The sequence below is a fragment of the Oncorhynchus gorbuscha genome, unplaced genomic scaffold, assembly GCF_021184085.1.
Source record: "Oncorhynchus gorbuscha isolate QuinsamMale2020 ecotype Even-year unplaced genomic scaffold, OgorEven_v1.0 Un_scaffold_1612, whole genome shotgun sequence".
In the NCBI taxonomy this organism is placed as follows: Eukaryota; Metazoa; Chordata; class Actinopteri; order Salmoniformes; family Salmonidae; genus Oncorhynchus; species Oncorhynchus gorbuscha.
Genome location: NW_025746341.1, coordinates 1 through 127,613, shown reverse-complemented (window position 1 = coordinate 127,613; position 127,613 = coordinate 1). Strand labels below are relative to the sequence as shown.

The 127,613-nt window shown below is 44.1% G+C and overlaps 5 protein-coding genes across 5 annotated transcripts; 1 reads left to right on the top strand and 4 right to left on the bottom strand.

Annotated features, from left to right (window-relative positions):
* The first annotated feature begins 23,389 nt into the window (after positions 1 to 23,389).
* LOC124023362 lies at positions 23,390 to 52,696 on the top strand. The gene is made up of 19 exons (XM_046337889.1): positions 23,390 to 23,458; positions 32,120 to 32,442; positions 33,993 to 34,159; positions 34,257 to 36,186; positions 36,270 to 36,443; positions 36,521 to 36,694; positions 36,862 to 36,976; positions 40,865 to 40,955; positions 41,075 to 41,624; positions 42,138 to 42,298; positions 42,330 to 42,805; positions 47,169 to 47,233; positions 47,364 to 47,578; positions 47,767 to 48,023; positions 48,641 to 48,775; positions 48,911 to 49,043; positions 49,145 to 49,174; positions 51,232 to 51,514; positions 51,981 to 52,696. The coding sequence occupies exons 2-19, from the start codon at positions 32,147 to 32,149 to the stop codon at positions 51,985 to 51,987; spliced, it is 5,259 nt and encodes a 1,752-aa protein (XP_046193845.1). The 5' UTR covers positions 23,390 to 23,458; positions 32,120 to 32,146; the 3' UTR covers positions 51,988 to 52,696.
* Positions 52,697 to 60,832: 8,136 nt separating this feature from the next.
* Positions 60,833 to 67,394, bottom strand: LOC124023364 (NACHT, LRR and PYD domains-containing protein 1 homolog). The gene is made up of 10 exons (XM_046337892.1): positions 66,656 to 67,394; positions 66,002 to 66,039; positions 65,549 to 65,613; positions 65,204 to 65,418; positions 64,759 to 65,015; positions 63,995 to 64,129; positions 63,727 to 63,859; positions 63,596 to 63,625; positions 62,207 to 62,489; positions 60,833 to 61,385 (listed from the first exon to the last, which is right to left on the bottom strand). The coding sequence occupies exons 3-10, from the start codon at positions 65,554 to 65,556 to the stop codon at positions 61,379 to 61,381; spliced, it is 1,068 nt and encodes a 355-aa protein (XP_046193848.1). The 5' UTR covers positions 65,557 to 65,613; positions 66,002 to 66,039; positions 66,656 to 67,394; the 3' UTR covers positions 60,833 to 61,378.
* A 1,918-nt stretch (positions 67,395 to 69,312) lies between these two features.
* LOC124023365 (ribonuclease inhibitor-like) lies at positions 69,313 to 78,820 on the bottom strand. The gene is made up of 9 exons (XM_046337893.1): positions 78,789 to 78,820; positions 78,149 to 78,322; positions 77,797 to 77,973; positions 77,546 to 77,719; positions 75,207 to 75,380; positions 72,567 to 72,740; positions 70,571 to 70,744; positions 70,142 to 70,405; positions 69,313 to 69,370 (listed from the first exon to the last, which is right to left on the bottom strand). The coding sequence occupies exons 1-9, from the start codon at positions 78,818 to 78,820 to the stop codon at positions 69,313 to 69,315; spliced, it is 1,401 nt and encodes a 466-aa protein (XP_046193849.1).
* A 4,971-nt stretch (positions 78,821 to 83,791) lies between these two features.
* Positions 83,792 to 98,578, bottom strand: LOC124023363 (protein NLRC3-like). Its single transcript, XM_046337891.1, has 4 exons — positions 98,463 to 98,578; positions 87,593 to 88,050; positions 85,688 to 85,854; positions 83,792 to 85,590 (listed from the first exon to the last, which is right to left on the bottom strand). Exons 2-4 carry the CDS (start codon positions 88,021 to 88,023, stop codon positions 83,792 to 83,794), a joined length of 2,397 nt encoding a protein of 798 aa, XP_046193847.1. The 5' UTR covers positions 88,024 to 88,050; positions 98,463 to 98,578.
* A 13,968-nt stretch (positions 98,579 to 112,546) lies between these two features.
* On the bottom strand, positions 112,547 to 120,844 carry LOC124023366 (thioredoxin-like; the record flags this gene model as incomplete). Its single annotated transcript, XM_046337894.1, has 4 exons — positions 112,547 to 113,310; positions 115,091 to 115,156; positions 119,972 to 120,031; positions 120,687 to 120,844. Coding segments are annotated over 4 exons (347 nt in total), but the record flags the coding sequence as incomplete, so codon positions are not given.
* Between the last annotated feature and the right edge of the window lie 6,769 nt (positions 120,845 to 127,613).

Genomic DNA, 127,613 nt, shown 5'->3' with positions numbered 1-127,613 from the left:
TACACACAACTAAAATAACATTACAGTTGAGACTGAAAGACGGTAATAGACATTATGAACATATCCCAAGGATACATGCCAAACAGTTAAAATAGCTGGCAGGTATTTGTTCTATACCAAGTGTAAGGTTCTGCTTTTTCTTTGTGTTCTGGAACGTAGCCCTGTTTCTTTGTGTTCTGGAACGTAGCCCTGTTTCTTTGTGTTCTGGAACATAGCCCTGTTTCTTTGTGTTCTGGAACGTAGCCCTGTTTCTTTGTGGTCTGGAACGTAGCCCTGTTTCTTTGTGTTCTGGAACGTAGCCCTGTTTCTTTGTGTTCTGGAACGTAGCCCTGTTTCTTTGTGTTCTGGAACGTAGCCCTGTATCTTTGTGTTCTGGAACGTAGCCCTGTTTCTTTGTGTTCTGGAACTTAGCCCTCTTTCTTTGTGGTCTGGAACGTAGACCTGTTTCTTTGTCGTCTGGAACATAGCGCTGTTTCTTTGTGGTCTGGAACGTAGCCCTGTTTCTTTGTGTTCTGGAATGTAGCCCTGTTTCTTTGTGGTCTGGAACGTAAGCCCTGTTTCTTTGTGTTCTGGAACGTAGCCCTGTTTCTTTGTGTTCTGGAACTTAGCCCTGTTCCTTTGTGTTCTGGAACGTAGCCTGGTTTCTTTGTGTTCTGGAACGTAGCCCTGTTTCTTTGTGTTCTGGAACTTAGCCCTGTTTCTTTGTGTTCTGGAACTTAGCCCTGTTTCTTTGTGTTCTGGAACGTAGCCCTGTTTCTTTGTGTTCTGGAACGTAGCCCTGTTTCTTTGTGTTCTGGAACTTAGCCCTGTTTCTTTGTGTTCTGGAACGTAGCCCTGTTTCTTTGTGTTCTGGAACGTAGCCCTGTTTCTTTGTGTTCTGGAACTTAGCCCTCTTTCTTTGTGGTCTGGAACGTAGACCTGTTTCTTTGTCGTCTGGAACATAGCACTGTTTCTTTGTGGTCTGGAACGTAGCCCTGTTTCTTTGTGTTCTGGAACTTAGCCCTGTTTCTTTGTGTTCTGGAACTTAGCCCTGTTTCTTTGTGTTCTGGTTCTGGAACGTAGCCCTGTTTCTTTGTGTTCTGGAACTTAGCCCTGTTTCTTTGTGTTCTGGAACGTAGCCCTGTTTCTTTGTGTTCTGGAACGTAGCCCTGTTTCTTTGTGGTCTGGAACGTAGCCCTGTTTCTTTGTGGTCTGGAACGTAGCCCTGTATCTTTGTGTTCTGGAACGTAGCCCTGTTTCTTTGTGTTCTGGAACGTAGCCCTGTTTCTTTGTGTTCTGGAACGTAGCCCTGTTTCTTTGTGGTCTGGAATGTAGCCCTGTTTCTTTGTGGTCTGGAACGTAAGCCCTGTTTCTTTGTGTTCTGGAACGTAGCCCTGTTTCTTTGTGTTCTGGAACTTAGCCCTGTTCCTTTGTGTTCTGGAACGTAGCCCGGTTTCTTTGTGTTCTGGAACGTAGCCCTGTTTCTTTGTGTTCTGGAACTTAGCCCTGTTTCTTTGTGTTCTGGAACTTAGCCCTGTTTCTTTGTGTTCTGGAACGTAGCCCTGTTTCTTTGTGTTCTGGAACGTAGCCCTGTTTCTTTGTGTTCTGGAACTTAGCCCTGTTTCTTTGTGTTCTGGAACGTAGCCCTGTTTCTTTGTGTTCTGGAACGTAGCCCTGTTTCTTTGTGTTCTGGAACTTAGCCCTCTTTCTTTGTGGTCTGGAACGTAGACCTGTTTCTTTGTCGTCTGGAACATAGCACTGTTTCTTTGTGGTCTGGAACGTAGCCCTGTTTCTTTGTGTTCTGGAACTTAGCCCTGTTTCTTTGTGTTCTGGAACTTAGCCCTGTTTCTTTGTGTTCTGGAACGTAGCCCTGTTTCTTTGTGTTCTGGAACGTAGCCCTGTTTCTTTGTGTTCTGGAACTTAGCCCTGTTTCTTTGTGTTCTGGAACGTAGCCCTGTTTCTTTGTGTTCTGGAACGTAGCCCTGTTTCTTTGTGGTCTGGAACGTAGCCCTGTTTCTTTGTGGTCTGGAACGTAGCCCTGTATCTTTGTGTTCTGGAACGTAGCCCTGTTTCTTTGTGTTCTGGAACGTAGCCCTGTTTCTTTGTGTTCTGGAACGTAGCCCTGTTTCTTTGTGGTCTGGAACGTAGCCCTGTTTCTTTGTGGTCTGGAACGTAGCCCTGTATCTTTGTGTTCTGGAACGTAGCTCTGTCTTTCATTTATGTTCATTGATTTCACCTCTGTTCGTTTCTTATCTGGTCTCATCAGCTCCCTATTTAGTTCAGTTCTTTCTGTTTGTATGTTTGTGAGGTAGTTTGATTTTTTTGACTTTCTACCTGTGTTTTACCATTGACTGCTTGTGACCATGATTCCTGCCTTCTGTGAAGGATTAATCAACATCTGCTGTGCTCTGCGTGTGAATCTTCTCCCTGAATATTCATTACCGTCACCTAAAAACGGAATGGATTCAGCGGTGCTACTGCGGTGCCTAACCCAGCAAGAGGAGCTTATGGAGGAAATGTGCCATCTTCTTCGCCAGCCTATCCCTTCTCCTCCGATGCCAGGTATCGTAACCCAGCAAGAGGAGCTTGTGGAGGAAATGTGCCATCTTCTTCGCCAGCCTATCCCTTCTCCTCCGATGCCAGTTATCGTAACCCAGCAAGAGGAGCTTATGGAGGAAATGTGCCATCTTCTTCGCCAGCCTATCCCTTCTCCTCCGATGCCAGGTATCGTAACCCAGCAAGAGGAGCTTATGGAGGAAATGTGCCATCTTCTTCGCCAGCCTATCCCTTCTCCTCCGATGCCAGGTATCGTAACCCAGCAAGAGGAGCTTATGGAGGAAATGTGCCATCTTCTTCGCCAGCCTATCCCTTCTCCTCCGATGCCAGGTATCGTAACCCAGCAAGAGGAGCTTATGGAGGAAATGTGCCATCTTCTTCGCCAGCCTATCCCTTCTCCTCCGATGCCAGGTATCGTAACCCAGCAAGAGGAGCTTATGGAGGAAATGTGCCATCTTCTTCGCCAGCCTATCCCTTCTCCTCCGATGCCAGGTATCGTAACCCAGCAAGAGGAGCTTATGGAGGAAATGTGCCATCTTCTTCGCCAGCCTATCCCTTCTCCTCCGATGCCAGGTATCGTAACCCAGCAAGAGGAGCTTATGGAGGAAATGTGCCATCTTCTTCGCCAGCCTATCCCTTCTCCTCCGATGCCAGGTATTCGTAACCCAGCAAGAGGAGCTTATGGAGGAAATGTGCCATCTTCTTCGCCAGCCTATCCCTTCTCCTCCGATGCCAGGTATGTAACCCAGCAAGAGGAGCTTATGGAGGAAATGTGCCATCTTCTTCGCCAGCCTGATGCCAGGTATCGTAACCCAGCAAGAGGAGCTTATGGAGGAAATGTGCCATCTTCTTCGCCAGCCTATCCCTTCTCCTCCGATGCCAGGTATCGTAACCCAGCAAGAGGAGCTTATGGAGGAAATGTGCCATCTTCTTCGCCAGCCTATCCCTTCTCCTCCGATGCCAGGTATCGTAACCCAGCAAGAGGAGCTTATGGAGGAAATGTGCCATCTTCTTCGCTTGACATCTTCGCCAGCCTATCCCTTCTCCTCCGATGCCAGGTATCGTAACCCAGCAAGAGGAGCTTATGGAGGAAATGTGCCATCTTCTTCGCCAGCCTATCCCTTCTCCTCCGATGCCAGGTATCGTAACCCAGCAAGAGGAGCTTATGGAGGAAATGTGCCATCTTCTTCGCCAGCCTATCCCTTCTCCTCCGATGCCAGGTATCGTAACCCAGCAAGAGGAGCTTATGGAGGAAATGTGCCATCTTCTTCGCCAGCCTATCCCTTCTCCTCCGATGCCAGGTATCGTAACCCAGCAAGAGGAGCTTATGGAGGAAATGTGCCATCTTCTTCGCCAGCCTATCCCTTCTCCTCCGATGCCAGGTATCGTAACCCAGCAAGAGGAGCTTATGGAGGAAATGTGCCATCTTCTTCGCCAGCCTATCCCTTCTCCTCCGATGCCAGGTATCGTAACCCAGCAAGAGGAGCTTATGGAGGAAATGTGCCATCTTCTCTGCCAGCCTGTCCCTTCTCCTCCGATGCCAGGTATCGTAACCCAGCAAGAGGAGCTTATGGAGGAAATGTGCCATCTTCTTCGTCAGCCTATCCCTTCTCCTCCGATGCCAGGTATCATAACCGATAGCCTCCTTCGTTCATACACATTCCTGGAAAATATGACGGTTCACCTGGGAAATGTCAGGGATTTCTGATGCAATGCAGCAAATACATTGAGCACAACCCCCACTAACTTCGCCATCGATAAGAGCAGGGTGGATTTGTTGTGTCTCTACTCACAGGCAAAGCCCTGGATTGGGCCACCGGCATATGGACTGCCAACAGCACAGAAATCAGATCCGAGACCCATTTCCACACGCTCTTCAAAGAGGTATTCATTCGATCGCTCTCCCTCCTATAGGAGACCTCGTGGAACTTCAACAAGGACGCAATTCAGCTGCCGAGTATGCCTTCGAGTTCTGCACCATGTCTGCAGGAAGTGGATGGAATCAGTCTGTTTTTACTTAGCATCTACTGAAGAGGGATCAACATGGAACTTCTGGCAGAGCTGGCCTGCAGAGGTGACCTTCAGGATTTGAATCAATACATGCGTTTCGCCATCGGCCACCTCATCGCCGACCTTCCGAAGAACAGGAACCCGAAACCTTCTCTTTCCATGACTCCGTCATCCTGTCAGTTTTCCAGAGCCCATGCAGTTGGGCCGCGCTCCTGTCCCGTGTATTGAACGTCAAAAGCGAATCCAAGAAGGGCCGATACTGTGGAGGGAAAGATCATCTCCTCAGGCATTGCTCTGTCCCCCCACGGAGAGATGAGAAGGGTGCCTCCGCTGCCATGCAGGTAGGCGTGTCCTTTTTTCTAAATATCTCCCAGGACCAATTCTCCGTCCCAGTATTGATGACAGTGAAGGGGGTTACCAAGTCCATAGAGGGCTCGATAGATTCATCAATCACCAGCGAGTAGAAGAGCTTGACATTGATCTAACACCTGTCACCCCTCCCTTAAGGATTAACACCCTGGACTGGCAGCCATTAGGCACGGGGTTCATCACACACCTGACCACAGAGCGTCACCCTTCCCTTAAGGATTAACACCCTGGACTGGCAGCCATTAGGCACGGGGTTCATCACACACCTGACCACAGAGCGTCACCCTTCCCTTAAGGATTAACACCCTGGACTGGCAGCCATTAGGCACGGGGTTCATCACACACCTGACCACAGAGCGTCACCCTTCCCTTAAGGATTAACACCCTGGACTGGCAGCCATTAGGCACGGGGTTCATCACACACCTGACCACAGAGCGTCACCCTTCCCTTAAGGATTAACACCCTGGACTGGCAGCCATTAGGCACGGGGTTCATCACACACCTGACCACAGAGCGTCACCCTTCCCTTAAGGATTAACACCCTGGACTTGTGGTTTAACTTAATTCTCCATACTGGCCACTGATAATATTGGTGATTCTGATCCAACCATTAATTCATACATTGTTGTAGCCTGAGAGGATAGACGTTAAATATGTAGCTAGATGTAGAAGGCTCACATTAACTAGCTAAAGTTACCCATGAATGGAAGTTAGGGCAGCGAGCAAGCATATTAGCCATGTAGCCTATGATAACAAACAAGAAACGTGTGTACTGTATGACCGAGTGATAGACCGTTTTGTCAACATGACAGAGAGGAGGATGTCATTGGTGTTTATCTACGATTAGGTTGAGTCAACATGTTTTTTTTTCTACTTGTATGAACGTGCACACACAGACACCGTTCTTTGCAACGTGCAGTAACTAAATTAATAGCTTAGTGGTCCAGAAATGTGGGAAACATTAACTTGCTTGACCATGCTGTAGGTCATGTGACTGTCTGTTAAATACACTATGCTTTGTGGACTTCACCGGACAGATGTTGCGCTCTGGTTCTGTGATAAAACAAAGGTGTGGTTGAATTCTTATTGTCCCGGGACATAGTAATTATATATTAATAACAGGGATTTTTACCCACGCACCGATACTGGTGTGTCGTCATAATTGGCGTGGATGTAATGTGGACACCCCCGCTTTAGGCTTCTGTAGGACTGAACCTGCCAAGTTGATGTAAGAGCTACGGAATGTTTTAATTATAGGCTAAGTCCGGGCGTTCTCCGTTTTCTATTTTTTAATTTGTATCATGTCATTAATTATCAGCCACTATCGAGAACCAGGGTCAGTAATACCCACATACATTTAGAACTGTCACTTGAGTGTTCGTTTCCTTCTAATTGTATCTTCCCATTGTTGCGTCATTCCATTCCGTTCACCTTTCTGTCCGCTGTCACGTCACGTCAGTGTAAGTTGTTCCTGAGGGTCGTTGGCATCAGGCGAAAGTTGTGCAACAATGTGGAACATATCGCCTGTTCTGAATCATTATGGAACTCAGACCCCACGGAGCGGGTTAAACCCGTCGCCTGGTGCTCGGTTCGCGACGACCGGACCGTTGTTATACAGTTCCTTGATTAGTGAGAATTAGGGGTAGATGTATAGGACCCCTCCCTATTCAACCTCTATCTATCTATTACTTTTTTACACCTTCCAATGTTTCATGGGATTCAACTTGAACATGATAACTTTCAGGATGAATCAAACCGCTGTGTTTTATTATTTATCAATATATTTCGTGTGAAAACGCTGTTGAATGATAACTGCAAGTGGGTGTTTTCAGTGATTAAATTACATGTATTTAGCGCACCCGAGGTAACCACGCCTGCAAAGCCCGTTATGCAACTTAATAAGGTAAGTCTGAATACAAACTAATGAGAAGTGCGCAGGAAAGGCGTGCATAAGAAAGGCGTCATTTCATAAATTGGAATAGTGCCCTTAGTGAATACACACATGCACTGCTTGAGTTCACATGAGGTGCGATCAGTTTAACTCGCCCGTGGTACTGGGTCTTGTGTTCAGAAGAAGAAAGGTGTGCCGACAACGATTGAACCAGTGGGTAACATTACGCAACGGTGCACCGGCCAATTTATCGAGCGCACAGCGGTGAGCAAAACGGACAACTACTTTCCTGATCGGTGTCGGCAGAAAGCATTTTCAACGTTGATTTAGCCCAACATTCAAATAGTTTCTATGCCCATTGTTGCTCGTCACTTTCTCTTGACTGACAGAGTGTTTTCTTTAGTGACAGCTTTACATAATTCCTATGCACGTCTTCTAACGTAGTTTCATCATGCGGATAATAATCACGATAATGCGCTGTCAGATGCCTTTACCAATAATACCTAATAATACCTCTACCTCATAGCCCTGTAGGCTATAACATCACATCACATTGGATCATATTGATTAGGCTAATTAACAGGAATCAACACCAATGTAAATAAGACTAAACTTGTCATTCACGAAAGTTGAAATCAGTATTGTATTAACTTTACAATTACTCAATGTCTTTCCCTTAAATCATCTGTCTCTCTATGAAAACTTCTCCACAACACCTTTGTACATTAAATGATAAAAAAACGTAACAAACCTCAGATGTTTTTGTCTTCTACCCGTAAGGTCCATGTCTTCCTCTAGGTCCTTAAACATGGACTACCTGTGTTGGGACATGAGGTGTAGGGAGGATAGAGGTGGAGAGAGGGAGAGGTGGAGGGAGGAGAGAGTGGGGAGAGGTGGAGGGAGGAGAGAGTGGGGAGGAAGGAGAGAGTGGGGAGAGGTGGAGGGAGGAGAGAGTGGGGAGGAAGGAGAGAGTGGGGAGGAAGGAGAGAGTGGGGAGAGGTGGAGGGAGGAGAGAGTGGGGAGAGGTGGAGGGAGAGAGTGGGGAGAGGTGGAGGGAGGAGAGAGTGGGGAGAGGTGGAGGGAGAGAGTGGGGGGAGGTGGAGGGAGGAGAGAGTGGGGAGAGGTGGAGGGAGGAGAGAGTGGGGAGAGGTGGAGGGAGGAGAGAGTGGGGAGAGGTGGAGGGAGGAGAGAGTGGGGAGGGAGGAGAGAGTGGGGAGAGGTGGAGGGAGGAGAGAGTGGGGAGAGGTGGAGGGAGGAGGAGAGAGTGGGGAGGGAGGAGAGAGTGGGGAGAGGTGGAGGGAGGAGAGAGTGGGGAGGGAGGAGAGAGTGGGGAGAGGTGGAGGGAGGAGAGAGTGGGGAGGGAGGAGACGGAGAGATAGGGAGAGAGGTGGAGGGAGGAGAGAGTGGGGAGAGGTGGAGGGAGGAGAGAGTGGGGAGGGAGGAGAGAGAGAGATAGGGAGAGAGGTGGAGGGAGGAGAGAGTGGGGAGAGGTGGAGGGAGAGAGGGGGAGAGGTGGAGGGAGGAGAGAGTGGGGAGAGGTGGAGGGAGGGAGAGAGTGGGGAGAGGTGGAGGGAGGAGAGAGTGGGGAGAGGTGGAGGGAGGAGAGAGTGGGGAGAGGTGGAGGGAGGAGAGAGGGGGAGGGTGGAGGGAGGAGAGACTGGGGAGGGAGGAGAGAGTGGGGAGAGGTGGAGGGAGGAGAGAGTGGGGAGAGGTGGAGGGAGGAGAGAGTGGGGAGAGGTGGAGGGAGGAGAGAGTGGGGAGGGAGGAGAGAGTGGGGAGGGAGGAGAGAGTGGGGAGGGAGGAGAGAGTGGGGAGGGAGGAGAGAGTGGGGAGGGAGGAGAGAGTGGGGAGAGGTGGAGGGAGGAGAGAGTGGGGAGAGGTGGAGGGAGAGAGTGGGGAGAGGTGGAGGGAGGAGAGAGTGGGGAGAGGTGGAGGGAGAGAGTGGGGAGAGGTGGAGGGAGAGAGTGGGGAGAGGTGGAGGGAGGAGAGAGTGGGGAGAGGTGGAGGGAGGAGAGAGTGGGGAGAGGTGGAGGGAGGAGAGAGTGGGGAGAGGTGGAGGGAGGAGAGAGTGGGGAGAGGTGGAGGGAGGAGAGAGTGGGGAGAGGTGGAGGGAGGAGAGAGTGGGGAGGGAGGAGAGAGTGGGGAGAGGTGGAGGGAGGAGAGAGTGGAGAGAGGTGGAGGGAGGAGAGAGTGGGGAGAGGTGGAGGGAGGAGAGAGTGGGGAGGGAGGAGAGAGTGGGGAGAGGTGGAGGGAGGAGAGAGTGGGGAGAGGTGGAGGGAGGAGAGAGTGGGGAGAGGTGGAGGGAGGAGAGAGTGGGGAGAGGTGGAGGGAGGAGAGAGTGGGGAGAGGTGGAGGGAGGAGAGAGTGGGGAGGGAGGAGAGAGTGGGGAGAGGTGGAGGGAGGAGAGAGTGGGGAGAGGTGGAGGGAGGAGAGAGTGGGGAGAGGTGGAGGGAGGAGAGAGTGGGGAGGGAGGAGAGAGTGGGGAGAGGTGGAGGGAGGAGAGAGTGGGGAGGGAGGAGACGGAGAGATAGGGAGAGAGGTGGAGGGAGGAGAGAGTGGGGAGAGGTGGAGGGAGGAGAGTGGGGAGAGGTGGAGGGAGGAGAGAGTGGGGAGAGGTGGAGGGAGGAGAGAGTGGGGAGAGGTGGAGGGAGGAGAGAGTGGGGAGGGAGGAGAGAGAGAGATAGGGGGAGAGGTGGAGGGAGGAGAGAGTGAGGAGAGGTGGAGGGAGAGAGTGGGGAGAGGTGGAGGGAGGAGAGAGTGGGGAGAGGTGGAGGGAGGAGAGAGTGGGGAGGGAGGAGAGAGAGAGATAGGGAGAGAGGTGGAGGGAGGAGAGAGTGGGGAGAGGTGGAGGGAGAGAGTGGGGAGAGGTGGAGGGAGGAGAGAGTGGGGAGAGGTGGAGGGAGGAGAGAGTGGGGAGAGGTGGAGGGAGGAGAGACTGGGGAGGGAGGAGAGAGTGGGGAGAGGTGGAGGGAGGAGAGAGTGGGGAGAGGTGGAGGGAGGAGAGAGTGGGGAGAGGTGGAGGGAGGAGAGAGTGGGGAGAGGTGGAGGGAGGAGAGAGTGGGGAGAGGTGGAGGGAGGAGAGAGTGGGGAGGGAGGAGAGAGTGGGGAGAGGTGGAGGGAGGAGAGAGTGGGGAGAGGTGGAGGGAGGAGAGAGTGGGGAGGGAGGAGAGAGTGGGGAGAGGTGGAGGGAGGAGAGAGTGGGGAGGGAGGAGACGGAGAGATAGGGAGAGAGGTGGAGGGAGGAGAGAGTGGGGAGAGGTGGAGGGAGGAGAGAGTGGGGAGGGAGGAGAGAGAGAGATAGGGAGAGAGGTGGAGGGAGGAGAGAGTGGGGAGGGAGGAGAGAGTGGGGAGAGGTGGAGGGAGGAGAGAGTGGGGAGGAAGGAGAGAGTGGGGAGAGGTGGAGGGAGGAGAGATAGGGAGAGAGGTGGAGGGAGGAGAGAGTGAGGAGGGAGGAGAGAGTGGGGAGGGAGGAGAGAGTGGGGAGAGGTGGAGGGAGGAGAGAGTGGGGAGGGAGGAGAGAGTGGGGAGGGAGGAGAGAGAGAGATAGGGAGAGAGGTGGAGTGCGAGAGCGGGAGGAGACAGGTGGTAAGGGAGAGACCTTGAGAGGATCTGCAGAGAAGAATGGAGGAAACTCCCCAAATACAGGTGTGCCAAGCTTGTAGCATCACACCCAACACTGTAATCACTGCCAAAGGTGCTTCAACAAAGTACTGAGTAAAGGGTCTGAATACTTATGTAAATGTGATATTTCCGGGTAGTTAAAAACAAATATGTTAAAATATCTAAAAACCTGATTTTGCTTTAATTAGGTCAGGTGGAAAATGTCCGACAGATCTCAACTGATTAGAAGGAGGAAATCGCCACCGCCCGACCTTTCCCTTCCTTAATTCTGCGCATCCATGAATCAACGTAAGTCCACCGGATCTGTTACCTTTCATCTGAACTATCTGATGCGAGCGGGAGAGCCGGCCATTCCGTTATTGTTTATAGTTATTACCGCGGAGCGCCTCTTCAAACCTGTTGTGTAATGTAAATGGGCAATGATCACGGCCCTACAGATCATCACAGGCCCTATTATACCATCGATATATGGTTAACATGTAATGAAATGACATGTACATGTGAAGACGAACCTGAAAGGATGAAATATGAAACGTCATTGTTTGCTGAACTGATTAGTTCTGGTATCAAACTGATGCAGTTAAACCTGATATAATCATTAGTATTATTCACGTGATTATGATGTAATAAAAAATGAAATAAATAGAATGAATGAACGTCATGTTTCAGCTGAAAAACAGGAAGGTGAACGTTCAAGGAAAAATACAGGAACAAAATGTTCAAATATTAAAACGGCAAAAGTTTTATATCTGTAATCCTTCCGTCCGTCCTTCCTTCCTTCCTTCCTTCCTTCCTTCCTTCCTCCCTCCCTCCCTTCCTTCCTTCCTTCCTTCCTTCCTCCCTTCCTTCCTTCCTTCCTTCCTCCCTTCCTTCCTTCCTTCCTTCCTTCCTTCCTTCCTCCCCCTTCCTCCCTTCCTTCCTTCCTTCCTTCCTTCCCTCCCTCCCTTCCTTCCTTCCCTCCCTTCCTTCCTTCCTCCCTTCCTTCCTTCCTTCCTTCCCTTCCTTCCTTCCTTCCTTCCTTCCTTCCTCACACACAGTTAACTGTTGATGCTGTTGGTCCCTATAAACTGGGAGATGTAAGACGTCAGGGCTGGATTGGTGGGGAGCACTTTGACTGGCAGGTCCCAACTGAAGGTATCCACAGCAACATGGATGAGCCTCAATGACTCAATGACGATTCCTGTTGACTTCTTATTGAACTGAATTGCTGATTTACCTCATCATGTTAATAATGAGAATGATTGTTATTATTTGACCTTTGTGATCATGAATTTGATTGGATACGTGTTATTCTGTTTCCTTTGTGATGCAGCACAGACTGACCTGTAAATATACCACTTTATGGTTAAAGGAATTCCTGCCTCAGTCTCATCCATTCCTCTGTCACCTGACCCGGGACCACCTGTTCACCTTCACTGTCAGTCATCCTACCTGTCCAGCTACCCACACAGATTCCAATAATCTTTCAGGGGTATTGTGATGTCATTATGGGGTATTGTGATGTCATTATGGGGTATTGTGATGTCATTATGGGGTATTGGGATGTCATTATGGGGTATTGGGATGTCATTATGGGGTATTGTGATGTCATTATGGGGTATTGTGATGTCATTATGGGGTATTGGGATGTCATTATGGGGTATTGGGATGTCATTATGGGGTGTTGGGATGTCATTATGGGGTATTGTGATGTCATTATGGGGTATTGTGATGTCATTATTGGGTATTGGGATGTCATTATGGGGTACTGTGATGTCATTATGGGGTATTGTGATGTCATTATGGGGTATTGTGATGTCATTATGGGGTATTGTGATGTCATTATGGGGTATTGTGATGTCATTATGGGGTATTGGGATGTCATTATGGGGTATTGTGATGTCATTATGGGGTATTGGGATGTCATTATGGGGTATTGGGATGTCATTATGGGGTATTGTGATGTCATAATGGGGTATTGTGATGTCATTATGGGGTATTGGGATGTCATTATGGGGTACTGTGATGTCATTATGGGGTATTGTGATGTCATTATGGGGTATTGGGATGTCATTATAGGGTATTGGGATGTCATTATGGGGTATTGGGATGTCATTATGGGGTATTGTGATGTCATAATGGGGTATTGTGATGTCATAATGGGGTATTGTGATGTCATTATGGGGTATTGGGATGTCATTATGGGGTATTGTGATGTCATAATGGGGTATTGTGATGTCATTATGGGGTATTGGGATGTCATTATGGGGTATTGGGATGTCATTATGGGGTATTGTGATGTCATTATGGGGTATTGTGATGTCATTATGGGGTATTGGGATGTCATTATGGGGTATTGTGATGTCATTATGGGGTATTGTGATGTCATAATGGGGTATTGGGATGTCATAATGGGGTATTGTGATGTCATTATGGGGTATTGGGATGTCATTATGGGGTATTGTGATGTCATAATGGGGTATTGTGATGTCATTATGGGGTATTGTGATGTCATAATGGGGTATTGTGATGTCATTATGGGGTATTGGGATGTCATAATGGGGTATTGGGATGTCATTATGGGGTATTGTGATGTCATAATGGGGTATTGTGTGTAGATTGATGAGAGGAAGAAAATTATTGAATCCATGTTAGAACAAGGCTGTAACGTAACAACATATGGAACAAGTCCAGGGGTCTGAATACTTTCAGAAGGCGCTGTATCTCCATGAAGACCAACAGGTCCCTGTATAATCCCTCTTGGTTTTCTTCCTAAAGTGAGTGGAATTTAAATGGAATTGACCCCAACCCTGACTATGTTTTGGTTTACCAACCTTTCTCAATATATTTTTCAATTTTGAATTCTCACATCAAGGGGTCATTTAAATCAAATGTTATTGGGAGTATACACATATTTAACAGATGTTATTGGTCCATATTTAACAGATGTTATTGGTCCATACACATATTTAACAGATGTTATTGGTCCATATTTAACAGATGTTATTGGTCCATACACATATGTATCAGATGTTATTGGTCCATATTTAACAGATGTTATTGGTCCATACACATATTTAACAGATGTTATTGGTCCATATTTAACAGATGTTATTGGTCCATATTTAACAGATGTTATTGGTCCATACACATATTTAACAGATGTTATTGGTCCATATTTAACAGATGTTATTGGTCCATATTTAACAGATGTTATTGGTCCATACACATATTTAACAGATGTTATTGGTCCATATTTAACAGATGTTATTGGTCCATATTTAACAGATGTTATTGGTCCATATTTAACAGATGTTATTGGTCCATATTTAACAGATGTTATTGGTCCATACACATATTTAACAGATGTTATTGGTCCATACACATATTTAACAGATGTTATTGGTCCATATTTAACAGATGTTATTGGTCCATATTTAACAGATGTTATTGGTCCATACACATATTTAACAGATGTTATTGGTCCATATTTAACAGATGTTATTGGTCCATATTTAACAGATGTTATTGGTCCATATTTAACAGATGTTATTGGTCCATACACATATTTAACAGATGTTATTGGTCCATATTTAACAGATGTTATTGGTCCATACACATATTTAACAGATGTTATTGGTCCATATTTAACAGATGTTATTGGTCCATACACATATTTAACAGATGTTATTGGTCCATACACATATTTAACAGATGTTATTGGTCCATATGTATCAGATGTTATTGGTCCATATTTAACAGATGTTATTGGTCCATATTTAACAGATGTTATTGGTCCATATTTAACAGATGTTATTGGTCCATACACATATTTAACAGATGTTATTGGTCCATATTTAACAGATGTTATTGGTCCATATACATATTTAACAGATGTTATTGGTCCATATTTAACAGATGTTATTGGTCCATATACATATTTAACAGATGTTATTGGTCCATATTTAACAGATGTTATTGGTCACCATATTTAACAGATGTTATTGGTCCATACACATATTTAACAGATGTTATTGGTCCATACACATATTTAACAGATGTTATTGGTCCATACACATATTTAACAGATGTTATTGGTCCATATTTAACAGATGTTATTGGTCCATTTACATATTTAACAGATGTTATTGGTCCATACACATATTTAACAGATGTTATTGGTCCATATTTAACAGATGTTATTGGTCCATATTTAACAGATGTTATTGGTCCATATTTAACAGATGTTATTGGTCCATACACATATTTAACAGATGTTATTGGTCCATATTTAACAGATGTTATTGGTCCATATTTAACAGATGTTATTGGTCCATATTTAACAGATGTTATTGGTCACCATATTTAACAGATGTTATTGGTCCATATTTAACAGATGTTATTGGTCCATACACATATTTAACAGATGTTATTGGTCCATATTTAACAGATGTTATTGGTCCATATTTAACAGATGTTATTGGTCCATACACATATTTAACAGATGTTATTGGTCCATACACATATTTAACAGATGTTATTGGTCCATATTTAACAGATGTTATTGGTCCATACACATATTTAACAGATGTTATTGGTCCATACACATATTTAACAGATGTTATTGGTCCATATTTAACAGATGTTATTGGTCCATTTACATATTTAACAGATGTTATTGGTCCATACACATATTTAACAGATGTTATTGGTCCATATTTAACAGATGTTATTGGTCCATATTTAACAGATGTTATTGGTCACCATATTTAACAGATGTTATTGGTCCATATTTAACAGATGTTATTGGTCCATACACATATTTAACAGATGTTATTGGTCCATATTTAACAGATGTTATTGGTCCATATTTAACAGATGTTATTGGTCCATACACATATTTAACAGATGTTATTGGTCCATACACATATTTATCAGATGTTATTGGTCCATATTTAACAGATGTTATTGGTCCATATTTAACGATGTTATTGGTCCATACACATATTTAACAGATGTTATTGGTCCATATTTAACAGATGTTATTGGTCCATATTTAACAGATGTTATTGGTCCATATTTAACAGATGTTATTGGTCCATATTTAACAGATGTTATTGGTCCATACACATATTTAACAGATGTTATTGGTCCATACACATATTTATCAGATGTTATTGGTCCATATTTAACAGATGTTATTGGTCCATATTTAACAGATGTTATTGGTCCATATTTAACAGATGTTATTGGTCCATATTTAACAGATGTTATTGGTCCATATTTAACAGATGTTATTGGTCCATATTTAACAGATGTTATTGGTCCATACACATATTTAACAGATGTTATTGGTCCATATTTAACAGATGTTATTGGTCCATATTTAACAGATGTTATTGGTCCATACACATATTTAACAGATGTTATTGGTCCATATTTAACAGATGTTATTGGTCCATATTTATCAGATGTTATTGGTCCATATTTAACAGATGTTATTGGTCCATATTTAACAGATGTTATTGGTCCATACACATATTTAACAGATGTTATTGGTCCATATTTAACAGATGTTATTGGTCCATACACATATTTAACAGATGTTATTGGTCCATATTTAACAGATGTTATTGGTCCATATTTAACAGATGTTATTGGTCCATATTTAACAGATGTTATTGGTCCATATTTAACAGATGTTATTGGTCCATATTTAACAGATGTTATTGGTCCATACACATATTTAACAGATGTTATTGGTCCATATTTAACAGATGTTATTGGTCCATATGTATCAGATGTTATTGGTCCATATTTAACAGATGTTATTGGTCCATACACATATTTAACAGATGTTATTGGTCCATATTTAACAGATGTTATTGGTCCATACACATATTTAACAGATGTTATTGGTCCATATTTATCAGATGTTATTGGTCCATATTTAACAGATGTTATTGGTCCATACACATATTTAACAGATGTTATTGGTCCATACACATATTTAACAGATGTTATTGGTCCATATTTAACAGATGTTATTGGTCCATATTTAACAGATGTTATTGGTCCATATTTAACAGATGTTATTGGTCCATACACATATTTAACAGATGTTATTGGTCCATATTTATCAGATGTTATTGGTCCATATTTAACAGATGTTATTGGTCCATATTTAACAGATGTTATTGGTCACCATATTTAACAGATGTTATTGGTCCATACACATATTTAACAGATGTTATTGGTCCATATTTATCAGATGTTATTGGTCCATACACATATTTAACAGATGTTATTGGTCCATATTTAACAGATGTTATTGGTCCATATTTAACAGATGTTATTGGTCACCATATTTAACAGATGTTATTGGTCCATATTTAACAGATGTTATTGGTCACCATATTTAACAGATGTTATTGGTCCATATTTAACAGATGTTATTGGTCCATATTTAACAGATGTTATTGGTCCATACACATATTTAACAGATGTTATTGGTCCATATTTAACAGATGTTATTGGTCCATATTTAACAGATGTTATTGGTCCATACACATATTTAACAGATGTTATTGGTCCATATACATATTTAACAGATGTTATTGGTCCATATTTAACAGATGTTATTGGTCCATATTTAACAGATGTTATTGGTCCATATTTAACAGATGTTATTGGTCCATACACATATTTAACAGATGTTATTGGTCCATATTTATCAGATGTTATTGGTCCATATGTATCAGATGTTATTGGTCCATATTTAACAGATGTTATTGGTCCATACACATATTTAACAGATGTTATTGGTCCATATTTAACAGATGTTATTGGTCCATATTTAACAGATGTTATTGGTCCATACACATATTTAACAGATGTTATTGGTCCATATTTATCAGATGTTATTGGTCCATATTTAACAGATGTTATTGGTCCATATTTAACAGATGTTATTGGTCCATATTTAACAGATGTTATTGGTCCATATTTATCAGATGTTATTGGTCCATATTTAACAGATGTTATTGGTCCATATTTAACAGATGTTATTGGTCCATACACATATTTAACAGATGTTATTGGTCCATATTTAATTGGTCAGATGTTATTGGTCCATATTTAACAGATGTTATTGGTCCATATACATATTTAACAGATGTTATTGGTCCATATTTAACAGATGTTATTGGTCCATATTTAACAGATGTTATTGGTCCATATACATATTTAACAGATGTTATTGGTCCATATTTAACAGATGTTATTGGTCCATATTTAACAGATGTTATTGGTCCATATACATATTTAACAGATGTTATTGTGGGTGTAGTGAAATGCTTGTGTTCCTAGCTCCAACAGTGCAGTAATATCTAACAATACACACATCTAAAAGTAGAAGAATAGAATTAAGAAATATAGAAATATTAGGATCAATGTTGGAGTCCGGAGTATAAATATAGATAGTTTTTATTTGTATTTTTTATTTCACCTTTATTTAACCAGGTAGGCTAGTTGAGAACACCTTTATTTAACCAGGTAGGCTAGTTGAGAACACCTTTATTTAACCAGGTAGGCTAGTTGAGAACACCTTTATTTAACCAGGTAGGCTAGTTGAGAACACCTTTATTTAACCAGGTAGGCTAGTTGAGAACACCTTTATTTAACCAGGTAGGCTAGTTGAGAACACCTTTATTTAACCAGGTAGGCTAGTTGAGAACACCTTTATTTAACCAGGTAGGCTAGTTGAGAACACCTTTATTTAACCAGGTAGGCTAGTTGAGAACACCTTTATTTAACCAGGTAGGCTAGTTGAGAACACCTTTATTTAACCAGGTAGGCTAGTTGAGAACACCTTTATTTAACCAGGTAGGCTAGTTGAGAACACCTTTATTTAACCAGGTAGGCTAGTTGAGAACACCTTTATTTAACCAGGTAGGCTAGTTGAGAACACCTTTATTTAACCAGGTAGGCTAGTTGAGAACACCTTTATTTAACCAGGTAGGCTAGTTGAGAACACCTTTATTTAACCAGGTAGGCTAGTTGAGAACACCTTTATTTAACCAGGTAGGCTAGTTGAGAACACCTTTATTTAACCAGGTAGGCTAGTTGAGAACACCTTTATTTAACCAGGTAGGCTAGTTGAGAACACCTTTATTTAACCAGGTAGGGTAGACAGTGTAAATACATTACATAAGGTGCTTACAACAAGTTATACTAGTCAATTGAAACAATTACACACTTCAGTGAACACATTTAGCAACAGAGTTTAAACTGCCCTGTCAGCAACAGAGTTTAAACTGCCCTGTCAGCAACAGAGTTTAAACTGCCCTGTCAGCACCAGAGTTTAAACTGCCCTGTCAGCACCAGAGTTTAAACTGCACTGTCAGCACCAGAGTTTAAACTGCCCTGTCAGCAACAGAGTTTAAACTGCCCTGTCAGCAACAGAGTTTAAACTGCCCTGTCAGCACCAGAGTTTAAACTGCCCTGTCAGCACCAGAGTTTAAACTGCCCTGTCAGCACCAGAGTTTAAACTGCCCTGTCAGCAACAGAGTTTAAACTGCCCTGTCAGCAACAGAGTTTAAACTGCCCTGTCAGCAACAGAGTTTAAACTGCCCTGTCAGCACCAGAGTTTAAACTGCCCTGTCAGCAACAGAGTTTAAACTGCCCTGTCAGCACCAGAGTTTAAACTGCCCTGTCAGCACCAGAGTTTAAACTGCCCTGTCAGCAACAGAGTTTAAACTGCCCTGTCAGCACCAGAGTTTAAACTGCCCTGTCAGCAACAGAGTTTAAACTGCCCTGTCAGCAACAGAGTTTAAACTGCCCTGTCAGCAACAGAGTTTAAACTGCCCTGTCAGCACCAGAGTTTAAACTGCCCTGTCAGCACCAGAGTTTAAACTGCCCTGTCAGCAACAGAGTTTAAACTGCCCTGTCAGCAACAGAGTTTAAACTGCCCTGTCAGCAACAGAGTTTAAACTGCCCTGTCAGCACCAGAGTTTAAACTGCCCTGTCAGCAACAGAGTTTAAACTGCCCTGTCAGCAACAGAGTTTAAACTGCCCTGTCAGCAACAGAGTTTAAACTGCCCTGTCAGCAACAGAGTTTAAACTGCCCTGTCAGCAACAGAGTTTAAACTGCCCTGTCAGCAACAGAGTTTAAACTGCCCTGTCAGCAACAGAGTTTAAACTGCCCTGTCAGCAACAGAGTTTAAACTGCCCTGTCAGCAACAGAGTTTAAACTGCCCTGTCAGCAACAGAGTTTAAACTGCCCTGTCAGCAACAGAGTTTAAACTGCCCTGTCAGCAACAGAGTTTAAACTGCCCTGTCAGCAACAGAGTTTAAACTGCCCTGTCAGCAACAGAGTTTAAACTGCCCTGTCAGCAACAGAGTTTAAACTGCCCTGTCAGCAACTGCCCTGGATAAAGATGTTTATAAAAAAAACATACTGATGAGCTAGTTCAAAAGCTCAGATTTAAAGTGGGCTTATTTTTTTACGAACAGCAGGAAGCAGATTGTCACCGTGACCATGGTGACACCATTTTCCAGTGTGCAGCAGCCACTCCTCTTCAACCATTGGACGCCGTCTACCATAGTTCCCTTTGCTTTATCACAGGTGACAGTTTTAATATTGTCCACTGCATCCTGTATCAAACGGTTGGTTTGGACCTCACTAAAATCCCAGAGATCACATCATTACGGCCTTCTTGTTTAGCGCTTCTCCACAAGCTTCAATATACCCCACTTCCCTATTGAAAATGTAAAAATATGAGATAGCCCCGTCAAAGGTACAACAGTTTTATAAATCCGCCTTTGTTTTAACGCACCACAGTTATGGAATACCTTACACAAGAAATGACACCTGTTGCTGACAGGGCAGTTTAAACTCTGTGTCTCAGGTGTCATTTCTTGTGTAAGGTATTCCATAACTGTGGTGCGTTAAAACTAAAGGCGGATTTATAAAACCTTGTACCTTTGCGAACGGGTTCGCTATCTCATATTTTTACATTTTCAATAGGGAAGTGGGGTATATTGGAAGCTTGTGGAGAAGCGCTTCGTAAACAAGAAGGCCGTAATGATGTGATCTCTGGGATTTTAGTGAGGTCCAAACCAACCGTTTGATACAGGATGCAGTGGACAATATTAAAACTGTCACCTGTGATAAAGCAAAGGGAACTATGGTAGACGGCGTCCAATGGTTGAAGAGGAGTGGCTGCTGCACACTGGAAAATGGTGTCACCATGGTCACAGTGACAATCTGCTTCCTGCTGTTCGTAAAAAAATAAGCCCACTTTAAATCTGAGCTTTTGAACTAGCTCATCAGTATGTTATTTTTTAAAACATCTTTATCCATCCAAATGCCCAGATATTTATAGGCGGGAACTCGCTCCAAAAGAAAGTCATCCAATGAGTGAATATGTAGCCCATCTGAGACATTTTTCAGTCAATTCGACAACAACATATTTAGTTTTAACAGCAATAAGTACCCGTTTTAAATCCACAAGGGCTGTAATGTAACTAAATCAGATAGCAGCTCTAACGTAGCTTGGTCAACAGTCGGTATAACGGCATGTATAACCGTATAGTCTGCATATGGAAGAATATGACAGGATTTAAAACAGAGACCAGAGTTCGTCAACTAGGCACAATTAATTAATCGTTTCCCAATGACAAGCCAGTGTGTCTTAAGTGTAATGATAATGTAGCTGTTAGCAAATAATGCAATCGGATGTCATTATGCTCCACTCACACTGTCAACATCCCTATCCTCCACTGACCCAAAAGGGACACCGTCTTCCAGCTGATGACGAAACTCCGAGTCGCTCCGCATTATTTCTGCCTCCTGCACAAATTCATGTTGTTACTCCTATGAACAGAGAACGTGAAATATTGCTTGATATTGAAAAAGACCCAAGCCGCTAATAATAACCAGGCCTATAGATCCACTTTCCTCCTCATGCATTACTGCTGAACTGCTTGTTGTAGCGCTGACTGGAAATAGGAACAACGAGCATTTTATGGCTTCTAAAAGTGTTGAATGCAAAGTGTTGACAGTGCTGAGTAAAAACTTAACATTAACTCATAAAAACACCAGCTTTTTGTTGTATTCGCTGACAGTCTCTCTCGAGTCATGGTTTTAAACGGTTTGAAATCTCACAGTATCAATTTCGCCGTAGCTTTCGTTTATTCCTGCTACGTTACTGCAGACTCGGTCGCCTGAGCAATCTGATTGGCCAGCGGTAACATGGTGCACTTGATTTCCTCCCCAGGCCCACCGGGAAGGCAGTTTGCACATTCAGACACATGAAATGGAAACATTTGTACCTTCAGACATGAAATGGAAACAGTTTGTACATTCAGACACATGAAATGGAAACATTTGTACCTTCAGACATGAAATGGCAACAGTTTGCACATTCAGACACATGAAATGGCAACAGTTTGTACATTCAGACACATGAAATGGAAACAGTTTGTCCATTCAGACATGAAATGGAAACAGTTTGTCCATTCAGACACATGAAATGGAAACAGTTTGTCCATTCAGACATGAAATGGAAACAGTTTGTACATTCAGACACATGAAATGGAAACATTTGTACCTTCAGACATGAAATGGAAACAGTTTGTACCTTCAGACATGAAATGGCAACAGTTTGTACATTCAGACACATGAAATGGCAACAGTTTGCACATTCAGACACATGAAATGGCAACAGTTTGCCTACCCGGCGCGCAGGGCAGCGGCTGAATTGTCTGCACCGACCACCAACTTTAACGTTTTTTACAGAAATGTTGAGCGATCATCTAGAAATGCCTTGCAGATCAACGAGGTGATCGCGTTGGTGACCACTGGCATAGAGCAAAATAGGCTGCTTGAAATACCATAGTTGATCTATTTACTGCTGGGAAGTGGGTCCAATTAAACGAGAGATGGGACGAATGGTGACCTCGTTGTAGGCCATAATATGATACCTAGTGAGAATGAAACCATCACAGTGACCTCGTTGTAGGCCATAATATGATACCCCGTGAGAATGAAACCATCACAGTGACCTCGTTGTAGGCCATAATATGATACCCCGTGAGAATGAAACCATCACAGTGACCTCGTTGTAGGCCATTATATGATACCCCGTGAGAATGAAACCATCACAGTGACCTCGTTGTAGGCCATAATATGATACCCCGTGAGAATGAAAACATCACAGTGACCTCGTTGTAGGCCATAATATGATACCCCGTGAGAATGAAACCATCACAGTGACCTCGTTGTAGGCCATAATATGATACCCCGTGAGAATGAAACCATCACAGTGACCTCGTTGTGGGCCATAATATGATACCTTGTGAGAATGAAAACATCACAGTGACCTCGTTGTAGGCCATAATATGATACCCCGTGAGAATGAAAACATCACAGTGACCTCGTTGTAGGCCATAATATGATACCCTGTGAGTATGAAAACATCACAGTGACCTCATTGTGGGCCATAATATGATACCCCGTGAGATTGAAACCATCACAGTGACCTCGTTGTGGGCCATAATATGATACCTTGTGAGAATGAAAACATCACAGAAAGGGTGAGGAATTTATTATGCAATTATCATGGAAACTAAATAAATAAAAGCCTAGGGAATTGACGGCTATTTTTAATTATTGTAAAATGCAAAGATAAACAGAATAGATGTTCTCTCTTCTCACTAACTGTAAATGATTGCATCATGTTATTAACCTTTTTATTGTTATGAATAAGTGTGTCCATCATATCCCACATTTACACTAAATACTAATCTACTGGCCTCCTTGAAATGCAATACTTCAACCACTAGAAACTGTGCATACGCATGGGTTAAAGTTAGCGGGAAGGAGAGTGTGTGTGCGTCTGTGTGTCTGTCTGCATGTCTGTCTGCGCGTGTGTGTCTTCGCATAAACCAATACCTGTTGAACCCGCCCACTGTGTTTGAAACATGAAGTACATTTATAAGGAAGTAAAGGAAAAACTGGACACTGTTGGTAGGAGAAAAATGTTTATAAGGTATGTAGCGTAATTTTTGTTTGTTTGTAGAAAAGTGTTATGGAGAAGTTAGGCCATCACAGAGAGAGTGATTTATGGGGTAAGACAATCACAAACTTGTTATTATTATTACAATACTGATTTCAACTTTCAATAACTATCATTTTATGTATGTTTCACTTCCCGGAGGAAGACGTGTGTCACGTAAACAAAAACTACGGTAATGGGCATTGAAACTAAATGTGACCGATTTGATTCGGTCTTATGTAGCAGCATTTGAAATGTGTTATTTTTCTTCATTTGATAAAATCAGAAACAGAGATACAAAATGGTGTATCATACTCTGCATTTGAGGAACAATGGGAAAGTAATTCTGCTTTGAGAGTTGAAACCCCAGAATTGAGAAAATGGCCCCTGAATGTTTTGGTGCACCTACTGGAGAGCTCTCCTTTGTCACCACCCATTCAGCATTGTTCACACCCTCTTAAGCCTTAGCTCCACCCATCTGTTTAAGGATTCACATGTGAGGTCATGTGATAAACAGTGAGTAGTGTAGTAAAGATTAAGACTAAAAGTAGTAGCCTACAATAAGGAACAATTCCAGATCAACAGAAAGTGTCCAGATATAAATATTGTATAAATGTTAGATGATGCTAATCGAGACACTAAACTGATGGGTCATGTGATAGAAATGCTATACCCCCCAGCCACATCTAGCAACGTGGATGGGTCATGTGATAGAAATGCTATACCCCCCAGCCACATCTAGCAACGTGGATGGGTCATGTGATAGAAATGCTATACCCCCCAGCCACATCTAGCAACGTGGATGGGTCATGTGTTAGAAATGCTATACCCCCCAGCCACATCTAGCAACGTGGATGGGTCATGTGATAGAAATGCTATACCTCCCAGCCACATCTAGCAACGTGGATGGGTCATGTGATAGAAATGCTATACCCCCCCCGGCCACATCTAGCAACGTGAATGGGTCATGTGATAGAAATGCTATACCCCCCCAGCCACATCTAGCAACGTGGATGGGTCATGTGATAGAAATGCTATACCTCCCAGCCACATCTAGCAACGTGGATGGGTCAATGTGATAGAAATGCTATACCCCCCAGCCACATCTAGCAACGTGGATGGGTCATGTGATAGAAATGCTATACCCCCCCAGCCACATCTAGCAACGTGAATGGGTCATGTGATAGAAATGCTATACCCTCCAGCCACATCTAGCAACGTGGATGGGTCAATGTGATAGAAATGCTATACCCCCCAGCCACATCTAGCAACGTGGATGGGTCATGTGATAGAAATGCTATACGCCCCCAGCCACATCTAGCAACGTGAATGGGTCATGTGATAGAAATGCTATACCCTCCAGCCACATCTAGCAACGTGGATGGGTCATGTGATAGAAATGCTATACCCCCCAGCCACATCTAGCAACGTGAATGGGTCATGTGATAGAAATGCTATACCTCCCAGCCACATCTAGCAACGTGGATGGGTCAATGTGATAGAAATGCTATACCCCCCCAGCCACATCTAGCAACGTGGATGGGTCTCTACAGAAGGCAGAAACTGTACAGACAAATGGTTACTGACATAGTAGCAATATCAGAAATAGATTGTGTCAATATAAATAATATAATAACACGTGTCAATACCAGTAGAGAAAGAACTACATAATATACAGTATGTAAAGGAACCATAACAATACCCATACCAGTGATACTGGTGATAGATTAGTTAGTTATACAGTATGTAAAGGAACCATATCAATACCCATACCAGTGATACTGGTGATAGATTAGTTAGTTATACAGTATGTAAAGGAACCATAACAATACCCATACCAGTGATACTGGTGATAGATTAGTTAGTTATACAGTATGTAAAGGAACCATAACAATACCCATACCAGTGATACTGGTGATAGATTAGTTAGTTATACAGTATGTAAAGGAACCATAACAATACCCATACCAGTGATACTGGTGATAGATTAGTTAGTTATACAGTATGTACAAGAACCATATCAATACCCATACCAGTGATACTGGTTATAGATTAGTTAGTTATACAGTATGTAAAGGAACCATAACAATACCCATACCAGTGATACTGGTGATAGATTAGTTAGTTATACAGTATGTAAAGGAACCACAACAATACCCATACCAGTGATACTGGTGATAGATTAGTTAGTTATACAGTATGTAAAGGAACCACAACAATACCCATACCAGTGATACTGGTGATAGATTAGTTAGTTATACAGTATGTAAAGGAACCACAACAATACCCATACCAGTGATACTGGTGATAGATTAGTTAGTTATACAGTATGTAAAGGAACCATATCAATACCCATACCAGTGATACTGGTGATAGATTAGTTAGTTATACAGTATGTAAAGGAACCATAACAATACCCATACCAGTGATACTGGTGATAGATTAGTTAGTTATACAGTATGTAAAGGAACCATAACAATACCCATACCAGTGATACTGGTGATAGATTAGTTAGTTATACAGTATGTAAAGGAACCACAACAATACCCATACCAGTGATACTGGTGATAGATTAGTTAGTTATACAGTATGTAAAGGAACCATAACAATACCCATACCAGTGATACTGGTGATAGATTAGTTAGTTATACAGTATGTAAATGAACCATATCAATACCCATACCAGTGATACTGGTGATAGATTAGTTAGTTATACAGTATGTACAAGAACCATATCAATACCCATACCAGTGATACTGGTGATAGATTAGTTAGTTATACAGTATGTACAAGAACCATATCAATACCCATACCAGTGATACTGGTGATAGATTAGTTAGTTATACAGTATGTAAAGGAACCATATCAATACCCATACCAGTGATACTGGTGATAGATTAGTTAGTTATACAGTATGTAAAGGAACCATAACAATACCCATACCAGTGATACTGGTGATAGATTAGTTAGTTATACAGTATGTAAAGGAACCATAACAATACCCATACCAGTGATACTGGTGATAGATTAGTTAGTTATACAGTATGTAAAGGAACCATAACAATACCCATACCAGTGATACTGGTGATAGATTAGTTAGTTATACAGTATGTAAAGGAACCATAACAATACCCATACCAGTGATACTGGTGATAGATTAGTTAGTTATACAGTATGTAAAGGAACCATATCAATACCCATACCAGTGATACTGGTGATAGATTAGTTAGTTATACAGTATGTAAAGGAACCATATCAATACCCATACCAGTGATACTGGTGATAGATTAGTTAGTTATACAGTATGTACAAGAACCATATCAATACCCATACCAGTGATACTGGTGATAGATTAGTTAGTTATACAGTATGTAAAGGAACCATATCAATACCCATACCAGTGATACTGGTGATAGATTAGTTAGTTTTACAGTATGTACAAGAACCATATCAATACCCATACCAGTGATACTGGTGATAGATTAGTTAGTTATACAGTATGTAAAGGAACCATATCAATACCCATACCAGTGATACTGGTGATAGATTAGTTAGTTATACAGTATGTAAAGGAACCATATCAATACCCATACCAGTGATACTGGTGATAGATTAGTTAGTTATACAGTATGTACAAGAACCATATCAATACCCATACCAGTGATACTGGTGATAGATTAGTTAGTTATACAGTATGTAAAGGAACCATATCAATACCCATACCAGTGATACTGGTGATAGATTAGTTAGTTATACAGTATGTAGAAGAACCATATCAATACCCATACCAGTGATACTGGTGATAGATTAGTTAGTTATACAGTATGTAGAAGAACCATATCAATACCCATACCAGTGATACTGGTGATAGATTAGTTAGTTATACAGTATGTAAAGGAACCATAACAATACCCATACCAGTGATACTGGTGATAGATTAGTTAGTTATACAGTATGTAAAGGAACCATATCAATACCCATACCAGTGATACTGGTGATAGATTAGTTAGTTATACAGTATGTAAAGGAACCATATCAATACCCATACCAGTGATACTGGTGATAGATTAGTTAGTTATACAGTATGTAAAGGAACCATAACAATACCCATACCAGTGATACTGGTGATAGATTAGTTAGTTATACAGTATGTAAAGGAACCATATCAATACCCATACCAGTGATACTGGTGATAGATTAGTTAGTTATACAGTATGTAGAAGATGTAGGATTAATCTGAATTAATTATTGATTAAGGGGACCTTAAGATTCATATGTTTTGCTGCAGGCCTTTGAATAAATACTGTTGCTATGTGTCTAAAACGCTGCAGCTATACATTGCACAACCATCTATATTAGTCTTTGTGGTTAAGCTCTGGCTGTTGTGAGAGTGTGCTTGCAGGCTGGGTCTGAGTCAGACAGAAACTAGATAAAGAGAAGTAACCACTGTCTGGTTTTGACATGTTGATATTGTGTGACAGTGGACAATGCTAATGAATTCAGAGAAGCTACTGTACCAGGTTACCTTATAAGGTAACCTCAGCTTATGGAAGCACACACACATTGACGTAGGTGATCATACCACTAGGGAGTGATCGTGGGTATATAGTCTATATAGTTAACCAGCCCTTTGGTTGGTTGCAGAAACATACATGCTATGGTTCCATTGTCAACTTCTGTCTGCGGTTGCATTAGTAAAGGTTTGATTGATTTACTTAAAGAAGTTAATGTCTGATTGCTGATTTCACCAGTAAACCAATGATTGACAAGGAACAAGGAACCTACCCTGACAAAGAACAATATCAATAACCATATCAGTGATACTGGTGATAGATGAGGTAGTTATACAGTATGTAGAAGAACAATATCAATAACCATATCAGTGATACTGGTGATAGATGAGGTAGTTATATAGTATGTAGTAGAACCATATCAATAACCATATCAGTGATACTGGTGATAGATGAGGTAGTTATATAGTATGTAGTAGAACAATATCAATAACCATATCAGTGATACTGGTGATAGATGAGGTAGTTATATAGTATGTAGAAGAACAATACCAATAACCATATCAGTGATACTGGTGATAGATGAGGTAGTTATATAGTATGTAGAAGAACAATACCAATAACCATATCAGTGATACTGGTGATAGATGAGGTAGTTATATAGTATGTAAAGGAACCATATCAATAACCATATCAGTGATACTGGTGATAGATGAGGTAGTTATATAGTATGTAGTAGAACAATATCAATAACCATATCAGTGATACTGGTGATAGATGAGGTAGTTATATAGTATGTAGTAGAACAATATCAATAACCATATCAGTGATACTGGTGATAGATGAGGTAGTTACATGTATACAATCAGTATAGGTAAAGTGGCTGAGCAGCAGGATACATTTTTTAAAGTAGCAACAACGTATGGTGTGTGTTAGGAGAGAGTCATGTGACTAGAAGCACTACAGACAGGAAGGATGTCAGCGTTGTGCAGCAGCTGAAACCTGGTCCCGACTGAGTCCCAACGCTCCTTGGTGACAACAACACCAGGCTTCAGAGCATCAATGCTGTAAAACAGGAAATAACCAACTGGTCTTCACCTACATTACTTGCATAACATCATTTCACCTCCCGTGCTTCTTGATCTGTGGCAGTGGCCTGAAGACCGGAGTCAGGTGTTGTTGCCAGCCATAACTTTCCACCAGCACCGTACCATCCTCCAGTCCAACCAGCTGTGGGATGGTGACCCCTGTCACTGTGCTGTTCTTCACAACACCGGCAATCTCAGACAAAGTGTTCACTCTGGTCTTTCTGAAGCGCTGTTTGATGAGGCCGAAGGGTTAGGAAGAAATACCTGTCAGCTATTTTAACAGTCTGTAATGTCTACTTGGTAAATGTTTATAATGTCTACTACCTTCTTTCAATGTAAACTGTAAAGTCGGATGTCTGTAATGTCTTTTAGTTAGTTGGACAAGAGGAATACCTATGTGAGAATGCTGTTCATCGACTACAGCTCGGCATTCAACACCATAGTACCCTCCAAGCTCGTCATCAAGCTCGAGACCCTGGGTCTCGACCCCGCCCTGTGCAACTCGGTACTGGACTTCCTGACGGGCCACCCCCAGGTGGTGAGGGTAGGCAACAACATCTCCTCCCCGCTGATCCTCAACACGGGGGCCCCACAAGGGTGCGTTCTGAGCCCTCTCCTGTACTCCCTGTTCACCCACGACTGCGTGGCCACGCACGCCTCCAACTCAATCATCAAGTTTGCGGACGACACAACAGTGGTAGGCTTGATTACCAACAACGACGAGACGGCCTACAGGGAGGAGGTGAGGGCCCTCGGAGTGTGGTGTCAGGAAAATAACCTCACACTCAACGTCAACAAAACTAAGGAGATGATTGTGGACTTCAGGAAACAGCAGAGGGAACACCCCCCTATCCACATCGATGGAACAGTAGTGGAGAGGGTAGCAAGTTTTAAGTTCCTCGGCATACACATCACAGACAAACTGAATTGGTCCACTCACATTGACAGCGTCGTGAAGAAGGCGCAGCAGCGCCTCTTCAACCTCAGGAGGCTGAAGAAATTCGGCTTGTCACCAAAAGCACTCACAAACTTCTACAGATGCACAATCGAGAGCATCCTGGCGGGCTGTATCACCGCCTGGTACGGCAACTGCTCCGCCCTCAACCGTAAGGCTCTCCAGAGGGTAGTGAGGTCTGCACAACGCATCACCGGGGGCAAACTACCTGCCCTCCAGGACACCTACACCACCCGATGTTACAGGAAGGCCATAAAGATCATCAAGGACATCAACCACCCGAACCACTGCCTGTTCACCCCGCTATCATCCAGAAGGCGAGGTCAGTACAGGTGCATCAAAGCTGGGACCGAGAGACTGAAAAACAGCTTCTATCTCAAGTCCATCAGACTGTTAAACAGCCACCACTAACATTGAGTGGCTGCTGCCAACACACTGTCATTGACACTGACCCAACTCCAGCCACTTTAATAATGGGAATTGATGGGAAATTATGTAAATATATCACTAGCCACTTTAAACAATGCTACCTTATATAATGTTACTTACCCTACATTATTCATCTCATATGCATACGTATATACTGTACTCTACATCATCGACTGCATCCTTATGTAATACATGTATCACTAGCCACTTTAACTATGCCACTTTGTTTACTTTGTCTACATACTCATCTCATATGTATATACTGTACTCGATACAATCTACTGTATGCTGCTCTGTACCATCACTCATTCATATATCCTTATGTACATATTCCTTATCCCCTTACACTGTGTATAAGACAGTAGTTTTTGAATTGTTAGTTAGATTACTTGTTGGTTATCACTGCATTGCCGGAACTAGAAGCACAAGCATTTCGCTACACTCGCATTAACATCTGCTAACCATGTGTATGTGACAAATAAAATTTGATTTGATTTGATTTGTGTTTGGACCCCAGGTGTTATGGAGTCAGCTAATGGGGATCCAACCAGGTAGACTAGCTGTTGTTATAGAGTCAGGGATCTAACCAGGTAGACTAGCTGTTGTTATGGAGTCAGGGGATCCAACCAGGGAGACTAGCTGTTGTTATGGAGTCAGGGGATCCAACCAGGTAGACTAGCTGTTGTTATGGAGTCAGGGGATCCAACCAGGTAGACTAGCTGTTGTTATGGAGTCAGGGGATCCAACCAGGTAGACTAGCTGTTGTTATGGAGTCAGGGGACCCAACCAGGTAGACTAGCTGTTGTTATGGAGTCAGGGGATCCAACCAGGTAGACTAGCTGTTGTTATGGAGTCAGGGGACCCAACCAGGTAGACTAGCTGTTGTTATGGAGTCAGGGGATCCAACCAGGTAGACTAGCTGTTGTTATGGAGTCAGGGGATCCAACCAGGTAGACTAGCTGTTGTTATGGAGTCAGGGATCTAACCAGGTAGACTAGCTGTTGTTATGGAGTCAGGGGATCCAATCATGTTTAATAACATAGTGGACTGTGTATGTTTAATAACATAGTGGACTGTGTATGTTTAATAACATAGTGGACTGTGTATGTTTAATAACATAGTGGACTGTGTATCTTTAATAACATAGTGGACTGTGTATCTTTAATAACATAGTGGGCTGTGTATCTTTAATAACATAGTGGACTGTGTATCTTTAATAACATAGTGGATTGTGTATCTTTAATAACATAGTGGACTGTGTATCTTTAATAACATAGTGGACTGTGTATGTTTAATAACATAGTGGACTGTGTATCTTTAATAACATAGTGGACTGTGTATCTTTAATAACATAGTGGACTGTGTATCTTTAATAACATAGTGGACTGTGTATCTTTAATAACATAGTGGACTGTGTATCTTTAATAACATAGTGGACTGTGTATCTTTAATAACATAGTGGACTGTGTATCTTTAATAACATAGTGGACTGTGTATGTTTAATAACATAGTGGACTGTGTATCTTTAATAACATAGTGGACTGTGTATGTTGGATACAATATGAAGTCGCTGATTGAACTCTTTGACCACAGATAGTAAATGTGTTGTCATTGTTAATGGTTCTTCAACAATGTTCAGAAATATTGACTGTTCTGTTTCTTCTTATTGTAGCTGAGTGAGTTTTGACTTACATCTAATATGAGTCTCTCTGGGGAGAGAGAGGAGGAGACCACTGCCTCTAAAATTAGTCTCTCTGGTGAGAGAGAGGAGGAGACCACTGCCTCTAAAATTAGTCTCTCTGAGGAGAGAGGGGAGGGGACAACTTCCTCTAAAATGAGTCTCTTTGGGGAGAGAGAGGACGGGACCACTGCCTCTAAAATGAGTCTCTCTGGGGAGAGAGGGGAGGAGACCACTGCCTCTAAAATGAGTCTCTTTGGGGAGAGAGAGGACAGGACCACTGACTCTAAAATGACTCAAGACACCAGTTCAAAGTGGTAAGAGATTAAATGTAAAATACACAGTTCTCTTAAAGACATAAAACTAAAGGGAAAAGTGTTCCCAAATTATATCAAATGTAGGTCTACCGTCGTAGCTAAAAGTTTTGAGAATGACACAAATATTAGTTTCACAAAGTCTGCTGCCTCAGTGTCTTTAGATATTTTTGTCAGATGTTACTATGGAATACTGAAGTATAATTACAAGCATTTCAAAAGTGTCAAAGGCTTTTATTGACAATTACATGAAGTTGATGCAAAGAGTCAATATTTGCAGTGTTGACCCCTCTTTTTCAAGACCTCTGTATTCCACCCTGGCATGTTGTCAATTAACTTCTGGACCACATCCTGACTGATGGCAGCCTATTCTTGGATAATCAATGCTTGGAGTTTGTCAGAATTAGTGGGTTTTTGTTTGTCCACCCACCTGTTGAGGATTGACCAGAAGTTCTCAATGGGATTAAGGTCTGGGGAGTTTCCTGGCCATGGACCCAAAATATTGATCTTTTTTTTCTTCCCCGAGCCACGTAGTTATCACTTTTGCCTTATGGTAAGGTGCTCCATCATGCTGGAAAAGGCATGGTTCGTCACCAAACTGTTTCTGGATGGTTGGGAGAAGTTGCTCTCAGAGAATGTGTTGGTACCATTCTTTATTCATGGCTGTGTTCTTAGGCAAAATTGTGAATGAGCCCACTCCTTTGGCTGAGAAGCAACCCCACACATGAATGGTCTCAGGATGCTTTACTGTTGGCATGACACAGAACTGATGGTAGCGCTCACCTTGTCTTCTCCGGACAAGCTTTTTTCTGGATGCCCAAACAATCGGAAAGGGGATTCATCAGAGAAAATGACTTTACCCCAGCCCTCAGCAGTCCAATCCCTGTACTTTTTGCAGTGGCTTCTTTGCTGCCCTTCTTGACACCAGGCCATCCTCCAAAAGTCTTCACCTCACTGTGCGTGCAGATGCACTCACACCTGCCTGCTGCCATTCCTGAGCAAACTCTGTACGTGTTTCCTTGCAGGTAACCATGGTTGACAGAGGAAGAACAATGATTCCAAGCACAACCCTCCTTTTGAAGCTTCCAGTCTATTCGAACTCAATCAGCATGACAGAGTGATCTACAGCCTTATCTTCATCAACACTCACACCTGTGTTAAGAAGAGAATCACTGACATGATGTCAGCTGGTCCTTTTGCGGCAGTGCTGAAATGCAGTGGAAATGTTTTTGGGGATTCAATTAATTTGCATGGCAAAGAGGGGCTTTGAAAATCATCTGATCACTCTTCATAACATTCTGGAGTATATGCAAATTGCCAACATACAAACTGAGGCAGCAGACTTTGTGAAAATTAATATTAATTCTCAAAACGTTTGGCCATGACTGTACATCATTCATTTAAAAGGCCAAAAATGGATTTACCAATTGCAGACTGTAGCTTTATAAGAAACATCAGGACTTCTAGAAGTTCCAATATACAGTTATTAAAATGAAGTAGATGAGGATTTGATGTGATATTGATGAGGTGTTCTCTCTCCCTGTTTTGTTCAGTGTCCAGAAGCCCAGAGCAGAGTCACCTACAACCAGCCTGCTATCAATGAAGAGTGATCAGCCACCTACTTTCAGCCAGGAACCATTACCAGATGACAATAAGGAAGTGGAGAGTTTGGACAGTGAGGATGCATTAAAGATCACACACAACCTTCTGGACAGAAGAAGTAAGACTGTGTTTCATATAATATTACAAAGAACGCTACAAAGGCCCTTATACAACACACAAACTGATGAGTCCCAACTCTCATTGTTTTTCTACAGGTCAAACTCTGCTGACAGTCCAACAAGCCATTAAGGCTAAACTGAAACACAAGTATCAACACATATCTGAAGGAAATGGACACCATGGAAATCAAAGTTTGTTCAAGGACATCTACACAGACCTCTACATCACAGAGGGTGGAAGTGGAGGGCTCAATAATGAACATGAGGTTAGACAGATAGAGATCGTATCCAAGAAACGAACCACACAAGAGACATCAATCAAATGCAACGACATCTTCAAGCCTTTACCTGGACAAGACAAACCTATCAGAACTGTGCTGACCAAAGGAATCGCAGGCATTGGAAAAACAGTCTCTGTGCAGAAGTTCATCCTTGATTGGGCAGAGGGAAAAGCAAATCAGGACGTTCATTTCATGTTTCCTCTTCCTTTCCGTGATCTAAACCTGAAAAAGGACCAATACAGTCTGATGCAACTTCTTTCCCACTACTTCCCAGAGCTGAAAGAAATTGACAGCATTGAAGATGGTGAAACCAACACAGTTTTCATTTTTGATGGTCTGGATGAGTGTCGTCTTCCTCTAGACTTCACAAACAATGAGAAGTGCTGTGATGTCACGAAGCCAACCTCAGTGGACGTGCTGCTGATAAACCTCATCAAGGGGAATCTGCTTCCCTCTGCTCTCCTCTGGATAACCTCACGGCCTGCAGCAGCCAATCAGATCCCTCCTGAGTGTGTTGACCAGGTGACAGAGGTACGAGGGTTCAATGATCCACAGAAGGAGGAGTATTTCAGGAAGAAAATCACAGATCAGAATCTGGCCAATGAAATCATCAAACACATGAAGACATCAAGGAGCCTCCACATCATGTGCCACATGCCAGTGTTCTGTTGGATATCAGCCACTGTCCTTGAGATGATGCTGAAAGAGGCAGAGAAGGATGAAGTCCCCAAAACTCTGACCCAGATGTACTCACACTTCATGATCCAAATCATTATGAAGAACAGGAAGTACAACAAAGCCACAGAGACAAACCCAAAGGAACTGTCTCAGTCAGACAAAGAGATGATCCTGAAACTGGCCAAGCTGGCTTTCCAACAGCTGCAGAAGGGCAACCTGATCTCCTATGAGGAGGACCTGAGAGAGTGTGGCCTTGATGTCACAGAGGCATCAGAGTACTCAGCATTGTGTACAGAGATCTTTAAAGAGGAATCTGGGCTGTACCAAGAGAAGGTCTACAGCTTTGTGCATCTGAGCATTCAGGAGTTTCTAGCAGCAGTGCATGCTTTAGAATCATGTCTGGGCAAGAAGGAAAATGTTTTCTACCCCAAAGCAGTCACTAAGGGTCAAGATTATTATGAAAACAGCCGATTCAAATTCTGGTCATGCAAGTTGAAGCCTGACAAGTTGACGTCAATCGATGATAATGATTCCGATGATGATGATTCCGATGAAGACAAAAAGGATGACAATGGTGAAGAGGAGTCAATCCAGTTGTCTGACTTACACAGGAGAGCAGTGGACCAGGCCTTGAAGAGTGAGATTGGACACCTGGACCTGTTCCTCTGCTTCCTTCTGGGTCTCTCACTTGCGTCCAATCAGAATCTGTTACGAGGCCTTCTGACACAGACAGGATGTACCACACAGACCAATGAGGAAACAGTTGAGAGAACAGTCAGGTACCTTACAGACAACATCAACCAGGAATCCTCACCAGAAAGGATCATCAACTTGTTCCACTGTCTGAATGAACTTGGTGCCAACTCTCTAGTTGAAGACATGCAGACCTCCCTGCGTTCAGGAACTCTTTCAGAAACAGAGCTAGAACCTGACCAATGTTCAGCCCTGGCCTACCTGTTACTGATGTCAGAGGAGGTGCTGGAGGAGTTTGACCTGAAGACATACAACACATCAGAGGAAGGTTATCAGAGGTTGCTGCCAGTAGTGAAAACCTGCAAGCGAGCACTGTAAGTTCTGTTATTGAGTTGATGTTTAGAGTATCATTATAATGAAGGATTTGTATATCTAACAGATGATCTCCTCTCTCCAGACTGGATCACTGTAAGCTCACATATAAATCCTGTGAGACTCTGACCTCAGCTCTGCAGACACCAAACTTCCCCCTGAGAGAACTGGACCTCAGCTACAATGACCTGGGAGACAGAGGAGTGGAGCTGCTCTGTGTTGGACTAACCAGTCCACTCTGCAACATACAGACACTAGTGTGAGTTAAATATCTTCAGTATGAGATATTTTGTGGATGTTTTATACGTGTTAATCTTGTGTTCTTCTGCCCTCCAGTCTCGGTCAGTGTGGTCTAACAGAGGGTTGCTGTTCTGATCTGGCCTCAGTCCTGAGTTCACCCAGCTCACAACTGAAACAACTGGAGCTGAGAGACAATGACCTGCAGGACTCAGGAGTTACACTGCTGTCTGCTGGACTGGAGGATCCAGACTGTAAACTACACACACTGGGGTAAGTACAGCTGTTTCAGTCAGGTCGGTAATGAGCTTATTAAAACAAATGATCAGAAAATCTTATTTTTTTATCACATTGTTTGTGTCATGGACAAATTTATGGGTGTCCTACAAGATGATTGACACCAGCACATCAACCTAGACAGCTGTTGTGTCTCTCTGTAGGCTGTCTGGCTGTCTGGTCACAGAGGAGGGCTGTGCTGCTCTGTCTTCAGCTCTGAGGTCAAACCCCTCCCACCTGAAAGAGCTGGACCTGAGCTACAATCACCCAGGAGACTCTGCAGGGAGACTGCTTTCAGCTGCTCTGCTTCAGCTCTGAGGTCAAACCCCTCCCACCTGAAAGAGCTGGACCCACAATCACCCATAAACTGAAGATCCCACATATAAACTGAAGTAAGTCAGAATAGATGTCCTGATAGTGAGAGCAGCGGTTGTGTCATATGTAGTGTAGTAGGGTCAGTAACATGAGGACATGATGGTAGAATTAAGGGGAAGTTTACTCAGCAGGCTGAGCACTCCAACACAGCATACATCATCACCACATGAATACTCTTCTTCTGCATCTCTGATATCCTGTTGGAATTGTACTCTGTTCTATATGCAGTAGGTAGGATAGAATACCTATATGTCTCTAGTAATGAATTGTACTCTGTTCTGTACGCAGTAGGTAGGGTTGATTACCTGTATGTCTCTAGTAATGAATTGTACTCCGTTCTGTATGCAGTAGGTAGGATAGAATACCTGTATGTCTCTAGTAATGAATTGTACTCCCTGTTCTGTATGCAGTTGGTAGGATAGAATACCTGTATGTCTCTAGTAATGAATATTACTCTGTTCTGTATGCAGTAGGTAGGATAGTAATGAACTGGGATAGTGCACCAGAACTAAGCAATATGTTTTAAATGTTGACTGCTTTATTAGGTCTTTGTCAGTCAAAATCAAATCAAATCAAATCCAATTTAATTTGTCACATACACATGGTTAGCAGATGTTAATGCGAGTGTAGCGAAATGCTTGTGCTTCTAGTTCCGACAATGCAGTGATAACCAACAAGTAATCTAACGAACAATTCCAAAACTACTGTCTTATACACAGGGTAAGGGGATAAAAAATATGTACATAAGGATATATGAATGAGTGATGGTACAGGGCAGCATACAGTAGATGGTATCGAGTACAGTATATACATATGAGATGAGTATGTACACAAAGTAAACAAAGTGGCATAGTTAAAGTGGCTAGTGATACATGTATTACATAAGGATGCAGTCAATGATATAGAGTACAGTATATACGTATGCATATGAGATGAATAATGTAGGGTAAGTAACATTATATAAGGTAGCATTGTTTAAAGTGGCTAGTGATATATTTACATAATTTCCCATCAATTCCCATTATTAAAGTGGCTGGAGTTGGGTCAGTGTCAATGACAGTGTGTTGGCAGCAGCCACTCAATGTTAGTGGTGGCTGTTTAACAGTCTGATGGCCTTGAGATAGAAGCTGTTTTTCAGTCTCTCGGTCCCAGCTTTGATGCACCTGTACTGACCTCGCCTTCTGGATGATAGCGGGGTGAACAGGCAGTGGTTCGGGTGGTTGATGTCCTTGATGATCTTTATGGCCTTCCTGTAACATCGGGTGGTGTAGGTGTCCTGGAGGGCAGGTAGTTTGCCCCGGTGATGCATTGTGCAGACCTCACTACCCTCTGGAGAGCCTTACGGTTGAGGGCGGAGCAGTTGCCGTACCAGGCGGTGATACAGCCCGCCAGGATGCTCTCGATTGTGCATCTGTAGAAGTTTGTGAGTGCTTTTGGTGACAAGCCGAATTTCTTCAGCCTCCTGAGGTTGAAGAGGCGCTGCTGCGCCTTCTTCACGACGCTGTCAGTGTGAGTGGACCAATTCAGTTTGTCTGTGATGTGTATGCCGAGGAACTTAAAACTTGCTACCCTCTCCACTACTGTTCCATCGATGTGGATAGGGGGGTGTTCCCTCTGCTGTTTCCTGAAGTCCACAATCATCTCCTTAGTTTTGTTGACGTTGAGTGTGAGGTTATTTTCCTGACACCACACTCCGAGGGCCCTCACCTCCTCCCTGTAGGCCGTCTCGTCGTTGTTGGTAATCACGCCTACCACTGTTGTGTCGTTCGCAAACTTGATGATTGAGTTGGAGGCGTGCGTGGCCACGCAGTCGTGGGTGAACAGGGAGTACAGGAGAGGGCTCAGAATGCACCCTTGTGGGGGCCCTGTGTTGAGGATCAGCGGGGAGGAGATGTTGTTGCCTACCCTCACCACCTGGGGCGGCCCGTCAGGAAGTCCAGTACCCAGTTGCACAGGGCGGGGTCGAGACCCAGGGTTTCGAGCTTGATGACGAGCTTGGAGGGTACTATGGTGTTGAATGCCGAGCTGTAGTCGATGAACAGCATTCTCACATAGGTATTCCTCTTGTTCAGGTGGGTTAGGGCAGTGTGCAGTGTGGTTGAGATTGCATCGTCTGTGGACCTATTTGGGCGGTAAGCAAATTGGAGTGGGTCTAGGGTGTCAGGTAGGGTGGAGGTGATATGGTCCTTGACTCGTCTCTCAAAGCACTTCATGATGACGGAAGTGAGTGCTACGGGGCGGTAGTCGTTTAGCTCAGTTACCTTAGCTTTCTTGGGAACAGGAACAATGGTGGCCCTCTTGAAGCATGTGGGAACAGCAGACTGGTATAGGGATTGATTGAATATGTCCATAAACACACCGGCCAGCTGGTCTGCGCATGCTCTGAGGACTGTAGACCCTGCCACATGCCTCTTGTGTCTGAGCCGTTGAATTGAGATTCTACTTTGTCTCTGTACTGACGCTTAGCTTGTTTAATAGCCTTGCGGAGGGAATAGCTGCATTGTTTGTATTCGGTCATGTTGCCAGACACCTTGCCCTGATTAAAAGCAGTGGTTCGCGCTTTCAGTTTCACGCGAATGCTGCCATCAATCCACGGTTTCTGTTTAGGGAATGTTTTTATCGTTGCTATGGGAACGACATCTTCAACGCACGTTCTAATGAACTCGCACACCGAATCAGCGTATTCGGCAATATTTTTATCTGACGCAATACGAAACATGTCCCAGTCCACGTGATGGAAGCAGTCTTGGTGTGTGGAGTCAGCTTGGTCGGACCAGCGTTGGACAGACCTCAGCGTGGGAGCCTCTTGTTTAAGTTTCTGTCTGTAGGCAGGGATTAACAAAATGGAGTCGTGGTCAGCTTTTCCGAAAGGGGGGCGGGGCAGGGCCTTATATGCGTCGCGGAAGTTAGAGTAACAATGATCCAAGGTTTTACCACCCCTGGTTGCGCAATCGATATGCTGATAAAATTTAGGGAGTCTTGTTTTCAGATTAGCTTTGTTAAAATCCCCAGCTACAATGAATGCAGCCTCCGGATAAATGGTTTCCAGTTTTCAAAGAGTTAAATAAAGTTCGTTCAGGGCCATCGATGTGTCTGCTTGGGGGGATATATACGGCTGTGATTATAATCGAAGAGAATTCTCTTGGTAGATAATGCGGTCTACATTTGATTGTGAGGAATTCTAAATCAGGTGAACAGAAGGATTTGAGTTCCTGTATGTTTCTTTCATCACACCATGTCTCGTTAGTCATGAGGCATACGCCCGCCACTCTTCTTACCAGAAAGATGTTTGTTTCTGTCGGCGCGATGCGCGGAGAAACCCGTTGGCTGCACCGCCCCGGGTAGCTTCTTCCCAGTGAGCCATGTTTCCGTGAAGCAGAGAACGTTGCAGTCTCTGATGTCCCTCTGGAATGCTACCCTTGCTCAGATTTCATCAACCTTGTTGTCAAGAGACTGGACATTGGCAAGAAGAATGCTAGGGAGTGGTGCGCGATGTGCCCGTGTCCGGAGTCTGACCAGAAGACCGCTACGTTTCCCTCTTTTACGAAATCGTTTTTTTGGGGGGCCGCTGCATGGAATCAATTCCGTTGGCAGAACACAGGATCCGCATCGCGGAAAACATATTCTTGGTCGTACTGATGGTGAGTTGACGCTGATCTTATATTCAGTAGTTCTTCTCGACTGTATGTAATGAAACCTAAGATGACTTGGGGTACTAATGTAAGAAATAACACGTAAAAAAAACTAAAAACTGCATAGTTTTCTAGGAACGCGAAGCGAGGCCGCCATCTCTGTCGGCGCCGGAAGTACTTGTATATAACCTGTTTCTCCTACAGTGTGGATCATGGTGGAGAGTGCAGGCTGAAATCAGGGCTGAGGAAATGTAAGTCTCTTCAATTGAGAACCATAGTAACATAGTAACTAATCAATACTTGTTCTGTTCTGACAAAACAACATTTTATGTAAAGATGTGGTTTGATTAAACTCTCCTTTTGTCTACAGATGCCTGTCATCTCACCCTGGACCCAAATACAGTAAACCCACACCTGACACTGTCTGAGGGGAACAGGAAGGTGACACGGGTGGTGGAGAAGCAGCATTATGAAGACCATCCAGACAGATTTGATTGTCATTGCCAAGTTGTCTGCAGTGAAGTCATTTCTGGAGGTCGTTATTACTGGGAGGTGGAGAGGGATGGTGACATGGCTGACATTGGTGTGGTGTACAAAGGAATGAAGAGGAAGGGACGGGAGGATGACAGTTGGATTGGACTCAATAGGAAGTCCTGGTGTTTATACTGCTATGATAGTGCTTATGAATTTATCCATGCTGGAGTCAGCAGATCCATCTCTGGTCATTATTCTCACAGAGTTGGAGTATATCTGGACTGGTCAGCTGGTACTTTGTCCTTCTATAGTGTGTCCTCCTCTGGTACACTGACACACCTTCACACAGAACACACCACATTCACTGAACCCCTCTATCCTGGATTTGGGGTTTACTCCTCCTCCTCAGTGACCCTGTGTCAGATAGATGACCAACACATTCAGAGGTGAGTCAAATAGCAATGTTTCAACATTTGTTTCCTCTGGAATCATTTCTACAATTACATTAGTAGTAGTGGTGTGTTTTAATGTGTTCTGTTGGACCTACAGACAGTTAGATATGGCACAAGCTCAGTGTTTTATGAGGGGGACGTATGTGTGTGGAGGTTGATACCTTGTGACTTCATCTCTAGGGGGGGTTCTGGGGTAGGCGGGGTTCTGGGGTAGGGGAGGGTCTGGGGTAGGGGAGGGTCTGGGGTAGGGGAGGGTCTGGGGTAGGGGAGGGTCTGGGGTAGGGGAGGGTCTGGGGTAGGGGAGGTTCTGGGGTAGGGGAGGGTCTGGGGTAGGGGAGGGTCTGGGGTAGTGAAGGATCTGGCTGTTGTAGGCCGCCATTTTAAATGAGATATTTTTCTTATTGTTCTTATCTTATTGACTTGCCTAGTAAAATAATAAAATAATAATATAACTAAATATAATATATTTAGTTGAATCAGTCTATCCTTCTGCTTTACCAACACCAGAAACCATGGTGGAGAGAGTTGGACCAAGCCTGGACCTGAGAACACCAGAGACCATGGTGGAGAGAGTTGGACCAAGCCTGGACCTGAGAACACCAGAGACCATGGTGGAGAGAGTTGGACCAAGCCTGGACCTGAGAACACCAGAGACCATCGTGGAAAGAGTTGGACCAAGCCTGGACCTGAGAATACCAGAGACCATGGTGGAGAGAGTTGGACCAAGCCTGGACCTGAGAACACCAGAGACCATTGTGGAGAGAGTTGGACCAAGCCTGGACCTGAGGACACCAGAGACCATGGTGGAGAGAGTTGGATCAAGCCTGGACCTGAGAACACCAGAGACCATGGTGGAGAGTGTTGTATCAAGCCTGGACCTGAGGACACCAGAGACCATGGTGGAGAGAGTTGGACCAAGCCTGGACCTGAGAACACCAGAGACCATGGTGGAGAGTTTTGGATCAAACCTGGACCTGAGGACACCAGAGACCATGGTGGAGAGAGTTGGATCAAGCCTGGACCTGAGGACACCAGAGACCATGGTGGAGAGTGTTGTATCAAGCCTGGACCTGAGGACACCAGAGACCATGGTGGAGAGTGTTGTATCAAGCCTGGACCTGAGGACACCAGAGACCATGGTGGGGAAAGTTGTATCAAGCCTGGACCTGAGAAATGTGAGTAAACTTAATTTAATTGTTTTAAAATGAAAGCAATCATTACACTTGATTCCCAGGCAAGGAACACAATCATGGACTATTTGGTCAAAACAAACTTAAAGGTAGAGGTTAAAGGTTATCAGCGATATGAAGTAGATGCACAAAGTAAACAGCATTGTGGGCCGATTTCCGCAACAACTAAGAGCGTTGTAACACGATGCTAAACTTCTTGGCTGACACTCTGTTAGAGAGTGAAGAGAACATCCTAGGATCTAGCAGAAATCAGACCCCAACATCTACAAAAACATGGACCAGAACGGATATTGTTTCCTGCTTCTACAAACATTCATTAATATAACACTAATGTCAGATTATGGTCTGCTAATGAGTGTACATTCTGAGACTGTTGCTTAGTTTTATTCATTTTATTACAAGTCTATTTAATAATTATTGATTCATTATTACATGAGATTGTCCATTTTAAATAACTACTTTTGACTTCAGGGATTCCTCAGACCTGTAAGACTTGTGAACATGTTGAGGTAAGTCATAATGTCAATACTTACTTTTACATACCTGCAGTCAGGCACAGTCTCAAAACCAGGTGTGTACTGACCAACCGTTCATACTGGGATATAGACAGTCCTGTGTTCTGCTTTAGTAATATAAACACAGTCTCAAAGCCAGGTGTGTACTGACCAACCATTCATACTGGGATATAGACAGTCCTGTGTTCTGCTTTAGTAATATAAACACAGTCTCATAGCCAGGTGTGTACTGACCAACCATTCATACTGGGATATAGACAGTCCTGTGTTCTGCTTGAAGTCATGCAGGATTTTAGCTGTTGTCATATTTTGTCATTAGACAGTTTAATTGATAAATCACCAGCATTCCATGTAACATTGATTAAATACATTAGTTACAGTGTCACGTTTTATCAAGGTGGGTGGAATCAGGCGCAGAGAGAGAGAGGTTTCAGTGATTCAACAGTTTATTCTCCAGCGCACAAAAAACACGGTCAACCCAACACACAGGGTCAAAATAGACCGGAGAATAAAACACAAGTACTACACCAAATGACAGGAATACAAAAACAATCCCGCACAAAACAAGGGCGGGACAACCTATTACATATAAGGACGTTAATTAAACTAAAATACACACAGGTGAAACTAATAAGACAAAACCAATAGACAAACGAAAAAGGGATCGGTTGCGGCTAGTAGGACGGTGACGAGCACCGCCCGAACAGGCAGGAGAGCCAACTTGTGACAGTACCCCTCCCCCCTCACTCGCGGCCCCCGTAGCGCACCGCCACCGTTCTCGAGGACGACCCGGAGGACGAGGTGCTGGGCGATCCGGGTGGAGGCGGTGGAAATCTCTCAGGAGAGAAGGGTCCAAAATGTCTCTCACCGGAACCCAGCATCTCTCCTCCGGACCATACCCATCCCATTCCACGAGGTACTGTAGGCCCCCCACCCGGCGTCTCGAATCCAGAATGCCCCGAACTGTGTACGCCGGGGACCCCTCGATGTCCAGAGGGGACGGAGGGACCTCAGGCACCTCACCTTCTTGCAGGGGACCAGCCACCACCTGCCTGAGGAGAGACACATGAAACGAGGTGTTAATACGGTAATACCTAGGAAGTTGTAACCTGTAACACACCTCGTTTATTCTCCTCAGGACTTTGAACGGCCCCACACACTGCGGCCCCAGCTTCCGACAGGGCAGGCGGAGGGACAGGTTTCGGGTCGAGAGCCAGACCCTGTCCCCCGGTGCAAACACGGGGTCCTCACTGCGGTGCTGATCAGCGCTCCTCTTCTGCCGTTCTCCCGCTAACCGTAGTGAGTCCTGAATGGCTTTCCAGGTGTCCTTTGAGCACTGTACCCATTCCTCCACCGCAGGAGCCTCGGTCTGGCTCTGATGCCATGGGGCCAGGACCGGCTGGTAACCTAACACACACTCAAAAGGGGACAAGTTAGTTGAGGTGTGGCGTAGGGAGTTCTGAGCTAGTTCAGCCCAGGGAACATACCTTGCCCACCCACCAGGCCGGTCCCGGCAATAGGACCGCAGAAACCTTCCCACATCCTGGTTTATGCGCTCCACCTGCCTATTACTCTCGGGGTGAAAACCTGAGGTTAAGCTGACTGAGACCCCCAGTCTCTCCATAAACGCCCTCCATACTCTGGATGTGAATTGGGGACCCCGATCAGAAACTATGTCCTCAGGCACCCCATAGTGCCGGAAGACATGGGTAAACAAGGCCTCCGCAGTCTGCAGGGCCGTAGGGAGACCGGGCAACGGGATGAGACGACAGGACTTAGAAAACCGATCCACAACGACCAGGATCGTAGTACTTCCCTGTGACCGGGGGAAGGTCGGTAAGAAAGTCCACCGATATGTGTGTCCACGGCCGTTGTGGAACGGGGAGGGGTTGTAATTTCCCTCTAGGCAGGTGCCGAGGAGCCTTGCTCTGAGCACACACTGAGCAGGAGGAGACATAAAATCTCACGTCTTTAGCCAGCGTGGGCCACCAGTATCTCCCTCTCAGACTCCGCACTGTCCTCTCGATGCCAGGGTGACCCGAGGAGGGGAGAGTATGAGCCCACCGGATCAGCTTGTCCCAGACCCCCCTCGGCACGTACTGAGTCCCCACTGGACAGTTAGGGGGGGCCGGCTCTGACCGTGAGGCCTCCTCTATCTCCGCGTCCACCTCCCATACCACCGGTGCCATGAGACATGACGGTGAAATGATGGGAGTTGGCTCAACGGACCACTCCTCGGTATCATAGAGGCGGGACAGCGTGTCGGCTTTGGTGTTTTGGGAGCCTGGCCGGTATGAGAGGGTAAACCGGAACCTGGTAAAAAACATGGCCCATCTAGCCTGACGTGGATTTAGTCTCTTCGCTGCCTGGATATACTCGAGATTACGATGGTCAGTCCAGATGAGAAAAGGGTGTTTAGCCCCCTGAAGCCAATGTCTCCACACCTTCAGAGCCTTGACTACAGCTAACAACTCCCGGTCCCCCACATCATAATTTTGCTCCGCTGGGCTGAGCTTGCTCGAAAAGAAAGCACACGGGCGAAGCTTGGGTGGCACGCCCGAGCGTTGGGACAGCACGGCTCCGACCCCAGCCTCGGACGCATCCACCTCCACTATGAACGCTAAAGAGGGGTCCGGATGTGCCAACACGGGCGCATTGGTGAACAGCTCCTTCAAACGACTGAAGGCTCTGCCCGCCTCTGCTGACCAGCGCAAGCGCACCGGTCCTCCCTTCAGCAGTGAGGTGATGGGAGCAGCCACCTGACCAAAACCCCGGATAAACCTCCGGTAGTAATTGGCAAACCCCAAAAACCGCTGCACCTCTTTCACCGTGGTCGGAGTCGGCCAATTACGCACGGCTGTAACGCGGTCATCCTCCATCACCACCCCGGAGGGGGAAATACGATACCCCAGGAAGGAAACGGACTGTTTGAAAAACTCACATTTCTCCGCCTTGCAATACAGGTCATGCTCCAGCAGTCGCCCAAGTACCTTACGCACCAGAGACACATGCGCCGCGCGTGTGGCAGAATAGATCAAGATGTCATCGATGTACACTACCACTCCCTGCCCGAGCAGGTCACTGAGAATCTCATCTACGAAGGATTGGAAGACTGCTGGAGCATTCTTCAACCCGTATGGCATGACGCGGTACTCATAATGACCAGATGTAGTACTAAATGTGGTTTTCCACTCATCTCCTCCCTGGATACGCACCAGATTATACGCGCTCCTCAGGTCCAGTTTTGTGAAAAAGCGCGCCCCGTGAAATGATTCCACCGCCGTAGCGATGAGAGGTAGTGGGTAACTATACCCCACTGTGATGGAATTTAGACCTCTATAATCAATGCACGGACGCAGACCTCCATCCTTCTTCTTCACAAAAAAAGAAGCTTGAGGAGACGGGTGATGCGGAGGGCCGAATGTACCCCTGTCCCAGCGATTCAGCAACATATTTCATGTTTCCATCGCTACCGTCTCCTCCTGGGACAATGGATACACGTGACTCCTAGGAAGTGCAGCGTTCTCCAGAAGGTTTATCACACAGTCCTCTCGACGATGAGGTGGTAATTGGGTCGCCTTCTTTTTACTGAAGGCGATAGCCAAATCGGCAGGAGAGGCAGGAGAGCCAACTTCGGCGGAAGTTGTGACATTTAGATTTGTTACTTTCGTTAATGGGCCAGTTTCCCAGACACAGATTAAGTCTAGTCCTGGACCTTAAAGAACTTTCTATAGAAACTTCCATTGAGCATGCGTTTCAGTCCAGCACTAGACTCAATCTGTGTCCAGGAATCAGGCCCCATATGTATTACTGACATGCTTGTCCTTGTTCAGGACTCCACGCACTGGCTTCAGATTGAACCCTTGACTTCCACTGTCCAGGGAGTGAAAATGTTCAGGTAAAATAACTACTTTTAACATTTCATTCCACCTGCTAGTGTATTTCCGCATTACCTTTGGGAATAGTCTTCTAATCCAACCTCTCCATTTGACCATTGACCTTCTCTACCATCTTGTTGTTGCCCTCAGACACAGGACACCCAAAGGGAGTTATGAGTGCACAGTGTCTGGGCTCCGCTGGCTGTGTGAGAGAGATGTCATTCTGAAGTATCACTTCAGGAACTGGGAACCCTACACTCAACTTATGAAAGACATGCAGTACACACAAGGTGGTCCATTGCTGGACATCACTATGGAGTTAGGTGAACTGGAGGAAGTTCATCTGCCACACTGTGTCTGTTTAGGTAAAACCATATAGAAATAGTATTCAGAAAGACATTTCCATGTAACTGAGTTTCACTTCCTGAATTAATGAATGAACTATTCTGGGAGTTTGAGATTACTGTGATCTGGTACCTCATATTCTTTGTGTTTTAGTTGGATGAGTAATTCAATATTTGTCGTTCTTTCTCCTTTGTATTGTGTGGTTCAGGACCCAACCCTTCCCTGAGGAATGAGATGAAGATTCTTCATGCAGAGGAACATGGAGTGTCTTTAGAGGAAGTGCATGAGGTCACCAGATTCCATGCTAAGATTCTTCATCCCAAGTTCTCACCTATCTCTGTTATATGGAAATCACTGTCTCGTAAGAAAGATGTCCACTGTGATGTGGTCCTCTACATGGCAGTAAAAAGGTCAACAGTCATTTCAAGGCTGTACCTGCTCCTCAGAAACTCCAGTCAGAAAGAGGTGAGCCACTATCACTGAAGTGACAACAGGATGTTGAAACCTACTGAAGGAAAGCTGATAGATTGTTGAAAATCTCTAGATTACAAAGACAACATGCAGCTCTGTGAGAAATCTATTTCTGTCTCGTTCATTTGAAGAGCCAGTAGACGGCACTCTTCCCTCTGGTCGAAGGAGAACTCAAAGCCCGGGGTCGTGAAGGGGACATTGCCCTGAGTAGGGTGCTGTCTTTCAGATGGCATGTTAAACGGGTGGCCTCTCCATGGTCACTGAAGATCCCATGGAGAGTAGTGGTGTTAACCCCGGTGTCCTGGCTAAATTCCCAATCTGGCCCTCATACCATCATGGCTACCTAATCATCCCCAGCTTCCAATTGGCTCGTTTTCCCCCTCTCCTCTCCCCTGTAACTCTTCTCCAGGTCGTTCCTGTAAAAGACAATCTCTTCTCAGTCAACTTACCTGGTACACATTTAAAATAATATCCTGGTAAAATAGGGATCGTAAAACAAAAGCATACACATTTTTTGTTGTTGACAAAAATTGGTTGCTCAGTGAGCTGCATGTTGTGTGAATTACGAGACTACATTGTTCTGACTGACTACTACATTGCTCATTTTGTAGGCTGTTCAGGAACGGGAGAAAAACCAGGTGTCCAAAGGATTTTCAGAATTCGTCCTGTCAAGTCCAAACGGGTCCTTAAAGCTGAACAGTTGGTTTGCGTTCAAGAATCCCCGCTCCACTTCCATCAATCCAGAGGTGTAGTTTTATCAGGCTGAGGACATGAATCTGTCATGTTGTATATGAAGAACTGGAATATCATTCTATTTCTCTCTCTTTCTCTTTCTCTCTCTGTCTGTTGTCTCAATCGTTGCACCATATGGCCTCCCACAGAAGATTCAGCTGTTACCTGCAGACACCACACCAAGCTGTTGCCAGATGATAATGGGAAACACAGGGGTTGACATTGAGATGGAGTTAATCGGGGAGGATGAGAGGACAGTATGGAAATCAGTTTTATCAAAAGGTAAGAAATAGTATACATGAACAGTATGTCAATCATCAATGTCTTTTTCTAACAGATGCTATTAAAATGTTTTATGATATTTTCTATTGTTTGTTTTTCAGATGTGTACAGCAACGACTCTCATCCAACATGTAAGTTTGTTTTTGTGGACGAGTTTTATAAAATCGGTTATAGAGCTAACGTCTCTTCAAGTTGGGATGAAGGACACTGATGAAGGTCTTCATGAGTCGTGTTAAGTGAGGTGATGAAGGTCTTCATGAGTCATGTTCAGTGGGGTGATGAAGGTCGTCATGAGTCATGTTCAGTGGGGCGATGAAGGTCTTCATGAGTCATGTTCAGTGGGGCGATGAAGGTCTTCATGAGTCATGTTCAGTGGGGTGATGAAGGTCTTCATGAGTCATGTTCAGTGGGGTGATGAAGGTCGTCATGAGTCATGTTCAGTGGGGCGATGAAGGTCTTCATGAGTCATGTTCAGTGAGGTGATGAAGGTCGTCATGAGTCATGTTCAGTGGGGCGATGAAGGTCTTCATGAGTCATGTTCAGTGAGGTGATGAAGGTCGTCATGAGTCATGTTCAGTGGGGTGATGAAGGTCGTCATGAGTCATGTTCAGTGGGGTGATGAAGGTCGTCATGAGTCATGTTCAGTGGGGTGATGAAGGTCTTCATGAGTCATGTTCAGTGGGGCGATGAAGGTCTTCATGAGTCATGTTCAGTGGGGTGATGAAGGTCTTCATGAGTCATGCTCAGTGGGGTGATGAAGGTCTTCATGAGTCATGTTCAGTGGGGTGATGAAGATCTTCATGAGTCGTGTTAAGTGAGGTGATGAAGGTCGTCATGAGTCATGTTCAGTGGGGTGATGAAGGTCTTCATGAGTCATGTTCAGTGGGGTGATGAAGATCTTCATGAGTCGTGTTCAGTGGGGTGATGAAGGTCTTCATGAGTCATGTTCAGTGGGGTGATGAAGGTCTTCATGAGTCATGTTCAGTGGGGTGATGAAGGTCTTCATGAGTCATGTTCAGTGGGGTGATGAAGGTCTTCATGAGTCATGTTCAGTGGGGTGATGAAGGTCTTCATGAGTCGTGTTCAGTGGGGTGATGAAGGTCTTCATGAGTCATGTTCAGTGGGGTGATGAAGGTCTTCATGAGTCATGTTCAGTGGGGTGATGAAGGTCTTCATGAGTCATGTTCAGTGGGGTGATGAAGGTCTTCATGAGTCATGTTCAGTGGGGTGATGAAGGTCTTCATGAGTCATGTTCAGTGGGGTGATGAAGGTCTTCATGAGTCATGTTCAGTGGGGTGATGAAGGTCTTCATGAGTCATGTTCAGTGGGGTGATGAAGGTCTTCATGAGTCATGTTCAGTGGGGTGATGAAGGTCTTCATGAGTCATGTTCAGTGGGGTGATGAAGGTCTTCATGAGTCATGTTCAGTGGGGTGATGAAGGTCTTCATGAGTCATGTTCAGTGAGGTGATCTATTGTTAAGTGACTGTCCCACTGGATGTCATAAGGTGAATGCACCAATTTGTAAGTCGCTCTGGATAAGAGCGTCTGCTAAATGACTTAAATGTAATGTTAAATGTGATGAAGGTCTTCATGAGTCGTGTTCAGTGGGGCGATGAAGGTGTAATGATATAAATACTTACAAAGGCACTGTATATGAGGCCTTGTCTTTGTAGAAAGTTGAATCTGTGCTTGAAATGCGATACTAGACTGAGGGACTTTCCAGATGTTGTATGTATGGGGGACAGGTCCAATTTGACATTACAGAGTATTTTCAGTCGACTGTTGACAAAACATTACAATTGAATCCATCTTAATCCCACCATGTAACACAATAGAGAAATCCAAGGGGTATGAACACTTTTGCAAGTGTCTGTATGTTATGTTGAATAGACAATCAGCCAGGGTAGGCGTCAATTCCAAATCAGTCAATTCAGGAAGTAAACTGAAATTCCAATTCATTAACTGGAAAAGGGCATCTACTTTTTACTCTCAGTGACTTCTCAATAAACCGAATAGGAATTTCATTTTTATTTTTTGACTGACTTCAATTGGAATTGCCTACAACCCTGGAGTCGGCTCTATTCAAGAAATGCCTATCAGAGGAATGGTAACTGGAGAGACTGCAAGATGTAGAAACAGCTGCTGTTAAACCTAAAACCATATTAATTTAATTGACCCCCCCTTCAGCATTAATACTCCTTGGGATTCCTGCTGAGGAGTTTCTGAAGAAACACAGGGCTGTACTCATTCAGGGAGTCAAAAACCCAATGCCAATAGCAGATAATCTGTTGTCAAAGAGCATGATTGGTGATGAAGAGTACTCCAGAATAAAAGCTGAAACAACTGAACAGGAGCGAATGAGAGAACTACTGAACGCAGTCCTCCCTAAAGGACCAGAAGTGACGGGAGCTTGTCTAAAAGCTCTCATTGAACATGAACACCATCTTGTTAAGTACTTGAGTGAATCTAGGTAAGACCGGTTTCTTTTCTCCCTCCCTTGAATAAGTGGAATGATTAAATATAGGTCAAATAAAAACATAGCTACCAGGATCAGAGAGTCTTTTTCAGAATGGAACCATGTTTTTGTGTTGCTGCCTGTAATAAATGTGTCTTATCATAGGACCATCATCACATCATTACCTCAGGTGTATCATAGGACCATCATCACATCATTATCTCAGGTGTATCATAGGACCATCATCACATCATTATCTCAGGTGTATCATAGGGCCATTATCACATCATTATCTCAGGTGTATCATAGGGCCATCATCATCACATTACCTCAGGTGTATCATAGGACCATCATCACATCATTATCTCAGGTGTATCATAGGACCATCATCACATCATTATCTCAGGTGTATCTCACTCCTCCTTCTTCTCCATACTTTCTGATCTCTCTCTTCCCTTCTCCTCCATCCTCTGTCTTGTAGCACCTAATCTGAAGATGCTGAGGCCTGTCTCCCGCCCCCCCTGAAAAGGACAAAAATGAATGGAAACATATTGGCACTGTACGAAACATATGGACGGTGTCCAATACCACTCAAATATCGGCCATTTCATTCAAAGCTTATGGCAAATGTCATAGGTCAAATGTCAAGTGTCATAACAGCAAAATCCAAAAGATGGCGAGCGCGCTCCACCGTAGATTTTCATATGGCAAATGCACATCAAGTCAAGACCCAAGAGTCAAATGTTGATGTACCACCCCCCTAAAAAAGAGCTTTATGGACCGTTTTGTCAATTATACATGTATAAGAACTGTATGAACATACTTTTGTCATATTTTATTGTCATAAAAAAATAAAAAAATGTTTTACTTGTCCATAAGGCATATGTTTTGTCCATTTGCAATATGATTTCATAGGAAGTCAAAAGTCGAAGTCAAAAGTCAGTGAACCATTGCCAAATGTCATAAGAAATGTCCAAATGCAATATGAAATCATTGAAACTGCCAAATCAGGATGTTATGTCCATTTGCCATGTACGATCATAAGAAGTCTGTTTCCAAATGCAAAAGTCAGTGAATCATGTCCAAATGGCATTTATACTGCCCAAACGATATATAGCACTATGTTAAGCCATGAATCAACCTAGATGGTCTATTTGTCATGTATGATGAGGGAGAAGTGGGACTCGGTTGTTTTTTAACAATAAAAAAACGTCCAACATGACCAGGGGCACCCCTATTGGATGGTCACGGGTGGGGGTGCTCCCTACCCTACTATAGACTCCTTACTCCCCCCTAAAGGGTTCCATACACCAGGTGCATGCCTGTCCATATGCAATATGTTTCAATGGGCGTATACCATCACGAATTTGACATGCTTAAAACTCCTGCAGAAATGCAAAATTGACTGGCCAGATGAACTCTGGATGGCCGGGTGATAGAGGAAATTATGGTTGAAATGACTAATTATGTATACATTCCAATCAGAACTGACTAGTCCAAATGCTATAATGTACTGTCCATGTGAATTTTCTCTCTTGTTCCCTTTCCCAATTGTATATAATGTAGTCAGGAGTTTAGTAACAATGAAGGTCTGTTCCTTAGTTCATTCAGTTGTACAAATCTCCAGGTGGTGGGAACGGGCCATCTCCAGATTGTCGAGAATGTTGATTTATGCTGACTGGCCTTGACTTCGTGCTGATAACGCGAGGGCCCTCTGCTTGTGAAATGGAACGTTTGGAAAATGCTGACGTCATTTTCAGTTTATAACCTGTGGAAATGTGTGTAAGCATGGAGTACTCTCTGGAATTAAACGCTCTTACCTGACTTTTAAAATGTAATGTTCTTTGTATTTTGGGTCAGTACTCTCTGGAATTAAATGCTCTTACCTGGCTTTTAAGACTGGTCTCGATCTACTTCATGCATAATTAATGAACTTACACATCATTAATGAATTAGAAACGAGTGTGAAATTGGTTTTGGCAATTAAAACATAAAGGAATTTAGAATTCCTCTATCAATTTGCTCCTTCGAGGTGCCGGATCTAAATATCTACCTGTTATCTGAAGGTAATACGCTGAAAATCGTGCACGGACGAGTTTTTGACTCGTTTTACTAAAGACCTGACCTCTGAATTGAGGTTAAAATTGAAACAGGCCTGCGTATTATCACAGAGGACAGAGAGGGTGACTAGATTCAAACGAACAATGCTTATCCCAGTCGGCAGCAGTTAGAGTAGCTTTTAATCTCGAATTTGGGAGGGATTATTTAGGATATTTATTGATTAAAATGTTATGAAGGAGTTGAATTTTATCAATAATAGGTGCTTGAATATTCTGAACAAATAAAATGGGTTTCTACCGGGGGTATTAACCAGGATATCGATAAAAAGGAAGCAGGTCCGAAATTGACCTGAGGTAAGGTGCGCTACCATCAAATAAACTAGAGCTTAATAAAGCCTGGTCTTGCAAGCCAGAAGGATTATTAAGGAGTGATATAGTACGCATTGGAGAATTAGGACGATTGTTCCGTACAAATAGGATGGCCAATAATTCAATAAACATACCTAAATAAAGTTTTTACCTAATAGTCTATCTGTATATGGGAAGCTGACTGTGGAAAGTAGCAGATAGATATGTTAAAACAGGTGAGGATAAATTAGGCTTGGTGAGAAGGCAGGGTAATTCTAGGCAAACAGAATAAATGAACCTGTACAATGCTGAAATAAATTAATATCAAATGATAAGTGATTAGTCTAGAGTAGTGAGATTCGAGACATTAACGATTGAAAGTCCCAAAAGGAATATCCTATGGGTGAAATGTGATGTCCGATCAAAAGTCTTCTATAGACGCGGTTCACAGGATGGAAAATACATACTGATTATTTTTAAAGGAACACACACATAGGCAGACAGAATAGTAACTAGAAGTAACTAAGTCACGGTAAATTACAAATTTATAGAACTGCACGCACATAGAATTTAAAATTATATAGAAAGGCATAGATAAGTGTTTAAAGACATTGCTACTAGTAACGGTAAGGATTAAGAATGGGGAGAAATGCCTCGAAAGAAGCCCCAGAACTAACGGGAGATGAGCGTTACATGGCACAGAAAGACAAGAGAAACATCGATTTCTGTCTAAGATGGAGAAAAAAAAATACGATTTTGATGGCCGTCTAAATGTAGAAAAGCTAGAATCCCTTATAAAACAGATACATAAGGAATGTGGTAATAATGTGAAAAAGCAGAATAAACAGGGGTTATACACAGCCGGAGTTTGGCTTTCGGAAGCAAAAAAGAGAAAGAGACGCGCAGAAAACGAGAATTCTAACTGAGGGAAAACTTTGGGAGTTAAATTGGGGCTATTTTCTGTTGTCTAGATGTATGAGTAACAAATACAGATAACTGTAAAAATTGGTATATTTGTGGAGAGTCTCGGTCAAATTCATAGCGCTGGTAGTATAGTGGCGAGCGCAACAGTCTCACCAACGGTAATCCACGGTTCGGTTCCCGCCCGAGGCGTTTTAACTAAAATTGATTTTTAGATCGTAATTGACCTATTCATTTGAAGTAGCTACGAATTGGCAGGTTGAGCGCTTGATGATGACGTCACTAGCGAGGCACATTTGTCACTGGGGATAACGGAGCAAATCGTATGGCTGTTAGTGTGTGGATCGAGGTTTCGAGTAACTTTTCAGAAGTTGATATAAAAGTGTTTTGTTAATTTGTTTACTGGTTATGGTCAATTTTAGGGGTTGATTTAACTTAGTTGAACAGTGTGTTCTGGCGGGTTTAGGTAGAACTCTTTGTTCCGGGACGGATGGGAGTTACCCAAAAGTAAGTAAATTAAAGGAGCCATGAGGGAATGCGAATGCATATTTATTAAATATTGGGGATTAAATTACAGATTCCTTACACTGTGAAATGTACGACATTTGCGGCAGAGAGAAAAAGTAATGCATTGAATAATAATGTTATCGGGTTAATTGTATCTAAAGGTAGTATGGTAATTTAAGTAAACATATCCGTAGACGATGTTTAAAACTTATGATTAATGATTTGAGTCAAAGGGGAATTATCATTAGGTTTTAGTTATAGTTCACTTATTGAGTTTCTGATTCGAGGTAGCATTAGTGAATGATAGTTAGGGGTGTGGGGTCTCACTTTTAGAGGCCTCCTGGGATTATAATTTTGGGGAGAGTGGGGGAGAGAGCATCCATAAACGTATATATAAAACAACTGTTAGAACGATTTGTTTTAGTGCAAGGGTATTTTAAAGAGGCACGCTCACATATGGAACCTTATGAGATGTTTTTTATGGGTTTGAATTATACAGGTGACTATTTCTATTGTAAAGATAATGTAACGACGTTCGTCTGTTGTAAGAAGAGAGTCGGACCGAAATGCAGCGTGTAGGTTACTCATGACTTTAATGAATGATAAGACGGTACATGAAATAACTGAAATACGAAAACAACAAACGAAACGTGAAACTAATTACAGCCTATCTGGTGACTACTACACAGAGACAGGTACAAGCACCCACAAAATACACAGCGAAAGTCAGGCTGTCTAAATACGGTTCTCAATCAGAGACAACGACAAGCACCTGACTCTGATTGAGAATCGCCTCAGGCAGCCAAGCCTAACTAGACACACCCCTAATCAGCCGCAATCCCAAATAATACAAACCCCAATACGAATACAACATATAAACCCATGTCACACCCTGGCCTACCCAAACATATAACAAAAACACAAAATACAATGACCAAGGCGTGACAGATAAAGGGATCTTTATGTCTAATATGGTATGGCCTTTTGACCTTATCATGACTGGCTTCTGAGGTCTGATCAGCCTCAGGGGAGAGTCATTTGTATAATGAATGGGGTCATATTGAGTTACTAGTTTTAAGGTAAATTCATTAGAAATGAAGCAGTTTTGGTTGAGGGCTTAGAATTACGGTTTGAACCGCAAATGAGAAAGTGGTTCAGGATTCTGTCTTATAACATTAGCTGTGAAGTTTTTTGAATGGGCTATTAGTGATTTGGTATTGTAACAGAGAGAAAGTCATATTTATCATTGAGAATAAATAGGGGAAGATTACATGATAACCAACTTGGGACAGTTCTGGGATTGGAGAAGAGGATATCCTTATGGCATAGGGGATCCCACAAAGGTGGATAGGTTTTCCATGATATGGGGGAAACCTAGGAGCACTGTTGAACTTTGTAAAGGTGATGAAATCCTACTAACCATCAAAACTATTAAGCTCTCTGATGCAGGCACTTACACCCCCGGACTACAAAGGACCGGGACAGACACGATGGGTGTGTTTTCTATTAAGGTACTGCCAAAACCAGAGGTCCCAGACGAACCAGGGCCAGACACACTCCTCTACCACCCCTGGACCAAACCTGCCACCACTGTGTTAAAAATCCCATTCGGGTAATTAATGTTAGACTATTCAGCTATTGATCAATTAGGCATGGAGACTGGTTTTGATGGTAGGGACAATTTGTGGCTGTATTATACAGAATAGACTTGCTTGGGATATGCTTCTTGCTAGTCAGGGGGGCGTCTGCAAGATGTTCGGTGAACAATGTTGTATGTATATCCCTAATAACACCAGTCCAGATGGTAGTATATATAAGGGCCTTAATGGGCTTGATGCACTATCTGCTGGGGTGGAGGAGTCTGACTGTCCTCTTGGTTGGGAGCCTGGTTTGGTAAGTACACTGGTATGGTGGTTACTGGATTTCTGACCCTATAATTCTTGTATTTTTGTTATTGATGTGTTGTGCTGCTTGCATCATACCGTGTTTTAAGAAGACTGTTACAGATGTGGTGAAGGCTTCAGGCATGATGCCTTTGCTTGATGCTCCAGTTGGAGATGCTGAGGTGAAGCATGCTTTCAGGGGAGGATGAGACTGACTGAGGATGACCCATGTATGTTTGTTCTCCCTGTTGTGAGGTGTGGCATGGTGCCCACCTGGTGCAGGATAGGAGTAGCTGAGAGGACCAGATGGGTGATAAGAATGCTTTGTTCTGCTTTACTCTGTTTTCCATGACCAAAGTTTTATTCCACACTTTGCAACACATATTAAATCCATGTTATTGTCAGATAGAATACTGAGGGTCCCCAAGGAGAGGGCTTGTTAGTGTAGGAAGGATTTTTAATATGGTTAGCATTTATTAGATTATAAGTTTTTAAATAGTATTATATTTAACAGGAAAATAGGACATCTATGATGATTTAGGATTATTGAAAATGCATGAGTTTAGAAAGCCAAACAGTGAAGCATGTAGTTCAAATTTGGGAATGTGAAAAACAGCCACAGACAGGCAGAAGAGCCCTCCCCCGCACTGCAGAGACCTTGAAGGTTGGAGAGCAGAGAAGTTTTAGAAGGGGAGCCAGGACGAGCAAAGATAACATAGTGTGTAGATAAACAGTTACTGAGTGGAGACAAAAGTGAGAATTGGACATGTGGAAAATGAAAGGGACACTCCTAAATGAAAATGTCAGACATAAGGATAATTCACTAAAATCTTACCTAAGTCATTGTGTAAGAATAAGGCAAGGTTGTTACCTGGGCAGAGCCAGGTAACAAAAGGGGGGATGGGTAAATAGTGTTTTAGAATAGGATGTGACCTACGGGATAATTAACTAATATTTTTTTTTAGCTAATTGGTTTGACGAATAAGAAACTGTTTTATTAACCAAACCTGTATGTCCAAGAGTTTATGCACTACAGGTGAACTACAGGTGAAGACACTCAATCCAGTCCTGTGGGTCACCCGGATTCATATCGCACTGCGGGAGGGTAAGATACAATTTTCACTGTCAGAACAATAACAGTGTTTGAGAGGAGAACTGGAATTAATAGAATTCCGGGGGCCATCTCTCGAATGAAGTAACCCTCCCTGTCCTGTCACCCCTATTTTTGTTCATAGAAGTGAAGATGTGTCTGGCTCTTGCTAAGTGATGTGTTCTCAGGGAAAGGGTGGGGCTTCAAATGGAAGCTGTTCGTCTGAGCTGCCTTATCGTGGGTGACATATTCCTGATACAGCACGTCCTACTAGATATGCGGAGAGTGGTAATTTGACCCATGGTTTAGACGATGAGGATTTTGTTCCAGAATAAGCATAAGAGATCCCTAGATTTGGGTAGACAGGAAGTTAAAGTAGAGGTTGGGAAGGATCTCCCAATGGAGTTTTATGTAGACCAAAATGGAGTCTCTAACCACAGTATGGAAGAAGGTAGAGTAGAGTGAAGATGAGAGTTTTTGATTGCATAAAGATACGCTTAACTCTTTAAATAAGAAATGAAAAGGATCAAGGGTTGTGATGACCAGGTCTTGGTCGACACCCTAGTACGGTTCTGGGTAGAGGAGTGTGGGTCGGTATGGTAAAGCTGTTCATGAAAGCAGGAATGCCAGATAATGACAGTTGTATTGATTTGCACTATTTATATCCCCAGGTTCCCCTTAAATCAAGACTTCCTCCCTTTACCGTGACGAGAGGTGAATATTACTGTTTGGCCAGATACAGTACACATGGGAAATACGTGGGGAAGTTAGTACTCGCAATAGGACAGAGAATATTACCACTGACGAGACTATGTCTGATTTGACAGGCTGGTTGAACTCTGGGGATTTCAATATGTTGAAGTGGGCCAGGGCGACATCTGGTGGTTGTGCGGGGGAATGAGTTTGTGGCCAGTATTGCCGACTGATTGGACTGGTTAGGAATTCCTTTTACACTCATACAACACCAAGACATGAAGTTAGACAAACGAGAGAGAAGAGAAGCTCCATCTGGGTCTTTTGACGGCAGAGTATATATTGATAACATTGGGGTTCCACGAGGAGTGCCGGATGAGTTCAAGGCAAGAAATCAGATATTAGCAGGATTGGAGTCAAGCATTTTCTGGTGGTCTACTCTCAAATAAGAATGTAGACTGGATGAATTATAGTTACCAGAAGTGTTATTAAAGGTTTTGTAGAACAGACTGAAGCAACCAGCTGGAAGACCTGACAGAATAGAATTGCATTAGATAAAAGGGGGAAGTGGGCGTGGTAATCAGGACCAAGTCTTACATCCCGGGTAGCACAGCTCCGGACGAATCAGTGCCCGAAGCCTCAGCTGGTTTGACCACCCTGGCTCACGGGTTGGCAGAAAACTCTGGGGTGAATACTTCCCTGACTAATTGGTTTGATAGTACGTTTGGAAAATGGAAAAATGTTATAATCACTGTGTTATGGGCGGCATCCACCATGCATGACTGTTTTAAATTTATGCGGCTGTTGTCTAATTCCCTGTGTGCGAGGCCTTGTTTCCAGGACTCTGGAGAGATCAATGACACTACAGATGGTGCGTTATGGGCCGATTCCAGGTTCTGACCTGTGGAGGACTGAAGGCATGTCTACAGAGGAAGTGGACGAATCCGGATCTGTCATTTGTGGGGAATTTATGTTTGATGAGGCTAGTGTTGAGATGAAGGGGAATTAGATTGTAATTTGTTTCCATGATTAAACTGTTATTTTAATGAAGGTCGTGGCGAAAATCCAGAAGGAAGAGTTATGATTCTGATGTAGGTTTAAAAACAGTTGGAGTTAAGGTTAGATTTGATTAATGATATGTGGAGAGTTGGATAAACATTTATAATAATGTTAATTTGTTGATTATGTGTGTGTCTACTCATATGATAATCTGATAAACCTCTATAAAAAGGTTAGTTAAGTTCGTTTATACTTAGATTTTTTATGATTAAATAAAACTAGATGTAGAGGATTGTTAGAGGAAATTATAGTTGAAATGATTAATTATGTATACATTATTGATTAGAACCATTTATTCTAATACTATTATTATTATGATATGAAAAGTATGAGTTTTTGGTTAAGCTGTTACTGAAAATGTAAGCAGAACGAATTAATTGTCTGTGCCTCTTGGAAAGTTTAAGGGGTAGGGATGAGATAGCTTTTCATACAGATAAGAATGTTTTGGTTGGATTCCATTAGTGGAGAGAAGTATATCTTTTAGACAGGTTGGAATGTAGTTTTATGAGGGGAGTAAAACTATCTCTAGGACTGAATACTACCTATTGTAAGGATGGAAGAGGGTGTGAAACTGATGACGTCATTTTATGTTCCCTTTCTTTAAAATGTAATGTTCTTTGTATTTTGGGTCAGTACTCTCTGGAATTAAATGCTCTTACCTGGCTTTTAAGACTGGTCTCGATCTACTTCATGCATAATTAATGAACTTACACATCATTAATGAATTAGAAACGAGTGCGAAATTGGTTTTGGCAATTAAAACAAAGAAATGTATCAATTATATTTACTATATTTATCATTTATTCATTAATCATTACCGTTTTGTTCCATTCATGTGACCGACCAATACTGGTTCATAACATTTGACAGACCAACACCTCACCAGTCTTCTTCTCTCTAAACTGAGACCTTGAAACTGAGATATCTCATTCTTAAAACATAATCTGGGCTTACTACCAAATTACAGCTACTGATAGTGAGGATTTGCACAGTCAGCCACTTGCATGAACACACAAATTAGTTTACAGAACCGCACATGAATAAAACACAGACATTTGTTAAAAGAATAGCACAAACAAACATTTCCCTTAAACTCATTTAAGTGTCTTTGTCCACAGACTAGGAGACAGGCCTCAGCGTCTTTAGATTAGGTGAAGAAGTGTCTTCGTCCACAGACTAGGAGACAGGCCTCAGCATCTTCAGATTAGGTGAAGAAGTGTCTTCGTCCACAGACTAGGAGACAGGCCTCAGCATCTTCAGATTAGGTGAAGAAGTGTCTTCGTCCACAGACTAGGAGACAGGCCATGGCATCTTCAGATTAGGTGCTACAAGAAAGGATGGAGGAGAAGGGAAGAGGGAGATCAAAAAGTATGGAGAAGAAGGAGGAGTGAGATACACCTGAGATAATGTGATGATGGTCCTATGATACACCTGGGGTAATGATGTGATGATGGTCCTATGATACACCTGAGATAATGATGTGATGATGGTCCTATGATACACCTGAGATAATGATGTGATGATGGTCCTATGATACACCTGAGGTAATGATGTGATGATGGTCCTATGATACACCTGAGATAATGATGTGATGATGGTCCTATGATACACCTGAGGTAATGATGTGATGATGGTCCTATGATACACCTGAGATAATGATGTGATGATGGTCCTATGATACACCTGAGATAATGATGTGATGATGGTCCTATGATACACCTGAGATAATGATGTGATGATGGTCCTATGATACACCTGGGGTAATGATGTGATGATGGTCCTATGATACACCTGAGGTAATGATGAGATGATGGTCCTATGATACACCTGAGATAATGATGTGATGATGGTCCTATGATACACCTGAGGTAATGATGTGATGATGGTCCTATGATACACCTGAGGTAATGATGTGATGATGGTCCTATGATACACCTGAGATAATGATGTGATGATGGTCCTATGATACACCTGAGGTAATGATGTGATGATGGTCCTATGATAAGACACATTTATTACAGGCAGCAACACAAAAACATGGTTCCATTCTGAAAAAGACTCTCTGATCCTGGTAGCTATGTTTTTATTTGACCTATATTTAATCATTCCACTTATTCAAGGGAGGGAGAAAAGAAACCGGTCTTACCTAGATTCACTCAAGTACTTAACAAGATGGTGTTCATGTTCAATGAGAGCTTTTAGACAAGCTCCCGTCACTTCTGGTCCTTTAGGGAGGACTGCGTTCAGTAGTTCTCTCATTCGCTCCTGTTCAGTTGTTTCAGCTTTTATTCTGGAGTACTCTTCATCACCAATCATGCTCTTTGATGACAGATCATCTGCTATTGGCATTGTGTTTTTGACTCCCTGAATGAGTACAGCCCTGTGTTTCTTCAGAAACTCCTCAGCAGGAATCCCAAGGAGTATTAATGCTGAGGTGGGGGGGGGGGTAAATTAATATGGTTTTAGGGTTAACAGCAGCTGTTTCTACATCTTGCAGTCTCTCCAGTTACCATTCCTCTGATAGGCATTTCTTGAATAGAGCCGACTCCAGGGTTGTAGGCAATTCCAATTGAAGTCAGTCAAAAAATAAAAATGAAATTCCTATTCGGGTTATTGAGAAGTCACTGAGAGTAAAAAGTAGATGCCCTTTTCCAGTTAATGAATTGGAATTTCAGTTTACTTCCTGAATTGACTGATTTGGAATTGACGCCTACCCTGGCTGATTGTCTATTCAACATAACATACAGAGCCTTGCAAAAGTGTTCATACCCCTTGGATTTCTCTATTGTGTTACATGGTGGGATTAAGATGGATTCAATTGTAATGTTTTGTCAACAGTCGACTGAAAATACTCTGTAATGTCAAATTGGACCTGTCCCCCATACATACAACATCTGGAAAGTCCCTCAGTCTAGTATCGCATTTCAAGCACAGATTCAACTTTCTACAAAGACAAGGCCTCATATACAGTGCCTTTGTAAGTATTTATATCATTTTACCTTCATCGCCCCACTGAACACGACTCATGAAGACCTTCATCACATTTAACATTACATTTAAGTCATTTAGCAGACGCTCTTATCCAGAGCGACTTACAAATTGGTGCATTCACCTTATGACATCCAGTGGGACAGTCACTTAACAATAGATCACCTCACTGAACATGACTCATGACGACCTTCATCACCCCACTGAACATGACTCATGAAGACCTTCATCACCCCACTGAACATGACTCATGACGACCTTCATCACCCCACTGAACATGACTCATGAAGACCTTCATCACCCCACTGAACATGACTCATGAAGACCTTCATCACCCCACTGAACATGACTCATGACGACCTTCATCACCCCACTGAACATGACTCATGACGACCTTCATCACCCCACTGAACATGACTCATGAAGACCTTCATCACCCCACTGAACATGACTCATGAAGACCTTCATCAGTGTCCTTCATCCCAACTTGAAGAGACGTTAGCTCTATAACCGATTTTATAAAACTCGTCCACAAAAACAAACTTACATGTTGGATGAGAGTCGTTGCTGTACACATCTGAAAAACAAACAATAGAAAATATCATAAAACATTTTAATAGCATCTGTTAGAAAAGGACATTGATGATTGACATACTGTTCATGTATACTATTTCTTACCTTTTGATAAAACTGATTTCCATACTGTCCTCTCATCCTCCCCGATTAACTCCATCTCAATGTCAACCCCTGTGTTTCCCATTATCATCTGGCAACAGCTTGGTGTGGTGTCTGCAGGTAACAGCTGAATCTTCTGTGGGAGGCCATATGGTGCAACGATTGAGACAACAGACAGAGAGAGAAAGAGAAAGAGAGAGAAATAGAATGATATTCCAGTTCTTCATATACAACATGACAGATTCATGTCCTCAGCCTGATAAAACTACACCTCTGGATTGATGGAAGTGGAGCGGGGATTCTTGAACGCAAACCAACTGTTCAGCTTTAAGGACCCGTTTGGACTTGACAGGACGAATTCTGAAAATCCTTTGGACACCTGGTTTTTCTCCCGTTCCTGAACAGCCTACAAAATGAGCAATGTAGTAGTCAGTCAGAACAATGTAGTCTCGTAATTCACACAACATGCAGCTCACTGAGCAATCCATTTTTGTCAACAACAAAAAATGTGTATGCTTTTGTTTTACTATCCCTATTTTACCAGGATATTATTTTAAAGGTGTACCAGGTAAGTTGACTGAGAGGAGATTCTCTTTTACAGCAACGACCTGGAGAAGAGTTACAAGGGAGAGCAGAGGGGGAAAATGAGCCAATTGGAAGCTGGGGATGATTAGGTGGCCATGAAATTGCGAGGGCCAGATTGGGAATTTAGCCAGGACACCGCGGTTAACACCCCCACATCTTATGATAAGTGCCATGGGATCTTCAGTGACCATGGAGAGGACACCCGTTTAACATGCCATCTGAAAGACCGCACCCTACTCAGGGCAATGTCCCTTTCACTGCCCCGGGCATTGGGTTCTCCTTCGACCAGAGGGAAGAGTGCCGTCTACTGGCTCTTCAAATGAACGAGACAGAAATAGATTTCTCACAGAGCTGCATGTTGTCTTTGTAATCTAGAGATTTTCAACAAACTATCAGCTTTCCTTCAGTAGGTTTCAACATCCTGTTGTCACTTCAGTGATAGTGGCTCACCTCTTTCTGACTGGAGTTTCTGAGGAGCAGGTACAGCCTTGAAATGACTGTTGACCTTTTTACTGCCATGTAGAGGACCACGTCACAGTGGACGTCTATGTTCCAAGACAGTAATCTCAGTATAACAGAGATAGGTGAGAACTTGGGATGGAGAATCTTAGCATGGAATCTGGTGACCTCATGCACTTCCTCTAAAGACACTCCATGTTCCTCTACATGAAGAATCTTCATCTCATTCCTCAGGGAAGGGTTGGTCCCTGAACCACACAATTCAAAGGAGACAGAACGACAAATATTGAATTACTCATCCAACTAAAAGACAAAGAATATGCAGTACCAGATCACAGTAAACTCAAACTCCCAGAATAGTTTATTCATTAATTCAGGAAGTGAAACTCAGTTACATGGAAATGTCTTTCTGAAAACTATTTCTATGTGGTTTTACCTAAACAGACAACGTGTGGCAGATGAACTTCCTCCAGTTCACCTAACTCCATAGTGATGTCCAGCAATGGACCACCTTGTGTGTACTGCATGTCTTTCAGAAGTTGACTGTATGGATTCCAGTTCCTGAAGTGATACTTCAGAATGACATCTCTCTCACACAGCCAGCGGAGCCCAGACACTGTGCACTCATAACTCCCTTTGGGTGTCCTGTGTCTGAGGGCAACAACAAGATGGTAGAGAAGGTCAATGGTCAAATGGAGAGGTTGGATTAGAAGACTATTCCCAAAGGTAATGGGGAAATACACTAGCAAGTGGAATGAAATGTTAAAAGTAGTTATTTTACCTGAACATTGTCCCTCCCTGGACAGTGGAAGTCAAGGGTTCAATCTGAAGCCAGTGTGTGGAGTCCTGAACAAGGACAAGCATGTCAGTAATACATATGGGGCCTGTTTCCTGGACACAGATTGAGTCTAGTGCTGGACTAAAAAGCATGCCCAATGGAAGTTTCAATAGAAAGTTCTTTAAGGTCCAGGACCAGACTTAATCTGTGTCTGGGAAACTGGACCATTAACCAAAGTAACTAATCTAATGTATTTAATGTTACATGGAATGCTGGTGAATTATCAATTAAACTGTCTAATGACAAAATATGACAACAGCTAAAATACTGCATGACTACAAGCAGAACACCGGACTGTCTATCCCAGTATGAATGGTTTGTCAGTACACACCTGGCTTTGAGACTGTACTTGACTCCTGCAGGTAAGTAAAAGTAAGAATTGACATTATGACTTACCTCAACATGTTCACAATTCTTACAGCTCTGAGGAATCCCTAAAGTCAAAAGTAGTTGTTATTTAAAACTGGCAATATCACAGAATAATGCATTTATAATTAGACTTGTAATAAAAATGAATAAGTGAGCAACAGTCTCAGAATGTACACTCATTAGCAGACCATAATCTGACATTAGTGTTATATTAATAAATGTTTGTAGAAGCAGGAAACATCGTTCTGGTCCATGTTTTGTAGATGTTGGGGGCCTGATTTCTGGTAGATCCTAGGATGAGAGCTTAAAGGTAGAGTCAGCTAAATGATGATGTACGAGCAGCACCACAGATATTGTGATTAGCAAGATGCCTGACTTCTCTCTCACACAGTCACACACAGTATCTAACCATGTGCGTGGTTTCTCTTCACTCTCTTACAGTGTGGTAGTCACGGGACCAAAACAGCTGAGAAGTTTAGCATCGTGTTACAACGCTCTTAGTTGTTGTAGAAAATTGACCCACCATGCAATTTACTTTGTGCATCTACGTCATATTGCTGACTCTACCTTTAATTTTTTTGGGACCAAATAGATCATGATTGTGTTCCTTGTCTGGGAACCAACTGTAATGAACGCTTTAAAACTATATTGAGTCATAAACAATTATCAGTTAAAACTCACATTTCTCAGGTCCAGGCTTGATCCAACTCTCTCCACCATGGTCTCTGGTGTCCTCAGGTCCAGGCTTGATCCAACTCTCTCCACCATGGTCTCTGGTGTCCTCAGGTCCAGGCTTGATCCAACTCTCTCCACCATGGTCTCTGGTGTCCTCAGGTCCAGGCTTGATCCAACTCTCTCCACCATGGTCTCTGGTGTTGGGAAAGCAGACAGATTGACCGTGATTAAACAAACTACAACTGTATATTGTAAATGCATAAATGGATATTTCTATAAATTATGGTACCAGTGAGGGTTTCCTGCAGTGGACAACTTTTTACAACTGCTGATAATAATCAGGGGTGGTTCAGCTTTAATGTTGCAGATTGTTGCTTCCATCAACAATAGTTTTGGCAAGTCGGTTAGGACATCTACTTTGTGCATGACAAGTCATTTTTCCAACAACTGTTAACAGACAGATTATTTCACTTGTAATTTACTGTATCACAATTCCAGTGGGTCAGAAGTTTACATTCACTAAGTTGACTGTGCCTTTAAAAAGCTTGGAAAATTCCAGGAAAGAATGTCATAGAAGCTTCTGGTAGACTAATTGACGTAATTTTAGTCAATTGCAGGTTTTCCTGTAGATGTATTTCAAGGCCTCTTCGCTTGACATCATGAGAAAATCTAAAGAAATAATTGTAGACCTCCACAAGTCTAGTTCATCCTTGGGATCAATTTCCAAACGCCTGAAGGTACCACGTTCATCTGTATAAACAATAGTACGCAAGTATAAACACCATGGAACCAGGCGTCATACCGCTCAGGAAGGAAACACGTTCTGTCTCCTAGAGATGAACGTACTTTGGTGTGAAAAGTGCAGATCAATCCCAGAACAACAGCAAAGAATCTTGTGAAGATGCTGGAAGAAACAGGTACAAAAGTATCTATATCCACAGTAAAACGAGTCCTATATTGACATAACCTGAAAGGCCGCTCAGCAAGGAAGAAGCCACTGCTCCAAAACCGCTATAAAAAAGCCAGACTGCGGTTTGCAACTGCACATGGGGACAAAGATCATACATTTGAGAAATGTCCTCTGGTCTGATTAAACAAAAAATAGAACTGTTTGGCCATAATGATCATCGTTATGTTTGGAGGAAAAAGGGAGAGGCTTGCAAGCTGAAGAACACCATCCCGACCGTGAAGCACGGGGGTGGCAGCATCATGTTGTGGGGGTGCTTTGCTGCAGGAGGGAATGGTGCACTTCACAAAATAGATGGCATCATGAGGCCGGAAAATTACGTGGATAAATTGATGCAACATCTCAAGACATCAGTCAGGAAGTTAAAGCTTGGTCGCAAATGGCTCTTCCAAATGGACAATGACCCCAAGCATTCTTCCAAAGTTGTGGCAAAATGGCTTAAGGACAACAAAGTCATGGTACTGGAGTGGTCATCACAAAGCCCTGACCTCAATCCCATAGAAAATTTGTGGGCAGAACTGAAAAAGCAATGAGGCCGACAACTTGACTCAGTTACACAATCTTTGTCAGAAGGAATGGGCCAAAATTCACGGGCGGCAGGGTAGCCTAGTGGTAAAAGCATTGGACTAGTAACCGAAAGGTTGCAAGTTCAAATCCCCGAGCTGACAAAGTACAAATCTGTCATTCTGCCCCTGAACAGGCAGTTAAGCCACTGTTCAGTCATTGAAAATAAGAATTTGTTCTTAACTGACTAGTTAAATAAAAGGTAAAACAAATAATACATTTAAAAAACAACTTATTGTGGAACCCAAAACTATTGACCCAAGTTAAACAATTTAAAGGCAATACCACCAAACACTAATTGAGTGTATGTAAACTTCAGACCCACTGTGAATGTGATGATAGAAATAAAAGCTGAAATAAATCATTCTCTCTACTATTATTCTGACATTTCACATTCTTAAAATAAAGTGGTGATCCTAATAGACCCGAGACAGGGAATTTTTTACTAAGATTAAATGTCAGGAATTGTGAAAAACAGAGTTTAAATGTATTTGGCTAAGGTGTATGTAAACTGCTGACTTCTTTCTTTTCTTTTGAATGTGAAGTAACCAATCAGAAAGCTAATTGATGGCCGGTAAACCAATCATTAAGCTAGTTGACTTCCGACTTCAAGGATTTGCCCTTTGTCAACTATGACCTCACCTTTGAATGTCGTTGATCTGATACAGGGTCACTGAGGAGGTTTTCAACAAAAAGAAACCCAAACCCAGGATAGAGGGGTTCAGTGAACGTGGTGTAGAATGTGTGAAGGTGTGTCAGTGTACCAGAGGAGGACACACTATAGAAGGACAAAGTACCAGCTGGCCAGTCCAGATACACTCCTACTCTGCTAGATACAGGGCCAAGAATGGATCTACTATGGACTCCAGCATTGTAAAAGTCATAAACGCTGTCAGAGCAGTACATACACCAGGAATTGCTGGTGAGTCCAATACAAATGCCAGCCCTTCCCAACATTCCTTTGTACACCACACCAATAGCAGGCCCACCACCATCCCAGTCCACCTCCCAGTAATAACGAGAATCAGATAAGCCTTCTCTGCAGAGAACTTGGCGATAACGGTCAAATCTGTCTGGATAGTCTTCATAATGCTGCTGCTCCTCCACCACCGGTGTCACCTTCCTGTTCCCCTCAGACAGTATCAGGTTTGGGTTTGCTGTTCTTGGGTCTAAGGTGAGATGACAGGCATCTGTAGACAAAAGGAGAGTTTAATCAAACCACATCTTCATATCAAATGTTGTATTGTAGGTACAGAACCAGTATTGATTAGTTACTATGTTACTATAGTTCTGAATATACAGTTAATTAGGATTGAAGAGACTTACATTTCCTCGGACCTGATTTCAGCCTGCACTCTCCACCATTATCCACACTGTTGGAGAAACAGGTTATTGACTGACAAAGACCTAATAAAGCAGTCAACATTTAAACCATATTGTTGTGTTCTGGTGCACTATCCAAGGGACAATTAGTTGTACAACTAAATGCATTCAACTGAAATCTGTCTTCTGCATTTAACCCAACCCCTCTGAATCAGAGAGGTGCAGAGGGCTGCCTTAATGACATCCACGTCTTCGGTGCACGGGAACAGTGGCTTAACTGCCTTATTCAGGGGCAGAACAACATATTTTTACCTTGTCAGCTCAGGGATTCAATCAAGCAACCTTTTGGTTAGTAGCCCAGTGCTCTAAACACTAGGCTACTGGCCACACCCATTACTAGACACATGCAGGTATTCTATCCTACCTACTGCATACAGAACAGAGTACAATTCCAACAGGATATCAGAGATGCAGAAGAAGAGTATTCATGTGGTGATGATGTATGCTGTGTTGGAGTGCTCAGCCTGCTGAGTAAACGTCCCCTTAATTCTACCATCATGTCCTCATGTTACTGACCCTACTACACTACATATGACACAACCGCTGCTCACACTATCAGGACATCTATTCTGACTTACTTCAGTTTATATGTGGGATCTACCAGAGCAGCTGAAAGCAGTCCCCCTGCAGAGTCTCCTGGGTGATTGTAGCTCAGGTCCAGCTCTTTCAGGTGGGAGGGGTTTGACCTCAGAGCTGAAGACAGAGCAGCTGAAAGCAGTCCCCCTGCAGAGTCTCCTGGGTGATTGTAGCTCAGGTCCAGCTCTTTCAGGTGGGAGGGGTTTGACCTCAGAGCTGAAGACAGAGCAGCACAGCCCTCCTCTGTGACCAGACAGCCAGACAGCCTACAGAGAGACACAACAGCTGTCTAGGTTAGTGTACTGGTGTCAATAATCTTGTAGGACACCCATCCATTTGTCCATGACACAAACATTGTGATGAATATTAGATTTTCAGAGTTTGTGTTTTACTAAGCTCAATACCAACCTGTATGAAACAGCTGTACTTACCCCAGTGTGTGTAGTTTACAGTCTGGATCCTTCAGTCCAGCAGACAGCAGTGTAACTCCTGAGTCCTGCAGGTCATTGTCTCTCAGCTCCAGGTGTTTCAGTTGTGAGTTTGGTGAACTCAGGACTGAGTTCAGATCAGAACAGCAACCCTCTGTCAGACCACACTGACCGAGACTAGAGGAGAGTAGAGGACAAACTTCATCATTAGTTACACAAACACGCACACCTTATCGTACACGTATGTTAAAAACATTTTGTAAATACAAAAATGACACATTAACAAATATTAATATTTGTCGGCCTCTACAGGCCTCTAGAGCTTCTCTGATGGGGAAAATAACTTAATCTGGTAGAGCGTTACACTGCTGAGAAATAATCAAATTATAAATACATCAGCTCCATTCAGCATCTGATCTGTCTTTTGATGAACATATCAAGACTGTTTCAAGGACAGCTTTTTTCCATCTACGTAACATTGCAAAAATCTGAATCTTTCCGTCCAAACATGATGCAGAAAAATGTATCCATGCTTTTGTTAATTCTAGGTTAGACTACTGCAAAGCCCTACTTTCCGGCTACCCGGATAAAGCACTAAATAAACTTCAGTTAGTGCTAAATAACGGCTGCTAGAATCCTGACTAGAACCAAAAAATTTGATCATATTACTCCAGTGCTAGTCTCTCTACACTGGCTTCCTGTTAAGGCTAGGGCTGATCTCAAGGTTTTACTGCTAACCTACAAAGCATTACATGGGCTTGCTCCTACCTACCTCTCTGATTTGGTCCTGCCGTACATACCTACACGTATGCTACGGTCACAAGACGCAGGCCTCCTAATTGTCCCTAGAATTTCTAAGCAAACAGCTGGAGTCAGGGCTTTCTCCTATAGAGCTCCCTTTTTATGGAACGGTCTGTCTACCCATGTGAGAGACGCAGACTCTGTCTCAACTTTTAAGTCTTTACTGAAGACTCATCTCTTCAGCGGGTCATATGATTGAGTGTAGTCTGGCCCAGGAGTGTGAATGTGAACGGAAAGGCTCTGGACAAAGAATCGCCCTTGCTTTCTCTGCCTGCCCGGTTACCCTCTCTCCACTGGGATTCTCTGCCTCGAACCCTATAACAGGGGATGAGTCACTGGCTTATTGGTGCTCTTTCATGCTGTCCCTAGGAGGGGTGCGTCACTTGAGTGGGTTGAGTCAGATGTGATCTTCCTATCTGGGTTGGCGCCCCACCTTGGGTTGTGCTGTGGCGGAGATCTTGGTGGGCTATACTCGGCCTTGTCTCAGGATGGTAAGTTGGTGGTTGAAGATACCCCTCTAGTGGTGTGGGGGCTGTGCTATGGCACAGGGGTTATAGCCTTCCTGTTTGTCCCTGTCTGGGGGGTATGATCGGATGGGGCCACAGTGTCTCCTGACCCCTTCTGTCTCAGCCTCCAGTATTTATGCTGCAGTAGTTTATGTGTCGGGGGGCTATGGTCAGTTTGTTATATCTGGAGTACTTCTCTCTTATCCGGTGGCTAAAATGCTTGCTCGCTAACCTAACTTCCATTCATGGTCAACGTACGCTAGTTAACATTAGATTTCTACATCTAGCTACATATTGAACTTCCATCCTCTCAAGCCAGAACACAACAATGTATGAATTAATGGTTGGATCAGAATCGCCGCTCGGATGCTTTCTCCTGTGAGATACAGTCGTGAGATACTTGTGAATTTAGGGAAATTAGGAAACACAGAGGTGAAAGATTCATTATTTTATTTTGTAAAGAAATGTTTTCTTGGTAAATGTTTTGGGTAAGCTTCCTTGGCAACCATGAGTACACGCCACTGCTCGACACCCAGAGTCAAATCAAGTATCAAAATTGAGATGTAGTTCTGAATTCACACACTCTCGCTCTCTTACACCAGTGTGTGTAGTTTACAGGCTGGATCCTCCAGTCCAGCGGACAGCAGTGTAACTCAGCTCAGTACCGACCTGACTGAAACAGCTGTACTTACCCCAGTGTGTGTAGTTTACAGGCTGGATCCTCCAGTCCAGCAGACAGCAGTGTAACTCCTGAGTCCTGCAGGTCATTGTCTCTCAGCTCCAGTTGTTTCAGTTGTGAGTTGGGTGAACTCAGGACTGAGGCCAGATCTGAACAGCAACCCTCTGTCAGACCACACTGACCTAGACTAGAGGGCAGAAGGGGAAAACTTAGCACACACATCTCTGGTGACAGAATGGTAACTTCTGTCTGCCTCTGTGTTGAGTCTAAGATGGGGAAACATCATCTTTCATTGGTATCTATAGAAGAGAAATTGCAATATTTGGTTGGATGCCACATCATTTAGCACCAGAATAATCTATTTTTAAATTATTTTTATAATCTATTTTTAAATTGATTTAGCCTGTTGGGCCTACAGTGTAAATTATCCCCCCCCCCCTTTAAGATTTAGATGCACTATTGTAAAGTGACTGTTCTACTGGATGTCATAAGGTGAATGCACCAATTTGTAAGTCGCTCTGGATAAGAGCGTCTTCTAAATGACTTAAATGTAAATGTAAATGTAATTCCTACTGACTTTTAAAACACATCTGAAAAAGATATCACTTTTCACCTTTCTGTGTCACAAAATGTTTGCATATAAAGTTACCAGGTTGGTAGTAGGGCTGCACAACATGGGCAGAAAAGCTAACTCTCAACCAAATATTGCAATTTTTTTGAAAAATGTTTTATTTATAGATCAAAAGACTTGAACTGTTGGAAACATAAATAGAATGATTATTCTAATGTTATGGTTTGTGTTTAGCATGACAAAAAAAAGAGCCAGGTAGGAGTTATGACAGGGTAGGAACCAAAGTGTTGGTCAGTGTTTCCCAGCGGACACTAATCACATTTAAATAGATAGATGCGACATTTCGACAAAGATTTTAGCTAATTCAGAATATGCTGATCTACACCACCAGTGGTAGCAACCTGTATTAGAGCTAACATGTGCATTTAGCTAGCCAGCTACCTAGCTAGCAATTACCATTATTTTAGGCACATGCCAGCTTAAGGCATCCAATAAAGAGTTCGGAACAGTTCTTGCATTTATTATGAAGACATTTTGGGACATTTTTGTTAATTTTGGTCTTCGGGTTTTTCGGCTGTTCGTGCACACACACGTTTTCTCGAGGCAAGCCGAAGTCGACAGCCGAAGTCGATGCCCCTTTGTCTGATTGGTCAACAGTAGAGATTCAATAAAGTATGTTGTCATTCAATGAGATATGACTTGTTTATCTGCACATTTTTTCCCACTTAAGACACTACAGCAAACATCTTACTTGCTAAAATTGTACAACTGTGTGCTGTCTGCTTGAGTGACCCGGCGGCTGCGGTAATGCGAGATCATAGCCTTTCCTATAAGCTGTTGAGAGTCGAGACCCACAACTGAGCCAAACGCAATCTATAGAATTAAATATTCTCAAAGGGCCATGATTTGGATGAAATATTCACTGCAGTTTACAGCCTAGAGTGGAATTTTGTAAAACAATTATTCATTGCAATGTGGTGTTGTAGGCTAGATAATAGTCACTAAACAAGATCAAAATGGGAGGGTTTTTTTAGCTGCGCGTCTCATGTCTTCACTGTTCTTTCAGTGACACACCATGGTCTTATATTCAATATTCAAATGACTGTATGCGTGGTTTGATATTAGCTAGTTATCCTATTGCAGATCTGGACAACCGATCCACTATTGTCACTATTTATGGTCGATAGAGGATAGGATAAACAGGTAGACTGGTAGTATCATGACAGAAGGCGAGACAGGTTAAACAGGTAGACTGGTAGTATCATGACAGAAGGCGAGACAGGTTAAACAGGTAGACTGGTAGTATCATGACAGAAGGCGAGACAGGTTAAACAGGTAGACTGGTAGTATCATGACAGAAGGCGAGACAGGTTAAACAGGTAGACTGGTAGTATCATGACAGAAGGCGAGACAGGTTAAACAGGTAGACTGGTAGTATCATGACAGAAGGCGAGACAGGTTAAACAGGTAGACTGGTAGTATCATGACAGAAGGCGAGACAGGTTAAACAGGTAGACTGGTAGTATCATGACAGAAGGCGAGACAGGTTAAACAGGTAGACTGGTAGTATCATGACAGAAGGCGAGACAGGTTAAACAGGTAGACTGGTAGTATCATGACAGAAGGCGAGACAGGTTAAACAGGTAGACTGGTAGTATCATGACAGAAGGCGAGACAGGTTAAACAGGTAGACTGGTAGTATCATGACAGAAGGCGAGACAGGTTAAACAGGTAGACTGGTAGTATCATGACAGAAGGAATAGTCGTGGACAGGCAAAAGATCAAAACCAGATCAGAGTTCAGGAGGTGCAGAGTGGCAGACAGGCTCGTGGTCAGCAGGCGGGTACAGAGTCTAGAACAGGCAAGGGTCAAAACCCAGGAAGGAAGGCAGATGAGGCCATTAGGTAGTAAAACCCTTCAAAAGCGTGAATTTAACCCCCCGAAAAAATAATCTGACCTAAAAAAAAAGGGGGAACGGGCTTTGAGAGGGCAGGTATCTGCTACATGAGTTTCAAAACCAGAGTAAAATTAACTAGACCTCAGCCACAACAGTGATTCTGGATTCTGATACCGAACACTCACCCCAGTGTGTGTAGTTTACAGTCTGGATCCTTCAGTCCAGCAGACAGCAGTGTAACTCCTGAGTCCTGCAGGTCATTGTCTCTCAGCTCCAGTTGTTTCAGTTGTGAGTTGGGTGAACTCAGGACTGAGGCCAGATCTGAACAGCAACCCTCTGTCAGACCACACTGACCTAGACTAGAGGGCAGAAGGGAAAACTTAGCACACACATCTCTGGTGACAGAATGGTAACTTCTGTCTGCCTCTGTGTTGAGTCTAAGATGGGGAAACATCATCTTTCATTGGTATCTATAGAAGAGAAATTGCAATATTTGGTTGGATGCCACATCATTTAGCACCAGAATAATCTATTTTTAAATTATTTTTATAATCTATTTTTAAATTGATTTAGCCTGTTGGGCCTACAGTGTAAATTATCCCCCCCCCCCTTTAAGATTTAGATGCACTATTGTAAAGTGACTGTTCTACTGGATGTCATAAGGTGAATGCACCAATTTGTAAGTCGCTCTGGATAAGAGCGTCTTCTAAATGACTTAAATGTAAATGTAAATGTAATTCCTACTGACTTTTAAAACACATCTGAAAAAGATATCACTTTTCACCTTTCTGTGTCACAAAATGTTTGCATATAAAGTTACCAGGTTGGTAGTAGGGCTGCACAACATGGGCAGAAAAGCTAACTCTCAACCAAATATTGCAATTTTTTTGAAAAATGTTTTATTTATAGATCAAAAGACTTGAACTGTTGGAAACATAAATAGAATGATTATTCTAATGTTATGGTTTGTGTTTAGCATGACAAAAAAAAGAGCCAGGTAGGAGTTATGACAGGGTAGGAACCAAAGTGTTGGTCAGTGTTTCCCAGCGGACACTAATCACATTTAAATAGATAGATGCGACATTTCGACAAAGATTTTAGCTAATTCAGAACATGCTGATCTACACCACCAGTGGTAGCAACATGTATTAGAGCTAACATGTGCATTTAGCTAGCCAGCTACCTAGCTAGCAATTACCATTATTTTAGGCACATGCCAGCTTAAGGCATCCAATAAAGAGTTCGGAACAGTTCTTGCATTTATTATGAAGACATTTTGGGACATTTTTGTTAATTTTGGTCTTCTGGTTTTTCGGCTGTTCGTGCACACACACGTTTTCTCGAGGCAAGCCGAAGTCGATAGCCGAAGTCGATGCCCCTTTGTCTGATTGGTCAACAGTAGAGATTCAATAAAGTATGTTGTCATTCAATGAGATATGACTTGTTTATCTGCACATTTTTTCCCACTTAAGACACTACAGCAAACATCTTACTTGCTAAAATTGTACAACTGTGTGCTGTCTGCTTGAGTGACCCGGCGGCTGCGGTAATGCGAGATCATAGCCTTTCCTATAAGCTGTTGAGAGTCGAGACCCACAACTGAGCCAAACGCAATCTATAGAATTAAATATTCTCAAAGGGCCATGATTTGGATGAAATATTCACTGCAGTTTACAGCCTAGAGTGGAATTTTGTAAAACAATTATTCATTGCAATGTGGTGTTGTAGGCTAGATAATAGTCACTAAACAAGATCAATATGGGAGTTTTTTTTTAGCTGCGCGTCTCATGTCTTCACTGTTCTTTCAGTGGCACACCATGGTCTTATATTCAATATTCAAATGACTGTGACTGTATAGTTATCCTATTGCAGATCTGGACAACCGATCCACTATTGTCACTATTTATGGTCGATAGAGGATAGGATAAACAGGTTTGATCATTTAAACAGGTAGACTGGTAGTTATCCTTAAACAGGTAGACTGGTAGTATCAGATCTGGACATGACAGAAGGCGATCCACTATTGTCACTATTTATGACAGGTTAAACAGGTAGACTAGAGGATAGACAGTTAAACAGGTAGACTGGTAGTATCATGACAGAAGGCGAGACAGGTTAAACAGGTAGACTGGTAGTATCATGACAGAAGGCGAGACAGGTTAAACAGGTAGACTGGTAGTATCATGACAGAAGGAATGGTCGGTGGACAGGCAAAAGATCAAAACCAGATCAGAGTTCAGGAGGTGCAGAGTGGCAGACAGGCTCGTGGTCAGCAGGCGGGTACAGAGTCTAGAACAGGCAAGGGTCAAAACCCAGGAAGGAAGGCAGATGAGGCCATTAGGTAGTAAAACCCTTCAAAAGCGTGAATTTAACCCCCCCCGAAAAAAAATTATCTGACCTAAAAAAAAAAAGGGGAACGGGCTTTGAGAGGGCAGGTATCTGCTACATGAGTTTCAAAACCAGAGTAAAATTAACTAGACCTCAGCCACAACAGTGATTCTGGATTCTGATACCGAACACTCACCCCAGTGTGTGTAGTTTACAGTCTGGATCCTTCAGTCCAGCAGACAGCAGTGTAACTCCTGAGTCCTGCAGGTCATTGTCTCTCAGCTCCAGGTGGTTCAGTTGTGAGTTGGGTGAACTCAGGACTGAGGCCAGATCAGAACAGCAACCCTCTGTCAGACCACACTGACCCAGACTAGAGGGCAGAAGAACACAAGATTAACACGTATAAAACATCCACATAATATCTCATACTGAAGATATTTAACTCACACTAGTGTCTGTATGTTGCAGAGTGGACTGGTTAGTCCAACACAGAGCAGCTCCACTCCTCTGTCTCCCAGGTCATTGTTGTGGCTGAGGTCCAGTTCTCTCAGGGGGAAGTTTAGTGTCTGCAGAGCTGAGGTCAGAGTCTCACAGGATTTATATGTGAGGTCACAGTGATCCAGTCTGGAGAGAGGAGATGTCGACACTGTTAAATATGCAAAGCTTTAAGAATAATGAGATGCATTAAGACAATAACAGAAAGGCACATGATTTAACAATGTTAAAAACATAAACATACTAACTACATTCAAAATATTCTATATCAATACTCAGTGGATACTGAAGAAAATGTGCTTACACAAGTCTCTCCATGTTGCGGAGTGGACTGGTTAGTCCAACACAGAGCAGCTCCACTCCTCTGTCTCCCAGGTCATTGTAGCTGAGGTCCAGTACTCTTACGGGGGAGTTTGGTGTCTGCAGAGCTGAGGTCAGAGCCTCACAGGATTCATATGTGAGTTTACAGCCAGCTAGTCTGGAGAGAGGAGATGTTTATACACAGTTAAATACGCAAAGCTTTAATGATACAGTATATCACAAGTGAGTACACCTCACATTTTTGTAAATATTTGAGTATATTTTTTATGTGACAACACTGAAGAAATGACACTTTGCTACAATGTAAAGTAGTGAGTGTACAGCTTATATAACAGTGTAAATATGCTGTCCCCTCAAAATAACTCAACACACAGCCATTAATGTCTAAACCACTGGCAACAAAAGTGAGTACACCCCTAAGTGAAAATGTCCAAATTGGGCCCAAAGTGTCAATATTTTGGTGGCCACCATCATTTTCCAGCACTGCCTTAACCCTCATGGAGTTCACCAGAGCTTCACAGGTTGCCACTGGAGTCCTCTTCCACTCCTCCATGACGACATCATGGACCTGGTGGATGTTTGAGACCTTGCTCTCCTTCACCTTTCATTTGAAGATGACCCACAGATGCTCAATAGGTTTTAGGTCTGGCGACATGCTTAGCCAATCCATCACCTTTACCCTCAGCTTCTTTAGCAAGGCAGTGGTCGTCTTGGAGGTGTGTTTGGGGTCGTTATCATGTTGGAATAAAGCCCTGCGGCCCAGTCTCCGAAGGGAGGGGATCATGCTCTGTTTCAGTACATGTTGGCATTCATGGTTCCCTCAATGAGCTGTAGCTCCCCAGTGCCGGCAGCACTCATGCAGCCCCAGACCATGACACTCCCACCATCATGCTTGACGGTAGGCAAGACACTTAAACTTAAACCAAATAAACTTATCTTGGTCTCGTCAGACCACAAGACATGGTTCCAGTAATCCATGTCCTTAGTCTGCTTGTCAAACTGTTCACGGGCTTTCTTGTGCATCAACTTTAGAAGAGGCTTCCTTCTGGGACGACAGCCATGCAGACCAATTTGATGCGGTGTACGGTCTGAGCACTGACAGGCTGACCCCCCACCCCTTCAACCTCTGCAGCAATGCTGGCAGCACTCATACGTCTATTTCCCAAAGACAACCTCTGGATATGATGCTGAGCACATGCACTCAACTTCTTTGGTCGACCATGGTGAGGCCTGTTCTGAGTGGAACCTGTCCAGTTAAACCGCTGTATGGCCTTGGCCACTGTGTTGCAGCTCAGTTTCAGGGTCTTGGAAATCTTCTTATGGCCCAGGCCATCTTTATGTAGAGCAACAATTATTTTTTTCAGATCCTCAGAGAGTTCATTGCCATGAGGTGGTTAAAATAATTTATTACAATCAATACCATTCATACTATTACAAAATCATAATTCTCATTCATTCTTAATTAATTCTATTTACAAAAACATCAAACAAAAACAAACCTCAGGGGAGCATCGTCCCTCCCCGTCATACCTAACCAATACCTAACCCTTTCCCTATCTCCCCTTCCCTAATCTATCCCCTTACCAAACTCACTCTAACACTCCCAGCCCTAAACCCCCTTTCCACCTCTCCCGTGCCACATGCTTCCCCCACTTCCTCTCCTCCCTCTTCATCCTCCCCCTCAAATCACCTTCCACCCTTCTCACTATCCCTTCCACCCCCCAATCTCTCCCTGTCTTGACTAAATTCTTCCTGGCTTCCCACAGTCCCTTTTTAAAGAGACTCATGAGAAGCCAGAGCAGAAACCTGTCCCTATCCGTTCCCTTTGCTCTCCCTACGCCTCTCTCTAGCCTAGCCCATGTCAAAACAAAATCACTCCTAACCACACCTAGCATCACCCGTGCCCTAGCCCAGACTAGTCCGGCAAAGGCACAGTTCCAGAAGGCATGGCGCACAGTCTCCTCCCTGCCACAAGAGGATCTTGGACAGGTGGGGGATTGCACCAAACTATACCGGTACAAGATGGAAAGTACCGGCAAACGCTTATGAAGGCTCAACCAATTCAGGTCCTTGAGCCCGTTGTCCAGGCCTCGCGCCTGCACTCCCTCCCAGACCACTGACGAGATGCCCGCTACGGGCGCAGGACTCCCTGCCTGCCTGACCTCCTCGTACAGGTGCCTGTGGTCTAAACCTACTCAGGCAACTTCAACCTCAGGGTGCGCACGCAGCCACTTGACCGCATGACCAAAGTGCCACGCAGCTGTTCCGCCCGAGGACCAGCGTTAGACCACACCATTACGCTTCGCCTGATACGAGAAGAACACCCGCAGGAGGTAACTGGACGGGTGTATCACTGGCTGAGCAAGCTCCGCTAACAAGAAAGAAACAAAAATTGAGTCCAGCTTGAGGGGGAAATGTGGTACCCCCCTACCTCCCTCCAGGATGGGACAGATCATGCGTGCCCTGGCGACCCACTCGCACCTGCCACTCCACATAAACTGAAACACAAGCCTCACTAGAGGCCTCCTCAGACAAGCCGGCAATGGGTAGATGTACGCCAAATACAAAAGAGACGGCAACACATCCACCTTTAGGACCAGGACTTTGCCCATAAAAGACAAATACCTAGCCTTCCACATTGCTAACTTCCTCTGTACCACTGCGATACGCATGTTCCAGTTTAGCGTCGCTGAGCCGGAGGTCTCAAAATGAACCCCGAGAATCCTCAGGGCCCCTTCACAGAGAGATAACCCCCCAGGCACATCCGTTCTACCGCGCCATCTTCCGAAAAACTTGACGGAAGACTTTGCATGGTTCAGAACTGCTCCCGACGCTCGGGTGAAATCCCCAAAGATGGCAAGGGACCTTGTCAGGCACGAGTCCTTGCACAGCAGCAAGGAAGTGTCGTCGGCGTACTGCGTCATCTTAACACGCAGCCCACCACTTCCAGGGATCAACAAACCTTCCACCCCTGTGTCTGCCCTAATGGCAGCCCCCAGAGGCTCCATGTACAGAACGAAGAGGAGAGCCGAGAGTGGGCATCCCTGCCTGACCCCAGACGAGAGGTCAAAACGTCACCTAAGTGACTATTTACACTAACTCGACACCCCGCTCCGACATATAAAGTACGGATCCATCCTATAAACTTCTCCCCAAATCCTAATCTACCTAACACCCTGAATAGAAAAGATCTATTCACGTGATCAAAAGCTTTCGCCTGATCTAGCGCTGCTACCATTAAAGGCAGCCCTCTATCTTCAACCCAAGCGATGGAATCCCTGATCAACTGTAGGTTCCATCTTATAGAGCGGCCCTCTACCCCGCACGTCTGATCCTCGTGGATGACGTAGGGAAGGGCTGTGCGCAACCGGTCTGCTAAAACCTTTGCAAGAATCTTGTAATCTACGCACAGCATGGTCAATGGCCGCCAGTTGCCAAGGTCAGTTGCTTCCCCTTATAAAGAAGTGACAGCACACCAACAGCCATTGATCCCCCCGGGACCCTCGTCTCAAGGATGGCCTTCAAGACTTCGAGAACCACTGGTCCAAGTATACCCCAAAACTTGAGGTAAAACTCAGCCGGCAGCCCATCCATCCCAGGCACCCTCCCTTTTCCCATCCTCCTAAGAGCGCTCTCAACCTCTTCTAGTGAGATCTGGGCCTCCATCACGTCTCTAATGTCCTCTGGCAACCGCCGGGACAAGTGTTCTAAAAACACGTTTCCCTGCTCTACATCTATTTCCCTTTCCTTAAATAAACCTTGGAAATGATCAGTTGTCACCCTGACCATTTCCTCTGGTTTACTTTCTATACTACCATTTTCTTCCCTAACTCCATGCATTACCTTCCTACTCTGCCTGGCCCTAACCGACTTAAAGAACATAGCGGAACAAGTCTCATTATGTTCTAGAAAGCCACTATGCGCACGCTCCAGGAAAGCTCGAGCCTTCTGCTCCTGCAGCTCCCTGAGCTGCGCCTTTAGGGCTGCGGATCTCTCCCAGTCAATCGACCCGCCGAGGTTGCCTGCCTCATACTCGAGTTCAATTAACCTTTGGATACGATCCACCTCCCTCCTTTCCTCCCTTTTTTTCCTTCTACAATATCCTATTATAAAAGCCCTAATCCTCACCTTAACTAAATCCCACCACTCTAACACCCCCTCGCACATAGACCGGAGGCAGTCAAGCCTCCGAAGAAACAAAAAAAATGCGTCAACGAAAGCCTGCTCCTCCAGTATATCCCGATCTAACTTCCAGTACCCCCTACCGAAGAGGCAGACTGGCGACCCCACCTGCAGGAACACCCCGTCGTGATCCGTGAAGAAAACAGGCAACAGCCGCCCAGACAACTGACCCAAAGACCTGGATATAAAAATGTAGTCGAGCCTCCGCGCAACCCCCCTGGAGTTGCGCCATGTAGGACCGACCATTGCCGGAGTAGTGTGCAGGCCACCATCAACCAGACCATGGCAAGCCATTAGCCCAGAGATGGCACCTGCACTGCTATCACCGCCTACCCCTAAATCTATATTAAAGTCTCCTCCTATCACCAAGTGGGAGGACAAATTACCCTCCCCCCCCGCCACTCTCTTAGCCCCCTCCCCTCCACACCCCCCCCCCTCCACACCCCCTCCCTCTCACTTCCTGCCAAGCTCCCCCTCTTCATCCCTTTCTTCTTTGGTGAAGGAGGTAGCGGGGAGACACAACGTCCCATCCCATCTAAATCCTCCACCAAATCCCTCATTTCGACCTCGAAGAAGCCTGGCAGGCTGTCCCCCCACCCCTTCAACCTCTGCAGCAATGCTGGCAGCACTCATACGTCTATTTCCCAAAGACAACCTCTGGATATGATGCTGAGCACATGCACTCAACTTCTTTGGTCGACCATGGTGAGGCCTGTTCTGAGTGGAACCTGTCCAGTTAAACCGCTGTATGGCCTTGGCCACCGTGTTGCAAGCTCAGTTTCAGGGTCTTGGAAATCTTCTTATGGCCCAGGCCATCTTTATGTAGAGCAACAATTATTTTTTTCAGATCCTCAGAGAGTTCATTGCCATGAGGTGCCATATTGAACTTCCAGTGACCAGTCAGTATGAGGGAGTGTGAGAGCATTGACACCAAATTTAACACACCTGCTCCCCATTCACACCTGAGACTTTGTAACACTAACGAGACACATGACACCGGGGAGGGAAAATGGCTAATTGGGCCCAATTTGAACATTTTCACTTAGGGGTGTACTCACTTTTGTGATATACTGTATGCATTAAGACAAAAACAGAAGGGCACATGATTTAACAATGTTAAAAACACACACATACTAACCATATACAAAATATATAAACACCCACAGTGGCTACTGAAGGATGTTAACTCACACTAGTGTCTGTATGTTGCAGAGTGGACTGGTTAGTCCAACACAGAGCAGCTTCACTCCTCTGTCTCCCAGGTCATTGTAGCTGATGTCCAGTTCTCTTAGGGGAGAGTTTGGTGTCTGCAGAACTGAGGCCAGAGTCTCACCGGATTTATATGCGAGTTCACAGCGATCCAGTCTGGAGAGAGGAGATAATCTGTTAGTTATACAAGTCCTACATTAAAATCATACTGTACACATCAACTCAATAACATAACTTACAGTGCTCTCTTGCAGGTTCTCACTACAGGCAGCAACCTCTGATAACCTTCCTTTGACGTGTTGTATGTCTTCAGGTCAAACTCCTCCAGCACCTCCTCTGACATCAGTAACAGGTAGGCCAGGGCTGAACATTGGTCAGGTTCTAGTCTTGTTTCTGAAAGAGTTCCTGATCGCAGGGAGGTCTGCATGTCTTCAACTAGAGAGTTGGCACCAAGTTCATTCAGACAGTGGAACAAGTTGATGATCCTTTCTGGTGAGGATTCCTTCTTGATCTTGTTTGAAAGGTACCTGGCTGTTCTCTCAACTGCATTGGTCTGTGTTGTCCTTCCTGTCTGTGTCAGAAGGCCTCGTAACAGATTCTGATTGGACTCCAGTGAGAGACCCAGAAGGAAGCGGAGGAACAGGTCCAGGTGTCCATTCTCACTCTTCAAGGCCTGGTCCACTGCTCTCCTGTGTAAGTCAGACAACTGGATTGACTCTTTCTTTTCATCATCACTAGTGGGGGAGAAAACATTTTCCTTCTTGTCCAGACAAGATTCTAAAGCATGCACTGCTGCTAGAAACTCCTGAATGCTCAGATGCAGAAAGCTGTAGACCTTGTCTTGGTACAGCCCAGATTCCTCTTTAAAGATCTCTGTACACAATGCTGAGTACTCTGATGCCTCTGTGACATCAAGGCCACACTCTCTCAGGTCCTCCTCATAGAAGATCAGGTTGCCCTTCTGCAGCTGTTGGAAAGCCAGCTTGGCCAGTTTCAGGATCATCTCTTTGTCTGACTGAGACAGTTCCTTTGGGTTCGTCTCTGTGGCTTTGTTGTACTTCTTGTTCTTCACAATGATTTGGATGTGTATGAAGTGTGAGTACATCTGGGTCAGAGTTTTGGGGACTTCATCCTTCTCTGCCTCTTTCAGCATCATCTCAAGGACAGTGGCTGATATCCAACAGAAGACTGGCATGTGGCACATGATGTGGAGGCTCCTTGATGTCTTCATGTGTTTGATGATTTCATTGGCCAGGTTCTGATCTGTGATTTTCTTCCTGAAATACTCCTCCTTCTGTGGATCATTGAACCCTCGTACCTCTGTAACCTGGTCAACACACTCAGGAGGGATCTGATTGGCTGCTGCAGGCCGTGAGGTTATCCAGAGGAGAGCAGAGGGAAGCAGATTCCCCTTGATGAGGTTTGTCAGCAGCACGTCCACTGAGGTTGGCTTCGTGACATCACAGCACTTCTCATTGTTTTTGAAGTCTAGAGGAAGTCGACACTCATCCAGACCATCAAAAATGAAAACAGTTTTGGTTTCAGCATCTTCAATGCTGTCAATTTCTTTAAGCTCTGGGAAGTAGTGGGAAAGAAGTTGCATCAGACTGTATTGGTCCTTTTTCAGGTTTAGATCACGGAAAGGAAGAGGAAGCATGAAATGAACGTCCTGATTTGCTTTTCCTTCTGCCCAATCAAGGATGACCTTCTGCACAGAGACTGTTTTTCCAACACCAGCGATTCCTTTGGTCAGCACAGTTCTGATAGGTTTGTCTTGTCCAGGTAAAGGCTTGAAGATGTCGTTGCATTTGATTGGTGTCTCTTGTGTGGTGTGTATCTTGGATGCCATCTCGATCTGTCTAACCTCATGTTCATTATTGAGCCCTCCACTTCCACCCTCTGTGATGTAGAGCTCTGTGTAGATGTCCTTGAACAAACTTTGGTTTCCATGGTGTCCAATTCCTTCAGATATGTGTTGATACTTGTGTTTCAGTTTTGCCTTAAAGTCTTGTTGGACTGTCAGCAGAGTTTGACCTGTAGGAATACAATGAGAGTTGGGACTCATACGTTTGTGTGTTTTATAATGCCCTTCGTACCATTATTTGTAATATTATATGAAACACAGTCTTACTTCTTCTGTCCAGAAGGTTGTGTGTGATCTTTAATACATCCTCACTGTCCAAACTCTCCACTTCCTTATTGTCATCTGGTAATGGTTTCTGGCTGAAAGCAGGTGGCTGATCACTCCTCATTGATAGCAGGCTGGTTGTAGGTGACTCTGCTCTGGGCTTCTGGACACTGAACAAAACAGGGAGACAGATCACCTCATCAATATCACATTAATACCTCATCTACTTCATTTTAATAACTGTATAGTGGAACTTCTAGAAGGCCTGATGTTTCTTATAAAGCTACAGTCTGCAATTGGTAAATCCATTTTTGACCTTTTAAATGAATGATGTACAGTCATGGCCAAAAGTTTTGAGAATGAATATTAATTTTCACAAAGTCTGCTGCCTCAGTTTGTATGTTGGCAATTTGCATATACTCCAGAATGTTATGAAGAGTGATCAGATGATTTTCAAAGCCCCTCTTGTAAATGAACTGAATCCCCAAAAAACATTTCCACTGCATTTCAGCCCTGCCGCAAAAGGACCGGCTGACATCATGTCATTGATTCTCTTCTTAACACAGGTGCGAGTGTTGATGAGGATAAGGCTGTAGATCACTCTGTCATGCTGATTGAGTTCGAATCATTGTTCTTCCTCTGTCAACCATGGTTACCTGCAAGGAAACACGTGCTATCATCATTGCTTTGCACAAAAAAAGGGATTCACGGGCAAGGATATTGCTGCCAGTAAGATTGCACGTAAATCAACCATTTATCGGATCATCAAGAGCTTCAAGGAGAGCGGTTCAATTGTTGTGAAGAAGGCTTCAGGGCTCCCAAAGTCCAGCAAGCGCCAGAACCGTCTCCTAAAGTTGATTCAGCTGTAGAATCGGGGCACCACCTGTACAGAGTTTGCTCAGGAATGGCAGCAGGCAGGTGTGAGTGCATCTTTTGGAGGATGGCCTGGTGTCAAGAAGGGCAGCAAAGAAGCCACTTCTCTCCAGGAAAAAAAGTCAGGGACAGACGGATATTCTGCAACAGGTACAGGGATTGGAATGCTGAGGGCTGGGGTAAAGTCATTTTCTCTGATGAATCCCCTTTCCGATTGTTTGGGGCATCCAGAAAAAAGCTTGTCCGGAGAAGACAAGGTGAGCGCTACCATCAGTCCTGTGTCATGCCAACAGTAAAGCATCCTGAGACCATTCATGTGTGGGGTTGCTTCTCAGCCAAGGGAGTGGGCTCATTCACAATTTTGCCTAAGAACACAGCCATGAATAAAGAATGGTACCAACACATTCTCTGAGAGCAACTTCTCCCAACCCTCCAGAAACAGTTTGGTGACGAACCATGCCTTTTCCAGCATGATGGAGCACCTTGCCATAAGGCAAAAGTGATAACTAAGTGGCTCGGGGAAGAAAAAAAATATCAATATTTTGGGTCCATGGCCAGGAAACTCCCCAGATCCCCAAATCCCATTGAGAACTTCTGGTCAATCCTCAACAGGTGGGTGGACAAACAAAACCCCACAGATTCTGACAAACTCCAAGCATTGATTATCCAAGAATAGGCTGCCATCAGTCAGGATGTGGTCCAGAAGTTAATTGACAGCATGCCAGGGTGGAATGCAGAGGTCTTGAAAAAGAGGGGTTAACACTACAAATATTGACTCTCTCAACTTCATGTAATTGTCAATAAAAGCCTTTGACACTTATGAAATGCTTGTAATTATACTTCAGTATTCCATAGTAACATCTGACAAAAATATCTAAAGACACTGAGTTACAGACTTTGTGAAAACTAATATTTGTGTCATTCTCAAAACTTGTGGCCACGACTGTAGACCTACATTTGATATAATTTGGGAACACTTTTCCCTTTAGTTTTATATCTTTAAGAGAAACGTATATTTTACATTTAATCTCTTACCACTTTGAACTGGTGTCTTGAGTCATTTTAGAGTCAGTGGTCCCGTCCTCTCTCTCCCCAAAGAGACTCATTTTAGAGGCAGTGGTCTCCTCCTCTCTCTCCCCAGAGAGACTCATTTTAGAGGCAGTAGTCCCCTCCTCTCTCTCCCCAGAGAGACTCATTTTGGAGGCAGTGGTCCGCTCCTCTCCCTCCCCAGAGAGACTAATTTTAGAGGCAGTGTTCTCCTCCTCTCTCTCCCCAGAGAGACTAATTTTAGAGGCAGTGTTCTCCTCCTCTCTCTCCCCAGAGAGACTCATTTTAGAGGCAGTGGTCTCCTCCTCTCTCTCCCCAGAGAGACTCATTTTAGAGGCAGTGGTCTCCTCCTCTCTCTCCCCAGAGAGACTCATTTTAGAGGCAGTGGCCTCCTCCTCTCTCTCACCAGAGAGACTCATATTAGATGTAAGTCAAAACTCACTCAGCTACAATAAGAAGAAACAGAACAGTCAATATTTCTGAAAATTGTTGAAGAACCATTAACAATGACAACACATTTACTATCTGTGGTCAAAGAGTTCAATCACCAACTTCATATTGTATCCAACATACACAGTCCACTATGTTATTAAAGATACACAGTCCACTATGTTATTAAAGATACACAGTCCACTATGTTATTAAACATACACAGTCCACTATGTTATTAAACATACACAGTCCACTATGTTATTAAACATACACAGTCCACTATGTTATTAAAGATACACAGTCCACTATGTTATTAAAGATACACAGTCCGCTATGGATGTCATAAGGTGAATGCACCAATTTGTAAGTCGCTCTGGATAAGAGCATCTGCTAAATGACTTAAATGTAAATGTAAAATGTTATTAAAGTTACACAGTCCACTATGTTATTAAAGATACACAGTCCACTATGTTATTAAAGATACACAGTCCACTATGTTATTAAAGATACACAGTCCACTATGTTATTAAAGATACACAGTCCACTATGTTATTAAAGATACACAGTCCACTATGTTATTAAAGATACACAGTCCACTATGTTATTAAACATACACAATCCACTATGTTATTAAATGATTGGATCCCCTGACTCCATAACAACAGCTAGTCTACCTGGTTGGGTCCCCTGACTACTTAACAACAGCTAGTCTACCTGGTTGGATCCCCATTAGCTGATTCCATAACAACAGCTAGTCTACCTGGTTGGATCCCCTGTCTCCATAACAACAGCTAGTCTACCTGGTTGGATCCCCTGACTACTTAACAACAGCTAGTCTACCTGGTTGGGTCCCCTGACTCCATAACAACAGCTAGTCTACCTGGTTGGATCCCCTGACTCCATAACAACAGCTAGTCTACCTGGTTCGATCTCCTGACTCCATAACAACAGCCCATTTTTGGGGGGACATCAATTACAGCAAAGTACTTCATTAATTGTTAACCAGAAATGATTTGATATTGATATAGACATGCCTGCATTGGGTCTTTAAAGCTAGAATCCATAGTTGCTACATCCATTTTTAGACTTATGAATTAATGATATACTGTGACGACCCTCCCACTCTGTCTGCCGTATTCTCTCTTTGTTCTCGTTTCCTTATTAGGATGCCGGTGGTCAGAGTTTGGAGGGTCGTCAGCTTCATGGGAAACACCTGGGTCCAGTGTGTCCAAGGATAAATACACCACTTCCCCATTCTTGGAGGAGACTCTCTCCATGCAGACACACCTGGGTCCAGTGTCTCCCAGGACAAATACACCACTTCCCCATTCTTGGAGGAGACTCTCTCCATGCAGACACACCTGGGTCCAGTGTCTCCCAGGACAAATACACCACTTCCCCATTCTTGGAGGAAACTCTCTCCATGCAGACACCTTTTATACTCACAGACATCATTCAAACAGTTTTAGAAACTTCAGAGTGTTTTCTATCCAATACTACTTATAATATGCATATGTTAGCTTCTGGGCCTGAGTAACAGGATGTTTACTCTGGGCACGCTTTTCATCCAAACATGAAAATGCTGCCCCCTATCCCAAACAGGTTTTAAACCTAACCTTAACCACACTGCTATCCTTGTGCCTAACCATTACCTCAGATTAAGGATAATTAACGTGGTACACTAGGTTAGGATAATTAACGTGGTAGGTTAGGATAATTAACGTGGTAGATTAGGATAATTAACGTGGTAGGTTAGGATAATTAACGTGGTAGGTTAGTATAATTAACGTGGTAGGTTAGGATAATTAACATGGCAGGTTAGGATAATTAACGTGGTAGGTTAGGATAATTAACATGGCAGGTTAGGATAATTAACGTGGTAGGTTAGGATGACTTATGTGGCAGGTTAGGATAATTAACGTGGTAGGTTAGGATAATTAACGTGGTACTGTAGGTTAGGATAATTAACGTGGTACTGTAGGTTAGGATAATTAACGTGGTAGGTTAGGATAATTAACGTGGCTGGTTAGGATAAGTAACGTGGTACTGTAGGTTAGGATAATTAACGTGGTAGGTTAGGATAATTAACGTGGTAGGTTAGGATAATTAACGTGGCAGGTTAGGATAATTAACGTGGTAGGTTAGGATAATTAACGTGGTACTGTAGGTTAGGATAATTAACGTGGTAGGTTAGGATAATTAACGTGGTACTGTAGGTTAGGATAATTAACGTGGTAGGTTAGGATAATTAACGTGGCAGGTTAGGATAATTAACATGGCAGGTTAGGATAATTAACGTGGTAGATTAGGATAATTAACGTGATAGGTTAGGATAATTAACGTGGCAGGTTAGGATAATTAACGTGGTAGGTTAGGATAATTAACGTGATAGGTTAGGATAATTAACGTGGTAGGTTAGGATAATTAACGTGGTACTGTAGGTTAGGATAATTAACGTGGTAGGTTAGGATAATTAACGTGGTACTGTAGGTTAGGATAATTAACGTGGTAGGTTAGGATAATTAACGTGGCAGGTTAGGATAATTAACATGGCAGGTTAGGATAATTAACGTGGTAGATTAGGATAATTAACGTGGTACTATAGGTTAGGATAAATAACATGGCAGGTTAGGTTAATTAACATGGCAGGTTAGGATAAATAACATGGCAGGTTAGGATAATTAACATGGCAGGTTAGGATAAATAACATGGCAGGTTAGGATAATTAACATGGCAGGTTAGGATAATTAACGTGGCAGGTTAGGATAATTAACGTGGTAGATTAGGATAATTAACGTGGCAGGTTAGGATAATTAACGTGGTATGTTAGGATAATTAACATGGCAGGTTAGGATAATTAACGTGGTAGATTAGGATAATTAACGTGGCAGGTTAGGATAACTAACGTGGTAGGTTAGGATAATTAACGTGGTAGGTTAGGATAATTAACGTGGTACACTAGGTTAGGATCATTAACGTGGTAGGTAGGTTAGGATAATTAACATTGCAGGTTAGGTTAATTAACGTGGCAGGTTAGGATAATTAAAATGGCAGGTTAGGATCATTAACATGGCAGGTTAGGATAAGTAACGTGGTACACTAGGTTAGGATCATTAACATGGCAGGTTATGATAATTAACATGGTAGGTTAGGATAAATAACATGGCAGGTTAGGATAATTAACGTGGCAGGTTAGGATAACTAACGTGGTAGGTTAGGATAATTAACGTGGTACACTAGGTTAGGATAATTAAAGTGGTAGGTTAGGATAATTAACGTGGTAGATTAGGATAATTAACGTGGTAGGTTAGGATAATTAACGTGGTAGGAGAGCGAAATGTTTCAACAACGAGAGTTTCTATTGGACAAATTCAGGTAGTTCCCTCTCCTTATCATTTAGTGCAGGGATGGAGAACATTGATAAGGTGGGGGCCACAAAAAACCGTCAGTCATCATGAGGGGCCTCAGTGTCTCGTGGGTCTGCATACCCACATCCATACACCCCCATGGGTCAGGAGAAAACCATTTCAGTTTTACAGATGATTCTACTCATGTTGCCATGAGGACATGTTGCCATGAGGACATGTTGCCATGAGGACATGTTGCCATGAGGACATGTTGCCATGAGGACATGTTGCCATGGGGACATGTTGCCATAGGGTGGAGGTAAATGTTAACAGTTTTTAATATGATAACTGATGATCAATGGGACCCACCCCGTTTAGCCACTAGACTAATTTACCAATCTAAAAACATGTAGCTAACATGGGCTAATAGACTGACTGCTGATGCTCAACCACATTTACAAACTGCACCGTGTGTTTTCTATTATTCTAACGGTCAACAGGAAGTTGAGACCCAGACTGAGTTCCAAAACCATGTTTTTTATTATTGGTTGCGGGCCACCAGTTGCACGTTCCTGGTTTAGTGAAGAGACCCATGTTCTGCTTGAGTTCACTTGAGGTGCGATCCGTTTATCTCGCCCGGCGCACCGGAGTTTTCATTCTGAGAAAAGTCGTGCTGATGATTCAACCCGGGGTTCACAACGCGCATAGACGAGCCGGTGACGTTATATCGAGCGCATCTGCAGTTCACCAAACGGACCACCGCCTTCCTGATCTGTCGTCAGAAAGCTTTAAACTTAATATTTGATTTAGACCTACATTTAAATAGTTTATATGCACATTGTTGAACGTCACATTTACTTGACGGGACAGACTACTTGATTTAATGACAGTTACACATAATGCAATGCACGTCTTATTTCGGGAAGTGAAAGTGAGCCAGTTTCCTCAGAAAATAATCACCTTAATGTGCTGTCATTCACCGATAACAATAATACCTCTACCTCATAGCCCTGTAGCCTATAACAATAATACCTCTACCTCATAGCCCTGTAGCCTATAACAATAATACCTCTACCTCATAGCCCTGTAGTCTATAACAATAATACCATACCTCATAGCCCTGTAGTCTATAACAATAATACCTCTACCTCATAGCCCTGTAGTCTATAACAATAATACCATACCTCATAGCCCTGTAGTCTATAACAATAATACCTCTACCTCATAGCCCTGTAGCCTATAACAATAATACCTCTACCTCATAGCCCTGTAGCCTATAACAATAATACCTCTACCTCATAGCCCTGTAGCCTATAACAATAATACCTCTACCTCATAGCCCTGTAGTCTATAACAATAATACCATACCTCATAGCCCTGTAGTCTATAACAATAATACCTCTACCTCATAGCCCTGTAGCCTATAACAATAATACCTCTACCTCATAGCCCTGTAGTCTATAACAATAATACCATACCTCATAGCCCTGTAGCCTATAACAATAATACCTCTACCTCATAGCCCTGTAGCCTATAACAATAATACCTCTACCTCATAGCCCTGTAGCCTATAACAATAATACCTCTACCTCATAGCCCTGTAGCCTATAACAATAATACCTCTACCTCATAGCCCTGTAGCCTATAACAATAATACCTCTACCTCATAGCCCTGTAGTCTATAACAATAATACCTCTACCTCATAGCCCTGTAGCCTATAACAATAATACCCTCTACCTCATAGCCCTGTAGCCTATAACAATAATACCTCTACCTCATAGCCCTGTAGCCTATAACAATAATACCTCTACCTCATAGCCCTGTAGCCTATAACAATAATACCTCTACCTCATAGCCCTGTAGCCTATAACAATAATACCTCTACCTCATAGCCCTGTAGCCTATAACAATAATACCTCTACCTCATAGCCCTGTAGCCTATAACAATAATACCTCTACCTCATAGCCCTGTAGCCTATAACAATAATACCTCTACCTCATAGCCCTGTAGCCTATAACAATAATACCTCTACCTCATAGCCCTGTAGCCTATAACAATAATACCTCTACCTCATAGCCCTGTAGCCTATAACAATAATACCTCTACCTCATAGCCCTGTAGCCTATAACAATAATACCTCTCTACCTCATAGCCCTGTAGCCTATAACAATAATACCTCTACCTCATAGCCCTGTAGCCTATAACAATAATACCTCTACCTCATAGCCCTGTAGCCTATAACAATAATACCTCTACCTCATAGCCCTGTAGCCTATAACAATAATACCTCTACCTCATAGCCCTGTAGCCTATAACAATAATACCATACCTCATAGCCCTGTAGCCTATAACAATAATACCTCTACCTCATAGCCCTGTAGTCTATAACAATAATACCTCTACCTCATAGCCCTGTAGCCTATAACAATAATACCATACCTCATAGCCCTGTAGCCTATAACAATAATACCTCTACCTCATAGCCCTGTAGCCTATAACAATAATACCATACCTCATAGCCCTGTAGCCTATAACAATAATACCTCTACCTCATAGCCCTGTAGCTTATAACAATAATACCTCTACCTCATAGCCCTGTAGCCTATAACAATAATACCATACCTCATAGCCCTGTAGCCTATAACAATAATACCTCTACCTCATAGCCCTGTAGCCTATAACAATAATACCTCTACCTCATAGCCCTGTAGCCTATAACAATAATACCTCTACCTCATAGCCCTGTAGCCTATAACAATAATACCTCTACCTCATAGCCCTGTAGCCTATAACAATAATACCATACCTCATAGCCCTGTAGCCTATAACAATAATACCTCTACCTCATAGCCCTGTAGCCTATAACAATAATACCATACCTCATAGCCCTGTAGCCGATAACAATAATACCTCTACCTCATAGCCCTGTAGCCTATAACAATAATACCTCTACCTCATAGCCCTGTAGCCTATAACAATAATACCTCTACCTCATAGCCCTGTAGCCTATAACAATAATACCTCTACCTCATAGCCCTGTAGCCTATAACAATAATACCTCTACCTCATAGCCCTGTAGCCTATAACAATAATACCATACCTCATAGCCCTGTAGCCTATAACAATAATACCATACCTCATAGCCCTGTAGCCTATAACAATAATACCATACCTCATAGCCCTGTAGCCTATAACAATAATACCTCTACCTCATAGCCCTGTAGCCTATAACAATAATACCATACCTCATAGCCCTGTAGCCTATAACAATAATACCTCTACCTCATAGCCCTGTAGCCTATAACATTAATACCTCTACCTCATAGCCCTGTAGCCTATAACAATAATACCATACCTCATAGCCCTGTAGCCTATAACAATAATACCTCTACCTCATAGCCCTGTAGCCTATAACAATAATACCTCTACCTCATAGCCCTGTAGCCTATAACAATAATACCTCTACCTCATAGCCCTGTAGCCTATAACAATAATACCTCTACCTCATAGCCCTGTAGTCTATAACAATAATACCATACCTCATAGCCCTGTAGCCTATAACAATAATACCTCTACCTCATAGCCCTGTAGCCTATAACAATAATACCTCTACCTCATAGCCCTGTAGCCTATAACAATAATACCTCTACCTCATAGCCCTGTAGCCTATAACAATAATACCTCTACCTCATAGCCCTGTAGCCTATAACAATAATACCTCTACCTCATAGCCCTGTAGCCTATAACAATAATACCTCTACCTCATAGCCCTGTAGCCTATAACAATAATACCTCTACCTCATAGCCCTGTAGCCTATAACAATAATACCTCTACCTCATAGCCCTGTAGCCTATAACAATAATACCTCTACCTCATAGCCCTGTAGCCTATAACAATAATACCATACCTCATAGCCCTGTAGCCTATAACAATAATACCTCTACCTCATAGCCCTGTAGCCTATAACAATAATACCTCTACCTCATAGCCCTGTAGCCTATAACAATAATACCTCTACCTCATAGCCCTGTAGCCTATAACAATAATACCTCTACCTCATAGCCCTGTAGCCTATAACAATAATACCTCTACCTCATAGCCCTGTAGCCTATAACAATAATACCTCTACCTCATAGCCCTGTAGCCTATAACAATAATACCATACCTCATAGCCCTGTAGCCTATAACAATAATACCTCTACCTCATAGCCCTGTAGCCTATAACAATAATACCTCTACCTCATAGCCCTGTAGCCTATAACAATAATACCATACCTCATAGACCTGTAGCCTATAACAATAATACCTCTACCTCATAGCCCTGTAGCCTATAACAATAATACCATACCTCATAGCCCTGTAGCCTATAACAATAATACCTCTACCTCATAGCCCTGTAGCCTATAACAATAATACCTCTACCTCATAGCCCTGTAGCCTATAACAATAATACCTCTACCTCATAGCCCTGTAGCCTATAACAATAATACCATACCTCATAGCCCTGTAGCCTATAACAATAATACCTCTACCTCATAGCCCTGTAGTCTATAACAATAATACCTCTACCTCATAGCCCTGTAGCCTATAACAATAATACCTCTACCTCATAGCCCTGTAGCCGATAACAATAATACCTCTACCTCATAGCCCTGTAGCCTATAACAATAATACCTCTACCTCATAGCCCTGTAGCCTATAACAATAATACCTCTACCTCATAGCCCTGTAGCCTATAACAATAATACCATACCTCATAGCCCTGTAGCCTATAACAATAATACCTCTACCTCATAGCCCTGTAGTCTATAACAATAATACCTCTACCTCATAGCCCTGTAGCCTATAACAATAATACCTCTACCTCATAGCCCTGTAGCCGATAACAATAATACCTCTACCTCATAGCCCTGTAGCCGATAACAATAATACCTCTACCTCATAGCCCTGTAGTCTATAACAATAATACCTCTACCTCATAGCCCTGTAGCCTATAACAATAATACCTCTACCTCATAGCCCTGTAGCCTATAACAATAATACCATACCTCATAGCCCTGTAGCCTATAACAATAATACCTCTACCTCATAGCCCTGTAGCCGATAACAATAATACCTCTACCTCATAGCCCTGTAGTCTATAACAATAATACCTCTACCTCATAGCCCTGTAGCCTATAACAATAATACCTCTACCTCATAGCCCTGTAGCCTATAACAATAATACCTCTACCTCATAGCCCTGTAGCCGATAACAATAATACCTCTACCTCATAGCCCTGTAGTCTATAACAATAATACCTCTACCTCATAGCCCTGTAGCCTATAACAATAATACCTCTACCTCACAGCCCTGTAGCCTATAACAATAATACCTCTACCTCATAGCCCTGTAGCCTTTCTCACATCACATTGGATCTTATTCATTAGGCTAATCACTATGAATCAATACCAATGTAAATAAGCCAAAAAAAATAATAATTATTGGACGTTTAAATCAATATTGTATTAACTTGGCGTATGTCTTAACCCCTAAATCACCTCTCTCTTTATGATGAACTAACTTCTCAAAAATACTTTTCTACATTACATTGTAAAAGAAAGCTACAAACCTCTGAAACATGTTTCTTCGACGATAACGTCCGTTACTTCCTCTACTTCCTTATACAAATATTTCCTGTTTCAACTAGTGATGGTCGTTCGGTAACGACAGGTTGTTTTTGACCGGATCTTTTTGGTGAACGTCGGTAACCGAATTGCATTGGTGAAAAAGCCGTTCATTTCGCTCCCTGGTTTACATACAGCTACGAGGTGCTTTTTGAGCTCAAAACAACCATTACCTGCAGATAAGTTACACAATAATTCTCTAAAGAGGGTGAATCCTTACTGCAGAAACAATAAATAGTGGACCGAGCGCGTCATTCTTGTCAAGGCTTTGTAGTGCGTAAAAAACAAACAGTTGATCTAATCATTTAAATAATAGTTATCAACAAAAAAAAACGCCCACTTAATTATTTGGCCAAAACTTTTGTATTTTCCTGATGTTATGAATTTTAGTGACGTTGCCAGTTCTTGATCCTGAATGTATTTCGTTATTTGGTCCTCAAAACTTGAACTCGAGATTTACCATTTGGAGATTGCAGCGTTTCCCGCAACCATATGATTGGTCGGGTAAGCTAATGCGTCATCACACGCCCTCATCTGATTGGTCGGGTAAGCTAATGCGTCATCACACGCCCTCATCTGATTGGTCGGGTAATCTAATGCGTCATCACACGCAGCCATATGATTGGTCGGGTAAGCTAATGTGTCATCACACTCCCTCATCTGATTGGTCGGGTAAGCTAATGCGTCATCACACGCAGCCATATGATTGGTCGGGTAAGCTAATGTGTCATCACACTCCCTCATCTGATTGGTCCGGTAGGCGGACCTATCTGACTTTGTGGATGTGGTAACTAGTGAGCAAAGCAGATCACCACCTTTCCGAGTTTATCAACTTAATGTCGCATTCAAAACCACAGTGATTTCGGTGTAAAAAACTAAATCTGACTGGGAAAAAAATCGATTTGAACCGTCCTCTTTCTCGAGAGCTGACATCGTATTTTTCAGAGCTCCCAGTTTTTCCCAGTTGTTGTGATCGAGGCATAAACTTTTCACATAAACCCTTCATTTAGTTTCAAAACCCATTGCCGCACGTCACTTTTACTTGACCGAATTGACGAGAATGACTTTTCTTTTTCAAAGTAACTAGTTTACGTGATACACGTCTTCCTCCGGGAAGTGAAAGAGCGCAAAGACAATAATCACGGTCATGTGCAGTCAATCTCCCATACCCTACCTACCTCATAGCCCTGTAGACTATAATATAACATTGATTCATATTGACTAGGCTGATCAATAAGAATCAGCATCAATGAAAGGAAGCCTAAAATAATCATTATTGAAAGTTGGAATCAGTATTGTAATAATTTAACAATTTTGTGGATGTCTTACCCCTCCCTCTCTGTGCGATGGCCTAACTTCTCCGTACCACTTTTCTACATAACATTGTAAAAGAACGATACAGTACAAACCTTAGAAACATTTTTCTTCTTCCGATATTGTCCGTTTCTTCCTTCACTTCCTTATAAATGTACTTCCTATTTCAACACAGTGGGCTGGTTCAACATGTATACGTTTATATTACATATTCACATTCATGTCATGTAACGTTTTCATACACTTAATGCCAGAATTCAGCCCATGAATTAATATTCTATCTGGTAAAAGTGCATTTTGCATTATTTTATATCAGGATTTGATTGAGTGATGTTTTGCAGTGCTACCAGCTGAGGGCAGTGTGAACTAATCACACTAATCAAAGACACACACAGAGACCAACACACATTCAGAGATAGACATGCACAGACAAATACATTCCATTCCTTTCCCTGTCATTTATTGAAAAGGTATTTGACAGAGATACTTCACATCAATCATCATTTCTGTAAATGTGACAGATTTAGCCAGCTAGCTAGTTTAACTGTAGTCCCTGGGCAGGTAGATCAACGTAGGTTGAACAGCTCCTTATATGTCCAACAGACACTCTCAAGTCATTGGTAAAGGAGTGACAGGTTAACAGCTCCTTATGTCTGTCAATGTGTTGATATTCAGCCTCTCATGAACCTGTAACAGGAAAACTGCTGATATACTGAGGTGGTTGTGTTGTTTATCCTCATTAAGTATGTAGTATACAGTATACTAAAATAAACTAATAGTATGTAGTATACAGTATACTAAAATAAACTAATATTATGTAGTATACAGTATACTAAAATAAACTAATATTATGTAGTATACAGTATACTAAAATTAACTAATAGTATGTAGTATACAGTATACTAAAATAAACTAATAGTATGTAGTATACAGTATACTAAAATGAACTAATAGTATGTAGTATACAGTATACTAAAATTAACTAATAGTATGTAGTATATCCTCATTAAGTATGTAGTATACAGTATACTAAAATTAACTAATAGTATGTAGTATACAGTATACTAAAATGAACTAATAGTATGTAGTATACAGTATACTAAAATAAACTAATAGTATGTAGTATACAGTATACTAAAATAAACTAATATTATGTAGTATACAGTATACTAAAATGAACTAATAGTATGTAGTATATACTCATTAAGTATGTAGTATACAGTATACTAAAATGAACTAATAGTATGTAGTATATACTCATTAAGTATGTAGTATACAGTATACTAAAATAAACTAATAGTATGTAGTATACAGTATACTAAAATAAACTAATATTATGTAGTATATACTCATTAAGTATGTAGTATACAGTATACTAAAATGAACTAATAGTATGTAGTATATACTCATTAAGTATGTAGTATACAGTATACTAAAATGAACTAATAGTATGTAGTATATACTCATTAAGTATGTAGTATACAGTATACTAAAATTAACTAATATTATGTAGTATACAGTATACTAAAATAAACTATTAGTATGTAGTATACAGTATACTAAAATAAACTAATATTATGTAGTATATACTCATTAAGTATGTAGTATACAGTATACTAAAATGAACTAATAGTATGTAGTATATACTCATTAAGTATGTAGTATACAGTATACTAAAATAAACTAATAGTATGTAGTATACAGTATACTAAAATAAACTAATATTATGTAGTATATACTCATTAAGTATGTAGTATACAGTATACTAAAATGAACTAATAGTATGTAGTATATACTCATTAAGTATGTAGTATACAGTATACTAAAATGAACTAATAGTATGTAGTATATACTCATTAAGTATGTAGTATACAGTATACTAAAATTAACTAATATTATGTAGTATACAGTATACTAAAATAAACTAATAGTATGTAGTATACAGTATACTAAAATAAACTAATATTATGTAGTATATACTCATTAAGTATGTAGTATACAGTATACTAAAATAAACTAATAGTATGTAGTATACAGTATACTAAAATAAACTAATATTATGTAGTATACAGTATACTAAAATGAACTAATAGTATGTAGTATATACTCATTAAGTATGTAGTATACAGTATACTAAAATAAACTAATAGTATGTAGTATACAGTATACTAAAATAAACTAATATTATGTAGTATATACTCATTAAGTATGTAGTATACAGTATACTAAAATGAACTAATAGTATGTAGTATATACTCATTAAGTATGTAGTATACAGTATACTAAAATGAACTAATAGTATGTAGTATATACTCATTAAGTATGTAGTATACAGTATACTAAAATTAACTAATATTATGTAGTATACAGTATACTAAAATAAACTAATAGTATGTAGTATACAGTATACTAAAATAAACTAATATTATGTAGTATATACTCATTAAGTATGTAGTATACAGTATACTAAAATGAACTAATAGTATGTAGTATATACTCATTAAGTATGTAGTATACAGTATACTAAAATAAACTAATAGTATGTGGTATACAGTATACTAAAATAAACTAATATTATGTAGTATACAGTATACTAAAATGAACTTATAGTATGTAGTATATCCTCATTAAGTATGTAGTATACAGTATACTAAAATGAACTAATATTATGTAGTATACAGTATACTAAAATAAACTAATAGTATGTAGTATACAGTATACTAAAATGAACTAATAGTATGTAGTATATACTCATTAAGTATGTAGTATACAGTATACTAAAATAAACTAATAGTATGTAGTATACAGTATACTAAAATAAACTAATAGTATGTAGTATACAGTATACTAAAATAAACTAATAGTATGTAGTATACAGTATACTAAAATAAACTAATAGTATGTAGTATACAGTATACTAAAATTAACTAATAGTATGTAGTATATAGTATACTAAAATTAACTAATAGTATGTAGTATACAGTATACTAAAATTAACTAATAGTATGTAGTATACAGTATACTAAAATTAACTAATAGTATGTAGTATATAGTATACTAAAATTAACTAATAGTATGTAGTATATAGTATACTAAAATAAACTAATATTATGTAGTATACAGTATACTAAAATAAACTAATAGTATGTAGTATACAGTATACTAAAATAAACTAATAGTATGTAGTATACAGTATACTAAAATAAACTAATATTATGTAGTATACAGTATACTAAAATAAACTAATAGTATGTAGTATACAGTATACTAAAATAAACTAATATTATGTAGTATACAGTATACTAAAATAAACTAATATTATGTAGTATATAGTATACTAAAATGAACTAATAGTATGTAGTATATACTCATTAAGTATGTAGTATATAGTATACTAAAATTAACTAATAGTATGTAGTATATAGTATACTAAAATAAACTAATAGTATGTAGTATATAGTATACTAAAATAAACTAATATTATGTAGTATACAGTATACTAAAATTAACTAATAGTATGTAATATACAGTATACTAAAATAAACTAATAGTATGTAGTATATACTCATTAAGTATGTAATATACAGTATACTAAAATAAACTAATAGTATGTAGTATATACTCATTAAGTATGTAATATTCAGGATGTTAGTATGGGTATTTGAACACAGCTCTAGACTCCCCTCTCCCCCTCATCTTGGCACACAAGACTGTCACCTCTAAACCAGAGACAATCACACAAACTCTGACTGTTGTCTATGGTCACACCCTCAAATAGCACCCTCCTCCTTATATAATGTACTGCTTCGCCCTATTCCCTATGGAGTGCACTAATATGACCAGGGCCCATAGGGCTCTCTATAGGGAATAGGATGCATTTGGGACAGCTTTGGCTGATCAGTAAAGGTCGAGGGTCATGCTCAGGGGTTACCATGGAGATAGAGGAATATGTAGAATTAAAACGGGATGGCCAAACCTACTCCTGGACAGATACTACTGGCCGTGCAGGCTTTTACACGACCCTGCTCTAACACACCTGATTCTACTAATCAGTCTAATCAGAACCTTGACTGGCAGAATGAGGTGTGTTAGAGCAGGGCTGAAGCATAAGCCTGCAGACCCAGTAGCTCTCTGGGAGGAGGGTTGATATCACCAAGACCACTTTAGGTTCATACGGCATCAACTAGCTTTCTGATTGGTTACCTCACATATAAAGCAAGTTTCCTGTGTGTGTGCAGTTTAACTGTAATCTCAGTCCATGATTGGATCTTGGTCACCCCTTTTATATTCTTTGTCTGGTATTTCTGAACAGGTGTGTTATGATCCTAGCAGATGTGTGTATGAATGATCATGTAACAGGTGTGAATGCAACAGGTATCTTTGTAACAGGTGTGTATGTAATAAACTACCCAGAAACAGAATACTTTCTCTTTATAATGTTAAAACTCAAACAAGAGCACAATGGAACCATGTTAGGAACCAACAACTATATTTAATTGGTCTAGGATGAGGATCAACACTGTTACTATCCATTCTACCATTAGGTTGATACCCCAACACTGTTACTATCCATTCTACCATTAGGTTGGTACCCCAACACTGTTACTATCCATTCTACGATTAGGTTGGTACCAGAACACTGTTACTATCCATTCTACCATTAGGTTGGTACCCCAACACTGTTACTATCCATTCTACCATTAGGTTGGTACCCCAACTGTCATGTTTTGTCTTATATCGTCTTGTCATTTTGCTTTTCCTTCTGTTCGTTTCCCCCTGCTGGTCTTATTAGGTTCGTTCCCTTTTTCTATCCCTCTCTCTCCCCCTCCCTCTCTCTCCTCTCTCTATCGTTCCGTTCCTGCTCCCAGCTGTTCCTATTCCCCTAATCATCATTTAGTCTTCCCACACCTGTTCCCGATCCTTTCCCCTGATTAGAGTCCCTATTTATTCCTTTGTGTTCCGTTCCTGTCCCGTCGGTTCCTTGTTTTGTATTCACCATGCTGTGATTGTGTTTCGCCCTGTCCTGTCGTGTTTTTGCCTTCATCAGATGCTGCGTGTGAGCAGGTGTCTCTGTCTACTACGGCCTGCGCCTACCCGAAGCGACCTGCAGTCTGTGGCCGCTTCTCTTGTTATTCCCCTCTACAGACTAGAGGATTTCTGTTACTCCCTGTTTGGATTTGAATAAACTCTGTTTCTGTTAAGTCGCTTTTGGGTCCTCTATCACCTGCATGACAGAAGGAACCGACCAAGTAATGGACCCAGCGACTTCAGACGCTCGTTACACTGCCGTCGAGATCCAAGGAGCCATGCTCGGCAGACACGAGCAGGAATTGTCTGCTGCTCGCCATGCCGTGGAGAACCTGGCCGCTCAGGTTTCCGACCTCTCTGGACAGTTCCAGAGTCTACGTCTCGTGCCACCTGTTACTTCCTGGCCTGCCGAGCCTCCAGAACCTAGGGTTAATAACCCACCTTGCTACTCCGGGCAGCCCACTGAGTGCCGCTCCTTTCTCACGCAGTGTGAGATTGTGTTCTCTCTCCAACCCAACACATACTCTAGAGAGAGAGCTCGGGTTGCTTACGTCATTTCACTCCTTACTGGCCGGGCTCGAGAATGGGGCACAGCTATCTGGGAGGCAAGGGCTGATTGCTCTAACAAGTTCCAGAACTTTAAAGAGGAGATGATTCGGGTTTTTGACCGTTCAGTTTTTGGTAGGGAGGCTTCTAGGGCCCTGGCTTCCTTATGCCAAGGTGAACGGTCCATAACGGATTATTCTATTGAGTTTCGCACTCTTGCTGCCTCTAGTGAGTGGAACGAGCCGGCGCTGCTCGCTCGTTTTCTGGAGGGACTCCACGCAGTGGTTAAGGATGAGATTATCTCCCGGGAGGTTCCTTCAGATGTGGACTCTTTGATTGCTCTCGCCATCCGCATAGAACGACGGGTAGATCTTCGTCACCGGGCTCGTGGAAGAGAGCTCGCATCAACGGTGTTTCCCTGCTCCGCATCGCAACCATCTCCCTCCTCTGGCTTTGAGACTGAGCCCATGCAGCTGGGAGGGATTCGCATCTCGACTAAGGAGAGGGAACGGAGGATCACCAACCGCCTGTGCCTCTATTGCGGAGTTGCTGGACATTTTGTTAATTCATGTCCAGTAAGAGGCCAGAGCCCATCAGTAAGCGGAGGGCTACTGGTGAGCGCTACTACTCTGGTCTCTTCATCTAGATCTTGTACTACTATGTCGGTCCATCTACGCTGGACCGGTTCGGGTGCTACATGCAGTGCCTTGATTGACTCTGGGGCTGAGGGTTGTTTCATGGACGAAGCATGGGTTCGGAAACATAACATTCCTTTCAGACCGTTAGACAAGCCTACGCCCATGTTTGCCTTAGATGGTAGTCATCTTCCCAGTATCAGATTTGAGACACTACCTTTAACCCTCACAGTATCTGGTAACCACAGTGAGACTATTTCTTTTTTGATTTTCCGTTCACCGTTTACACCTGTTGTTTTGGGTCATCCCTGGCTAGTATGTCATAATCCTTCTATTAATTGGTCTAGTAATTCTATCCTATCCTGGAACGTTTCTTGTCATGTGAAGTGTTTAATGTCTGCCATCCCTCCCGTTTCTTCTGTCCCTACTTCCCAGGAGGAACCTGGCGATTTGACAGGAGTGCCGGAGGAATATCATGATCTGCGCACGGTCTTCAGTCGGTCCCGAGCCAACTCCCTTCCTCCTCACCGGTCGTATGATTGTAGTATTGATCTCCTTCCGGGGACCACTCCTCCTCGAGGTAGACTATACTCTCTGTCGGCTCCCGAACGTAAGGCTGTCGAGGATTATTTGTCTGTGTCTCTTGACGCCGGTACCATAGTGCCTTCTTCTTCTCCGGCCGGGGCGGGGTTCTTTTTTGTTAAGAAGAAGGACGGTACTCTGCGCCCCTGCGTGGATTATCGAGGGCTGAATGACATAACGGTTAAGAATCGTTATCCGCTTCCCCTTATGTCATCAGCCTTCGAGATTCTGCAGGGAGCCAGGTGCTTTACTAAGTTGGACCTTCGTAACGCTTACCATCTCGTGCGCATCAGAGAGGGGGACGAGTGGAAAACGGCGTTTAACACTCCGTTAGGGCATTTTGAGTACCGGGTTCTGCCGTTCGGTCTCGCCAATGCGCCAGCTGTTTTTCAGGCATTAGTTAATGATGTTCTGAGAGACATGCTGAACATTTTTGTTTTTGTCTATCTTGACGATATCCTGATTTTTTCTCCGTCACTCGAGATTCATGTTCAGCACGTTCGACGTGTTCTACAGCGCCTTTTAGAGAATTGTCTCTACGTAAAGGCTGAGAAGTGCTCTTTTCATGTCTCCTCCGTTACTTTTCTCGGTTCCGTTATTTCCGCTGAAGGCATTCAGATGGATTCCGCTAAGGTCCAAGCTGTCAGTGATTGGCCCGTTCCAAGGTCACGTGTCGAGTTGCAGCGCTTTTTAGGTTTCGCTAATTTCTATCGGCGTTTCATTCGTAATTTCGGTCAAGTTGCTGCCCCTCTCACAGCTCTTACTTCTGTCAAGACGTGTTTTAAGTGGTCCGGTTCCGCCCAGGGAGCTTTTGATCTTCTAAAAGAACGTTTTACGTCCGCTCCTATCCTCGTTACTCCTGACGTCACTAGACAATTCATTGTCGAGGTTGACGCTTCAGAGGTAGGCGTGGGAGCCATTCTATCCCAGCGCTTCCAGTCTGACGATAAGGTTCATCCTTGCGCTTATTTTTCTCATCGCCTGTCGCCATCTGAGCGCAACTATGATGTGGGTAACCGTGAACTGCTCGCCATCCGCTTAGCCCTAGGCGAATGGCGACAGTGGTTGGAGGGGGCGACCGTTCCTTTTGTCGTTTGGACAGACCATAAGAACCTTGAGTACATCCGTTCTGCCAAACGACTTAATGCCCGTCAAGCTCGTTGGGCGTTGTTTTTCGCTCGTTTCGAGTTTGTGATTTCTTACCGTCCGGGTAGCAAGAACACCAAGCCTGATGCCTTATCCCGTCTGTTTAGTTCTTCTGTGGCTTCTACTGATCTCGAGGGATTCTTCCTTATGGGCGTGTTGTCGGGTTGACAGTCTGGGGAATTGAAAGACAGGTTAAGCAAGCACTCACGCACACTGCGTCGCCGCGCGCGCTTGTCCTAGTAACCTCCTTTTCGTTCCTGTTTCCACTCGTCTGGCTGTTCTTCAGTGGGCTCACTCTGCCAAGTTAGCTGGTCATCCCGGTGTTCGAGGCACTCTTGCGTCTATTCGCCAGCGCTTTTGGTGGCCGACTCAGGAGCGTGACACGCGCCGTTTCGTGGCTGCGTGTTCAGACTGCGCGCAGAAGAAGTCTGGTAATTTTTTTTCTGCTTCTGCTCCTGGTCTTGCTGGGTCTCAGTCTGTTCCCTGCCATCGCATCTCTCCTGTTCTTGTTCCTGCCCTTGCTGTGTCTCAGTCTGTCCCTAGTTCTCATTTTTTTTTTAGAGTAGTACCCTAGTTTCCCTTTTTATCGTTTTTCGTTACGGTCCTGAGGAGAGGAGTTGGGTTCTTTCTCGGGACGTGCTGGACCGTTTGATCTATGATTTCCTCCGTTGCCGCCAGTGTTCCTCCTCGAGAGCGCCAGGAGGCGCCGGTGAGTGGGGGTACTGTCATGTTTTGTCTTATATCGTCTTGTCATTTTGCTTTTCCTTCTGTTCGTTTCCCCTGCTGGTCTTATTAGGTTCGTTCCCTTTTTCTATCCCTCTCTCTCCCCTCCCTCTCTCTCCTCTCTCTATCGTTCCGTTCCTGCTCCCAGCTGTTCCTATTCCCCTAATCATCATTTAGTCTTCCCACACCTGTTCCCGATCCTTTCCCCTGATTAGAGTCCCTATTTATTCCTTTGTGTTCCGTTCCTGTCCCGTCGGTTCCTTGTTTTGTATTCACCATGCTGTGATTGTGTTTCGCCCTGTCCTGTCGTGTTTTTTGCCTTCATCAGATGCTGCGTGTGAGCAGGTGTCTCTGTCTACTACGGCCTGCGCCTACCCGAAGCGACCTGCAGTCTGTGGCCGCTTCTCTTGTTATTCCCCTCTACAGACTAGAGGATTTCTGTTACTCCCTGTTTGGATTTGAATAAACTCTGTTTCTGTTAAGTCGCTTTTGGGTCCTCTATCACCTGCATGACACCAACACTGTTACTATCCATTCTACCATTAGGTTGGTACCCCAACACTGTTACTATCCATTCTACCATTAGGTTGGTACCCCAACACTGTTACTATCCATTCTACCATTAGGTTGGTACCAGAACACTGTTACTATCCATTCTACCATTAGGTTGGTACCCCAACACTGTTACTATCCATTCTACCATTAGGTTGGTACCCCAACACTGTTACTATCCATTCTACCATTAGGTTGGTACCCCAACACTGTTACTATCCATTCTACCATTAGGTTGGTACCCCAACACTGTTACTATCCATTCTACCATTAGGTTGGTACCCCAACACTGTTACTATCCTGTCATTAGTGTTGAACAGGAACACATCTCAAACATCATGTACAGGTGGAGATCAGAGGCAGTAGGGATGACCAGAGATGTTCTCTGTTTAGTGAGTCCTCCAGATCAGAGGCAGTAGGGATGTTCTCTGTTTAGTGACTCCATCAGATCAGAGGCAGTAGGGATGTTCTCTGTTTAGTGAGTCCTCCAGATCAGAGGCAGTAGGGATGTTCTCTGTTTAGTGAGTCCTCCAGATCAGAGGCAGTAGGGATGTTCTCTGTTTAGTGAGTCCTCCAGATCAGAGGCAGTAGGGATGACCAGGGATGTTCTCTGTTTAGTGAGTCCTCCAGATCAGAGGCAGTAGGGATGACCAGAGATGTTCTCTGTTTAGTGAGTCCTCCAGATCAGAGGCAGTAGGGATGTTCTCTGTTTAGTGAGTCCATCAGATCAGAGGCAGTAGGGATGTTCTCTGTTTAGTGAGTCCTCCAGATCAGAGGCAGTAGGGATGACCAGGGATGTTCTCTGTTTAGTGAGTCCTCCAGATCAGAGGCAGTAGGGATGACCAGGGATGTTCTCTGTTTAGTGAGTCCTCCAGATCAGAGACAGTAGGGATGACCAGGGAGGTTCTCTGTTTAGTGAGTCCTCCAGATCAGAGGCAGTAGGGATGACCAGGGATGTTCTCTGTTTAGTGAGTCCTCCAGATCAGAGGCAGTAGGGATGACCAGGGATGTTCTCTGCTTAGTGAGTCCTCCAGATCAGAGACAGTAGGGATGACCAGGGAGGTTCTCTGTTTAGTGAGTCCTCCAGATCAGAGGCAGTAGGGATGACCAGGGATGTTCTCTGTTTAGTGAGTCCACCAGATCAGAGGCAGTAGGGATGACCAGGGATGTTCTCTGCTTAGTGAGTCCTCCAGATCAGAGACAGTAGGGATGACCAGGGAGGTTCTCTGTTTAGTGAGTCCTCCAGATCAGAGACAGTAGAGATGACCAGGGAGGTTCTCTGTTTAGTGAGTCCTCCAGATCAGAGACAGTAGGGATGACCAGGGAGGTTCTCTGTTTAGTGAGTCCTCCAGATCAGAGGCAGTAGGGATGACCAGGGATGTTCTCTGCTTAGTGAGTCCTCCAGATCAGAGACAGTAGGGATGACCAGGGAGATTCTCTGTTTAGTGAGTCCTCCAGATCAGAGACAGTAGGGATGACCAGGGAGGTTCTCTGTTTAGTGAGTCCTCCAGATCAGAGGCAGTAGGGATGACCAGGGATGTTCTCTGTTTAGTGAGTCCACCAGATCAGAGGCAGTAGGGATGACCAGGGATGTTCTCTGCTTAGTGAGTCCTCCAGATCAGAGACAGTAGGGATGACCAGGGAGGTTCTCTGTTTAGTGAGTCCTCCAGATCAGAGGCAGTAGGGATGACCAGGGATGTTCTCTGTTTAGTGAGTCCACCAGATCAGAGGCAGTAGGGATGACCAGGGATGTTCTCTGCTTAGTGAGTCCTCCAGATCAGAGACAGTAGGGATGACCAGGGAGGTTCTCTGTTTAGTGAGTCCTCCAGATCAGAGACAGTAGAGATGACCAGGGAGGTTCTCTGTTTAGTGAGTCCTCCAGATCAGAGACAGTAGGGATGACCAGGGAGGTTCTCTGTTTAGTGAGTCCTCCAGATCAGAGGCAGTAGGGATGACCAGGGATGTTCTCTGTTTAGTGAGTCCTTCAGATCAGAGGCAGTAGATGACCAGGGATGTTCTCTGTTTAGTGAGTCCACCAGATCAGAGGCAGTAGGGATGACCAGGGATGTTCTCTGTTTAGTGAGTCCACCAGATCAGAGGCAGTAGAGATGGCCAGGGATGTTCTCTGTTTAGTGAGTCCTCCAGATCAGAGGCAGTAGGGATGACCAGGGATGTTCTCTGTTTAGTGAGTCCTCCAGATCAGAGGCAGTAGGGATGACCAGGGATGTTCTCTGTTTAGTGAGTCCTTCAGATCAGAGGCAGTAGATGACCAGGGATGTTCTCTGTTTAGTGAGTCCACCAGATCAGAGGCAGTAGGGATGACCAGGGATGTTCTCTGTTTAGTGAGTCCACCAGATCAGAGGCAGTAGAGATGGCCAGGGATGTTCTCTGTTTAGTGAGTCCTCCAGATCAGAGGCAGTAGGGATGACCAGTGATGTTCTCTGTTTAGTGAGTCCACCAGATCAGAGGCAGTAGGGATGACCAGGGATGTTCTCTGTTTAGTGAGTCCACCAGATCAGAGGCAGTAGAGATGGCCAGGGATGTTCTCTGTTTAGTGAGTCCTCCAGATCAGAGGCAGTAGGGATGACCAGGGATGTTCTCTGTTTAGTGAGTCCTCCAGATCAGAGGCAGTAGGGATGACCAGGGATGTTCTCTGTTTAGTGAGTCCTCCAGATCAGAGGCAGTAGGGATGACCAGTGATGTTCTCTTGGTAAGTGTGTGAATTAGACCATTTTCCTGTCCTGTTGTAATGCCACAAGTACATTTTGGGTGTCAGGGAAAATGTAAAGTAAAAAGTACATTATTTTCTTTAGTAATGTAGTGAAGTAAAAGTTGTAAAAAAAATATAGTTAAAGTAAAGATACCCCCCAAAAAACAACTTTAGTACTTTTAAGGATTTTTACACCACTGAGCATAACCTACGGACAACAAACACAATTGCGTTTATCGATGGCAATTTGAACACACAGAGACACCGTGACGAGATCCATCACCTCATGTTTCACACTGATAACGGACAGCCCCGCGTACTCACCAGACATGTCACCCATCGAGCATGTTTGGGATGCTCTGGATCGACGTGTACCACAGTTCTGTTCCATTTCATACAGATTAGGGGTCTCATGAATTTATTTAAATGGACTGGATTTCCTCATATGAACTGTGTGTGAACGGTGTGGCTGGTAGCCTAGTGGTTAGTGTGCGTTGGGTCACTAACCGAAAGGTTGCTGGGTCGAATCCCGAACGGACAAGTACCCTGAACAAGGCAGTTAAACCCACTGTTAGGTTAACCGTTAGGCAGTCATTGTAAATAAGACTAATATGTTAATAATATAATAATTATTAATAATAATTAATAATGTTTTTAACTGACTAGTTAAATAAAAGGTTCAATTGAAAAAAAAAAACGTTTTTAAAATCTTTTGTAAGTTTATACTAAACAGCGTTTCAAAAATCAGTGACGTCACTAGCTCCGAGACCTTGAAGTAGTTGTTGCTCCGCCCCTTCGCTCTGCCGCCCGCGGCCGCGGTTGGTTGGTTGGTTGCGAGGAGGAGAGAGGACCGGAAAACTAAAACTAGTTACAGGTTTCAGAGCGAGTGACGTCACCGATTGAAACGCTATTAGCGCCCCGCCATTTCATACCTGTTACACGCAGGCTTCCATTCACATTCTTTCAAGTCAGTAAAAGTCTACTCTTGATTTGATTGAGTGATGTTTTGCAGTGCTACCAGCAGAGGGCAGTGTGACAAAACACAATCAGGTTTGGCAGAAGGACTCTAGACGGTCATATCTGTATCTGTGGTAATAACATGGTAGAATGTAACCAATAATGTTTATATTATATATTCATATTTATGTCATGTAAAGTCTCCATACACTTCATGTAAGTATTCAGCCCATATAATGTGATTTTTCTGGTAAAAGTGGATTTATATTTTATTTCAGGATTTGATTGAGTGATGTTTTGCAGTGCTACCAGCAGGGGGCAGTGTGACAACAACAATCAGGTTTGGCAGAAGGACTCTAGACGGTCATATCTGTATCTGTGGTAATAACATGGTAGAATGTAACCCATAATGATTTGGCAATTATTATTTTTTAAACAGACTAATTATACATTTATAGCACGATGTAAATGAATGAAAATATAAGTTTATACGTTTATTTTATAAGTTTAAGGAAAGAGAAAAAGCATTTTAATACAAATGGTTTATTATTATACATTATTGATCCATCCCTGGGTAGGAGAGAGACGGAGAGGGAGGGAGACGGGGAGACGGGGAGAGACGGGGAGGGAGAAACTGGGGGGGGGGGAGACGGGGAGAGAGACCGGGGGGAGGGGGAGAGACGGAGAGGGAGGGAGACGGGGGGAGAGACGGGGAGGGAGAAACCAGGGGGAGGGGGAGAGACGGGGAGAGAGGGAGACGGGGGGAGAGGGAGACGGGGGGGGGGAGAGGGAGACAGGGGGAGAGAGGAGGGAGAGGAGGGAGAAACTGGGGGGGGGGGAGACGGGGAGGAGAGAGAGGCAGGGGGAGAGAGGAGGGCGACAGGGGGAGAGAGGGAGACAGGGGGAGAGAGGAGGGAGAAACTGGGGGAGGGGAGAGACGGGGAGGAGAGAGAGGCAGGGGGGGGAGGGAGGGCGACAGGGGGAGAGAGGAGGGAGAGGAGGGAGACGGGGAGAGAGACCGGTGGGGTGGGGGTGGGGGGAAACCAGGGTGGGAGAGAGGGAGAGAGGAGGGAGACAGGGGGAGAGAGGAGGGAGACAGGGGAGAGAGAAACCGGGGTGGGAGAGAGGGAGACAGGGGGAGAGAGAGACCGGTGAGGTGGGGGGGGACAGGGAGAAGGGGAAGGGAAAACAGAGGACGGTGAAAGGCAGATTCTATGTAGATTGGGGGAAGAGAAAGGGAGGATTGGGTGGAAGGCAGATTCTATGTAGATTGGGGGAAGAGAAAGGGAGGATTGGGTGAAAGGCAGATTCTATGTAGATTGGGGGAAGAGAAAGGGAGGATTGGGTGGAAGGCAGATTCTATGTAGATTGGGGGAAGAGAAAGGGAGGATTGGGTGGAAGGCAGATTCTATGTAGATTGGGGGAAGAGAAAGGGAGGATTGGGTGGAAGGCAGATTCTATGTAGATTGGGGGAAGAGAAAGGGAGGATTGGGTGGAAGGCAGATTCTATGTAGATTGGGGGAAGAGAAAGGGAGGATTGGGTGGAAGGCAGATTCTATGTAGATTGGGGGAAGAGAAAGGGAGGATTGGGTGGAAGGCAGATTCTATGTAGATTGGGGGAAGAGAAAGGGAGGATTGGGTGGAAGGCAGATTCTATGTAGATTGGGGGAAGAGAAAGGGAGGATTGGGTGGAAGGCAGATTCTATGTAGATTGGGGGAAGAGAAAGGGAGGATTGGGTGGAAGGCAGATTCTATGTAGATTGGGGGAAGAGAAAGGGAGGATTGGGTGGAAGGCAGATTCTATGTAGATTGGGGGAAGAGAAAGGGAGGATTGGGTGGAAGGCAGATTCTATGTAGATTGGGGGAAGAGAAAGGGAGGATTGGGTGGAAGGCATTCAGGCATCCTGTCAAATCAGTTGAGGACAGGGTGGAAGGCTTTGGGGCGTCCTCAGGTGAATTGAGACAGGTGAAAGAGAGGAGAGGAGACAGACGGGTGTGTGTTTATTTGTGAGTGTTGACCAGCTCCTCCAGTTTGGCCTGATTGGACCCTGAGAACTCCTCCACCTGGAACACAACAACCAATCAAATCAGTTGTTCAACAAATCAACAAATACATTTATCAATCAATCACCTAACCTTTAAGCCTACCAGCTAAGGACATAAGACTACCAGACTCCTACCTTCCAGTTAAAATGAGGAACTGTCTCTTTAAGACTACCAGCAGACTCCTCCTACCTTACTACCAGCAGACTCCTCCTACCTTAATACCAGCAGACTCCTACCTTCCAGTTAAAATGAGGAACTGTCTCTTTAAGACTACCAGCAGACTCCTCCTACCTTACTACCAGCAGACTCCTCCTACCTTAATACCAGCAGACTCCTACCTTCCAGTTAAAATGAGGAACTGTCTCTTTAAGACTACCAGCAGACTCCTCCTACCTTCCAGTTTAAATTAGGATCTGTCTCTTTAAGACTACCAGCAGACTCCTCCTACCTTACTACCAGCAGACTCCTCCTACCTTAATACCAGCAGACTCCTAACTTCCAGTTAAAATTAGGAACTGTCTCTTTAAGACTACCAGCAGACTCCTCCTACCTTCCAGTTTAAATTAGGATCTGTCTCTTTAAGACTACCAGCAGACTCCTACCTTCCAGTTTAAATTAGGAACTGTCTCTTTAAGACTACCAGCAGACTCCTCCTACCTTCCAGTTTAAATTAGGAACTGTCTCTTTAAGACTACCAGCAGACTCCTCCTACCTTCCAGTTTAAATTAGGAACTGTCTCTTTAAGACTACCAGCAGACTCCTCCTACCTTCCAGTTAAAATGAGGAACTGTCTCTTTAAGACTACCAGCAGACTCCTCCTACCTTCCAGTTTAAATTAGGATCTGTCTCTTTAAGACTACCAGCAGACTCCTCCTACCTTACTACCAGCAGACTCCTCCTACCTTAATACCAGCAGACTCCTAACTTCCAGTTAAAATTAGGAACTGTCTCTTTAAGACTACCAGCAGACTCCTCCTACCTTCCAGTTTAAATTAGGATCTGTCTCTTTAAGACTACCAGCAGACTCCTACCTTCCAGTTTAAATTAGGAACTGTCTCTTTAAGACTACCAGCAGACTCCTCCTACCTTCCAGTTTAAATTAGGAACTGTCTCTTTAAGACTACCAGCAGACTCCTCCTACCTTCCAGTTTAAATTAGGAACTGTCTCTTTAAGACTACCAGCAGACTCCTCCTACCTTCCAGTTTAAATTAGGAACTGTCTCTTTAAGACTACCAGCAGACTCCTCCTACCTTCCAGTTTAAATTAGGAACTGTCTCTTTAAGACTACCAGCAGACTCCTCCTACCTTCCAGTTTAAATTAGGAACTGTCTCTTTAAGACTACCAGCAGACTCCTCCTACCTTCCAGTTTAAATTAGGAACTGTCTCTTTAAGACTACCAGCAGACTCCTCCTACCTTCCAGTTTAAATTAGGAACTGTCTCTTTAAGACTACCAGCAGACTCCTCCTACCTTCCAGTTTAAATTAGGAACTGTCTCTTTAAGACTACCAGCAGACTCCTCCTACCTTCCAGTTTAAATTAGGAACTGTCTCTTTAAGACTACCAGCAGACTCCTACCTTCCAGTTTAAATTAGGAACTGTCTCTTTAAGACTACCAGCAGACTCCTCCTACCTTCCAGTTTAAATTAGGAACTGTCTCTTTAAGACTACCAGCAGACTCCTCCTACCTTCCAGTTTAAATTAGGAACTGTCTCTTTAAGACTACCAGCAGACTCCTCCTACCTTCCAGTTTAAATTAGGAACTGTCTCTTTAAGACTACCAGCAGACTCCTCCTACCTTCTTCTGGTTCTTGTAGAAGTGGAATGTTGGCATACACTTGATGTCACAGAAACTGGCCACATCCTGGAGAAAGGGAGGAGGGGGAGACGGAGAGGGAGGAGGGGGAGACAGAGAGGGAGGAGGGGGAGACGGAGAGGGAGGAGGGGGAGACGGAAAGGGAGGAGGGGGAGACGGAGAGGGAGGAGGGGGAGACAGAGAGGGAGGAGGGGGAGACAGAGAGGGAGGAGGGGGAGACGGAGAGGGAGGAGGGGGAGACAGAGAGGGAGGAGGGGGAGACAGAGAGGGAGGAGGGGGAGACAGAGAGGGAGGAGGGGGAGACAGAAAGGGAGGAGGGGAGACGGAGAGGGAGGAGGGGGAGACGGAGAGGGAGGAGGGGGAGACGGAGAGGGAGGAGGGGGAGACGGAGAGGGAGGGGGAGACAGAGAGGGAGGAGGGGGAGACGGAGAGGGAGGAGGGGAGACGGAGAGGGAGGAGGGGGAGACGGAGAGGGAGGAGGGGGAGACGGAGAGGGAGGAGGGGGAGACAGAGAGGGAGGAGGGGGAGACGGAGAGGGAGGAGGGGGAGACAGAGAGGGAGGAGGGGGAGGAGGGGGAGACGGAGAGGGAGGAGGGGGAGACGGAGAGGGAGGAGGGGGAGACGGAGAGGGAGGAGGGGGAGACAGAGAGGGAGGAGGGGGAGACGGAGAGGGAGGAGGGGGAGACGGAGAGGGAGGAGGGGGAGACGGAGAGGGAGGAGGGGGAGACAGAGAGGGAGGAGGGGGAGACGGAGAGGGAGGAGGGGGAGACGGAGAGGGAGGAGGGGGAGACGGAGAGGGAGGAGGGGGAGACGGAGAGGGAGGAGGGGGAGACAGAAAGGGAGGAGGGGGAGACAGAGAGGGAGGAGGGGGAGACAGAGAGGGAGGAGGGGGAGACAGAGAGGGAGGAGGGGGAGACGGAGAGGGAGGAGGGGGGAGACGGAGAGGGAGGAGGGGAGACAGAGAGGGAGGAGGGGGAGACGGAGAGGGAGGAGGGGGAGACAGAAAGGGAGGAGGGGGAGACAGAGAGGGAGGAGGGGAGACGGAGAGGGAGGAGGGGGAGACAGAGAGGGAGGAGGGAGAGACAGAGAGGGAGGAGGGGGAGACGGAGAGGGAGGAGGGGGAGACGGAGAGGGAGGAGGGGAGACAGAAAGGGAGGAGGGGGAGACGGAGAGGGAGGAGGGGGAGACAGAGAGGGAGGAGGGGGAGACAGAGAGGGAGGAGGGGGAGACGGAGAGGGAGGAGGGGGAGACGGAGAGGGAGGAGGGGGAGACAGAAAGGGAGGAGGGGGAGACAGAGAGGGAGGAGGGGGAGACAGAGAGGGAGGAGGGGGAGACAGAGAGGGAGGAGGGGGAGACAGAGAGGGAGGAGGGGGAGACGGAGAGGGAGGAGGGGGAGACAGAGAGGGAGGAGGGGGAGACAGAAAGGGAGGAGGGGGAGACGGAGAGGGAGGAGGGGGAGACGGAGAGGGAGGAGGGGGAGACAGAAAGGGAGGAGGGGGAGACAGAAAGGGAGGAGGGGGAGACGGAGAGGGAGGAGGGGAGACAGAGAGGGAGGAGGGGAGACGGAGAGGGAGGAGGGGGAGACAGAAAGGGAGGAGGGGGAGACAGAGAGGGAGGAGGGGGAGACAGAGAGGGAGGAGGGGGAGACAGAGAGGGAGGAGGGGGAGACAGAGAGGGAGGAGGGGGAGACAGAGAGGGAGGAGGGGGAGACAGAGAGGGAGGAGGGGGAGACAGAGAGGGAGGAGGGGGAGACGGAGAGGGAGGAGGGGGAGACAGAGAGGGAGGAGGGGGAGACAGAAAGGGAGGAGGGGGAGACGGAGAGGGAGGAGGGGAGACGGAGAGGGAGGAGGGGAGACAGAAAGGGAGGAGGGGGAGACAGAGAGGGAGGAGGGGGAGACAGAGAGGGAGGAGGGGGAGACAGAGAGGGAGGAGGGGGAGACAGAGAGGGAGGAGGGGGAGACGGAGAGGGAGGAGGGGGAGACAGAAAGGGAGGAGGGGGAGACAGAAAGGGAGGAGGGGGAGACGGAGAGGGAGGGAGGGGGAGACAGAGAGGGAGGAGGGGGAGACGGAGAGGGAGGAGGGGGGGGAGACAGAAAGGGAGGAGGGGGAGACAGAGAGGGAGGAGGGGGAGACAGAGAGGGAGGAGGGGGAGACAGAGAGGGAGGAGGGGGAGACAGAGAGGGAGGAGGGGGAGACAGAGAGGGAGGAGGGGGAGACAGAGAGGGAGGAGGGGGAGACAGAGAGGGAGGAGGGGGAGACGGAGAGGGAGGAGGGGGAGACAGAGAGGGAGGAGGGGGAGACGGAGAGGGAGGAGGGGGAGACAGAAAGGGAGGAGGGGGAGACAGAGAGGGAGGAGGGGGAGACGGAGAGGGAGGGAGGGGAGACAGAGAGGGAGGAGGGGGAGACAGAGAGGGAGGAGGGGGAGACGGAGAGGGAGGAGGGGGAGACGGAGAGGGAGGAGGGGGAGACAGAAAGGGAGGAGGGGGAGACGGAGAGGGAGGAGGGGAGACAGAGAGGGAGGAGGGGGAGACAGAGAGGGAGGAGGGGGAGACGGAGAGGGAGGAGGGGGAGACAGAAAGGGAGGAGGGGAGACGGAGAGGGAGGAGGGGGAGACGGAGAGGGAGGAGGGGGAGACAGAAAGGGAGGAGGGGGAGACAGAGAGGGAGGAGGGGAGACAGAGAGGGAGGAGGGGGAGACAGAGAGGGAGGAGGGGGAGACAGAGAGGGAGGAGGGGGAGACGGAGAGGGAGGAGGGGGAGACAGAGAGGGAGGAGGGGGAGACAGAAAGGGAGGAGGGGGAGACGGAGAGGGAGGAGGGGGAGACGGAGAGGGAGGAGGGGGAGACAGAAAGGGAGGAGGGGGAGACAGAAAGGGAGGAGGGGAGACGGAGAGGGAGGAGGGGGAGACAGAGAGGGAGGAGGGGGAGACGGAGAGGGAGGAGGGGGAGACAGAAAGGGAGGAGGGGGAGACAGAGAGGGAGGAGGGGGAGACAGAGAGGGAGGAGGGGGAGACAGAGAGGGAGGGAGGGGGAGACAGAGAGGGAGGAGGGGGAGACAGAGAGGGAGGAGGGGGAGACAGAGAGGGAGGAGGGGGAGACAGAGAGGGAGGAGGGGGAGACGGAGAGGGAGGAGGGGGAGACAGAGAGGGAGGAGGGGGAGACAGAAAGGGAGGAGGGGGAGACAGAAAGGGAGGAGGGGGAGACGGAGAGGGAGGAGGGGGAGACGGAGAGGGAGGAGGGGGAGACAGAAAGGGAGGAGGGGGAGACAGAGAGGGAGGAGGGGAGACAGAGAGGGAGGAGGGGGAGACAGAGAGGGAGGAGGGGGAGACAGAGAGGGAGGAGGGGGAGACGGAGAGGGAGGAGGGGGAGACAGAAAGGGAGGAGGGGGAGACAGAAAGGAGAGGGGGAGACGGAGAGGGAGGAGGGGAGACAGAGAGGGAGGAGGGGGAGACGGAGAGGGAGGAGGGGGAGACAGAAAGGGAGGAGGGGGAGACAGAGAGGGAGGAGGGGGAGACAGAGAGGGAGGAGGGGGAGACAGAGAGGGAGGAGGGGGAGACAGAGAGGGAGGAGGGGGAGACAGAGAGGGAGGAGGGGAGACAGAGAGGGAGGAGGGGGAGACAGAGAGGGAGGAGGGGGAGACAGAAAGGGAGGAGGGGGAGACAGAGAGGGAGGAGGGGGAGACGGAGAGGGAGGAGGGGGAGACGGAGAGGGAGGAGGGGAGACGGAGAGGGAGGAGGGGGAGACGGAGAGGGAGGAGGGGAGACGGAGAGGGAGGAGGGGGAGACAGAGGGGGAGACGGAGAGGGAGGAGGGGGAGACAGAGGTTGGAGACGGAGAGGGAGGAGGGGGAGACGGAGAGGGAGGAGGGGGAGAGGGAGGAGGGGGAGACGGAGAGGGAGGGAGGAGGGGAGACGGAGAGGAAGGGAGGAGGGGGAGACGGAGAGGGAGGGAGGGGGAGATAGAGAGGGAGGGAGGAGGGGGAGACAGAGAGGGAGGAGAGAGAGAGGGGAGGGAGGAGGGGAGACAGAGAGGGAGGAGAGAGAGACAGAGGGAGGAGGGGGAGACAGAGGGAGGAGAGGGAGACAGAGGGAGGAGAGAGAGACAGAGGGAGGAGAGAGAGACAGATGGAGGAGGGGGAGACAGAGAGGGAGGAGGGGGAGACAGAGAGGGAGGAGGGGGAGACAGAGAGGGAGGAGGGGGAGACAGAGGGAGGAGAGAGTGACAGAGGGAGGATGGGGAGACAGAGGGAGACAGAGGGAGGATGGGGAGACAGAGGGAGACAGAGGGAGACAGAGGGAGACAGAGGGAGAGAGAAAGAGGGAGAGAGACAGAGGGATGAGGGGGAGACAGAGACAAGGACAGAGAGGGAGGAGAGAGAAACAGAACGAGAGAGAGAGAGAGGGACAGAGAGATAGAAGGAGAGCGAGGGAGGAGAGAGAGAAAGGGAAGGGACAGAGAGATAGAAGGAGAGCGAGGGAGGAGAGAGAAAGGGAAGGGACAGAGGACCAAGAGCAACAGAGAAAAAGAGAGAGAGAAAGGACAGAGACAAGTTGGTTACATCAGACCAGTGTTGCTGTAAAGGCTGTGGGCAGATGGCTGATCCCAGTTCTGTTAATAATGTTGCTGTATGGATAAAGGCTGTGATCATGGGCAGATGGCTGATCCCAGATCTGTTAATAATGTTGCTGTATGGATAAAGGCTGTGATCATGGGCAGATGGCTGATCCCAGATCTGTTAATAATGTTGCTGTATGGATAAAGGCTGTGATCATGGGCAGATGGCTGATCCCAGATCTGTTAATAATGTTGCTGTATGGATAAAGGCTGTGATTAAGGGCAGATGGCTGATCCCAGATCTGTTGCTCACCGGTGCGTCGTCCACGTCAACCTTCAGGAAGACCACACTCTGATAATTCTCAGACAGACCCTGGAGACAGAGAGAGACAGAGAGAGACAGAGAGAGAAAGAGACAGAGAGAGACAGAGATAGAAAGAGAGAGAGAGAGACAGAGAGACAGAGTGAGAGACAGACAGAGAGAGAGACGGAGAGAGAGACAGACAGAGAGAGAGAGAGAGAGAGACAGAGAGAGACAGAGAGAGAGAGACCGAGAGAGAGACAGACAGAGAGAGAAACAGACAGAGACAGAGAGAGAGAGAGAGAGAGAGAGAGAGAGAGAGAGAGAGACAGAGAGAGACAGACAGAGACAGACAGACAGAGAGAGAGAGATGGAGAGAGAGACAGACAGAGAGAGAGACAGAGAGAGAAAGAGAGAGAGAGACAGAGAGAGAGACAGAGAGAGAGACAGACAGAGAGACAGACAGACAGACAGACAGACAGACAGACAGACAGACAGACAGACAGACAGACAGACAGACAGACAGACAGACAGACAGACAGACAGACAGACAGACAGACAGACAGACAGAGAGGATGAGGACCGAGAGGAGAGAGGATGAAGAGAAAGGAGGATTTAGAGAAGAAGAGGGAAATGAGGTCAGATAATTTTAACTCCACATCCCAACACCCTGTAGAAAGTGCAGTAAGTGTCTGCTATTGAAATACAAGGTGGGTTAGAAGGTCACCTTGAAGAAAGGAGCGATGCTCTGACAGGGGCCGCACCACGTGGCTGTGAAGTCCACCACCACCAGCTTACCTCCTGCCTCCTCCAGGGCCTTGTCGAAGCCCTCCTGGGAAACACACACACACACACACACACACACACACACACACACACACACACACACACACACACACACACACACACACACACCATGTCAAAACCATAACTAGTATTGTACTTCAATAGGTTCTGTTATAGAGGGTCTACTGGTTCTGTTATAGCGAGTCTGTTATAGAGGGTCTACTGGTTCTGTTATAGAGGGTCTACTGGTTCTGTTATAGAGGGTCTACTGGTTCTGTTATAGAGGGTCTACTGGTTCTGTTATAGAGGGTCTACTGGTTCTGTTATAGAGGGTCTACAGGTTCTGTTATAGAGGGTCTACTGGTTCTGTTATAGAGGGTCTGTTATAGAGGGTCTGTTATAGAGGGTCCACTGGTTCTGTTATAGAGGATCCACAGGTTCTGTTATAGAGGGTCTACTGGTTCTGTTATAGAGGGTCTACTGGTTCTGTTATAGAGGGTCTACTGGTTCTGTTATAGAGGGTCTACTGGTTCTGTTATAGAGGGTCTGTTATAGAGGGTCTACTGGTTCTGTTATAGAGGGTCTACTGGATCTGTTATAGAGGGTCTACTGGTTCTGTTATAGAGGGTCTACTGGTTCTGTTATAGAGGGTCTACTGGTTCTGTTCTAGAGGGTCTGTTATAGAGGGTCTACTGGTTCTGTTATAGCGGGTCTGTTATAGTGGGTCTGTTATAGTGGATCTACTGGTTTTGTTATAGAGGGTCTGTTATAGTGGGTCTACTGGTTCTGTTATAGAGGGTCTACTGGTTCTGTTATAGAGGGTCTACTGGTTCTGTTATAGAGGGTCTACTGGTTCTGTTATAGCGGGTCTACAGGTTCTGTTATAGAGGGTCTACTGGTTCTGTTATAGAGGGTCTACTGGTTCTGTTATAGAGGATCTACTGGTTCTGTTATAGAGGGTCTACTGGTTCCGTTATAGAGGGTCTACTGGTTCTGTTATAGAGGGTCTACTGGTTCTGTTATAGAGGGTCTACTGGTTCTGTTATAGAGGGTCTACTGGTTCTGTTATAGCGGGTCTACAGGTTCCGTTATAGTGGGTCTACTGGTTCTGTTAAAGCGGGTCTGTTATAGTGGGTCTACTGGGTCTGTTAAAGCGGGTCTGTTATAGTGGGTCTGTTATAGTGGGTCTGTTATAGTGGGTCTGTTATAGTGGGTCTGTTATAGCGGGTCTGTTATAGCGGGTCTGTTATAGCGGGTCTGTTATAGCGGGTCTGTTATAGTGGGTCTACTGGTTCTGTTATAGTGGGTCTGTTATAGTGGGTCTGTTATAGTGGGTCTGTTATAGTGGGTCTGTTATAGCAGGTCTGTTATAGCGGGTCTGTTATAGCGGGTCTGTTATAGCGGGTCTGTTATAGCGGGTCTGTTATAGCGGGTCTGTTATAGCGGGTCTGTTATAGTGGGTCTGTTATAGTGGGTCTGTTATAGTGGGTCTGTTATAGTGGGTCTGTTATAACGGGTCTGTACCACAGACACTAATACGAGCATCCATCCTGGTTCTTATACTAGGTAGAGGAGAGAGTCAACAGTCATGTCTCTGGTTCTTATACTAGGTAGAGGAGAGAGTCAACAGTCATGTCTCTGGTTCTTATACTAGGTAGAGGAGAGAGTCAACACGTTAACAGTCATGTCTCTGGTTCTTATACTAGGTAGAGGAGAGAGTCAACATGTTAACAGTCATGTCTCTGGTTCTTATACTAAGTAGAGGAGAGAGTCAACACGTTAACAGTCATGTCTCTGGTTCTTATACTAGGTAGAGGAGAGAGTCAACATGTTAACAGTCATGTCTCTGGTTCTTATACTAGGTAGAGTCAACATGTTAACAGTCATGTCTCTGGTTCTTATACTAGGTAGAGTCAACACGTTAACAGTCATGTCTCTGGTTCTTATACTAGGTAGAGTCAACACGTTAACAGTCATGTCTCTGGTTCTTATACTAGGTAGAGGAGAGAGTCAACACATTAACAGTCATGTCTATGGTTCTTATACTAGGTAGAGGAGAGAGTCAACACGTTAACAGTCATGTCTCTGGTTCTTATACTAGGTAGAGGAGAGAGTCAACACGTTAACAGTCATGTCTCTGGTTCTTATACTAGGTAGAGTCAACACATTAACAGTCATGTCTCTGGTTCTTATACTAGGTAGAGGAGAGAGTCAACACGTTAACAGTCATGTCTCTGGTTCTTATACTAGGTAGAGTCAACACATTAACAGCCATGTCTCTGGTTCTTATACTAGGTAGAGTCAACACGTTAACAGCCATGTCTCTGGTTCTTATACTAGGTAGAGTCAACACGTTAACAGTCATGTCTCTGGTTCTTATACTAGGTAGAGTCAACACATTAACAGCCATGTCTCTGGTTCTTATACTAGGTAGAGGAGAGAGTCAACACGTTAACAGTCATGTCTCTGGTTCTTATACTAGGTAGAGTCAACACGTTAACAGTCATGTCTCTGGTTCTTATACTAGGTAGAGTCAACACGTTAACAGTCATGTCTCTGGTTCTTATACTAGGTAGAGTCAACACATTAACAGCCATGTCTCTGGTTCTTATACTAGGTAGAGGAGAGAGTCAACACATTAACAGCCATGTCTCTGGTTCTTATACTAGGTAGAGTCAACACGTTAACAGCCATGTCTCTGGTTCTTATACTAGGTAGAGTCAACACGTTAACAGTCATGTCTCTGGTTCTTATACTAGGTAGAGTCAACACATTAACAGCCATGTCTCTGGTTCTTATACTAGGTAGAGGAGAGAGTCAACACGTTAACAGTCATGTCTCTGGTTCTTATACTAGGTAGAGTCAACACGTTAACAGTCATGTCTCTGGTTCTTATACTAGGTAGAGTCAACATGTTAACAGTCATGTCTCTGGTTCTTATACTAGGTAGAGTCAACATGTTAACAGCCATGTCTCTGGTTCTTATACTAGGTAGAGTCAACACATTAACAGTCATGTCTCTGGTTCTTATACTAGGTAGAGGAGAGAGTCAACACGTTAACAGTCATGTCTCTGGTTCTTATACTAGGTAGAGGAGAGAGTCAACACGTTAACAGTCATGTCTCTGGTTCTTATACTAGGTAGAGTCAACATGTTAACAGTCATGTCTCTGGTTCTTATACTAGGTAGAGTCAACATGTTAACAGTCATGTCTCTGGTTCTTATACTAGGTAGAGTCAACACGTTAACAGTCATGTCTCTGGTTCTTATACTAGGTAGAGTCAACATGTTAACAGTCATGTCTCTGGTTCTTATACTAGGTAGAGGAGAGAGTCAACACGTTAACAGTCATGTCTCTGGTTCTTATACTAGGTAGAGGAGAGAGTCAACATGTTAACAGTCATGTCTCTGGTTCTTATACTAGGTAGAGGAGAGAGTCAACATGTTAACAGTCATGTCTCTGGTTCTTATACTAGGTAGAGGAGAGAGTCAACATGTTAACAGTCATGTCTCTGGTTCTTATACTAGGTAGAGGAGAGAGTCAACATGTTAACAGTCATGTCTCTGGTTCTTATACTAAGTAGAGGAGAGAGTCAACAGTCATGTCTCTGGTTCTTATACTAGGTAGAGGAGAGAGTCAACACGTTAACAGTCATGTCTCTGGTTCTTATACTAGGTAGAGGAGAGAGTCAACACGTTAACAGTCATGTCTCTGGTTCTTATACTAGGTAGAGTCAACATGTTAACAGTCATGTCTCTGGTTCTTATACTAGGTAGAGTCAACACGTTAACAGTCATGTCTCTGGTTCTTATACTAGCTGGAGGGTTTTTATTTTATTTAAACTAGGCAAGTCAGTTAAGAACAAATTCTTATTTACAATGACCCCCCCCCCCCCTCCCCGTGCCAAACCCAGACGACGCTGGGCCAATTGCGCGCCACCCTGGGGGACACCCAATCACAGCCGTGATGTGTGATATTAAAGACCAATGTGAAGGGAGGCCGAGTGACGGACACCAACAGATTGATCGGTACGAACGAAGGTCACAAGGAAGGTCACAAGGAAGGTCACAAGGAAATTCACAAGGAAGGTCACAAGGAAGGTCACAAGGAAGGTCACAAGGAAGGTCACAAGGAAATTCACAACGAAGGTCACAAGGAAGGTCACAAGGAAGGTCACAAGGAAGGTCACAAGGAAGGTCACAAGGAAGTGAAAGCTGAGTTGTTTTTTTTGGCCTCAACAGAAAGGATTCCTCAGCTTTTAATGTTCAAGAGAATTGTTCCCATAATGCACTGCAGCGTTTTAAATGCCAAAGGATGGGACATGTAGCTGCTCAGTGGAAAGGAAAGGAAAAGACGTGCCAAGTGTGGAGGAACACGTGGTTACAGGGAATGAGGAAGCGTGGGAATTTGTCCCATAATGCACCGGGAAGGTTAAGTGCTGTAACTGTGGGGGAAGAACACAATGGGGTATTTTTGTGGATGCCAGGTACAGAGAGACGCTCGAGGGACTCAGAGGGACTCAGAGAGGATAGAGGGACTCAGAGAGGATAGAGGGACTCAGAGAGGATAGAGGGGATAGAGAGGCTCAGAGAGGATAGAGAGGATAGAGGGACTCAGAGAGGATAGAGAGGCTCAGAGAGGATAGAGAGGCTCAGAGAGGATAGAGGGACTCAGAGAGGATAGAGGGACTCAGAGAAGATAGAGGATAGAAAGGCTCAGAGAGGATAGAGGGACTCAGAGGATAGAGAGGATAGAGGGACTCAGAGAGGATAGAGGGACTCAGAGAGGATAGAGGGACTCAGAGAGGATAGAGGGACTCAGAGAGGATAGAGGGACTCAGAGAGGATAGAGGGACTCAGAGAGGATAGAGGGACTCAGAGAGGATAGAGGGACTCAGAGAGGATAGAGGGACTCAGAGAGGATAGAGGGACTCAGAGAGGATAGAGGGACTCAGAGAGGATAGAGGGACTCAGAGAGGATAGAGGGACTCAGAGAGGATAGAGGGACTCAGAGAGGATAGAGGGACTCAGAGGATAGAGGGACTCAGAGAGGATAGAGGGACTCAGAGAGGATAGAGGGACTCAGAGAGGATAGAGAGGCTCAGAGAGGATAGAGAGGCTCAGAGAGGATAGAGGGACTCAGAGAGGATAGAGGGACTCAGAGAGGATAGAGGGACTCAGAGAGGATAGAGAGGCTCAGAGAGGATAGAGAGGCTCAGAGAGGATAGAGGGACTCAGAGAGGATAGAGGGACTCAGAGAGGATAGAGAGGCTCAGAGAGGATAGAGGGACTCAGAGAGGATAGAGGGACTCAGAGAGGATAGAGGGACTCAGAGAGGATAGAGGGGCTCAGAGAGGATAGAGGGACTCAGAGAGGATAGAGGGACTCAGAGAGGATAGAGAGGCTCAGAGAGGATAGAGGGACTCAGAGAGGATAGAGGGACTCAGAGAGGATAGAGGGACTCAGAGAGGATAGAGGGGCTCAGAGAGGATAGAGAGGATAGAGAGGCTCAGATATATAGAATCATGAATTAAGGTGGCGCAGAGGTCTAAGGCTCTGCATCTCAGTGCTAGAGGCGTCACTACAGACCCTGGTACGATTCCAGAGTAGAGCAGAAGTTGTAAGGGTGTATAGCATTGGGGAAAGTAGTAGTATGTGTTAATTGTAAGGGTGCCCATGGAGCTGGGGATCAGAGACGTCCCGTGTGAGAGAGAGGCAGGTTGAGGTTTCCAGGGTCAGAGTAGAGCAGAAGTTGTCATATGTTGAGGCAGTGAAGAAAGTAGAGGAAGATGGGTCAAGAGAAGTAGATTTGTACCAGTACAGAGGGATAAACCAACAAGTGATATATATATATATAATATATATATATGTTTCAGTAAGATTGGACTAATTTATACTTATTTTCCACCATAATTTGCAAATAAATTCATTAAAAACCCTACAATGTGATTTTCTGGATTTATGTAGAGTGTAGAGTTAGATAGTGGGGTATTTAAATAGTGGAGTAAGGTGGTGGGGTTTAGTGTAGAGTTAGATGGTAGGGTATTTAAATAGTGGAGTAGGGTGGGGGGTTTAGTGTAGAGTTAGATAGTGGGGTATTTAAATAGTGGAGTAGGGTGGGGGGTTTAGTGTAGAGTTAGATGGTAGGGTATTTAACTAGTGGAGTAGAGTGGAGGGGGGTGTTTAGTGTAGAGTTAGATGGTAGGGTATTTAACTAGTGGAGTAGAGTGGAGGGGGTTTAGTGTAGAGTTAGATGGTAGGGTATTTAACTAGTGGAGTAGAGTGGAGGGGGGGTTTAGTGTAGAGTTAGATGGTAGGGTATTTAACTAGTGGAGTAGAGTGGAGGGGGGTTTAGTGTAGAGTTAGATGGTAGGGTATTTAACTAGTGGAGTAGAGTGGAGGGGGGTTTAGTGTAGAGTTAGATGGTGAGGTATTTAACTAGTGGAGTAGAGTGGAGGGGGTTTAGTGTAGAGTTAGATGGTAGGGTATTTAACTAGTGGAGTAGAGTGGAGGGGGGTTTAGTGTAGAGTTAGATGGTGAGGTATTTAACTAGTGGAGTAGAGTGGAGGGGGGTTTAGTGTAGAGTTAGATGGTGAGGTATTTAACTAGTGGAGTAGAGTGGAGGGGGGTTTAGTGTAGAGTTAGATGGTGAGGTATTTAACTAGTGGAGTAGAGTGGAGGGGGGTTTAGTGTAGAGTTAGATGGTGAGGTATTTAACTAGTGGAGTAGAGTGGAGGGGGTTTTAGTGTAGAGTTAGATGGTGAGGTATTTAACTAGTGGAGTAGAGTGGAGGGGGTGTTTAGAGTTAGATGGTAGGGTATTTAACTAGTGGAGTAGAGTAGGGGGTGTTTAGTGTAGAGTTAGATGG

Bases quoted from the DNA above. Each gene is read 5' to 3' on its own strand.
- LOC124023365 (XM_046337893.1), bottom strand. From the start codon at position 78,820: ATGTCGCCAGACCTAAAACCTATTGAGCATCT. The intron at 70,745-72,566 runs GTAAGTACAGCT...ACTCTCCTCTAG, and splicing joins TGTAAACTACACACACTGGG to TCTCGGTCAGTGTGGTCTGA. The intron at 70,406-70,570 runs GTAAGTACAGCT...GTCTCTCTGTAG, and splicing joins TGTAAACTACACACACTGGG to GCTGTCTGGCTGTCTGGTCA.
- LOC124023364 (XM_046337892.1), bottom strand. The intron at 65,016-65,203 runs GTAAAACCACAT...TGTGTGGTTCAG, and splicing joins GCCACACGTTGTCTGTTTAG to GGACCAACCCTTCCCTGAGG. The intron at 63,860-63,994 runs GTGTAGTTTTAT...GGCCTCCCACAG, and splicing joins CCACTTCCATCAATCCAGAG to AAGATTCAGCTGTTACCTGC.
- LOC124023363 (XM_046337891.1), bottom strand. From the start codon at position 88,023: ATGAGTCTCTCTGGTGAGAGAGAGGAGGAGGCCACTGCCTCTAAAATG. The intron at 85,855-87,592 runs GTAAGAGATTAA...TGTTTTGTTCAG, and splicing joins CAAGACACCAGTTCAAAGTG to TGTCCAGAAGCCCAGAGCAG. The intron at 85,591-85,687 runs GTAAGACTGTGT...GTATTCCTACAG, and splicing joins CAACCTTCTGGACAGAAGAA to GTCAAACTCTGCTGACAGTC.
- LOC124023362 (XM_046337889.1), top strand. From the start codon at position 32,147: ATGAGTCTCTCTGGGGAGAGAGAGGAGGAGACCACTGCCTCTAAAATT. The intron at 48,776-48,910 runs GTGTAGTTTTAT...GGCCTCCCACAG, and splicing joins CCACTTCCATCAATCCAGAG to AAGATTCAGCTGTTACCTGC. The intron at 49,044-49,144 runs GTAAGAAATAGT...TTTGTTTTTCAG, and splicing joins GAAATCAGTTTTATCAAAAG to ATGTGTACAGCAACGACTCT.